Raw genomic sequence first — 144,179 nt, 5'->3', positions numbered from 1 at the left:
TGCTCCTCTCCAGGAGATGTGCCAAAGACCCTTTCACTTTGGGAGTCACAAGGCTCGGCTTGCTGGCGAGTGACAGTCAGGCTGAAGAAGTGAGAGGGACCGTGCAGTCTAACTTGAATTATATTGAATCAGCACGTATTTGGTTAAGTTGTAAAACTCAACTTGTGTTGATAAGATACAAGGTATGCAGTGTAACCATCCCATAAGGAAAGCCAAAGTCTTGAATAAATTCTAACTTCTGTTATTGAGATATTTCATAGAATCAGACAACACAGAAGGAGGCTACTCAGCCCATCCTGTCTGTGTCAGCTCTTTGAAGGAGCTATCCAATTGGTTCCACCGCCTTTGCTCTTTCCCCACAGGTTCAGCAAATCTTGCCCCTTCAAGTCTGCCTCCCATTGGAAAGGTACTATTGAATCTGTTTTCAGCACCTTTTCGGGCAGTGCATTCCAGATCATAACTCAATTGGTTATTAAAAAAAAACCCTCATTTCCTCTCTGGTTATTTTGCCAATTATCTGGAATTTGAATCCTCTGCTTACCAGCCCTCCTGAGAGTTGAAACAGTTTCTCCCTGTTTAATCCATCAAAGTCTGTCAAAAACTTCAACATCTCTAACAATTCTCCCCATATCCTCCTTACATATTGTGGAAACAATGACATGTTTGAGAAGTGGCAAGGTGCAGGCTAGATTTTACTTTCTTGGGGGGCATTTTGAACGCTGCCCTCCTCTTGTTGGACTGAAATTACTTATGCTAACCAGTTACCTCAGCCCCTAGTGCCCACTCTATTCTAAGCCTCTACAGTATGGTAAATGTAAGGTTATTTGGCTGGCTGACTTATGCATTCTTAACCACTAACAGGCTAACCATGGCACGGTTTGGACAGTAATTTTCACCTGGCCGTTTCTCAATGTGGCTTGGCGTTGTGCCAAATGGGAAATGCACCTGATGGGGTAGAGTGTCTGATTCGGATGATGGGGGATTGGAGGGTGATTAACCAAAAGCTGCATTCCCAGTCAGGCAAAAGGCTAGATTTTGTCATCAGCCTGCTTTCCAGTGCTATTCCGGTTCCTATAGGAAATCATAAATTACATGGAGAAACCATCACAGGTTCATAGAAGATGGATGAATAAAATGAGCATCTTAGGAACGGTTTCCAAAGGGAGGTGGGGTGGTTATTTTAGACCGTTACAAGCAAGCTCTGGGACTCTCCATTTAATCCCCAGTGGATACACTGATAAAAAAACATCCTGCGTACTCTTAACTTGTGGCGACTGAAACACAAGACATAAACTGCCACGAGCAGACTCCCTCGTGACCTGTTACAGCCTTTAGCTGTGGCTGACTTTACTAAAATTTCATTAAGCCAAAAGCCTCCGAGGATTCTATTTTGCTATCATATATATTCCTGAAAACAGCTCCTTTATTCTCCCTTCAAACTATTTTTGTTTATTTAAATTCAATCTCAAATACCATGATTAACAGATTTAGAAACAAAAAACTGCGGATGCTGGAAATCCAAAACAAAAACAGAATTACCTGGAAAAACTCAGCAGGTCTGGCAGCATCGGTGGAGAAGAAAAGAGTTGATGTTTCGAGTCCTCATGACACTTCAACAGAACTGAAAGGTCTGTTGAAGGGTCATGAGGACTCGAAACATCAATTCTTCTCTTCTCTGCCGATGCTGCCAGACCTGCTGAGTTTTTCCAGGTAATTATGATTAACAAATTGCCTGCAACTTAACCCAATGTCAATAGTTCTGTGAACTGTTACTGTTTGGCAAACATTCACGTAAGCATGTAGGAATCTGGCCAAATCTTCTTAAATGGCATTGCTGCTCCAGTAATACCCCCAATGGCTATCAGAGTGTAAAGGTGACACTGAATCTATTCCCATTACACGCCACGTTTCTGCCAGACTAGAGAGAATTGTTCAATGCAGAATCTCAATGATTACCAAATTTAAGGGTGAAATTTCTCTCAAGCCAAGTTGCTCAATGAAAACTCCTCCTGGCCACTCATTAAACTCATTACTTAATCTACTTGAAGTGAATAGGTTAACAAATGAGTTACTGCAGTAAGTGGAGGAGTGTGTTAACTATAAACCCTGCTGAAAACAATTCAACCCCTTGGGAATTTGATCTCAGGCAAGAAACATTTCATGTGGATAGTCCTGCTCTCTTACAAACTGACAGGTGGTAAAATGGACCATTGGTGCAACATTGTTTGGCTGTAATCATCAGTATGCTCCGTGACCCAATGGGTGGCTTGAAGAAGGCTCCAGTGTACACACTCAAGCTGCTCAATGCCGCATCATTCTTTGCCCATTAAGTTAAATGGATGACCTGGCATCGCCCAATCTTTTCCTTGCTGAAATGCTCCATTGTGGTCATGAGTCTAACCCAACACTTTCCATCGGTCACCCACTGTTTCAATGGCTTATTGTTGTGATGTATTCAAAAGTAAAATAGAAACACTTTTCTCCTGATATAAGTAATGGCTTTATTACTGTTTTCAATGTCTTTTGTGTCTTTATTCCTTCAAAATATTGTGTGATGCACCCTTATACCTATGATTCTCACTTCCTCTTGTCACGATTTTTTGGTCATGCTTTTCTGTTCGCAATTTACAATGGGAAAGATTATGTCAACATTTCCTATTCAATTTTACTATGTAAACTGTCACAATGTAGTTGTTGGCTGCTTCAGAGCACCATGAAATTACTTTCTGCACTTTCATTGCCAACTTTGCCATCTAGTACATGTAAAAATAAACTTGTATTCATGAACTGGCATTGACAATTTAATTGCTTCAGATAATTTGTCCTGACTGGATCTCTTTGTTGATTGTGTTTGGTACCTCTTCTATAAATTGGAAATCAACCCCTTCTATTTGGACAGTTTTACCCAACACATCGTGAGAATCATTCAGTGGCATCAAATCCAGATCCAGAAATTATCCAGCTATGATTTGTGCTCCACTTTTACTTAATATGAAGCGGAGTTTAAGCATGTCTTTACTGGGTTAAATGAAAACAAGTTCTAAATAAATTTCCTTAGCACACAAATAATCAAGTTAAAGTACAAAGTAACCCTCAAGAGCCTGATATTGATAACAGGTCTGGATTTAAGCCAGACACCAGCATGTATATCAGGAGGTGCAACCAAGGTGGCTCGAGAATGAAGCTGGTATTTTCCCTTGTTCAATTCCAAAAATGAACTCCAGTGCAGCGGCAGGTGTGATGGAGACTCAGCTGTTGCAGAGCGGAACCTCGAAGAAGTATCATTTCAGACTTGATATACTGTGGTACATTAAAAGAGAATGTTCCAATTATGTTCCTTTCACCTATCACCCCTGTGTTTGCTCACGTACATTGACTCCTTGTCCAACAGTGCTCTACATTTCATAATTATCATTCTTCTTTTCAAATGCCAAACAGGGCCTCACACCTCGATATTTTTGTCACTTCCTCCAGCCTGTAATTAAAACAGCAGCAACTTATAAAGCACCTTTAATGTAATGAAACTGAGATCTCATCGCTCCTCCAATTTTAATTGTTCCACCAATGGCAACTGTTCCTTCAGTTGCCTAGGCCCTAAGCTCTGGACTTCCCTCCCTAAACCTTCGAGCCTCTCTTTCCTTCTTTAAAGCAGACTTTAAAACTTTTGGTCAACTGACCTAATATCTTCTTCTGTGGCTCGGTGTGAAATTTTGTCTGATTTTGCTCCAGTGAAGTGGCCAGAGGTGTTTTACTATGTTAAAGATGCAATATAAATGCGTTGTTGTTGGTATTGGGTTCATTGGGCTGAATAATGTGGGGAGCAGTGAGGCGGGGGAGGGGGGAATGCCGTCGGCTCGCTCCTCCACCCATAATGGAAGCAAAGTTGGCATGGAGCCGACATGCTCCAAAGCTGCCTGCACCCTTAAAGCACTTGGAGGAGGGAGTGCTGAGGGGGTGGTGGGGGGGTGGTGGGCAGGTAGCTAAATGAGGGCCAATTGGGACTTCCACCCCTCACTGCAGGGGAAGTCCCACCCTCTGGAGCTGCTGTCCAACCCAATTGGCTGGCAGCTCTCATCAGTGCCGGCAGTGCCAAGAGCGCATCAGTGGCCACTGCTGGGACTGCAGGAGAAGGATGAAGAAGACCCAGGGAACCCCGGAGCAGGTAAGTCCAGGGGCTTGGGCAGGGAGAGTTTGGGTAGGTCAGGGAGGGGGAGCCGGTGGGGGTGCGGGGATTGGAAGAGGTGGGCTTAAGGGTGCGGGTGGGTAGGAAGGAAGGGGGCGTTCCATCTTAGGGCGCTGCCCCACAATTGGCAAAGGGCAGCCCCCTGAAGTGTGAACAGCCCCCTTCTTTCCCCCCCTTTGAAGGACTCCAAAAAAAAATCGGGATGCCCTCTCCCACCCAACTGCCCATACCAAACGTTTTATGGCGTGGGCAGTGTATTATCAGGGTCGAATAGCTTGATGACAAGCCTAATTGACCCTTGATCACTTATTTAAATATGGCGGGCAGGCTGCTGTTTTTGGCGCCCACCCACCCCCTTCATATTCTGGGGGTGAGCTCGGGGTGTGGGTTGGAAGGCGGAATGGTGGGCAGCTGTCCTATTTTATGTGCTCCACTGCTCAAAACACACCCGGTGGGGGCATGTAAAATATAGCCCATTGTCACTCATCCTTCTAAACCGCTCTTCCAGCCACTATGAATCAGATTGTGCCTTGTCAAGATACTGCAGCTTACTGGACTGCGTCGTGATCATCTTGACTTTGGCAGGTGGAAGAGCATGCATCCTTTTGGACCATGGCTCTAGATCGCTAACCATGTAAATATGTAACAGGTAAAAGAGCATATTTACAATAATCACAAACTCTCTCATTTCTCCCCTCCCACCCCCATACACCCCTCCCAACTTCAGTGTCTAAAAACAATACAGATATTCTTTTCCTGTCTGGACCTGGAAAAATTTATTAATTTTGCTTTCAATTTCCATCCCTCCATCGTTTCCACTTCCCTTCCTTTCCTTGACCTCTCTGTCTCAATTTCTGGTAATAAACTGTCCACCAATATTCATTACAAGCTTACTGACTCCCACAGCTACCTTGACTACAGCTCCTCAAACCCCGCTTCCTGTAAGGACTCCATCCCATTCTCTCAATTCCTTCACCTCCGTCGCATCTGTTCTGATGATGCCACTTTCAAAAACAGTTCCTCTGACATGTCCTCCTTCTTCCTTAACCGAGGTTTTCCACCCACGTTGGTTGACAGGGCCCTCAACCGTGTCCAGCCCATCTCCCACGTATCCGTCCTCACACCTTCCTCTCCCTCCCAGAAACATGATAGGGTCCTCCTTGTCCTCACTTATCACCCCACTAGCCTCCACATTCAAAGGATCATCCTCTGCCATTTCCGCCAACTCCAGCATGATGCCACCACCAAACACATCTTCCCTTCAACCCCTGCCCCCTGCGGCATTCCACAGGGATTGTTCCCTCCAGGACACCCTGTCCACTCCTCCATCACCCCCTACACCTCAATCCCGTCTCATGGCACCTTCCCATGCAACTGCAGAAGGTGCAACACCTGCCCCTTTAATTCCCCTCTTCTCACCGTCCAAGAGCCCAAACACTCCTTTCAAGTGAAGCAGCATTTCACTTGCACTTCCCTCAATTTAGTCTACTGCATTCGTTGCTCCCAATGCGGTTTCCTCTACATTGGAGAGACCAAACGCAGACTGGGTGACCGCTTTGCAGAACACCTCCGGTCTGTCCGCAGGCATGACCCAGACCTCCCTGTCACTTGCTATTTCAACACTCCACCCTGCTCTCATGCCCACATGTCCGTCCTTGGCTTGCTGCATTGTTCCAGTGAAGCTCAATGGAAACTGGAGGAACAACACCTCATCTTCCAACAAGGCACTTTACAGCCATCTGAATATTGAGACTTTAGATCATGAACTCCCTCCTCCACCCCCACCCCCTTTCTGATCCCCCTTTTTTCCAATAATTTATATAGCTTTTTCTTTTCCCACCTATTTCCATTATTTTTAAATGTATTTCCATCCATTGTTTTAGCTCTACCTTTTAGCCTATTTCAATCCCTTCCCCCCATTAGGGCTATCTGGACCTTGCTTTTCCTGCTTTCTACCCTTAATGTCACCTATTAGCACATTTCTTAGCCAATATCACCACCGTCAACACCTCTTTGTCCTTTTGTCTATGACATCTTTCGGCAATTTCCACCTATCACTGGCCCTCTATCCAGCTCTACTTCTCCCACCCCACCCCCCTTAACCCAGCTTATATTTCACCTCTCTTCTATTTTACCTTAGTTCTGTTGAAGAGTCATACGGACTCGAAACGTTAACTGTGTTCCTCTCCGCAGATGCTGTCAGACCTGCTGAGTTTTTCCAGGTATCTTTATTTTAGCCTTTTTCCTGTGATGACCTTCAGCGCTAACCTGGATCCTTTAGATATCACATGTTTAACCATTACCATGAACGCTGACTCTGCTGCAGGTGGGATGATTGCAGGCAGCCACACAGAAGCCTGCCATTGGAACCCACTAGTTGCAGTGTTGACTTGAGTCAGAGACCAAGACAAATTACGTCCCTTTCTTTAAAAAGTCTTCTCAGCACCGACCTTTTAGACCAAGGTTGTCAGCCTAAACCTGTGCTTCGTTGTACATTCCCTGATCTATTTCTACATGTGTTTCTCAGAGATGAAGAAAAATCCTTGAGCCATTTTTCTGTGCTAAGAGCTCTATAGAAATGCAATACATAGTCGGCCCTGTCACAGACTTTATTTGGCGCTTCTGTGAAACATCACGGTGGGGCGCATAGGGGGAGTGGGGCCTTACTATGTTAAAGATATAAACACAAGTCGCTGATGTCTTATTCTCAGCCATAGCCGTCAATCGGTGTTGGTGGGGGACGGGGGGTGGGGGGGGTGGTGCAGGTGATACCTGATGAGTTAACGTTTTAGGTGCAATCTTCATTTGAACTGGAAAAGAAATGACAGCAGAACAGGTTTCTTCTTCAGTTCCCTGTCCGAAGGCAGTCTCACCGCCTCCACCACACCTAGGGCAGGAGGCAGATCCCGAATCCACCCCAGCAGGAATGGGGATCAAACCCCCTACTTTTTTTTAACCAAAAAATATACTTTCATCATCAAATTTGTAAAAGTACCATTACAAAACATTTCAACTTGAAACTTACAGAAAGTGCAATAAAAGTTAACTTGTCTCCATTCAGCATGTTCTGCTCTTAGCTGCCCAAATACAATTGTAATGCTCTTGATATTTACAATATACATTCCCTGTCAGGCGTACAGCCTGAGGGCAAAACATGTCAAAAGCTTTTGGCTGATCCATACCAATCATTCAGCCAACCCCCACTACCCCACCCTTTTCCAGGGAGTCCAAGTTGCTGTGGCAAGACCTGTACATGCATGTTGTAGCACAGGGCTACGGATAGTGATGGTAGAGGCTCCAATTTTCTTTGCATCACATGGCTAACCAGGAATCTCTCCTACTCTTACCACCTGAATTAGTGTGTGTTGGAAAAAGTTACAGGTTGATATTCAACCTGTTTGGCCACGTTTTGCGCACACCTTCCTTGGCCATCATGCCCTGGGGCGGGTCATGACCCTGGAGCTTCTGGCTCAGAGGCAGGGAACACTATCCACTGCTCCACAAGACTTCCCATGGAACAGGTTTAAAGGGGAAAAAGAAGAAAGTGAGGGTCAGGAAAGGACGACACATTTGCAGGGAGACAGGTTAGAACAAGCTGTGAAGTGATTAAATAGGATACGTTAAATGACTGATATGTTATTAACATGAGTCAATGAGAAGAGGCATTATACAAAAACTACAGACAGTACGAGAATGGCTGAAGTGGTTGGGGGATCGGGCTTGGTGATGGCTTTGGTGTTGTGGGTGTAGTGGGTGGGGGATTTAGGGTAGGGGATGCAGTAGTGGGGGTGGGGTATGGGGTGTGGTAGCCAGGGGTTGGGGTAGGGAGTATGGTAGTGGGGGGTTTGGAGTTAGGATAGTGTGGTAGTGATGTGGGGGATGGGTTTGATTGGTGGGATAGTTGTGGGTTGGGGTGGGGATTAGGGCAGCGGGAGGATTAGATTGGTCAGGGATGGTAAGTGGGTTGGTAGACTGGTGTGGGTATTTGATAGTGGAGGGGTGTGGTTGTGTGTTTTGGTGGATGTGGGTGATTGTAGGTTTATAACTGGAAATGGGAAGAACTACTAAAGTGAAATGGAAGCTTGGAAGCTCAAAGCAAGAGAAAGGAGGCAGTCCCACCAACAAGATGTTCCAATAGAATGTACTCACTCTCGGTACAAAACTGCCTTCTCCTGTGCTCCCTCTCACTCCCTGTACAGGGAGATGAACATACCCATCTTGCCTTGCCAGCATCTTCTGTTGTAAAAGAAGTGGACACTAAAGTGAAGCTCTGAGTCATTGTTTGAGGGTTACAAAATGCCCGAAAGAAAGACAAGGCGCTGTTTGTCAAGCTTTATAGGGAGAGTATAGAAGACCAAAGCCACAGGGATCAGAATATGAGGGGATTGAGGTGGCAAGCAGCAGGAAACTTGAGTTGGCACTTGTGGGCAGAGCAGAGGCATCAGCAAGACACTCAATTAAACCTGCACGAGGTCTTCCCAAGTAGAGGAGAGCACAGCATGAGCAGTGTATACTGAACATTCGGTATGTTAGTTTTGTGTTAATATCAAGTTTGTGCCTCTGGCAATAGAACCCATAATAGCACATTACCTGCAGAATTGGGCAGGATCCCATCATGTGAGATTCCATTGTGCATTTATGACTATACACGTAAGTGCATCAAAACAAGTGCCTCTGAACAACTAAAAGCTTTTACTTAAGTATTCAAATGATAAATAAATAATTGGGAAAAACATCCCACGCTGTGTGTTGTATAAACATCACTGAGCAACAGGCTCATTGTTGCTACAGCTGCTTTCAGCACCCAGTCTCTTGAGTCACAGCAAGTCTTGTTCAGTGGCTTATTCCATTACCCTAAGTACCTGTCCTCTTTTCGTGTGTCATATTTATAGCTCTCTGTCTAGAGGGTTTGTGAATAAGCCAAAGTGTATCTTCGTATTACACAGTCTCTGCCAATTTATTTCAGCACGTTCTGCTTCTACTGTATGCACAGGCACAAATGTAAATTGGATCATAGAACCATAGAAAAGTTACAGCACAGAAAGAGACCATTCAGCCCATCATATCTGCGCTGGCTGAAAAATAAAATATTTTTAAAAGCTAGCCACCCATTCTAATCCCACCTTCCAGCTCCTAGCCCATAGCCTTTCAGATTACAGCACTTTAAATGCATTAGGCTTCAGTTGTTTGTGGTTTTGCCTTGGGATGCTGTTCTGGGTTCATGCATTTAGCTGCCATCTTTCATATCACCACAGATCACCATGTCAGATTATGGTACTGTCTCTGATGTGATATCTTGTAGAAGCGACCACCACTGCCAACCATGTTGTTCTACACGGATAGCGCTGATACAACACTGCTGCCCATGTTGTAATATGGGTTCTTTAGATGTCTCCATGATGAGATCTTTAGACTTGTATATTTAAACACGAGCCGTTTATTGATTCCAGGTTACTGTCATGCATGGTGCTGTTACCTCTATGCAAGCCAGTTCCAGAGTGTTCTTTCTAGCCTGTTCTCTCAATCTGTTACCATGTGACCCTATTCTGTGGGGGGTACTCTTCTCCAGTCCCACATTAATCCTTGCTCTGCTGAGAAGCTTTACATTACGGTGGTATCCAGCACATCATACAACACAGATTAAGGTATAACTGCTTCAAGCCTTGACATTCCTAACACCTCCCAGGAACTTGGAGACTAACAGGCTATCCACTGTCAGCACAGCTGCTCTGGTCATTGTTTACAGGTGTGAATATCTTGCAGTTTCTTCCCTGTAAAACATCCTAGGGCCCCCCTTTAACTTTTAACAACCGAGCTACTCAGGCTTGTTGTCAACACAATTCCAAACAGGTAGCATTCCTCCATTTTACCCTAAATTAAAGACACAGTCCCAAAACAAAAAACGTATTAAGCTTCACATTTAAAAACATAAGGACATAAGAAATAGGACCGGGGAAGGCCACTTAGGCCCTCAAGCTTGCTCCACCAGTCAATAAGATCATGTCTGATCTGATGTGGCCTTAACTCACTTTCCTGCCTGTCTCCTATAATCCTTGATCCCTTGTCACAAAAATCTGTCTAACTTAGTCTTGAATGTATTCAACGACCCGGCCTCCAAACACTAACAAACCTTTGAGAGAACAAATTCCTCCTCATCTCCATCTTACATGGGAGACCCCTTATTTTGAAACTGTGCACCCTAGTTCTAGATTCCCCAAGGGGAAGCATTTTCTCAGCACCTACCCTGTCAAGCCCCCTCAGAATTTTGCACATTTCAATAAGATCGCCTCGCATTCTTCTAAACTCCATCGAATACAAGTCCAACCTACTCAACCTTTCCTCATAAAACAACCTCTTCATCCCAGGAATCACCCTAGTGAATCTTCTCTGAACTGCCTCCAATGCAAGTATGTCCCTCCTTAAGTAAAGTGACCAAAACAGCATACAGTAAACTAGATGTGGTCTCACCAATACCCTGTACAGTTGTAGCAAGACCTCTATAATTTTATACTCCATCCCTCTTGCAATAAAGGCCAACATTCCATTTGCCTTTTTAATTACTTGCTGTACCTGCATGCTGACTTTTTGTGATTCATGTACAAGGACACCCAGGTCCCTCTGTACCACAGCTTTCTATAGTCTCTCTCCATTTAAATAATACCCTGCTTTTCTATTCTTCCTGCCAAAGTGGACAACATCACATTTTCCCATATTATACTCCGACTGCCACATTTTGCCCACTCGCTTAACCAACCTATATCCCTTCGCAGACTTCTGTATCCTCCTCACAAATTGCTTTCCCACCTATCTTCGTATCATCAGAAAGTTTGGCTACCAAACAATTGGTCCCTTCATCAAAGTCATTAATATAGATCATAAATAGCTGAGGCTCCAGCACTGATCGCTGTGACTCTCCGCTTGTTACAATTTGTAACCGAACCACTTGTTCCAGCTCTCCAGGGTTTCCTGTTCTTAATTTCAGATTTCCATTATTTCTTTAGGCTCTTCTTTTAACTCAGCAAATCTACAAGGTCCCTTAATAATCAGCTGATTAAGGTAATGTGTAAAATAGATGAGGAAGGTCCTAGGTTCTACTGCCGTCGCTGCTCAGTTACGTTGATTTTAGCCAGAGCGTGGGTAAAGGTCAATAAGGCTTATAAGATTAATTATGATGACAAGTCGCATAAGCTTGGTTTGTATACTCTTGCGTTTAGACAATAGAAGCATGATCTAATCAAGGTCTTTATAATTATAATTGGTATACACAGAAAAACTAGTTAGGAGTGAAATCAGGAAGCATTTTTTGCACAAAGTATAATGGAAATGTGGAATTCATGCTCCCAGAAGACTATGGAATTTTTTTTTTCTAAGGGGCTGTCAATTGAAGTTTTCATGACTGAGATAGATAGCTTTTGGTGCTGGATGTGGTGTGTCACAGTAAACTCGGGGAGTCCAAGTTGCTGTGGCAACATACACTTGTTGCATGTAGATTGCAGTCTGGAGCTATGAATAGTGACAGCAGGTTCTCCAATGTTCTTTCCATAAGATGGATGACCAGGAATCTCTCCCGCTGTTGCTACCTACCATTGGTATGTGTTGATAAGATCTGCTGGTTGATACTCAACCTGATCCAATTGAATCATGGAACAGGGTTGAGGGGCTGAATGGCCTACTCCTATCCTGATGTTACGTACAAGAACCGAGAAGATTTCTGGAATGTAGATTCCAGAGGATGGCCATCCACCATTAGATGGGAAGAGTGAAGCAAAAGAGGGAAAATCTATCATTTATCAAGGTGAGACAGGGAGATGGGAAGAACAGTTGCACTGATCACTGGTGAATGCAACATTGTCTAGTATTTATATAACATTGGATGCTTGTGATGTAGACAAGGACAGTGAGAGTAACCAACAATACCCAAAGGTGCCAAGGAACTATTGGTTAGTCACAGGGGAAAATTAATAAACAGCTAAGTAATGGTAATATTAATAGTAGTGGATAATTCTGCAACAAGATGAATTGACAGCCTTTTTTTGTACTATGACTGCTCCATTATGTTTCTTGCTTGAGAAACTGGGAGGCAACAGATTATTCCGGATTTCCAGTAATAGCCCAAAAAAAAGGCTGTCAATTCATCTGGTTACATATCTATTAGACAATACTGCATTCACCAGTGATCAGTGCAACTGTTCTTCCCATTTCCCTGTCTCACCTTGATAGATAAATTTTCCTTCCCTTGCTTCAAAATTAGTAGGATATTCTTATCGGGTATTATGTGCTCTTCCTTTAATATGCCACTTTTGGATTAGTGTTAGTATGCACAACATGCATTAGCTAGTCTTTCTGACAATGATATTGTATGACACCGTTGTGGCCTTAAATTTATAAGATTCACAGCGCTCTGTGTCCTTGGGAATTCGAGGTCACCTCACAACACAACACAACTGCCCTCCCTCAAATTGTTTTGTCAAGATGATTTGCAATGAGGCTGCTCACCGCAAAAAGATCGTTTCTTCCCAGCATTTGCAGTGCACACTGTTGGCTCTTGGTCTCATTCACCCACACACCATTAATTTCCTGACAGCCATCATGTGACCTGGAAGATTTGTTTGCCCATTTTGCTGGCCTCATTTAAGGGAATTGATTTTGGAAAAAGAACACAGTGGGGCAGTTTTAATCATCTGCAGCCAATCGGCAAGGCAGAGTATCAATGTTTTCTAAACAGATGAAATCCAAACCAGCCTCTTGTGGATACTGAATATGGTTCATACATGGAGCAGAAGGAACGGCTGATATCCGTGTCACTTAGTGGGGGTTGTGGAATCACTCATCCTGTCAGCAATTTTATTATTAACAGTGACCAACATCAACAGCACAAGAAAGAAGTGGGCATGATAATGCTACTTGGACAAAGTATCCGAGGATGACTGCTGCCTTTTGAAATGTATTCCAGCAAGTGTTGTTAACTCAGGGGTTGGGCAGGAGGGGAAAAGTTGGAGGAGGGGGAGTGGGCTGAGCGGCAAAAAAACAATCATGCAATGACTTCTCCACTGGTTGGAATCATACCTAGCACAAAGGAAGATGGTTATGGTCATTGGAGGTCAATCATCTCTGTTCCAGGACATCACTGCATGAGTTCCTCAGGATAGTGTCCTCAGCCCAACCATCTTCAGCTGCTTCATCAAGACTTTCCTTGCATCAAAAGGTCAGAAGTGGGGATGTCCACTGATGATTGTACAATGTTCAGCATCATTTGCGACTCCTCATTTACTGAAGCAGGCCGTGTTCAAATGCAGTAAGACCTGGACAATATCCAGGTTAGGACTGACAAGTGTAAGGCAATATTTGCATCACAAAAGTGCCAGGCAATGACCGTCCACAGAAAGAGAGAAACTAACCTTTGCCCATTGATATTTAATGACAGTACCATTGCTGAATCTCCCACTATCAACATCCTGGGGGTAACCATTGATTAGAAGCTGAACTGGACAAGCCACATAAATACTGTGGCTACAAGAGCAGGTCAGAGGCTAGGAATCCTGCAGCGAGCAACTCCTGACTCCCCAAAGGCTGACTACCATCTACAAGGTACAAGTCAGGAGTGTGATGGAATACTCTCCACTTGCCTGGATAAGTGCAGCTCCCAAAACACTCAAGAAGCTTGACACCATCCAGGACAAAGCAGCCCACTTGATTGGCACCACACCCAAAAACATCTACTCTCTCCACCACCAACGCACAGTAGCAGCAGTGTGTACCATCTACAAGATGCACTGCAGAGACTCACCATGACTCCTTAGACAGCACCTTCCAAGCCCACAACAACTACTATCTAGAAGGACAAGTGCAGCAGATAGATGGGAACACCAACACCCTCTAAATGACTCACCATCGTGACTTGGAAATATATTGCCGTTCCCTCACTGTCGCTGGGGTCAAAATCCTGGAACTCTCTCCCTAGCAGCACTGTAGGTCTACCTACACCACATGGATTGCAGCGGCTCAAGAAGGCAGCTCACCACCACCTTCTCAAGGCCAATTAGGTTTGGGCAATAAATGCTGGGCCAGCCAGCAAAGCCCATATACCGTAAATGAATGAGAAAAAATGATGGAAGTGGGTATGAAAAAGAAGCACAGGTTCGAGTCATAAGTTAGCCAATATAACCTCAGAAATCCAATCTTCAATTATATGCTACAAGGGAGCACTGAGTGCATCTTTCTTGATAGACAAGTGAAGATGGGCTGAATGGCATTCATTATCCATAGTTCTTGTAATTTTTATCTGAATTGACACCCACCTTCCAATTCCTAGTGGTGTCACTGGATTCTGCAAACAAGTTTGGTGAGTCAATGGTGAGTGTGCGTGCCATAAATGCAGAACACACTGAGCAATGGGAGATCCAACTCTGGCCAAGCAGCCTCCCTAAGGAGCAAAAACTCTTGTTACGAACTCTGTAGAGACCAATAACTTTTAAAAAGAGAAATTTCCCAGCAATCGACGGAAATAATCTGGTGGGCAAGATTTCATTTTTTAAAGACTTTCCTGTAACAAACAAACTAAAACCACCTGCAATTAAATACTAATTACCAGGCAACCAGTACATTAAACTAAACTAAATTCACATTGACTAACCAACACAGCCAAAATATGTCTTACAAAACATTATTACACAACACCACACTTCTGGCAGAAATGTAGCATTGCAAGAACAATCTGTTATGATGTGGCAAGTGATATGTGCCAGGCAGACCAAATCCACAAGGGAAACTTGGTCATGCTATCACAATGTTTACGCAATTTGTATTACTTACGAGAAGATGTGTGCATTGAATTCAGAAGTAATGAGTTCACTAAGACATTTAGAGATTTAAAAAATTAAATTAAAACATTTATTAGCAACAGAAAAGATTTCAAGCATATATTTGTTACTTAATACTATAACAAATCCTAAAATTCTTAATTAACCTAACTCTCAAATATGCATCCCCTTTAAGGTACCAGTCCAAAATAGATTTTTAATTTAAATAGCAAGCCTGCAAGTTTACCACAGCACCACTCGGCAGTGGAATTCCAAAGGATTTTCTCCAACCTTAATTACTGGACACAGCAGACTTTTGCTAAAATGGATGGAGGCTTCTTAAAGGCTGTTTCACACACACCCGTAGGATCTTACGTGGCCTTTCACTCCCCTTTTTATGTGTTTCTCTCTTTAATCTGTAAATTCCATTGTTCCATATGTCTTTGCAAACTTACTTTTCCCATAACATAAAAATATTTCATGTTGCCAATATGACATCTTTCCTTTTGGGAAAAATACACACACTGGGTGGAATTTACACTAAGTGCGGAAGTGAATGAGTAAAATGATGTTTACCCACCGGCTGCGATGGCAGGTTTTCACGCCATATCGTCCCAAACCTACCACATTACTTATGCATTCTCAGGAAACATGCCGTTTCCATGGCGGGCGGGCGATCATTCTCCACTCAGTGCTGCTACAGGATGAGTGGTCTCACTCGTTTCGCCAGGGTAACTCACTCTTCTTATCACTCTCAACACACACACTCACAAATCCATCACACATCCACAGGGATCTCACACCTCAAGGCACAACCCCACTAACTCTCACACACACCCTCACATCTCCATCAGGCTTATGTCTTCTTGAGCTCGTGTCCTCATCCAGTCCATGGCTCCGTTCACCACACAAACGTTCCATGGTGAGGTTGGCAATGAACACCCGCCTGAGGACCCTGAACCACATCATCCCTCCCTCAGCACAACTGTGAGTGCTCTCTCTCCTGCTTTTGACTCTGCTGCCATGCATTAATGATCTCTACTTTGGTTCACCCTCAGCCAGCCAGTCCCTCAGCTCCATCCACGTCCTCACCTACAGCCAAGAGGATACCTTCTCCAGTGAAGAGGTGTAAATAAGCAGCCTGGAAGACCCGTCACAGCACTTACCCACACCCTCCACCAGCGCAGAAACACATACCTCGGTAGGACCTAGATCTAGAGCAGGCTCAGGTTCACAATCTGGTGGTTACCGCACGGACACTTGTCCGCAGCAGCAGGAGGCAGGTTTAGCTGAGCTCCTCGGCACTCAGAGGACTGCTGGGGAGGAGGCATCTGTCAGATCTGAGTCAGACGACAAGCCTCTGGATTCGGCCTTCCAACTCATCCTGGAGAGTCAGCAGAAGGCAGGGAACATCATGCAGAGCTGTTGAAAGCACTCAGCAGAGTGGCATGCAATCGGAGGAGTGCGTCTGCCTGCTGTCTGATGCAGTGGTGCCCACATGTGCGTGTTCGGAGGTCTCCAAGGGGAAGATGGCGGACGCCATGGAGACCCTCGTCCAGCAGATTGCAGAGAAGTGCGCAGACCTGTGCTCCTCCGTGGTAGCCATGGGTGAGTTCCTGCATTGGCAACAGTAGAGGGAAATGGGGCACCTCGATGTCCCTCCAGGCACACCTTCCCCTCAAGGAGTCAGGCCGGGGCCTCGTCAGCCGTGGGGAGGAAGAGCGGCGGCTGGACACGCCTGGGTCACCACTCAGGAATCTCAGAGTCTGTCCTCTCCCTCTGAATTCCCTTTACCTGTAACCCCCTCAACCTTGTCCTTTGTCACTGCAGAGGGAGCAGCTGGCCCACGAGTGATTCTGGAGGGAGAAGCGTGTGGGTGGCAGGTTTCGGAACCTTGTGCTAGCATTCTCACATGCACTGGGATCCTTCACCTTTCACATTCATCTCAATGTCCTGAGTATTTTGAATGTTGCCTGCTGGGGTTCGCTTTCAGTTGTCCATCTGATTTGACCTGCATCTCCACCCACCCAATGATCACACTCCCAGGCAGCACCTGATCTCACCCACCACAACTCTTATTTCACTTTAGGAAGCATGGTCTGGTTTCACTGCATTGTATGCTCCCCTGTCTTTTCCCCTCCCCCAGTCACCCATTTCCTCTCCCCATCACAGCTGATCCCTCCAGCATCACCTTCCACCTCCCCTGCGTGACCTACCAGCCACAACCCTTTTCCTTAGGGGGTATCCAGGTGAACGTGTACATTCCCTTCCTTCCTGAAAATCCCACTCCCATCCACATTCACCTCCCTGACCTCCTGCTTCCCACCCCCAGGGTTTGTGTTTGCCTCCGGGTCCCCACCAACCACCCTCGCTATCCCTTCTATTGCTATCGTCGAACCCTCACCCTCCCATCCTACCGCCTCACTGTGCCCTCAGTCATTTGCACCCTTCCTCCATAACACGGCCACCCTCAGTTCGCTCCCCAGGAAGCAAGTATGGACCTATCCAACTCCTCCCATGCATGTTCACCTCCGCACTGCTTCCCTGTTGCATCCTTTGCCCCCTCCGCACCCCTTCCCCCCTTCGCACCTCTTCCTGCTTTCACATCCCTTCCCCCACCCACCCAGTTCTCCAATCCTTCCAGACTAACCCCCCCCAAACCCCGCTTAGTCCCTCCAACTTCGCGATTCCTTCCTCCACCCCTACCTCCTCCACCACCCTTAGTCCCTCCCACCTCCCGTCTCCTACCCCCAGCCTTACTTCTAGCCCCTTCCTGAATCCTTCCTCTACTCTTACTTCTTCCTCCACCCGTTCTCCCTCCCCTCTCTGCACCCCTTCCTTCCCCCAAGCACCCTCCCTGTCCACACCCACCACCCCCCCTCTCGGACACCCTCCCCTCTCCAAACTCCTTCCTCCCTGGACACTCTGCCCCTCCCACTCCTTTCTCCACTGGACACCTCCTACCTCTGCACTCCTTCCCCTGTCTGCATTCTTTCCCTTACATCTTACACCCCCCCTTACACTTACCTCCCTAGTTGTCATCTTCTCCCCTGTTACTCCCTCCTTCCCTTGTTCTCCCTCCCCGCCCAACCTCACCCTCCCACACCTTCATTTCTCCTCTCCCAACTTCACCTCCCTGACACCAATCCTCCCCACTCCCAACCTAGGATGTGGGGAGGGGGGAGGTGCCCCGATGCCTCTTCCTCTCCCAGCCGATCCTAGACCTTCCTCTCCTACCCCTTCAACCATCATCTGTTGTGAGCATCAATAGTGACTTTCCAACTTTCGTAGAGCCATGTCCATGAGAATCCAACCCGCATGCCATGGACGTTACTCCAGTGTGCCTTTGCTGTGGGGCTTCAGCATCTTCTGCTCTTCGGAAGTCCATGATGTGGGCAAGGACCTGACGGGTAAGTCCCGGCTTCTGCACATTACACTTGTCAAGACGTGTTCTACACCAGCGTGTTTTCCCACCGACGTGGGCAGATGATCCAGACGATTCCCGCAGCAGGCCTAATCACGATATGTTGATGTACTACAATGATATTCCCGACTTCCGATGGCTGAGCGGACGATCGCAAATTGGTTTCCCGCTGGTGTGAAACTGATCGCGCCATATTGTCCACTCACGTCACCGAACATGCCTGACACAGCGGGCATGGAAAATCCCGGCCACTGCTTGGCCTTGCTTATCTTACCAGTTGTAAACATCCTACCATCCCTTTGAAATCCAAACAACTCCTTCACTTGTCTAAAAATACAAACTTTCCTTCACGTGTTATATGCTAAGACCTCATCCATGTTTACTCACTATCATTTCAAGTATTTTTCTACACCTAACTCATTTTGATAACTTCATGCTTGCAGTCTAGCTGACTCCAATTCAATTAAATCATGCATAGACAGAATCATCCATACTCACCCCTATAAACCTACTTTACAATGAATCACAACAATATTATGAAACTTATTATAGTTTCGTCACAAGTCCAGCAGTCACTCCTAGCTCTCTAAAAGAGGTTCACTCCTCCCCTGTTGAAACTTGCAGTGCCCTTCGACAATCATTCCACTCCCTGTTTGAGTTTTCCAGATCCAATTATCACCAGCAAGGCACACCTTGACAGCTCCAAATTACTTAAGTCTTCAAGAGCCCTATCTGTTCTGTTCCCTTTCTTTTGAACAGAAACTGAACTCTCACAAGCAATTTGCTTGGTTGTGAACATGAAACAGTTCACCCTGCTTTGCCTCAGCAGAAGCTCCTTTGTTTTTTCATCAGCAGCTGTCCTTCTCTTGCCAGACACTGTGAAAAGGTGCTGAAAGCGCCACCCAACTTCAACAGCTTTCTATCTGAGTTTCTCACCCTGTGGCAAGCAGATCACATGGGCATGTCTCCGAGCTGAAGTGCTCATCCAGAATTGTCTGTTTTACTTTGAGTTTAAGGTACATTTCAAAACATAACCATCCTGTAAAGCTCAGCCTTCATGAAACTCTTCAAATAAGGAATAACTTGTTCATGGTTTGGAAGCCCCAAGCTGCAGGAATCAATAGCAAAGGTGGAAAAGCTAAACGTAAACTATGAAATTTGGGAACCCACCATGTTTTTATTCCCTCACCTACTTTAATGGTGGGAGACAACCTGGAAAGATTTTCAGCATTAAGGGCACCAATGTTTGGCTTAGAGATAACAGATGAAGAGAGAGTGTGAGAGTGAGGTAGAGGTGACTGGGTGTGAAGAACGTACACAGGTGCTTGGCTGAGGGCAGTTTGTGTGATAAATGTTTAGTTGGAGAACAGCTGGTCAAGCTTGAATTGTGGAGATGTGAGGACCATCTAATGGTCCAGATGTTGCATGAAAACCTTCAGAGAATATTTATGATTTTTCTCACAGAAGTTTAAATAATTGGGGCAGAGAGTATGTCATACAGGATCTGTGGAAGGAATTATCTGGTGAACCAAATATTGGCTTTCTCATTCTGCCATGGGGGAACTGTTTTATAGCGGCATTTGTGACTTCCATTATCTTTGTATATCAGCAGATGAAGCCCTCACCTAAGCATTCGTAACCTCGAGATTCGACTATTCCAGTGCTCTTCTGGCAGGCCTACCTCGCATCGTCTGTAAACATGAGAACTTGCAAATATTTGCTGCCCATAGCAGAACTCTCATTCCCCCCCTTCACTTATATTGGCTCCTGGTCCAGCCAAGCCTCGATTTGAGAATCCTCAATCTTGTTTTCGAATCCCTGCACAACATCGCAACTCCCTATCTAAATAACCTCCTGCTGTACAATTATCCAAGGTAGCTGTGCTCCTCTAATTCTGGCTTCTTGAACATCCCTGGTTTCAACTGCTCCATTATGGCCATACCTTCAGCTATTTAGATCCTAAGCTTTCGAATTTCCTCCCTTAACCTCACCGCCTCTCTCTCCACTGCTAAGGCGCTCTTTAAAACCTACCTATTTGAGTAAGGTTTATCACGTGTCCTAATGTGTGACTCAATGTCAATTTTTTTTCTGATAATGCTGCTGTGAAAATGCCTTAAGACCTTTTATTGCATTAAAGGTGCTATATAAATGCAAGTTGTTGTAGCTCTTTTTTGAGACAATATGTACAAATGATATTTTAACATAATATTAGTATTCCACAGTTTTTACGCTATGTTGCTTAGGATGGGATATGTTCATACTAATATTGAGTACAATAGCGGGAACCTTGCAATGAATCCTTGAAGCTCAGACAAAATCAGTTCTATTTCCATTCATGCTTCTTGCTCACTGGCTTGTCCTACTTGAATTTCATTAGCATCTGTAGCTCGAGGTGCATGGAAATTAATAGGAATATGGATTTAAATTATAGATGAAGTCCTCTGGACTCCAAGCTATCTAAGTGACCCATATAATCATAATGCTTGTGCAATCCTAGGCTAAGATGAAGGGACTGTGGAATTCACTGCCACAATGAGGAGTTGAGGTGAATAGCATAGATGCTCAGAGGAAGCTATGTTGAAGGGGTAAGATGAAGCGGGGGAGGAGCTTCTGGTGGGGCACGAACACCAATGTATAGCTGTTGGGCTGAATGGCCTGTTTCTGTGCTGAGGACACAATGGACTATATTCTAAATTGCAGTTGCACAAGGAGTAGGGTGAACAGTTAAGGTGGGGGTTGTTTTCAGGTAGCATTTTTTAAAAATCATTCACGGGATGTGGGCTTCGCTGGCTGGGCCATCATTTATTGCCCATTCCTACTTGCCCTTGAGAAGGTGGTGGTGAGTTGTCTTCTTGCACCGCTGCAGTCCACATGGTGTAGGTACACCCACAGTGCTGTTAGGAAGGGAGTTCCAGGATTTTGACCCAGCGACAGTGAAGGAACCACGGTATGTTTCCAAGTCAGTTTGGTAAGTGACCTGGAACTGCCAGGTGGTGGTGTTCCCATCCATCTACTGCCGTTGTCCTTCCAGATGGTGGTGGTCGTGGGTTTGGAAGGTGCTGTCTAAGGAGGCTTGGTAAATTCCTGCGGTACATCTTGTAGATGGTACACACTGCTGCCACTGTGCGTTGGTGGTGGAGTGAGTTTGTGGATGTGGGGCCCATCAAGTGGGCTGCTTTGTCCTGGATGGCATTGAGCTTCTTGAGTGTTGTGGGAACTGCACTCATCCAGGCAAATGGGGAGTATTCCATCACACTCCTGACTTGTGCCTTGTTGATGATGGACAGGCTCTGGGGAGCCAGGAGGTGAGTTATTCACCGCAGGATTCCTAACCTCTGACTTGTTCTTGTAGCCACAGTATTTGTATGGCTAGTCTAGTTCTGTTTCTGGTCAATGGTAACCCCCAGGATGTTGATAGCGGGGGATTCAGTGATGGTAATACCATTGAACGTCAAGGGGCCGATGGTTAGATTCTCTCTTGTTGGAGATAGTCATTGCCTGGCACTTGTGTGGCGCGAATGTCACTTGCCACTTGTAAACCCAAGCCTGGATATTGTCCAGGTCTTACTGAATTTGGACATGGACCGCTATCTGAGGAGTCACGAATGGTGCTGAACATTGTGCAATCACCAGTGAACCTTATGATGGAAGGAAGGTCAATGATCAAGCAGCTGAAGATGGTTGGGTCAAGGACACTACCCTGAGGAACCCCTGCAGTGATTTCCTGGAGCTGAGATGACTGACCTCCAACATCACAACTATCTTCTCTTGTGCTAGTTATGACTCCAACCAGTGGAGAGTTTTCTCGCTGATTCCCATTGACTCCAGTTTTGCTAGGGCTCCTTGATGCCAGTCTTAATCAAATACGGTCTTGATGCCAAGGGCAGTCACTCTCACCTCACCTCGGGATTTCAGCTCTTTTGTCCATGTTTGAACCAAGGCTGTAATGAGGTGAGGAGCTGACTGGCCCTGGCACAACTCAAATTGGGCATCAGTGAGCAGGCTATTGCTAAACAAGTGCCACTTGATAGCTTGATGACCCCTTCCATCACTATTGATGATAGAGAGTGGACTGATAATTGGCCAAGTTGGATTTGTCCTGTCTTTTATGTATATGATATACCTTGGCAATTTTCCACATAGCCGGGTAGTTGCCAGTGTTGTATTTGTACTGGAACAGCTTGGCATGGGGCGTGGCAAGTTCTGGAGCACAAGTTTTCAAGAGTACAGTCAGGGCCCATAGCCTTTTATACTAGCCAGTGCCTTCCGCCATTTCTTGATATCATGTGGAATGAATTGAACTGGCTGAAGACTGGCATCTGTGATGATGGGGACCTCCAGAGGAGGCTGAGATGGATCATCCGCTTGGCACTTCTGGCTGAAGAATGTAGCAAATGCTTTAGCCTTATCTTTTGCACCGATGTGCTGGGCTCCTTCATCATTGAGGATGGGGATATTTGTGGAGCCTCCTCCTCCAGTGAGTTAATTGTCCACCATCATTCATGACTGGATGTGGCAGGGCTGCAGAGCTTAGATCTGATCTGTTGGTTGTGGAGTCATTTAGCCCTGTCGAACACTTGCTGCTTATGTTCTTTTGCAAGCAAGCAGCCCTGTGTTGTAGCTTCACCAGGTTGACACCTCATTTTTAGGTATGCCTGGTGCTGCTCCTGGCATGCTCTCCTGCACACTTCATTGAACCAGGGTTGAACCCCTGGCTTGATGGTAATGGTAGACTGGGGAATATGCCAGGCCATGAGGTTACAGATTGTGCTCGAGTACAATTCTGTTGCTGCTGATGGCCCACAGTCCCTTACGGGCGCTTGGTCTTGAGTTGCTAGATCTGTTTGAAATCTATCCCATTTAGCATGGTGGTAGTGAGGGTATCCTCAACGTGAAGGTGAGACTTGGTCTCCACAGTGAATGTGCGATGGTCACTCCTACCGATACTGTCACGGACAGATGCATCTGCAGCAGGCAGGTTGGTGAGGATGAGGTCAAGTATGTTTTTCAATCTTGTTGGTTCCCTCACCACCTGCCACATACCCAGTCTAGCAGCTATGTCCTTTAGGACTTAACCAGCTCGGTCAGTAGTGGTGCTATGGAGCCACTTTTGGTGATGGACATTGAAATTTCCCACCCAGAGTACATTCTATGCCCTTACCACCCTCAGTCCTTCCTTCAAGTGGCGCTCAAGATGGAGCCGAGGGAGGGCGGTATGTGGTAATCAGCAGGAGGTTTCCTTGCCCATGTTTGACTTGATGCCATGAGAATTCATGAGGTATGGAGTCAATGTTGAGGACTCCGAGGGCAACTCCCTCCTGACTGTATACCACTGTGCCACCACCTCTGCTGGGTCTGTCCTGCCGGTGGGACAGGACAGGGATGGTGATAGTGGTGTCTGAGACATTGTCTGGAAGGTATGATTCTGTGAGGATGACTATGTCAGGCAGTTGCTTGACTAGTCTGTGAGACAGCTCTCCCAATTTTGGCACCAGCCCCCAGATGTTAGTAAGAAGGATTTTGCAGGGTCGACAGGGCTGAGTTTGCCGTTGTTGTTTCTGGTGCTTAGGTCGATGGTGTTTGAGCAATGTGGGCATAAGTGCAGCATGTCTATCAATAGGTTATCACTGGAGACACTTTATTAACAATTTACTTCCCGGTTTCAGGTCCAATTTGCGTCAGTGACTGTGATGATGTTTACATGATGCGAATTCAACTGCAGTATTTAAAGGGACAGTCCAAACAGCCAAGTTAAAGGAGTTTGAAATTGGCATGGAGAACCACAGACCTGCTAATGTGAAGCCGACATGGGCAAAGTCTGCGCCCTGCATCAGCAATGTCTCCCTGGATGTGCTGGTGGGGGCTGTAAGGGCCTGGAGGAAGAGCAGGAGATTCCTCCCCAATGTCCTGGCCAATATTTATCCCTTAGCCAACATCACTAAAATAGATTATCAAGGTGTTAATATCATTGCTGTTTGCGGGAGTTTGCTGTGCACAAATTGGCTGCTATATTTCCTACATTACAATAGTGACTACATTTCAAAGTACTTCATTGGCTGTAAAGCACTTTGGGCCATCCTGAGGTCATGAAAGTTGCTATATAAAAGTTGGTTCTTTCTTTCACTGTAAAATGGTGAAGTGAACTCTAATCTTGAACACAGGATTTTGTACAATGAAGCCACTCCTTTTGCTGGAAAACATTTAGTCTGCTTTGGCTCAGTTGGTCACATTATCACCTCTGAGTCATTCCAGATTGGGATTCAAGTCCCACTTCAGAGATTTACTTAAACACAAAATTCTAGGGCTGACAGTCCAGCACAGTACTGATGGGAGTGCTGCACCGTCAGGTGTGCAGTCTTTCAGATGAGATACATCGACGACCCCTTCTACCCTCTGGTGTAAAAGACCCTTTGGTACAGATGAACGGAGACTCCCGCCAACGCCCCCCCCCCCATCCACCCCCCAAAACCACCCTGTGTCGGGTATTCTTCAACCAACATGACTAAAAAAACAGGTGACCCGGCCATTATTACATTTCCGTTTGTGGGTGCTTCCTGTGCACAAATTGGCTGCTCTGCTTCCTGGATGACAACAGTGATACACTCTAAAAGTGGTGGTAAAGCGTTTTGGGGCATGCTGCGGCAAAGAAAGAAACTAAATAAAACACGAGTTTTGTCTTTACAACACTACACAATTTATTAGAAAGAGCAATTGAGATTTTTTTAAAAAAGCACTGTCAGAGTTTCTGTCCATTGAAGACATTAAAAACTACAGTATTGTGAACGGTGCAGGATGTGAGTGCAAAACGTGCGGGGGTAACAAGAAACACCAATCTGTGTGTGTGTCTGTGCCTGTGTGTCTCTGTGCGTGTGTTGTGTCTCTATGTGCGTGTCTGTGTCTATACGTGTGTCTGTGTACCTCTATGTTTATGTGTGTGTCTGTGTGATTCTGTGTGTGTGTCTCTGTGTGCGTCTGAGTGTGTCTCTGTGCGTGTCTCTGTGTGTCTATGCGTGTTCTGTGGGACTCTGTGAGTGTGTTGTGTGTCTATGTGTGTGTCTGTGTCTACACATGTGTCTGTGTGTTTATGTACCTCTGTGTCTATGCGTGTGTCTGTGATTGTGTGTGTCTGTGTGCGTGTGTGTGTCTATGCGTGTTCTGTATGACCCTGTGTGTCTGTGTCTCTGCGTGTTTGGAGTCCTCACAACTGACGGCAGTGTCTGGGAACAGGATTATTTGAATGTGTAATTTGACACTGCGTCTGGAAACCATAGTCACGGATTATACACAGAAACCCGTGCTGACGATTCAGGCCTGTTGGTTCACTTTCCAGTGGCGGAATCGGACGGATCCGTGTCTTATTTCTATTGCTCTTGGAGCCGGTCGTATTGCGGTTGGATTGCAGCATGATCGCTGCGGTCTGTCTCTCTGTGCTCTCGCCCATTCTGCTGACCAGATTGTGCCTGGCCCAGAGCACCGAGACCTCCCTCTCCTTTGTTCAGCCGCACTCCTGCACCAACTCCCAGTTCTATGATGTGTCCAGTCTGCAGTGCTCCCCGTGCGGCACGGATCTCAAGCGAAGCGCTGACGGTAAGACCCAGCATCCGACTCATTCCCTTCCTGCACTATACCCTGTGTCAGACTGATGAATGGCTGCGAGGCTCTGATTGTCTGTCCTGCATGGAACAGGCCAAAGGCAAGCGATTTAGTTTAAATAAAAGCCAAATACTGCGGAAGCTGGAAATCTGAAATAAAAAACAGAAAATGCTGGAAAAACTCAGCAGGTCTGGCAGCATCTGGGGAGAGATAAACAGAGTTAACGTTTCCAGTCTGTATGACCCTTCTTCAAAGTTGTGTGTCTAAACATGATTTAGTTTCATGTGATTCTCTACATGTGGAATCTTTGACGGGCTCTTCAAGCACAGAAAGCTGGAGAATTGCAATTGCTGCATTTAAACTGTAACAAACCACTTGGCCTACTTGAAGGAATGAATACATTCAATTTAAAATAATGCAATTATGAGGATAGGTTGCCCAGACTGGGTTTACATGCCCTTAAATATAGAAGATTAATGGGTAATCTGATTGAAGGATTTACCATGCTATGCCTCTCAAGCACTAAGCTGTGGGTTCAAGTCCCACTCCAGGAATTAAGCCCAAAAATCAAGACTGATGCTCCAGTGCAGCATCGAGGGAATTTCGGATGGGACATTAAACAGAGGCTCCATCTACCAAAACAAAAACAAAATTACCTAGAAAAACTCAGCAGGTCTGGCAGCATCGGCGGAGAAGAAAAGAGTTGACGTTTCGAGTCCTCATGACCCTTCAACTGTTGACGGTAAGACCGTTGAAGGGTCATGAGGACTTGAAACGTCAACTCTTCTTCTCCGCCGACGCTACCAGACCTGCTGAGTTTTTCCAGGTAATTTTGTTTTTGTTTTGGATTTCCAGCATCCGCAGTTTTTTGTTTTTATCTCCATCTACCAACTTGGGTAGATGTAAAACACTTGATGGCACTATTTTGAAGAAAAGCATGTGAGTTATTTCCCATGGTCCTGACCGTTATTTGTCCATCAGTGACAGATTATCTGTAATGCTGTTTGTGGGAGCTTGCTGTGCACAGTTTGGCTGCTGCATTTCTTACATTATATGTACGTGAACACTACGCAGAGCACATTGCTTACTTTGACCAGGCTTTTGGTTAGATGTTCTAATGTCTATCTGTGGCTAAATGTTAAGTTCTGTCTGATAATGCTCTTTTAAAGAGCCTTTGGGACATTTTTACTACATAAAGGGTGCTACATAAATGCAAATTGATGCTCTTTTTGTTCATGCACAATTAGCACTTATTATTCATGGAGAATCTAGGCTGCCTCCTGTTTAATATGCCTTACTCATACTAGTCTCTTGGTTTAGCACAATTACTTTACTAAGTTAAAATTGCCAAAAGGAAGTGAGATCCTTCCAGAAATTACTCAGCATTTGGCCTCTATTTGACACAATAAAGTAGCTGAATGGGAACCTGTACTAAGTTGACCCAACTTGGTTTTGAGCTGCTTCAGACTCATTCAGAGACATCCCTGTATAACCAGGCACTGAATACTTGACTGAATCTTTTGTAGCAGATCCTTGCTCAAGTATGGGTTCCAAATCCTGTCCACAATCATCAGCTGTAATTTTTATATCCCCACTTATTGAGATACCTGGCTGCTAGCCCCCTTCCTTGGCCTGATCATTTAAAAAAAAACATAATGGAGACATATATTAATTGACTTCACTATCAGTCTTTCCCCTTCTACTTTTATTAGGTCAATGGCTGTACCACAGTATTGAAAAAGAGAACCCAGAATTTTAATGCAAATATGAACCCTATAATCTAATGGCTATAAGGAACTGAGAGTGTTGTGGTGGAAGAACTTGCTGTTTTTAGCATTGGATTTGACTTTATAAGGAAAGGCTGGACCACTTGTCGTTAGAACATAGAAGGCTGAGAGGAGATTTGATGACAATGCTAGAAATTCCTGAAGGGTTTTGCAGGTAAATAGGGTGAAAACCACTTTGACTGATCACTGAATTGGTAAATAGAGATCTAAATTTAACATCATCACCAAAAGTTTGAAGGGAAAGATTCAAAGGGTTTTTTTTTGTTAAGCAGAGGGTTAGTAGCACATGGAATTCCCTAGCAGAGACGGTGATGGAAGCATTGTATCTTTTAAAAGGGAAGTGGGTAAATACTTGAAAAAGCACTCAAAAGGTAGTGGGCAAAGAGTAGACAAATGGAACTAAACAGGTCTAAACAGGAACGAAACAGGAACTAAACAGATAAGGTCAAATACAGGCATGATGTGCCAAAATACCTTCTGCATCATAAAATTCTTTGATTCATGGTCAAACAGATATACAAAGCTCCAGTATGTAAACTGCTTCTTGTTCATCAGAGTCTAGGCATGATGGGGTTGAGAAGGTAAATGTAACATTTCACCGAAGAGGCATTTGCAATTAATGTTTGTTTATACTTTGAAGCATTTTAACTTGACTGCAGAGGCCCTTTGAATCTAAAGTCAAAACAGCTATTTTGTTTTGTTCAACATTGTGGGTAGTTAGATAGGTATCTTCAATCAAATATAGTACGGAGTTTGATTACCATACAATAATGGCCTGGTTAAATTGTTACAACCATTTTTAAACTATTGTGGCAACATCACACTATTAGTTCACTGACTTGTGTACTGGATTTAAAAAAATCTGGTGTTAATGATAATAGTTTGTGATCATAGAATAAGGAATTGCCCTCAACAGAACAAATTTCACTTGAATCAAATGTCTCAGGTCCATTGCAGTTTTGATGAAAATCTATCGACCTGAATTGTTAACGCTCTTTCTCTGTTCACACTTGCTGATTATTCCCAGCATTTTCTGTTTTAATTTTATTTTCTGCGCAGAATATTTTACATTCTCACTGAAATTATATGTGCGTGAGCTTTTCATTTAGGCTATTTTGAGTACCTTTAAACGGTAATTTTTCTATGTATAGATGGCTTGGCTTTTGAATATCAAATGTATTTAGTATGCTGTTTATCACGGAATCACAGAATTTTACAGGGCAGAAGGAGGCCATTTGCCCCATCATGCCTGCACCTGGTCTCCGAATGAGCAATTCACTTAATGCCATTCTCCTATCATCTCCCAGTAACCCTGCATATTCTTCCTTTTCAGATAACAGTCTAATTCCCCTTTGAATGCTTCGATTGAACCTGCCTCTACCACACTCTCAGGCAGTGCGTTCCAGACCTTAACATTTCTCATATCACTTTTGCTCCTTTTGACAATTGCCTTAAATCTGTGCCCTCTCCTTCTTGATTGTTTCACGACTGGGAATAGTTTGTCCCTACCTACTCTGTCCAGACCGCTCATGATTTTGAATGCCTCCATCAAATCTCCTCTCAGCCTTCTTTTCTCCAAGGAAAACAGTTCTTACTTACCAACCTATGTTCATAACTTAAGTTCCTCATCCCTGGAACAATTCTCATCAATCTTTTCTGCACTCTCTCCAACGGCTTCACATCCTTCCTAAAGTGTGGCGCCCAGAACCGGATGCAGTGCTCCAGCTCAGGCCTAACTAGTGCCTTATACAAGTTGAAAATAATCTCCTTACTCTTGTACTCTATGCCCCTATAAAACCTGGGATACTGTATGCTTTATTAACCTCGCTCTCAAACTGTCCTCCTGCCTTCAATGACATGCACACGTACACCCAAGTCCCTTTGCTGTTATACAGTATATTGCACTGAATAGGAAATTTGTGATCATTTAATTTACTTCATTTCTACCCAGTTAATAATTTTGGCTCATTTAAATTACAACAGCATCTAATGTCTCTAACCTAATTCCTTTCGTCCTACTGACCTTTAAGAGAAATACAGAAGTATACAGAATTAGGCCTTTAGGAAACAGTTTCTAAGAGGAAGCTTTGGTTGGCTGCACTGTGTAACTGCAAAAGAATTTCTGATGGAAACAATTCCATTATTAAAAAGACCTATGTGGCCCTTGTACATAACATTTCTTGACTCTTTAGATAGTCAGCAACAAATGCTATTTAGATGGTAGTAACTTTGACCTCCCTACTCCTCCCACTTCAAGGAGGGAACACTGGCACTTAGTAACATGGATAAATTGTTAATTTGAGTTTGAATGAATTTGAATGAATTAAACACTGGCACTTAGTAACCTGGATAAATTGTTCAACAGCACTGATCTACCAAGAAATGTTTACAGAGACAGACAAAGAGCACCAGCACTGCAGTATTGCCCCAGTGCTGTCAGAGGCAGGTGATGGGGTGTTGAGGTTAATGTTACTGTGCTATGTGTTTGTACACAGAAGGAAACTAGGTTGTCAATCATTTTAATGAATCATTTTGGTTCAAGACAATCAACACTAAACCGCCTTGTAAAAGGCTAATGGAGAGATTGTGCTGTCCAGTTTACATTGGAAGCAGATCTGACGGTTGTCGTTTTGCCTTCTGAGAGGAATAATCAAGCCTGTAGCAACTCTACTGTGTCACAATCATTGCCTCTGTTTATTTATCATTCAATAAATCTAACTGGCAGAATACAGCCTAGGTCATTATTTAATGAGGTGTTTAATCTGCCACAATTTTAAGGTGAGGATGACACACAATTGCGCCTGACATAACCAGTTGATAAAATATAGCAATGAGGGTTTTCTGTACGATCCCTAGCCTTGAACCTTGTGAAGCATCTTGGGGGATGTTTTATTAGATTAAAGGCGCTATATAAATACCAGCTGCTGTGACTAATTATTTGGCTTTTGGGGAAATGAAGCCACATGCTGAGGGTTTTCATACAGCAGTGCTCCAATAACAAAAACCTGAGAAAACCACGTAGAATTAAAACCCGCAGAATGACAAGTTTTGTTGCAAAAAGGGTTACAATATTGTAGAAATATAATAGAAATTAGAAAAGTAGTTAGGTTAGAAATGTAACACTCGAAATTAAATTTACCTTGTGTAACAAAAGTGAATTAAAAAAATGAATAAGATCATCTTACATTTTGAAGATGTCACTGATTAAACACAGGGAAATCCATCAGGTATTCTTTAATTTGCTCTTAAGTCATTTGATAAAGTGTCTCCAGGAATTGAAGATCAATCTCCAGGACACTGCTGTGTGCAACCCTGGAGAAAAATCATTAGGACATTAAAACAGTTTATTTTTGTCATTTTCTTTTATCATTTCTCTTTACCAGATATAAAAATATTTGAAATGTGGGGGGGGGGGTGTGAAATGGTTGTTTGGCTGACAGTCAAGCATCATCCAATTGGATAATGAGACTTTTTGCTTTCCAATTGGTGTAGGAAGGTAATGCGTCACAATATTGCATCATAGCGTTGGCCAACTAATGGCAGGAGTGTGGGGTCCAATCATGTGATGAAACCTCCAAGAATATTTTTATGCCTTGGGTAAATGAGTTCGTTGGCCAACTGAACTCTAACTGCATGCCTTCCTATGTTCTCTTCAGTTGCTGATTGCAATCAATAATGCGGAGAGACTGATGGAAGAATAAACAGTGATGGTTTATTGAGACATAGGGCAGAGCACTAGATCATACTTACTCACTCAGAAACCTCCAGAACTAGACTTACAGTTTCCAGTTGCCTGTGCTGTACAGTGATTGGTCAGTGCTGTCACATGATCAGAACACTTGCATTCTCTTAAAGGGACAGGATACCTCACCTTACCATATCTCTTCCCCTTTACTTAAAATTATAGCTAACAAACTTAAAACACATTAGCTATTTACACAATAACTATTTACAGGTCAAGTCTCTCCGGAGGCCCTTCTTTGACAGGTTGAGCACCGTAGCCCAACAACATTGGCTGGTGCTTCCGAAACCTCCTTTACGGGGACAGTTGTCCACTAGGTTCCTCAGTGGAAATTGGCAGGTTTGTCTCTCCGACCCCCTCGAGTCCTACAGGCCCCACCAGTGCTTTCAAATTGTGTGATCTGTCCTCTAAATGCGGCACAAACTCAAGCGTAGATGAAGACTGTATTTCTTCTTGTGAAACTGCTGTTCTTTAGTGGAGATGATCCACGTGTCATCTAATTATTCTGCCATTTACCAATGCATTATAGGAGAGGGGTCCAGTTGCTGCACTCACCTCGCCTAACAGCCAATTGGGCCCATCTCCAAAGTTCTTCACAAGGACTGTATCTCCCACCATGAAAGTTCTTTTGTGACCATGACCATTGTGCTTGGTCTTCTGTGCCTCTTGGTTTTTCTCCACCAACCCCTCTAAATTTGGCTGGATAAGGGTCAGGCAGGTGCGGAGACATCTCTTCATGAGTAATTCTGCAGGGGCAATGCCGGTCGTCATGTGTGACGTGGTTCGGTATGCGAACAAGAACCGGGACAATCTCGTGCTGATGGAATCCCCTTCCATCTTTTTCACCCTGGATTTAAAGGTTTGGACTGCCCACTCAGCCATGCCGTTAGATGCTGGGTGGTAGGGTGAGGTTTTGATATGGGTAATGCCGTTAAGGGTCGTGAACCTGTGGAACTCCCCGCTGGTAAAAGTGGTCCCGTTGTTGGACACAAGGATCTCCGGCAACCCATACACTGCAAAACTCTGCCGCAAACGATCTATGGTGGCAGCCGATGTGGGCAACTGGACTTCGTAGACGTCCATCCATTTGGAGTGGGAGTCAATCAATAAAAGGAACATTGTGCCCAAAAAGAGTCCCACGTAATCGATATGGAGGTGTACCCATGGTCGTCCCGGCCATTCCCATGGGTGCAATGGAGCTAAGGCGGGGAGCTTTTGCACCTGCTGGCACTGAGGATAGCTTTTGACCAAGGTTTCTATATACAAGTCCATGCCTGGCCACCACAAATAGCTGCATGTGAGCATCTTCATTCTACAAATGCCCAGGTGAGCTCCATTTAGCTTGGCTTATAACAGCCTTCGCCCCATCGGGGTCACGATAACCCTTGCTCCCCAGAGTAATATGCCACCCTGGCAGGAGAGTTCATATCTGAGATCAGAATAGGGCTTCATCTCCTTGGATTTAGATCCACCCGACCAACTATTCAAGACCTGCTCCTGGATGTTAGACAATAGTGAGTCCCGGCTTGTCCACTCACAGATTTGTCTGGTCTGAACAGGGGAGGAATCCAGAAAATTTAGCACTAAGACCGGTTCCTGGGGAATTGGGGCCTTTCCGTTATTAGCTGGTAGGGGAAAGCAGCTTAGTGCGTCGGCATGTGCGATTTGAGTTCTTGAACGGTGAACAAAATTGTAGGCGGCTAATGTTAGTGCCCGTCTCTGGATACGAGCTGATGCAATAGCTGGTGTCACTTTGTCTTCTCCAAATGATCCCAGTAGCGGCTTGTGGTCAGTTATAATATGGAAATAGTGACCATGGAGATATTGATGAAACTTCCGGACACCGACCACAATAGATAAGCTCTCCTTTTCAATCTGGGAATATAGTCGCTCTGCGACACTGAGTGTGCGAGATGTGTAACCAATGGGTGGTTCAGAGCCATCCGCCATCTAATGTGAAAGGACAGCCCCTATTCCATAAAGAGACGCATCACATGTTAAAATTAATTCCTTCTTGGGGTCAACGTGGACCAACAAGGCTGACGATCTTTACAATTGCTTCACTTTCAGGAAGGCATCCTGGTGCGGGGCTTGCCAACTCCATTTCTGGTTCTCCTTAAGCAGGCTGTACTTTGGGGCCAGCACAATCAAGAGATTTGAGAGGAATCGGCGGTAGTAGTTTACCATGCCTAAGGAGGCCTTAAACTCTGTGGTATTTCACAAGGCAAGTGCCTCGCAAATGGCCTGGACTTTTTCTTCCACAGGATGCAGACCCTGCGCACCAACCTTGTGGCCCAAGTAAACTATCTCCTTAGCTTAGAACAGACACTTATCTCATTTTAAACATACCCCTGCTTGTGTGAAGCGTTTGAGCACCTCTTCTAGATTTGCTAAGTGTTCATGGGGGTCGGTCCCAAGACCAACATGTCATCCAAATAAACGATAATGTGGGGCAATCCTTGGAGCAACTTTTCCATCATTCTTTGGAAAATAGCACACGCTGAGGAGACCCCAAAGGGTAGATGTTTGTATTGATACAATTGGTGCGTATTAATGGTGACGAATTCCCTAGAGTCCTTTTCCAACTCTACCTGCTCATGTCTAATTTTCAATATGTGGTGCCCCCTGCCAGCTTCAAGTAGAATTCCTTAATCTTGGGTATTGGGTGTCTATCAAGTTTGACCACCTTATTGACAGTTAGCTTATAGTCACCGCATAAACGCACGCCTTGGTCCGGCTTCAGTATAGGTACGATGGGTGCCGCCCAGTCAGAAAATTGCACTGGTTGTAGGATGCCCAATTTTTCAAGTCTGTCCAGTTCAGTTTCAGATTTCTCCCATAGAGCATAAGGGACTGGTCTGGCTCTTATAAATCTGGAGGTTGCATTTGGGTCTACATGGATCCTGGCCTGTAGCCCTTGAATCCTTCCTAACTCATCATGGAAACGGTGAGATTGTCAGCCTGGTTGGTCCACTTTTGCAACAATTCCTGTAAGCCTTTCGTTGTAATTTGAAAACATTTGGCCCGTTTCAATTTAATCTTTTCGAGCCAGTTGCGGCCTATTAAGCTGGGATCCTCTCCAGCGACCACTAACAAGGGCAACCTTTCAGATTGATCTCCATACGACACCAAGACTTGACGTAACCCTTTCAGTCTTATTTCCTCACTCGTGTATGTCCTCAGCTTTATATCTGAAATTTCTAACTTCAGAGGATGGTTTCCTTTACTCAGATATCTAAATGCCCACCAATGACGGACATTGATGCTCAGATATCAACTTCCATCTTAGTGAGTTGTCCATTAACTGTAATGACTACTTGGATTAGCTCAGTTCTACCCACTTTGAGGTTATATAATGATGGATGTCTGATTCTATTTCGTCTGGCTCTCCCATGAGGCATTTTTCATGATTTTTCCTTCTGCCTTGATAGTGTTGTTTTAGCCTTTCTCTGCAGTGCCGCCTTATGTGGCCATAGCGGTGGCAGAAAAAGCACTCGACATGTTTGAGGTGTCACTCGCTCACTGGAGGCCTGGATGTATTTCTCTCATTCATTTTGTGGATTTTCACTGCAGCATCGTTGTTTTTCAATGGTCTGGAGCTAGAGAGCGCTTCCCACCTTTCCGTGGAGTCCGAAGTTTTCGCGCCTTTTGTTGCCGGATTGTCCCACCCAACCAGATGGATGGCGCCATTTTGTGCCTCCTTTATAACTTTAGAATTTCTAACAGCACTCTCCGTCGCGGTAGCCATTTCTAATGCCTTATTGAAGTCTAGGCTGGGTTCAGCTAGCAAACGCCTTTGGATAGCATCATCTCCAAGCCTGTATATCAGCCGGTCTCTCAACATATCACTAATGGACGTTCCGAATTGGCAGTGCTCAGTTAATGCGTTTAAAATGGCCACATAGTCAGCTATTGTCTCCTCTGGAAACCTATTCCTTGAATTAAATTTGAAGTGCTGCATAGTAACTGAGGGCTTTGGTCCCAGGTGGCTCTGTAAAATTTTTATTAACTCGTCGAAAGTCTTCGAGCCTGGGGTGTAAGGCTGAGGATCAGCCTGTATGCTTTGCTGCTGCATGAGGACAAAAGAATCGCCCTCTTCTCCTCCTCCCTTGTGATGTCGTTAGCGGTAAGAAAGAACACTAAGCGTTTGACATACTGAGACCAGTCACCTGCAACGGGGCCGAATGGATCGACACGCCTGAACTGCGGCATCATGAACGACTGCAAGGGGGCTGCACTCCTGATAGGCTTTCCAGATAATGATGAATTTAGGTGTTTGGCTTACTGTGGAGTCGCCCTCTCTCTGGGGTCCCTTATAATATTCTATCCATAGCCATTTTTCATGTATTTACCCTTTTAAATGTATTGCCGCTTTAAGAGCAGACAGTGTTTTATTTTAACTCTGTCTCTGCAACTGTTGGCTACTCTCTGCTGGGTTTTGCGCTCTTTTCAAGTTTTGCTGGGATCCCCGTGATCGCGATTCTGCAGGTTTTTAAAAAGTTTTAAACTGCAGCACTGCTTTCTGCTCCGATTGCCGACTGTCACCTATTTTACAAGGTAAGTCCAGATGCTCTTTCAATGCTTTGCTCACCCATCTTGAAATTTATTTTCTTTTGTTCTTTATCCTCATTGCCACTTTTATGTCTTGGGTAAATGAGTGCGTTGGCCAACTGAACTCTAACCGCACACCTTCCTATGTCCTCTTCAGTTGCTGCTTGCAATCAATAATGGGGAGAGACTGATGTAAGAATAAACAGTGATGGTTTATTGAGACATAGGGCAGAGCACTGGATCATATGTGCTCACTCAGAAACCTCCAGAACTAGACTTACAGTTCCCAGTTGCCTGCACTGTACAGTGATTCGTCAGTGCTGTCACATGATCAGTACACTTACATTCTCTTAAAGGGACAGGGTACCTCACTTTACCACAAGTCATGTCTTGTCATGACAGTCAAGCATATTCTAATTGTGCAATAAGTCTTTTTGCTTTCCAATTGGTGTAGGAAGATAATGCGTCACAAGGTTGCATCATAGTGTTGGCCAACTAATGGCAGGAGTGTGGGGTCAAGTCATGTGATGAAACCTCCAAGAATATATTTAATCACAGCTGGCTACCCTAAAAATACATCAGATGCAGGAATTCTGAAATTAAAAACACCATCGGCATTGCAGCACTCCCTCAGTGCTAAAATTGGGATGTCAAGCCTAGATTATTTACCCAGTTAACTGGTTGCCACCAGTATGGCAATGGGCAGTATTGATAAAACTAACTTCAGTGCCTCTTGGGCAGGAAGTAGAAACAAACAGAATGATCAGTGACCTTGTTGTGAAATGCTTGCATGTGAATGTTGGGTTAGCATCTAGCTGTGAAGGTCAGATAGGCCACTGCTAATTCAGAGAGACTTGATCCAAGGAATATGGATAAGAGCAATATAAATAGTTTGTGGGTTTAGATCACTTGGTTGTGAATGAAGGTTGAGAGAGCCATGGCTCAGTTGATAGCATTTATGCTCCTGAACCTAGAAGGTTCCTGGTTCAAGTCCCACTCTAGACCTTAAGTACTTGTACAAAACTTACAAGCTAACACTCAAGTGCAGTGCTGAGGGAGTGCTGAGCTGTCAGACATGTTCTCTTTCAGATGAAACATGACACTGAGGCCTCATCTGTTCTTTCAGGTGGATATAAAAGATCCCTTGGCACAATTTCAAAGAAGAGCAGGGGACTTGTCTCTGGTATTCTGGCCAATATTTACCCCTCAATTATCATCACAAAGACAGATACTCTGGACATTATCACATTGTTGATTGTCTTATGTTCTTTTGGGTGCTGCATTTTCTAGATTACAACAGCAATTACGCTTCAGAATTGACTTAAGTGAAAGCAACATACAGCAGCTGCTGGAAATCTGAAATAAAAACAGAAATTTCTGGAAATATTCAGCAGGTCTGGCTGCATCTGTGTAGAGAGAAACAGTTTTTTAATTCATTTATGGGATGAGGGCGTCACTAGCTAGACCAGCATTTATTGCCCATCCCTAATTGCCCTTGAGAAGGTGGTGATGAGCTGCCTTCGTGACCCACTGCAGTCCCGGTGGTGTAGGTACACCCACAGTGCTGTTAGGGAGGGAGTTCCAGGATTTTGACTCAGCAACAGTGAAGGAACGGCGATACATTTCCATGTCAGGATGATGAGTGGCTTGGAGGGGAACTTCCAGGTGGTGTTGCTGGAAGTTTACGTTTTGAGTTGAATGTGACTTCTTCAGAACACTGTGTTTGACACGACAGGTTAATTCTGCTTCTCTCTCTTCAGATGCCGCCAGGCCTGTTGAGTATTTCCAGCACTTTCTGTATTTACTTCAAAAGTAAAGAGGACTGAGATTCCGGTGATTGTGAAAGGCACTACATAAGTGCAAGTCTGTCTTTTGTTATTTCTTAATCAGAATGAAGGGATAGAGCAAATGCAGTTTGGGCTTTTAAATTAATAACCACAAGCTTGTAAATTCTTTGAATGAATTGGGAAAGTGAGCTGAGCAAACAAGCCTACTGATAGAAAGAGCGCAGAGAAATAACTGCATTTGCAAAATGTTAGCTTTTGTGATTTGCTGTCATTTATTCTACTTTGGCATCTAAACACTTATTATTGTGCAATACCCACCTCAGCATCCCCTGGCTGTATCATTCCATTAAAAAGCAAGTTAGATCAAAGTACAGGCTTTGGAAACTTCCACTTGTTGTGAAAGGAATTGATTGGACATTTTTCCACTGTGGTCACTAAGCTGATTGTTTACAAAAGGGAATTGATTTTTGATCAAATTGACAGAATTGTTCTGGAAAACTGCACACTTTAAGTTGTTTAGCTTAAAGAGGATTATTATCTGATCAAAGCAAAAAACTGCGGAATGCTGGAAATCCAAAACAAAAACAGAAACAGAAATACTTGGAAAAACTCAGCAGGTCTGGCAGCATCGGCGCAGGAGAGCACAGTTGACGTTTTGAGTCCTCATGACCCTTCAACAGAACTGTTTCTGTTTTTATTATCTGATCAGTCAGTTTGCAGGATGAACCAACCATGTTAATAAATGACAAACTCACTCAAACAGTGACTTAATCATCAACCCAGCCAGAGATACATGACATTCCCTCTGGCACTGGTGCATCGCGGCTGCAAGTGTGCACCATCTAAAAATAGAAACGTGATGAAATGAAGCTCTTTTGCATTTCTGCACCATGGTAAACAGGCACTCTGAGTGATCAATAACTTGATGTGTGCACGAAAGCTCCTATCAGTAAGATATAATAATTTTTATAATGTTATTGAAATTTATTGTAGAGTATTAGTGGGGTCGGTGTCTATGTCTGTGTGTGTGTGTATATGTGTGTGTGTGTGTGTGTGTGTGTGTGTGTGTGTGACTTAATTGAATTAAAAGCAGCTGATCTGAAGGCTTTGATATAACAGAAGATAAGCTAGGTTTGAAATATTAAGTAGATAGACGTAGGTGTAAATGGAACATTTTTATTTTGCAATAAACCAGACTAGATTGATTTCAAAGGAGGGGTGAAATGTGTCACCCAGCCAGAAAAAGTTAAGAAACAGTGGTTTATTTTTCCTAAAGATTACTGGTAAAATTGATACTATGAGAGATTTTTTATTATCAGAGAGGTAAAGTCCAAAGACATAGTGAAACAATGGAAATTTGCATTCAAGGGGGAAAATATGGATAAAGGAGAGAAGGCTGTGTGCAAGGGAAGGCATTCTAAGGTCTAACAATGATCTAAGAATCGTCCCAGATTTGCACTAAGTGCGGTAGCAGGTGGGTAAGACAACGTGTTACCCGCTGGCCATGATGGCGGGTTTTCACACCGTATTGTCCCAAACACGCCACATTATTTATGCACTCCTGGGATACACACCGTTTTCGTGGCAGGCGGGGTCTCATTCACCCACCCGCCATCACCTTGCCACTTCATCACGCTGGGCGCCATATTTAAAGTCCAGCCGTGCACGCACATCGCACACATCTCAGTGCTTATAGCCCATGACTGCTGCAAGGAAGATTCCACGAAAGGCAAAAAGACTGCGGCCCCCAGGTTCAATGGTGCATCACTGGAATGCCTTTTAGATGCCCGTGGAGTCCTGCTGGGATGTCCAGTACCCCCTGCTCTAGCCGCGGAATGGGCACCGGTTTGACCAACCCAGTTTGGGAGGCAGTAGCAGCGGTGGTCAGCGCCAATGCCCTTCAAAAGAGGACAGCCACCCAGTGCCACAAGAGGATGAATGATCTCCTCCATTCCGCCAGGGTAAGTCACTCTTCTCATCACTCTCAACTCACACACTCCCAAACCCATCACACATCCACAGGGTCCTCACTCACTGCTGGTTCAAGGGATATCGCCATTCACTCTCTCACACATGCCATCATTGTCCTCATTCCATCCAGAGGGCCACTCACCACCCATACAAGCCAGGCTTACTTATTATCTGGCCTGGCAGGTGTCCTGCTTACACTTTCTCCACCTCTATCCATGCAGGACAAGCTGGCGCATGATAACAGGGAGAGGTTGCAGACCGGTGAAAGAATGCCTGAAATCAAGATCCTAAACAACTTTGAAAACAGAGGCATCCAGCTGGCCCGGCAATGACCGGGACTGGTCCTGTGCTGACAGTGAAGGTGGCTGTGCTCTACCAAGTGAGGGTCCAGCAGTGCAACATCCATCAGACAACCATGTTGTGAGTGATGTGTCCTCTTTCATAGGCCACTGCCATGCACTAATTATCTCTCCTTGCTTCTGCAGGCACATCTGGGAAGCAGCCAACCGAGTCCACGACCCAGGGCCTCCAATCAAGCCCCAAAGATACCTCCGTAGAGGAATCTGGAGGCACCCTCCTTGAAGTCCTGTCACAGTGCTCACCCATACCCTCCTCCAGCTCAGAGACACACACCTCGGTGGGACCCAGCTTTAGAATAGCCTTGGGATCACAATCTGATGAGCACATCGCACTGTCTGATCCACAGCAGGTGGAGGCAGGGACTTCCTTGGTGTCCAGCCCTCGGAGAACTGCTGGAGGCCAGAAATTTGCTAAGTCCAAGTCAGATGATGAGCCTCTGGACTCAGTCATGCCACAGTTGCTGGAGCTGCAAAGGCAAGCTCAGGAATATCAGGAAGGGATGGCCGCTGCATTCTTCAGATTGCAAGGCACGATGGAGTCCGTCCGCCTTCACTCTGAGGTGATAGCACCGGCATGCCAATGAACTGAGGTCAACAATGTTAGGATGGCGGCTGCCATGGAGACCTTGTTCCAGGACATTGGTCCTGCACTCCTGCGTGGGCTTAACTCCATCGCAGATGCCATATTTGGCCTCCAACAGTGTGTACGCGAGAGAGGTGCCAGGCACCCCGATCTCCCTCCAACACCCCCACCCACCACCCCACCCCGGTGCTATCCATCCAGAATGACTCCAGGAGTATCCAGCCCATCCGAATCCCCTCTTTGACTTCAGCAGCTCCAGCTACACAGGCCAAGGAGGCACTGCCACACAGCTGGACCCTGAAAGTAGGCCAGTGCCCTCCAAGTCTCGGCCCTCCAGAGGATACCAGCCAAAGTCATCACTGACAGTCACAGTCAGCAGGCTACCTCTATCTCTGTGTGGATGTCTGGGGAGCACTAAGAGGTAGCAGCAGGGTTAGGAAAGAAGAATTCGTTGCACAGCCTGGGCATGGGTGTTAATCACTTGTACATACGGTTCACTGTTGTCAATAAACTCCCAAGAATGTCTCCCTGCCTATGGCTCCTTGTTCTGATGAGCAGTGTTCTTGTCACTCAGATGTGAAACCTTTCTGCACATGATAAAGGCAGGTGTTTCAGTCCAGGGCCTCTTCCCTGTGCTTTGTGCAGCCTTCAGACCACAGTGATGGTCCAGCCTCACACTCCCTGGAAACATCACTGGTGTCTGCACCTCGGCGGTTCTTGTCATTGCTGCCAGAATGTAGTGGGTAGATGCCACAAAGTTCTGTCATTCTCTCTGTGTGCTCTCAGCACCTTTTAAGGTGGGGCTGGCCCCCATCTCTTCAGTGTCTGTGATCACTGACACTGTGCTCCTGAAAGGCTTAGGTGCTGAAGGTGGACCAAGGATCAGATGTTTCTAAAGTTTCATGCTGCGTCTCTATGACATAACCCTGATCACAGAGTGCAAGCGAGCCCTTGGCCAGACAAGAGTCAGACATTCAGAGAGGCTATGTGAAGATTTATGGAGTGTCCTTACTGTATGTCATCCTCCTGCAATTGAGCGACTATTAGGGTCTCCACTGCATCTCCATGACAGGAGCATTCTCACAGAGGGTATTTGCACTGCCATAAACCAGCCTGAAGTCAAATATTCAAAAATGCGATGTGAGGAACTATGGTGTCACCTCACTCCATGTGATCATCATCCTCCACAAATCTAGCAGCTATGAGGGCCTCCCGAGCCTGCCTGCCTCATCAAGCCTGTGCGAGGGTCTCATCACCATCATTGTCTCCGAGAACCTCCTCACCCTCATCCCCATTGGCATCTTCCTCATTGGAGGAGGCCTGCAACTCTTTCATCTTCCTCTCAACCAGCTCATCTCACTGTTGTAGAGCCAGGTTGTAAAGGGTGCAGCAAACGATGATGATGCGTGACACCCTCTGCGGACTGTATTGCTGAGCTCCACCAGACCGGTTCAGGCACCGGAACCTCAACTTCAGCATCCCGATGGTCTGCTCCACCAAGTTGCGAGCTGCTGCAACAGCCTCATTATACAGTTGCCCTGCTGCAGTCTGAGGCCACCACATGGGTGTCATCAGCCACGGCCTCTGTGGGTAGCCCTTGTCCCTGAGGAGCCAACTGTGCAGCTTCTGTGGACCCTGGAAGACTGCAGGCATCTGTGACGAACTGAGGATGTAGGCGTTGTGCACACTCCCTGGAAACCATGCGCGTACCTGCCGGATGCATTTCTGGTGGTCACACACCAGCTGCACGTTCAGTGAGTGGAACCCCTTGCAGTTGATGTAGTTCACCGCATGTTGCAATGGAGATTTGAGCGCCATGTGAGTGCAGTCAATGCCACCCTGAACCTGCGGGAAACCCGAGATCTGGGCGAATCCAGTCGCTTTTGCATCCTGGCTGTCCTGGTCCCAGGCAAAATGCACAAAGTTGTGTGCCCTCGCAAAGATGGCATCCGTGACCTCATGGATGTATTTGTGGGTGGGGGCTTATGAGATCCCACAGAGGTCACCTGTGGAGGTCCGAAAGGAGCCACAGGCAAAGAAATTGATAAAAAGGAAGGTCATTTTCATGGCCACAGGCAGTGGATGCCCTCCATGTACCCATGGCACCAAATCCTGCAGCAGATGGTAGATGTGACTGACCAGTTCACTGGACATGCGCAGTCTTCAGCGACTCTGGTTCTTGGTCATCTGCAGGAACGAAAGACGGTGTCTATAGGCCCTGGGTGTTGCTAGGCACTGGCCTGCGATGACTTGCTGTGGCTCTTAGGCAGCATGTGCAGGAGCCCCAGCCTCCCCTTCTTCCTGAGGTTGTGCTCCTGCCTCTGTGCAGCCAGGAACCTCAGTCACTCTCACTGTCTTCACTCTCTGTAGGCCATCAGGCATACAGATTGTTCACCAGTCTCCAAGATCCTGATATACTCCTCCTGCAGGTTGAAAGAGAGAGACACGTGATTAGCATGGGTGTACTAAGAACCTGTCCTGGTTAAGTGTGAAGGCCTCTTAATGCTTCCTGGAGTGTGTTGGCCACTACTTGGATGGTCAGAGATTAGTGCGCTGCACGGCTGCCCGAAACCCCACCCACTTCTGCCCCACTCCACCCGACTGATTGGCAGCAGCTTTGCCCATTGGACTGCATGCTGTGGTCTCAGCTGAGGCACAGGCATTCTCCTAACCCGCAGTGCAAGGCTGCACTGTTAGCTTGAACCATGGGGGAGACTGATGCAAACTGGGATGCAGACATTGCAAGGGGCTGTGAGCACCTCCAGCAGGGACTGCTTCATGGCCAGCTGTAGCGAGGAGATTGTGCAATGTGTGCAGTCGTCCAACTGTTCTGCAGTCCACTCAAATGCCTGTGACTTTGAGGTCTGTGCCTGTTGGGGGTTGCGGGGGCTGGCGTGGGGTGAGCGGTAGTGAAAAGCTTTGGAGCGCTTGGTGGCACTTTGATGCCTCTGCGTTGCTTGAGTGGACAGATAAGCTAGAGGCCTGACTCCAATCATATCAATGTGGCTGCGCCTGAAATGTCTCAGCTGCGGAGGAATGGTCACTTTATACAGATTTCCATAATCCATGGCCGCTTCCCTCACCCACCCTACCCCACACCCCAAATGCTTGTGCGCTAGATTCAATGGCAGGCCTGCCCTTGGCCCCTCCCGCTACCAATGCTCCTTAAGCTTGAAGTCCAACAGGTAGCCCTGGCGAGCGCTGCACATCGTTGTTGTGTGTTTACCTCCGAGTTCCCCTCAAAGTGCAGGCCGTCAGTGCCTGTGGTGTTGTGAAACACGTCGGCGTACTTTCCCGCCGACGTGGACGGATGATCCAGCGGGGTGGCAGGGGAGGGGAGGGGAGGGGGGGCGGGGCGATCCCGGAGGGCTGGCCTAATAATGATATGCGGATGTATTACAATGAGCCCAATACCCAATAGCGGGAAACGCAGCCCAACATCGGTGGGCTGAGCAGACAATCGCGACCCGCTTTCACGCCGTCGTGAAACCGATCGGGCCATATTGTCCCCTCACATCACCGAACACACCCTACGCCGGCGGGCATGGACGATGCTGCCGTTGTGAGGGCCAGTCATTGGGAAAGATGTTGCATGAAAGAATAACAGAGGTCAAGAATATTTTTGGAGTGCCATTTTTGCATTGCAAATAACAATTTACATTAATATAACTCATGTAATGCCATAAACTATCCCTAGAGGCTTCAGAAGAGGCTTATGGTTATCGCACAGCATTTGATACCAAACTACCCCAGCAATATTGGAACAGATGATCAAAAGGCTTTAAGGAGCCTCTTAAAGAGGAGAAGGGAGGTGGAGATTCTTAGACAGGCAATTCCGAAGATTTATTGCCTTAGATGCTTAAGGCAATGGTAGGTAATTAAAATCAGGTGATGTGCAAACGTCCCAAGTTGATGGTGTTGTCAGGAGGCTAAGACCTCATTCAGTATTTTTATAATATATATATATTTCATCATGGTTAATTTATAAATTTTAAAAAACTGGACAAAGGCTTTGAAATAACTGAAGCTGTGACTGACAATGACTCAAACAAAAGGAACATTTTGGCATTCAGAGAAGCTGATACCTCATTATCTCTAAAGATGGCGGGGGGCGATGGTGTAGTGGTATTGTTGCTCGACTAGGGACCCAGGGTAATGCTCTGGGGACCTGGTTTTGAATCCTGGCAGATGGTGGAACTGGTGTTCAATAAAAATCTGGAATTTAAAGTCTAATGATAACCATGAAACCATTATCAATTATTGTAAAAGCCCATTTGATTCACAACTGCCCTTTAAGAAGGAAATCCGCTGTCCCTTACCTGGTCTGGCCTACATGTGACTCTAGACCCACAGCGATGTGGTTGACTCTTAAATGCCTTCTGAACAAGGGCAGTTAGGTATGGGCAATAAATGTTGGCCTAGCCAGTGATGCCCACATCCAATGAATAGTAATATATGAAAAAAATGACCCTTGTTGACTGCAGAGATCAAATTCAAAGGGAATAATACAAGGGTGATCTACACTTCACAGCCGGGCCTGGCTGATCAGTCTGTTAGGAAAAAGGACCCAGAAACCTCTTTTAAAATTCTTAATGGTTGAAACATAAACAATCTCAAGAATCCAAACTAAGGAATATACATCCTTTGTCACATGACTCCGCCCCACCATGCTGGGGGAACCAGTTATCCTGCCTCACTGACTGCCAATCAGTCTGCCATCTTCTACCTAGCAAGCAGCAGCTCAGAACCAGAGCTCTGTTCAGGTTTAAATGCCTGGCCCCCTCTATACTGTTCTACTGGAACTTCTGTACCAGTACCTACAAGACTAATTCATCTCTATGTGCCAATCTCATTGTGGAAGTCATCTCTACTGGTAAAGTGGGTTATCCAGCATCAGTTTCAGCCTGGTGACCCCTGTGAAGGAACACGCAACTGAGGTCAGTGAGCCTAGGGGCAATGGGTGAATGGGACTTGGTACGAGTTAGGACATGAGGCAGCAGAGTTTTGGATGAGCTCAATTTTACAGATGTTGGGGGATGGGAGGCTGGTCCAGGGTGCGTTGGAGTAGTTGAGCCTATAGGCAGCAGAGATGTGGATCAGGGTTCCATTAGTGATTAAGCTGAGGTAGGGGTGGGAGATCTGTGATATTATGGAGTTAGGAGTTCCAGGATTTTGATCCAGCGGCAGTGAAGAAACAGTGATATTGTTCCAACTCAGAATGGTGTGTGACTTGGAAGGGAACTTGCAGGTGGTGATGTCTTCTAGGTGGTAGAGGCCCGCATTTGGAAGGTGCTGTCAAAGGACCCTTGGTGAGTTGCTGGTAACATCTGGCTAACTGGCTGGGATCCACTTGTGAGTCGAGGCCTGGGCCGTTGCTTGTACCCCTGAATCCGTACAGAATAAAGGAAAAATATTTTCCAGCCTTTTCCCTCTTCTAAGGTGGGGCTTTTTAATCATCTTTTCAGTTGGGTCCCCACTGAACCCTTCACTGGACTACCTCCACAGGACCGGCAGGTAGGTACCTGCAATACTAATCATGTGACCTCCCTGGGAACTTTGATGGTGTTGGATCTGGGGCCAACAGCATGTGGGCTTTGGGGCCCGAGGTTTCTCACTGGGAGAGAATTGGCATAAAAATTGTTGAATATGAGAATAACCTGAGAATCCAAGAACTGATGCTGAATCGTACCATTTCTGATCACCATATGGTTCATCAGTTGATTTAATGCCCTGTTTGCCTCTCACTCCTAGGTCTCCGTTGTGTCTGTGATGTTGGTTATACAATGTTTGATAGTGGATCTCCCATTGCACAATGCAGTGCCTGCAACGGAAAAGTAAGTTAACCAAAGGAAAATTGGTAAGTGAAAACTCTGCTCGTTGATTGATGTTTTGACGTTAAATGGTTTGATTGAAAGTTGAGATATTTAACAGTACAGCGGGGTGAACATCACTATGACAGTGCAACACAGTGAACACATTTACTGGAAGGGTACAAAGCACCATCGCTCCACAGTAAGTACGGGCACAACATTCACCTGCAGCCAGCCAAATTATTCTAATGTGCTTCTAACCACTGGCAAATGTGGCAAATATCAATTTTGGAAGGGAGAATATTTACAGGGCAATAGGGAAAGGATGGGGAAGTGGGATGAATTGGATAGTTGTACCAAAGAGCTGACACAAGCATGGAAAGCTGAATTTGGGCTGTGTCATTCTCTGATTCTATTTTTGGATGAATACCTTCTTCCCTCTCCAGTTTTCTCTCCCGATAGGGTTGACCTGTGCTGGGGTTTGATTCTGTGGGATTCCTAGCAACCCCCCCTCCCATTGCCCCGCCCAAGTGACCCTGCTTCATGGCTTGAGTCTAGACGATGTGCGTGGGCAGGTATTCAATTGGACGCGATGATGGCGCCGTTGCATTCGAGGCCAATCCTGTCCTCACCCAATACCCAATCATACAGACGTCCATGGAGACAGAATCAATGGATGGTAACCGAGAATGTCGAAGTCTTTGGCATTTGGTGTTTCCTTTTGTCCCTATGGGGAGCTAGGGATTGGACAAAAATGGAAGAAGGTAAAGTTTAACAGAAATAAAAGTTTTGCCCATTTTCTCACTTTGAACCATCTTCTCCATGCTGGGCTCTCCAACCAGGAAGGTTGGGAGGTCTAGTATCCGTGTGAAGGACATCCTTACCATTCCATGGCAGCTGAGCAGCAACTGCCTTCCTGCTAATGGGACAAATCCCGCCAATGTTATTTCTGTCCAGTGAATGATGCACTCCTCTGTCTTGTGGTCTTCAGCCCAGAGTCACTAATATGACTCGCACCTGGTGGAGGAATTGTCTGATCTCATCCAAGGCTTGAATTCAACAGTAGAGCCATCTGATAATTACTTCATAATGTACAAATAATTCATATTGCTTATTTGACATTTTGCCAATTGTTTAGGATCAAGTTGTGTCGGTGGACAAGAAACTCTGTTTGACGTGTGTAAACTGCCAGCCATGTCGAAATGATGGAGCAGTTCAAGGTATGTTTTTGTTGTTCTTTGCTGGTGTGTGCTGCGCACACAATTTCCTACAACAGACAATCATTCTTGGCTGTAATTCTTTTTGTATCTCGACCTGCAACATTTGAACTGCTGCATAAGCCAAGGTCAGCCTGCTCACATATTTAGAATTGAGTCAGGGTTCTCAGGGTTTTTTTGTTTTACTGCTGCACTGGGTGGAGGAATTGCTAACTCCACCATCGAGGAAGCCTCTTTTTATGGGCAATTTTAGAATTGGAACAGGACACAAAAAGCATTGATAACTTTGATTTACGTTTGAGACTCTCATTCTAATGGGGGAGAAAATTGCTTTGATTCAGTAATTTCTGTAAAATTTGGAGTGGGAGAGGATTCACAGAGTTTTCTTTTTACAGTGGAAAACTTGGCCATGAAGACAGCAAGCTGTAAAACCTGTTCCAACAAGACTGTGCCAAATGCTTTGGGTAACATGTATGTGTCTCACCGTCTATGACTTATTTGTTTGTACCTGAACTTATCTCTAAACATGACGAAGCTATTGAAGAGGTTTTTGTGCATTCTTTCTTAAAGTTTATTATCCTGTAATTTTTCTCCTCTACCCTCCCTCCCCCTATCCTGTCCAACACCATCAGGAAGCTGACTCTGCTTGGGGTACCGTTCCATAAGCTTTGGTTCCCATCCTGTATTTCATCCATGTGGCCATATGTCATATGTAAGACCAGACACTGAAAGTCAGTAAACTATAGAATTGTGGAGGTATCATGCTAACTCAAACCTGTCATCCACACGCATGGATGTTTCAGCAGGAGTGTCCAGATAGCATCAGCAATGACTAATTGTAGCAGCCTTATCGACATTACATCTGGAATTGGCTAATTAAGTCAGCAGGAAGCAGGATGTCAGGTGTGGCCCAGATGGTAGCACTCTTGCTTCTGAGTCAGATGGTTGTGGGTTCAAGTGCCATGCAAAGGCTTAAGTACAAAATCACAGCTGACAGTGTAGTACTGAGGGAATGCTGCACAGTAAGAGGTCGTGTCTTTCAGATGAAATGTTAAACTGAGTGCCCTCTCAGGTGGACATAAAATATCCCATGAAGAAAAGCAGTCAAGTTCTCCCTGGCCAATGTTCATCCCTTCATCAACATCACTAAAACTGATTGTCTGGTCAATATCATATTGCTATTTGTGGGAGCTTGCTGTGTACAAATTGGCTGTGGCATTTTCTACATTATAATAGTGACTGCACTTCAAAAGTACTTAATTAAGTACTTCAAAAGCTCTTTGAGACAATCAGTGATCATGAAAGGCGCTATATCAATGCAAGTCCTTCTTTCCTTTTGGATGGATATTGGCAGAGGAACGGACTGAAGATTGAAAAACCAAATAGCGTTATGACCTTTTTTGAACATTGAGATGTTTGAACAAGTTGATGAACCATACAGATCCCTTCCAGTCCAGTACAATTCCTTTATTCCTAATTCAGGTCAATGTGGAAATCAAAGCTGGGATTTTTCTGGTCTTTACATCACAAGGGGATTATAGTTCAATGTTGTCCGATATTTTAGTCACATATAGTCAGTGTGGGAACCAGATGTTGATAATTGCATTTCCGATCAGTAATTTTTTTTAAATGAGTAGTGGGTGGGCCTATGATCTCAGTAATCATATGGCAGTGTACAGATGTGCAACTTTTTGTCCTTTCACTGGTGAAATACTAAGGTGCAAAGCAAAGGGTGTGAGGCTTTAGACCGTTTGTGAGTGCTTTACTTCCTTGGTTATTTAATGATGGTAGATATTTGTTAAGTAAATATACATAAATTGCATTACGTATTTTGAGTTTACCTAAACGGTTTTCTACTAAAATGAATGCATGAACCTAAAAAGGTGTTGCCATAGCCACATCAGTGGCTAGTCAGCAATCTCTATTGGGCAAGAATGGTACAGTTGCCAGTTGAGCCACTGGGGCTGCCGAAAATGCATATCTTAATTTAATTTGGTTGTGATTGGGAGTCGCCAGACAGTAAATTGTTGGAGCCATTAGGAAACAAACCTAGGAACAGGATAAGGCTATCCTGGTTTGAGAGGCAGCCAAACATAAGAAATAGGAGCAGGAGCAGGCTATTCAGCCCTTCGAGCTCCCTTCATCATTCAGTGAGATCATGGCTGATCATCTACTTCAACACCATTTTCCTGAGCTAGCCCCATATCCCTTGATGTTTTTAATATGTAAACATCTATCGATCTCAGTCTTGAACATACTCAATGACTGAGCCTCCCAGCCTTCCGGGGCAGAGAATTCCAAAGATTCACCACCCTCCGAGTGAAGAATTTCCTCTTCATCTCAACCCTAAATGACCACCCCTTATTTTGAGACTGTGTCCCCTGGTTCTAGACACCCCAACCAGGGAAAACAGTGCCAAGCCCCCTTTATTGGGATCAAGAGAGGAGGCTGAAAAATTGTGACGTTGGGAAATTAAAGAGTGGAAATTGATTTTCTCTTTCTGAAGCAATGGCACTGTACAGGTACAGTAGATTACACCTGTGAAAAGCAAGATGTCTTGTCATTTTGTATGTATTGGCATACCTCATTTCTTCATTTGACTATAGTTGCTGCAAACTCTGGATCAATTGCAGTTTTAAATACATTTTTTGTGTCCCTGCTAGGTGTGTACCCTGCCAGGAAACTTTCATTTTGGCTACCGATAGTTGTACATGTCCTTCCGCCAACTTGGTAAGTGATTTACTCTTGCTGGAATCAGCAGAAGCACCCAAGTAGAGTCAGTGTTACACCCGTAGGGTGAGCTTAAACTTTACCTGAATATCTGGGCTCAACCAAGCACATTCTGCCTGGCATGAGGAAATAGAAAGATATGAAAAATTGTGGCCTTTTTCATTAAAACAAGTCAGGTTTTGGAGCAATATACTGATTTGAAATCCTCGAACTCCCTCCCTAGCAGCACAGTGGGTGTACCTACACCACATGGACTGCAGCGGTTCAAGAGGGCGGCTCACCACCCCCTTCTCAAGGGCAATTAGGGATGGGCAATAAATGCTGGCCCAGCCAGCGATGCCCACATCTGGTGAAATAATTTTAAAAATGTTTAATATGTGAAAGGATAGTACAGGATACATAGAAGCAGCTTGTTTGCAGTAGTTGAGGAACTAAAGATACAAAATTTAAATGAATGAGATTTAGCACAGAGAGGAAATTTCTTGTGACGAAGTGGAATGTACTTCTAGGATGGTTGGTTGAGGCAGAAGCAATGTCAACATTTAAGATTAGATTAAACAGATAGATGATGGGTTAAAGGAACAGGATGGCTAAACCTGATTGCTTGCATAGAGGACAAATGCTGAAATGGATGGGTTGGGCTAAATGGCTTCTTTTCTTGTAGCTTTACAGTGGCTGTGTATTTCTATGTTAGCTTGTGAGCAATTCATTGAATATCTCCTCCAAAAGACTGCACCTCCAACAGTACAGCACCCTCGCAGTACTGTTAGCCTGGCTTATGTGCTCAAGTGTCTGGAGTAGGACTTGAAACCACAACCTCCTGACTCAGAGGCAAGATTGCTACCCACCTCCTGAGTAGACGTCATCCTCGAATCAAGGGACAGCTGATAACACTACCCACTGAGCCAAGACTGACACTAACAATCCGTCATCCCTTGAGTAAGTAGCCAATGGTCAGACCTCTCTTTGCGTGTGGCACTTGGAGCCACATTCCAGCAGGACCATAAGTGAGGCTTAGCTTAACAACCACGGCCCCCAAACCCTTTTTGATTTTCTTAGGATAAATATATATATATATACCTTGCTTACAGTTAACAAGTTTTCTGGGGGAGACAGAAACCTTGCTGGAAATAATGAGGTAGAATCCATGTTACTGTGTCCTATTGGTAAAGTATACCTATGATCTCAATTGCTGAATGGTCAGAATTGCCTTTTATAAGTTTATTATTTTCTGGTATTCTGTAATTAAGTTGTGACTTTCATTTCAGAAAGGAGGTCTCTGCTTTGGAAACACTAAATTACCAGTAAGCACTTATTTATCTTGTTTTTTTTAAGTAGCTTTAAATATAGAATCATTAGGGACAAAACAGCACTCAAACATTAGAATCTGAATTTCTATATTTTACATTATTTTTACAAATGAAATTATTCTGCTCTCTATGGATGAGTGGATGTTCAGTCATTAAATACAATTCAAGGCTGAGTTCAACAGATTTATGGGCATTAAGGGAATCAAGGGATTGGGGTGGGGGTTGGGGATGGTGTAAGACAGGAAAGTGGAGTTGAGATGGGAGATTGTCCATCATCTTATTAAATGGCGGATCAGGCTTGAGGGATTATACGGCTTAGTCCTGCTCCTGTTTCTCGTCATCTTATATGAGATGAATATTTTTGGATTTGGCTGACCGTTTGAGTGTTCTGTGCTTCTATTATTTGAGTGGTGGTCTCACGCAGTCCATGCCCCTCATTCTTTTGGCTTTTCTGCTATTCCCAAACACCCCAATGGCTTTTCATGACCGTGGATTTTCTTGACTATACCTGGCTCTTTGGCAATTGAATGGAAGTCTGTTGTAACAACAGCTGGTGGTGGCTTGAATTCACTTCTACTCCCTTCCTCTGCTCTAGCCCAGAAAAGCGCATTGTCATGATGCTTAGTAGCCTCCATTCTTAGACTGGGGAAATTACGAAGGGTGGTGGAACCCCAGGAGAGATATTGAAGTGGGATTGGGTGATCTCGCAAACAACACTCAGTTTTAAGATCTGGAGTTAGATCTGTGGTGTGCAGGTCCCAATGGTTTAGCTTGTAAATGGTTAAGACAGAAAGTAATGTCCAGACTGTCAAGAGGAAGGTCCCAAGTTTGAATTCAAGTTTCTGTTGAACTAACCAACCTTAGAAAAGTGGGTGTTCAAGGGGTTCTATTTGGCTTCAGTGATCCTGGGCTAAGTAAGGAAAATTCAACTAATAAAGGGTAACAGCTGACTTTGTTGATGAGAAAGGACATCGTGGACATTAGCTAATCAACCAACATCTCATCCGATTTTCCTTCCTTTTGAATTCAAGGAAAATCAGATAAGGGTATCTAACAGGCACTAACTCCTGTTGAAGTTGAATTTTGTCCCCAGTGCCTGATGCCTCTTTAGTAACCCAGTACGAACCTGTGGGCAACAGCTGCAAACCAGAATCAAGCCTGGTTGAGTGGCTCCCCCCTCCATGGCTGAATAGCCCCAACACTCACTCTCTCTGGACTCAAAGAACACAAAAAACGGATACTTGGCCGAGGTAGCTGAGTACAGCAGCGGGTGAAGAGCTGGCACAAGACAGCGTATGGTGTAGGCTGTACCCAGAGCTGAATAGGGGAATGAGGGAAAATGGGGGAATTAAAACCTAACACATCATCTATTACTTATGATGTAAGATTGAATATCAGTAATATTTTGTTTCAGCCTCGTGCAGGAAGTTTGCCAGACTCCATCTGGTATGAAATGCACCTTCAAGCAAGTTACCTGGCATGCTCAGTAAGTTATTTCTTTCAAACCACAAAATACTGAATGACCTCGGGAGGATGGGATTTATCTTCAGTGTAACTTGGTTGTAATTTGGCTTGTGCTACTTTAACACTCACTGTAAATGCAAGTGCAGAAAGTCCTCAATTTCCCACTCTGACCTCCTTCGTATAATTATTCAAATCTACAGATGCAGATTGAGAATGGATGAGGGCTGACACCGATATTAGGAGAGAAAAATTGAATGTGAGACAATTGAAGGGGGAAAAATATGCAGAAAGTTTCTGGAGGACATTGAAGACTTATCGATCTGTCAGTACCTTTGCCCAAGCTCAAGGAGCCTGGGGTTAAGACCTGGCAGGGCCAGGCTGCAGCAAGAAGGAGCACACGTTGCAGGCATGAGTTTGCGAATGAATTGCAAACCACATTTTAAAACTCCCAACTGCCTTTGGCTTTCCATCCATCGCGGTCCCTCTGCAGGCATTGATTCATTCAACCACTTCCTCAAGTTGCCTAATGCCATTGACCCCAGCAAAACTTTCCCCTGTCTCTCATCTGGGGCCTTTCCCCTGCTGCCATCTTTGCTCCCTCAAATCCAAGAGGCATTGACTTGATGGTATTTGGCACACAACTGGATTGTAAATCCATCACCAGAGATGCCTGGATACTTCAAGCTCCACCAGGTCTGAGCATGCTCTGGTCTAGGGTCATCCTGGAAGTAAAGATAACTCTAGGGTCTTTTATCTCCACTACCAACCACTCTTTCAGCCCCCTCTCAACTACCCTGTCAATTTCACCTCTAAGAAAAAGTACAAGGAGTTCCTGGACCTCTTTGTGACCAAAATAACAACCATCCCTTCAGCTGTATCAGCTGCATTTCTGCCTTCCTTTGCCCGTCAAGTCAACCTCACCCAATTCTGGTAATTCTTACCTAATCCTGAACAGCTCTCTCTCTCTAGTTTCTCATCTATTTCCCCTCATCTCCTCTCTGCACTTGTCTCATACTCCCATAGCCTGATTCCTACTAAACTCTTCACCACTCAACTCTCCTCTTTGGTGACAGTCGCATTCTTTTTCAGAATCTCTGTCTTTACAGCGCACCTAAAATCGCATCCTCCATCCTCCATCCTTGCTGCTGACTCTAGGCTCGTTTATATCCCCCCCACCTCCCCACACTCCACCCACAAACCCCTCCACTCCTCCCAGCTTCTGGGTGTCAGTTGTGGCTCAGTAGGTAACACTCTTGCTTCTGAATCAGAAAGTTGTGAGTTCACTGTTCTCCTACCTTTGAACCCACGGGTAATTTATTCTGGGAAAAGCCGATAGACAAATAATAATGACAGACATTTTAAATGTCATCAGCATTTGGTGCCAAGAACATAACAGTAACTTATATTTCAAAACTACTTCTGAAGTGCAAGAGGATGTCTCACATGTCTAACGTTTTGAGGAAAAACATAACAATCAGCCATTCCCCCACAGACAATGCCCCCACTGTTCTGGATCAGTCAGGCACTCAACCCTCTCCAGTCCCAGTTCATAGAGCCACTGCAACCTGTTCATCTCTTCATCCTTTTTACAGCGACACTCATTCCTGCAATGCTCACAGTTCATACTGCCATTCTTCTGTACCTCCAGTTCACTCTTTCTCCCTCTCCAGCCTGGTTGAGCATCTGCTCCTGCTAGTGAATTTGCTGTGTTTTTTTAGAGTCCTGTACATTCTGCTGGGTTTCGAGGTTTTTGTGGCGCAGTGGGTAGCATCCCAGCCTCTTAGCCAGAAGCTCCAGATTCAACTCTCACTCCAGGACTTGATTGCCAAGGAAGATGCATTCATAACATGGCCAAACAGGTTGAGGATCAACTCGTAACTCTTTCCTACACATGCCAACGGCAGGTGATAAAAGCGGGAGAGATTCCTGGTCAGACATGGGATGGAAAGAAAACTGGAGCCTCTACCATCACTGTCCATAGCTCCAGGTTACAATATGTATGTAAAAGTTCATGTTGCCACAGCAACTCGGACTCCCTGAATGAATTGCATTACAGCACCACCACATAATGCCGGAACTATGCTTAATCGAAACCGAGAAAACCAACTGAAAGGACAAGAAGCAATAAAGGTTAAAAGTAAGAGTGTATTTTTCTAAAAAATGATAAAATAAATCAAGGAGTAATAATTGACTGATAGCAAACTTGTGGCTCAGTGGGTAGCACTGTTGCCCGAGAGTCAGAATGTTGTGGGTTCATCCCCCATTCCAGCACAAAGTCCACACAGGCACCTCAGTCCTGGAGTCCAGAGGGGAGTTTAAAATAGTTGCTGAGCTTAGAATGAAGGGACAGTTGAGAGACGTAAGAAGGCCCATAACTTTGATGTCTAAGGAAAATGGGACTACAGTAGGAAATTGTGTGATGAGTTTTGAGTTCTGCTAGGCATTATGTAAGGACTAGGAAGAGCATTTAGTGTTTGTGGTATATATAAAAGTAATACGTTTTAATTAGAAATAAGTAATTTGAACCTTTTTCTCAAAGTGGGTGATGGCTAATTCAATCAATACGATCCAGAGTCTGTAGACTCCTGAAACAAATCATCATGAAGGGAGGATCCATTTTACACCAATCAATAAATGACTTTAGAGCTGAACACATATTATTTGCCTTGAATTTATTTATTCTGTAATACTGAGCAACAGATGTGTTTGGATGGCCTGTTTTAAAATATATCTTTTTAAAATTGTAACGACTTTTCTTTTAGTCATTGGGAAACATCTGATTGCTAAAAGCTCGCATGCTCAATAGCTGTGCGTGTTCCTGAACAACGCGGAGATATCCACGATCCCTTTCCCAGTCCTGGTGTTGATCCCAGCTTTCAAACCCAGCTGGAAAGATCAATGCCAGCTGGGGCTCTGTTGTGGTTTGCAGTGAGTGGCTGTTCTGTGCCCAAAATGGGTTGAGTTGGCTGCCTTCTGCGCTGTAAGGTTCAGCACTGCAAAGTTTTTCTAAGTGGAAGCAATCTAATAAGAATTTTTTTTTCCAGAATGTGACTTATAGTAATCAGACAGCATGCCAGCTACTCACTAACCTGGTGATACTAAATGTGAACGCCTTAGTCAATGGCGAGGCCTACATTCTGTACAGTTCGATAACTCCCACGTGAGTGAAACATCTTTGCTACTCTCTATGTTATGCACAACGAATTCCAGTCTGTTATTTAAAAATTCATGCTTAATCTTGTACAGTTTTCACCCCTTCCTCCTTGTGAGTACAGCTTCCCAGGTGCCAGTTCAAGTAACCATTCTTCTTGTGTGGGCCCAGACAGTGAGTGTCCTCAACCAGGCCAACTATCACTGCCAAGCTTGATCGTGTCCACGTTCAGTTCCAGCAGGAGGTCATGGGATCCAGGGGAGCTGAGGCCGGGGTTCACTAGGCCTGTAGTCACTAGAAGTTTTAGAAGAATGAGAGGGGATCTCATTGAAACATACAAAATTCTGACAGGGCTGGACAGACTGGTTGCAGGGATGATGTTTCCTCAGGTGGTGGGGGGGATCTAGAACAAGGGGTCACAGTCTCAGGATACAGGGTAGGCCATTTAGGATTGAGATGATGAGAAAATTCTTCACTCAGAGGGTGGTGAATCTGTGGAATTCTCTACCACAGAGGGCTGTGGAGGCCAAATCACTGAATATATTTAAGAAGGGAATAGATAGATTTCTAGACTCCAGAAGCATCAAGGAGTATGGGGAGAATGCAGGAGTATGAAGATAGAGGATCAGCCGTGATCATATTGAATGGTGGAGCAGGCTTGAAGGGCCAAATGACCTACTCCTGCTCCTGGTTTCTATGGTTCTATCACAGCGCCCCCCACCTGGATGAGTTCAGCTACTGCAGGATTGAAGTTTGGGGGTGGTACCGGGATGTTGGGAGAGCCTCTTGGCACAGTTCCCCTCTGCACCATTAAGGGGAGCCAATGATTACTTTCCCTTCTTATGACAGGAAAAATCAGAGGACGAGACAAGACATTTTCTTGCACTTCCTTGTGCTTGGATTTGGAGTACCTTTGGCAGAGGTCAGGTTAGGATGCCCACCTGCCCTCTCAGCCAATGTTGGGGTGTGGTAACAATTGAATCAGTCAGTAAATGACTGTGCTGTTCTTTGCTTATTGCTATGGTGTAGCAATCAAGGGTGACTAAAAGTACCTCTTTATTACTGCCGTAGATGGCAATTCATCCAAGTCCTGCCCAGCCCTGTCTTGCCACCCTTTTATGAATTAAATACAGGAAACAAAGCATTGAATAGTTTGTGTTTAGCATCAGGCCAGATGATTCAAATGTTTTCAGTAAATATTTAACCGATGACAATATTCCTGATGAGATGGTGACAAGATTTTTTATCTTTATTCTATCATGGGATGAGGGCGTCGCTGGCAAGGCAAGCATTTGTTGCTCATCCTTAATTGTCCTTGAACTGAGTGGCTGACTAGGCCATTCCAGAGTGCAGTTAAGAATCAACCACATATAAAAGCAGAATTGCTGGATCTGGTTCTGAGGAATGAAGTGGGTCAAGTGGATAAAGTGTCAATGAGGGTACATTTAGGGGACAGTAATCATTGTACCATAAAGTTTAGATTAGCTAGGGAAAAGAGCAAGGAACAATTCAGAGTAAAAATAATTCATGACAGGAGGGTCAACTTCAATGGGATGAGAACAGATCTGGCGCAAGTGATCATAGATTGGCAGGCAAAGCTGTAATGGAAAGTGGGCTGCCTTTAAAGAGGAAATGGTTTGGGTACAGTCGAGGCATATTCCCATTAGAGCATAAGTAGGACAGAGCATCCTGGTTGACATAAGAGATAGAGAGTAAGGTGAAGCAGAAAAGGGGTGCCTGAAGTTGATAATGCAAGAGAGAATCAGGCTGGATATAGAAAGTTCAGGGCAGAAGTGTAAAAAGAAATAAAGAAAGCAAACAGAGAGTATGAGAAAAGACTGGCAGCTAACATAAAGGGGATCCAAAAGTCCTCTACATGCAGATAAATAGTAAAAGGGTAGTAGGAGGAGCTTTGGAGCCTATAAGGGACCAAAAAGGGGATTTACGCATGGAGACAGAGGGCATAGCTGTGGTAATAAATGAATACTTTGCACCTGTCTTTACCAAGGAAGAAAATGCTGACCAAGTCCTAGTGAACAAGGCAATATTTGATACACTGGAAGGGCTAAAAATTGATTAAGAGGAAGTTTCATAAATGCTGGCTGTATTTAAGGTTGATAAGTCACCAGGTCTGAATGAAGTGCATCCAAGGATACTGAGGGAAGTGAGGTTGGAAATTGGGAAGGCACTGGCTATAATCTTCCATTCCATCTTAGATATGGGGATGGTCGAGGACTGGAGATTTGCAAATGTCACTCCTAAACTACAGGCCAGTCAGTTTAACATCGGTGTTGGGAAAGCTTTAAGAAATGGAAATTTGAGGAAAAAATGAACAGTCACTTGGACAAATGCAGATTAATTTACAAAAGCCGGAACACAGATGTTAAAGGAAAATCCTGTTCAACTAACTTGACTGATTTTTTTGATGAAGTAAAAGAGACGGTTGATGAGGGTAATGTGGTTGGTGTGGTTTACATGGACTCTCAAAATGCATTTGCTAAAGTGCTACATAACAGGCTTGTCAGCAAAGGTAAAGTCCATAGAAAAAGAGGGACTGTGGCAGTATTGGTATGAGGTAGGCTGAGTGACAGGAACCAGAGCAGTGGTAAACAATTGAGGAAGGTATATAGTGGGATTCCCCAGGGACCCACTGCTTTTCTTGATCTATATTAATGATCTAGACGTTGGTGTGCAGGGCACAACTTAAAAATTTGCAGATGGCACAAAACTTGGCAGTATTATAAACTGTGAGGATGATGGTTTCAAGAGGACATAGACAAGCTGGCATGGGCAGACAGGTGGCAAATGAAATTTAATGCAGACAAGTGTGAAGTGGTACAGTTTGGTAGGAGGAATGAGGAAAGACAATATGAAATAAAGGACACAATTCTAAGAGAGGTGCAGAAGCAGAAGGACCTAGGGTATATGTGTATAAATTGTCGAAAGTTGCAGGGCAGGTTGAGAAAGCGTTTAATAAGGCATACAGGAATTTGGGCTTTATAAATAGAGGTACAGAATACAAAAGCTAGGAAGTTATTGTGAACCTTTATTAAATGCTGGTTTGACCACAACTGGAGTATTGTGTCCAATTCTGGACACCACACTTTAGGAAGGATGTGAAAGCTTTGGAGAGGGTGCAGAAAAGATTCATGAGAACGGTTCCAAGGATGTGGGACTTCAGTTTCTGGATGGATTGGGGAAACTGGGGCTATTCACATTAGAGAAGAGAAAGTTGGAGGAGATTTGATAGAGGTGCTCAAAACCATGAGGGGCCTGGACAGAGTAGATAGGAAGAACAAAACAAAAACAGAATTACCTGGAAAAACTCAGCAGGTCTGGCAGCATCGGTGGAGAAGAAAACAGATGACGTTTCAAGTCCTCATGACCCTTCAACAGTTCTGTTGAAGGGTCATGAGGACTTGAAACGTCAACTCTTTTCTTCTCTGCCGATGCTGCCAGACCTGCTGAGTTTTCCCAGGTAATTCTGTTTTTGTTTTGGATTTCCAGCATCCGCAGTTTTTTGTTTTTATTATTATAGATAGGAAGAAACTGTTCCTGTTGGCAGAATATCCTCAATAATCAGAGGATATGGTTAAAGAAGGTGTTTGGCTAAAGAACTAAAGACAACATGAGGAATAACTTTTTTATGCTGTGTGGTTAGGTTCTGAAATGTCTGCCTGACGGTGAACATAAGAACATGAGAAATAGGAATGGAGTAGTCCATTTGGCCCCTTGAGCCATCGCATCCAGTCAATAGGATCATGGCTGATCTGAATGAGGCCTTAACTCCACTTTCCTACCTGTCCCCTATAATCCTTGACTGCTTTATCGATCAAAAATCTGTCTAACCAGCTTTGGATATATTCGATGACGCAACCTCCACTGCACACGGGGCAGGGAGAATTCCAAAACAGTAATGCCCTCTGAGAGAAGAAATTCCTCCTCATCCCCCTGTTAAATGAGAGACCCCTTATTTTGAAACTGTGCCCCCTAGTTCTAGATTCCCCCTGAGGGAAAACATCCTCTCAGCATCTATATTGTGGTGGAGGCAGTTTTAAAATTGGCTATCAAAAAGGAATCGGATAATTATCTGAAGGGAATAAATTTGCAGGGCTAAAGGGAAAGGGCGGCGGAGTGGGACTAGCTGGGTTTCTCCTGCAGAGAACCAGCACAGACATGATGAACCGAATGAACTCCCTCTGTGCTATAACAGTCCTACGATTGTATAATTCTATGCCTTTAAAGGATGTCCTTGTGTAACAGCCATATAATACAAGGGCTCAAGACAATGACACATCCAGGTGTAGTGTCTAGTGAACCAGTTCAAATTACAGGCGAGGTGCTGAGTCAGCTCTGCACAATGAGAAAGCTAAGGGCAAGGCAGCTGTAGAATTAGGTCAATTTACAGCGGTTTCAATTTTCCTTTATTTTTTATCTCCCATGTCAATGAAGAGCAGGCCGTCATCTGTCTTATTAAATGCAAGACCACTGACCTTCTCCTGCAAGTGCATATTCTCCAGAAGCTCCTCCACCTCGCTGACATGCTATTAAATCACACACATACCATGCAGGGCCATTTTGACTTTGGGTGACAGCACAAAACATGCAATTTTGGATCAGTTGCCATTTGTGCATCTCTCCAGAGTGTCGGAGGTGTATAACGGGCGGGTGATGCAATCTCACCTGTGTGACACACTCGCCCAAAGACACGATCTCCCCACATGGTTGTTACTGCTCAGGCAGTGGGGAAAGAGAGTCACCGATGAGTGTCTGTGCCACCAACAGAAGTGTACAACCGGTGGAATATAAAATGTTGCATTCACTTAATGGTTAACTGCAGTGCAGAATAATTTTTGAAAGGGCAAATATGCAACTCCTTGACTAATCTGTGCAGCTAGTCAAGCAATACAAGAGTGTTTGTTCCTTTCCATAAAGTATGTGAATCATGGACTAGACTGGTCTTGTTGCAAGATCAATGACATTTTCGTAACTCTTAGCACCACGCCAAGGTACAGGACATCTTTTTGTTTTATCGTGAGTGGCAAACAACAGGTTAAAGATTGTGTGGGCCGCAGGTTCGTGATTGGGACTAGGAAAGACGCTGGTTTATCTTGTCCCTGAACCCAACTAATTGCAGCGCTGCAACCTTTACACTAGATAAGATCAGCTGACTCAACACTGACCAGGATTCAAAACCAGGAGCCTCCCTGTCTGTGTGAATTGATATTGAAAAGTACACATCACAGGTGAAGGATGGACCCCTGTTATTATTGCTGAGAGCACAGAAAGAGATATTTGTCATAGTATTGCAGCTCCAATGGCAAGTACCGATGGGTGCAGCTCCACAATCTGTTCCACACTGCACCTAGTCAATTGAGAACAGGAAGATATTGTAGGTGTGTCCGAAACTAAAAACCCAAAGCGCTAGCAAAACTCAGCAGGTCTGGCAGCATCTGTGAAGAGAGAAACAGAGTTAACACTTCGAGTCAATATGATTCTTCTTTGGACTCTTCTTCTTCTTCAGTTCCAAAGAAGAGTCATATTTGACTCGAAACAGTAACTCTTGTTTCCCTCTTCACAAATGCTGCCAGACCTGCTGAGTGTTTTCCAGCAATTTTCAGTTTTTATTTCAGATATCCAGCGTCTGTAGCACTTTGCTTTTAAGTAAGAAGTCCTGTCCACACACAAACTCAAGGAAACTTGTTGCATCTTCATGGAATGCAGATACAGTGCTGTTTCGTGAAGATAGAAATTCTGATCTAATATTTTCACTCCCCTGTTGAAATTCCTCCATGGCTTTGCCCTACCTATCTCTGTAACCTCCTCCAGCTTTATTACCCTCTTAGATCTCTGCATTCTTCAAGGTCTCTCACACATCCTCCATTCCCTGTACCTTCCAATTGGCAGTCTTCAGTTTTCCAGAATCTAAACACTGGAACTCCTAAACTTCTCTCTGACTGTCCTCCTTTTTTAAGACTCTCCTTAATATCTATCTCTTTAATGAAGCTTTTAGTCACCTATCCTAATATCTCTTTCTTCACCCCGGTGTCAATTCTTGACTCCTGTGAAGCGCCTTGGTGCACTTTATTACATTAAAAGTGCTATATAAATGAAAGTGGTTGTCGTTGTCATTTTAGAATGTGGAATTCACACATTGGCCCCGAACTTCCATTCCGCAAGGGGTCATACCCTGGGGGTACCCCAGAGATGCGCTGGGAGAGCCCCAGAAGCCCCCATGCAAGGACTGCATGGGAATTTTCTGGGAAGTTTAAAATTCCAATGGGCAATTCCCCTTGCAAACTCCGACTTAAATCGAAGACTTCGCGTGATTCTGATTCTCTTGGAAGAATAGCTACCCAGGAATAGTTAAAAGGATTAAAACCTACTTCTAACTCCTGATTAACTATGGTACTTACATCCCCCCCAAGCCACCACTGGACTTTCCGACTACCATCTGACTACTCTCCGACTACCCTCCCACCCCATACCCTCCTGACCTTCTCAACTGTCAGAGCTGGGACAATTAAGCTTACTTGTTTGACAGCAGCTAATGCTATAAAAAGGGAGCATGGTTTTACTTCTCCTGATGCTGCTGCTCAGCACTGGAAGGCCTCGGGTATCGGGGATGCTCACATTTCTCACCAGGCCCGGGTCAGGAGAGCGGGCAATAAATGTGCTCCCGACCTGGGTAAGTGAAAAGGAGCAGAGTGGCGATCCGACTGTGACTGCCATTCCTCAGATGTTCTGGGCCACTGCTTCTTGCAAGGCAATCGGAATGATCAGAAAAGTGCTTCGGTGGAGCTTATCATGTAATATTCTGTTACCAATAATAAGCCCTAAACCCGGTTAGCAGCTTCCATTTCATACCACACAAGGGGTGTGCTAAGCAATTGGACATTTTAACCAATAACTTCTGAGTTCTGCCAGTTAGGTGGCATCACCAAGCTGGTCCCTGAAGTAAATCTAATGATCCTCTACTCCCATGGGAGTCAGAGTCAAGGCCATGACACTGTCTTAACAGTGAGTACACTTCAAAAGCATTTCTTTGGCTGTAAAATACCTCAGACCATAAGACATAGGAGCAGAAGTAGGCCATTTGGCCCATCAAGTCTACTCTGCCATTCAATGAGATCATGGCTGATCTGATAATCCTCAATTCCACTTTCCTGCCTTTTCCTCATACCCCTTGATTCCCTTACTGATTAAAAACCTGTCTATCTCAGCCTTGAATATACTTGATGACCCAGCCTCTACAGCCCTCTGCGGTAAAGAATTCCACAGATTGACTACCCTCTGAGGGAAGAAATTCCTCCTCATCTCTGTTTTAAATGGGCGCCCCTGTACTCTAAGATTATGCCCTCTGGTCCTAGACTCTCGCACAAGGGGAAACAACCTCTCAGCATCTGCCCTGTCAAGCCCCCTAAGAATCTTATATGTTTCAATAAGGTCGCCTCTCATTCTTCTAAACTCCAATGAGTACAGGCCCAACCTACTCAACCACATAAGAAAATCCCTCCATACCTGGGATCAACCTAGTGAACCATCTCTGGACTGCTTCCAATGCCAGTATATCTATTCTTAAATAAGGGGACCAAAATTGTTCACAGTATTCTAGGTGTGGCCTATCTAGTGCCTTGTATAGTTTTAGCAAGACTTCCCTATTTTTATACTCCATTCCTTTTGAAGTAAAGGCCAACATTCCATTTGCCTTCCCTATTACCTATTGAACTTTTATGTTAGCTTTTTGGGATTCATGCATAAGGACTCCCAAATCTCTCTGTGCTGCAGCATTCTACAGTCTTTCTCCATCTAAATAGTATTCAGCTTCTCTATTCTTCCTGCCAAAGTGCATAACCTCACATTTCCCCACATTATATTCCATCTACGCAGTTTTTGCCCATACACTTAACCTGTCCATATCCCTCTGTAGACTCCTTGTGTCATCCTCACCACTTGCCTTCCCACCTATTTTTGCGTCATATTTTTGGGATATCCTGAATTAATACCGGGGTGTCTTGTGGTTCAGATTGTGGCATTCCTGCCTCTGAGCCAGAAGCTTTGGGTTCAAGTCCCACCCCAGGACTTGTGGACCATGATGTGACCCAGCAGATTGGCGGTCAGTATTATAATTCTTCTAACCTGCCCATGGCAGGTGGTGTGAGAGGTCAGCCATGCTTGATATGGAGTGGTGTCCTTGAGCTTTAATCACTTGTTTCTCCCTGAAACAGAGTCCCTTGAAGACCATGACTAATTATAGACAGAAATAGCACTGGCAATGTGAATAAATGCAAATTCTTTCTTTCCTGTGTTGTCTTTAAGCCCCTGCACTGCGATTGCAGGAACAATGAATTTACCCTCAAATCTCAAAAACATATTGACAAACGTTCTTGTACCAAAAAAGGTATTTCTGGGCAAAGAGCCCATTGTTTGAATTGTGGGTTATGGGGTTCATTGGGCAGCTCTTGCTGTACTTTTCAAAAGAATTCTAGTGGCCAGGTCATTCTCAGGTGACATGCGTTTGGCAAATTATCTTTTCTGTACTTGTGACAGTTACCTGCTTTGTGCTTCTTGACAAGCAGGAGAATGGCCGCTTAATCATTCTTTATTTTCCAGGATGCCTGATCTCTTTTTAAAATTTTAAGAATTTTTAATTCTTCCCTTTTTGTTGCAGTACTAACTACCTCCCGAAACTCTTCTATGTGGATACGAATATAGCAGCTTCCCTGGGACAAACAGCCCCGAAGGGCCTCTCTTTCAAAAAGGATTCACAGGCAAGTGTATAGTGATGTATACACGGTGATGGGGGCAAAATCAGCCTACTTTTGACCCGCAGATTAATCTAGCCGGCAAATGGTTTCTGGCAAGGAGCAATGTGATGTGCGTAGTTTCTTGCCATCGAGGATTGTTTAATGAGCTGTTGGGCCCAGCGTTTAGATGATCTACGTTTTAGCAACTGTGGTTCCCTGAACGTCAATGCTAAATACATGACAAAAATATTTTTCGCATTTTGGGATGTCCTGAGGAGGTATTAGAAAGAAAGAAGTTGCATTTATATAGCGACTTTCACAGGTGGCTGTCTGTCAGAACCTGTGACCTCTTTTGTTCCCGAATGGTGGCACAGTGGTACTGTCACAGGACTATTAATCCAGAGATTCAAACTAATGCCCTGGGAACATGGGTTCATATGGCAGCTGGTAGAATTTAAATTAAATTAATAAACCTGGAATTGAAAGCTAGTCTCAGTAATGGTGACCATGAAACTATCATCAATCGTTGTAAAAACCCATCTTGTTCACTAATTTCCTTTAGGGGAGGAAATCTGTCGTCCTTACTTGGTCTCGCCTACATGTGACTCTAGACCCCACAGCAATATGGTTGACTCTGAAATGGCCTAGCAAGCCACTCAGTTCAAGGGCAATTAAGGATGGGCAACACATGCTGGCCTTGCCAGTGACGTCCACATCCCATGAAAGAATAAAGAACATATCTTTGCCACTTCTGGTGACCTGCTGTCCTTATGCCTTATCTGCTGATGCAGGTTAAAGGCTGTGAGAACAACCCACAGATCTCAAAATGGCCCAGATTTTGCTGTAAGAATAATGTCATCTGAACAACCCTTGCCATTATCAATGTGCAAATCAGCCAGCAGTTTGTGGCAAGGAAGAGATGGAATTGGAAATCGCCACAAGTTGCTCCTCCGCCTTTAAGCTCATGATGTCAGCAGCTCACCTTCAACCATCCCATGAGTTTCATGAATTTGCTGCTTTTACACCTTAATTACCCATTAAACTCACCACAGAAAGTTGCCTAATATTTATTAGCATAAGTACACTTTTAATTATATAATAATTGTTAATCACTGCCAACCAACCTCTTTTGCTCAGAAAGTGAACAATTATACATGTGGAGCCTCCTTCCAGCAGGTTTTGATTTGTGGTTGGAGATTTTAAAGATATTGAATGTTAATTTTTTTTCTTACTTCCCTTTCTGTCTCTTTTTTTCTTTTTCTTAATCTAATCTTTCTTTCTCTCTCTCTTTCTCTTTCTGTATCAGATTTGACATTGAAATCGCCCAATCCAATTCACCTCCTTCTCAGTCTTCCTGCTTATTTCCCAATAATTTTTTCTCCTTGGTTACAGAGATACATTATCCTGTTGTTCAGCAAGGTTCCAGGTGCCCTGTTTCCCTCGCCATACTTATATCAGTTCATGCTTCCAACAACTTTGTGGGCAAATATTTTTGAAGCTAAGACGTGAATCTTCTGCCCCCTACAGGGGCAAGGAAGGAGGTGGGCAGGCCTGAGAATTTGGTGGTTTGGCATCAGGACCAATACCCAACACCTCCCCGCCTCCACTGGCAGTAAGTGCTGGGCAGGAAATCCCACGATCGACCTTCTTGCCTGGCTTTCACTTGAAGGCCCTTAAGTGGTCAGTTAAGGGCCTCTTCCTGTCTCTGCTGCAACCTTCCCAGCTCCAGGCAGGACTGCCAACATGCTGCCTGCATGACTGGTAAAACTGTGTGGGCTGCCCATCAGCCGGAGATTGGGTTTGGGGGGGGAGGGTTCCTCGATCTGCATTAATCTGTGCATGATAGAGGGCATGGACATGGGGCAGGTCACCCCCCCCTGCCCTTGCTGCCAATCTCCATGGCCCCCCTTCTGCCCAGGACCCCCACCCTGTGAGATATTCCCACCTCCCCCCCGCCCACTGCCCCCAACAGAACTTACCTTTTTCCTGAGTTGCTCCATGACCCTAGGACTCCGGGGTGTTGTTGTTTCAGCAGCAGCCATGGTCAACTCCGTGATGCTGCCGAGTGCCTCTGACAGTCCGGCAGCTCCTGGCGGGCGGGAAGCTGCCTCCCAGGGTCCTCAGTCTGGGGGAAGGCTCACCGCTGTCCACTTAACTGCCTGATGGGCAGAAGATGCGGCTGTCCTTTCCCCCTCAGAGTCAGCGCGGGTGGCTCGTCACTTTTTCAGGCAGTGCATGAGACACCCACCGAGAACAGAAGATTCTGCCCTAACTGTTCACGCACAAGCCTAATTGACAAATTCCCAACTCCAAAAAAAAATCAGGGCTTTTAGTCTTTTTTGTAAATTTCTAACAGCTCCAGTGGCATAATAAATGAGAATTTCACAGCGCACCAGAACATTTTGTGAATCGATAATATTTTTGGAATGAGGGCGAAACAAGAATAGAACAGGAAAGTTTTTTTTGATTGTGGTGATTAGATGTTGCTGTGAGCTTTAATCAAGTAACCATAGAAGAACACAAAATAAAAAGCGGACAGGATTTTATCAGGTTTTGGGCATTACAAATAGCATGTCACAATAAGGGGCTATTTGAATTCATAATTGGTTTATTGAAACATCTTCATGGTAGCAGGTTTCGAATGGTGAGGATGACACATAAAACGAGAAATCAGAATTCATAACATAGTTATACAGAGTCATTAAAATAAAAATAAGGTATAAAATAATAAAAGGATTGCACCATTATGAACATTTCAGTGTACAAATAATTACAGGATGTTGCAAAGTTAAGGTCACCTTAATTTACGGAATAAAAATTAAAGGTCTGCTGCACTCTGCATTTTGTATTGAACTCCATGGATCATTTGGCTCAACAATCGAGAACCTGCATTTATCTCACCTCGACCCCACCCCTTGAATCTGCTGAAGGAATGTTTTGTTTAACTACTTCCATTCTTAAGTGTTGCTCTTGAAAGAGACATGTTGAAGCTTCTCGTTTTGCACTCATCAGGACACTTCGCAAGAATACAAATATAAGGGGAAAACAACAATTTATACTGTATGTGAAGAGAGTGCTGACTGGCTGGCAAGCGGACTCTGATTGGTAGAGGCATTGCCATGGAGAATGCACCAGTGAATGCACCACTTAGGTTCTATATTACCACACGACTACTTTCATTCTGTTTGGGAATCAAGGAATAGGGCAGGAAGGTGGTGAAATAGAAGATCAGCTATGATCTTATCGATTGGCGGAGCACACTTGATGGGCCAAATGGCCTACTCCAACCCTTATTTCATATGTTCTTATCAAGTGGGCTTGTCAAACAGCATTATTGTTCAGTGAGTAGATTAATGTATATTTATAATTCTAAGCTATCTGGCACACAAGCTGTGTCATAAAATATTACATCAATATTAAATATATGATTCCCTCTCTACATTTTTTTGTGTATTTCCTCAATGCAGTTCAATAGAGAGATGGTGCAACATCTAAATCTTGCTTGGGGAAATTATCATTTTAGTAATTCCAGCTGTTTCCTGAGAAAAATGAGACATGTGGATATGAAAGGTAATGAAGCATAGTAATATGTTGTGGCTCAGGAGTAGCATTCTTGCCTGGGATTTAGGCCAGTGGAAGTTCAAATCCCACTCCAAGCTACCACTTGAGTGCAGTGCTGAAGAAGTGCTGCACTGTCAGAGATGTTGTTTTCAGATGAGGTGCTACACTGCATTCTCAGGCAAATATAACAGGCCCCATGGGTGCTTGTCAGAAGGAGCAGGCAAATCCTTCTTGCTGTCCTGGCCAACTTTTATCCTGAAAACATATAAACATGTCTTTTATTTCATTGCTGTTTGCAGATTGGCTACTGTGTTTGCTACATTACAACTTTACTCCATTGGCTGGAAAGCACTTTGGGACACCCTGAGGTCATGAAAGGCACTACAGAAATGCGGAATATTTCTTAATGATCATCATAAACAAGTCAAACAAATGCCTGACAGGGATATGAGAGCAGAATTAACTCCCTGATTAGATATAGCGGCCATACAATGTGCCAGTAGTTAGCTGCAAATTACTTTGCGATAGTTTAGCGTAATGATGAAGCACTCGTCATTAGGTTTGATACAATGTCAGAAGGGTATACTGACACTCAGCATCTGCACCAACAGCTGCTCGCAGCCCAGATACACACACCTAATTGGACTAAAACTGTAAAGTTAACTGTAAAAAGCAGTGATTTCAATGTATCCGCAAGGTTTAGCTAACCATTATAAAGCTCTCTCTGTCATCAGCCTCATGGGGTGTGATATTATTTGAACATCCCTAGGGTGGCAACCATTCCCCAATCCATTTAATGGCTATTTGAGTTGTGTATCTATGAAATATATTGGCCCCCAGTTCATAATAGATTAGATCTTGACTTTGTTTGATCATCTAATGTGGCCAATAGCGAGTCAGCTGCCCACTTTACATCCCTCCCCATTGCTACTTCTGTTAACCGGAATGAAAATAAAATCAGGAACGATATAAAATGGGCTGCCCCCTTGCATCATCTCACAAAGTCAAGATCTACCCCTAATATTTTCACCCCTTTTTTCTCAGTTCATTCTGAGAAATCTGTGCCGTGGTGTTATTCAGTAGTGTTTTTTTGCTGAAGGCCACAATTTCAGGGAATACCCTACTCAAAACCCCTCTGAAGAATGTTTGGGATGCTGTGTAGTTTCTAAAGCTGCCAGCCTACTGAGCTGCTGCTTTCAAACGTGGCGTTCTGGGCAGTTGCCAAGCAGAGCCCAGGCAGGCACTTTACCATCAAACCTTCTCTCTTGCCCTGTGGTTTCCTGCATAGCTCCCAAGTCTTCAAAGCATGGCTGTACATCCACTCACTGATAGAGGGAAGGGTGCTGATTTCCAGCTTTGGCACTCCTGCATAGTCAGGCAAGCCATGAATGAAGGCTCCATTGATGCACAGAGACATAGCTGGGAGTCAAGTGGGTTTAAAATGGGCCTCGAGCTGTTTAATGCAAGGATGGTAAGCACATGCTAACAATGGTGGCTGTACCTTTTTAAGGATGGCTTATTGAATTTAAGGATATTTATATAATTGAGCTGCTGTGCATAGTTCATCTTCATTCTTTCACACCTGAATTCCCAGGCTGTGAACTCCAGTGGGTGTGAGAATGGGAGTGAAAAAAATTTAAATTGTTTAAATTGTTGTGTCATGTTTTCAGTGCCCTGTTCCAAAACCTTCCATTTCGTTTTTCAACAGATCACCTTGAAAATTGTGAAATATGATGCTCGTGGGAACTTTCTGGGCTGGGAAGATGTAAGAGGGGGTACTTTACAGGTGAGTCATTGTATGGTATTGTCCTCTGGTTTTGCAGTAATGTGGACAGTTAAAGAAGGTTAACGGTGGAATAGTACAGAGTATCAAAGCCCCAGAGTGTCAATTATATTGGGGATCCTCTGTTCCAAGCTCCTGACTTCCAACTTCCTCACTACAGGACATGTCAGGAGAAGGCGGCAAGAATTGTAAGGGAATATCACTATGGGAAGGGTGTGCAATATGGGTGAGATAATGATCTGATGGTGACTAAGGCATGATGAAGGGAGTGCTGAAAGTACTGGTGAAACGTCATCGAGCTGAAACATTAGCTCTGATTCTGTCTCCATAGATACTGCCTGACCTGCCGACCATTGTCTACTTTTATTTCAGATTTCCAGCATCTGCAGCATTTTTTTTTTGCTTTTGTATTTCTGCCCAAAGCCAGGTCAGCTCGTTGCAGGAAGTGAGTGTCAATTCATCGAGTGCTTCAGATGCTGGTCACAACATGGAAAAATTTTGCAAACCGCTTTCTGATGTCAGCAAAATGAAAACAAGAATAACAACATTTGCACAGCTGTTGCCTCAGTCCCAATCTCTCCACTCTTTCTGCAGCCCCAGTCACCAACATCAGGCGTTTGAAACACCTGACTGTACATCAGTTAACTTAGACACAACAATGTGATCCCACCTCCAATGGAAGTTGCGAGCATACGAAATAGGAGCAGAAGTAGGCCATTTGGCCCCACAAGCCTATTCCGCCATTCAATAAGATCATGGCTGATCTGTTTGTGTTTCGAGTTCCACATTCCATCTATCCCCGGTAACCTTTGATTCTCTTGCCTAACAAGAATCTATCTACCCCTTAAAAATATTCAGTAACCCCGCCTCCACCGCCTTCTGAGGCACAGAGTTCCAAAGTCGCACAACCCTCTGAGAGAAAAAAATTCTCCTCATCTCTGACCTATAAGGGCGACCCCTAATTTTAAGACAGCGCCCCCTAGTTCCGGACTCACACACAAGAGGGAACATCTTTTCCACGTTCACCTTATCAAGTCCATTCAGGATCTTATATACTTCAATCAAATCACCTCTCACTCTTCTAAACTCCAGTGGAAACAAGCCCAGCCAGTCCAACTTTTCCTCAGAAGACATATAAGCATGTGATCTCCTGGCTAAAGTTGTGCTCTGGCTGATGTTGCAGGATGCAATTGGTCATCATGCAAAGGAGCACAGGAAAGAGCCTCTTTGGAAATATGCCAACCTGCCAATGTAAATTCATTGTGTGGTGCCGTTTTGTGTACATCATTATTTTTAGAAGGAACTAACAACAGTAGCTTGCATTTTAAAATGCATTTAACACAATGAAATATCCCGAGGCACTTCGCACGAGTGTTCACTGAATCATAGAATGGTTGCAGCACACAAAGAGGCCATTTGGCCCATCATTTCTGTGCTGGCTATCTGTAAGAGCTACTCAGCTAACTCCACTCCCCTGCCTTTTTCCCATAGCACTGCAAATTTTTTCTCTTCTGGTGCTCATCCAAATTCCTTTTTCAAAGCCATGATTGGATGTGTCTCCATCACACTCTTGGACAGTATATTCCACATCCTGGCCACTTGCTGTGTGAGAAAAGTGTTTCCCTCATGTTTCCTCTGGCTCTTTTGCCAATCACCTCAAATTGGTGTCCTCTGGTTTTCAACCCTTCTCCCAATGGGAAGAGTTTCTCTCTATCCGCTCTGCTCAGCAAACAAAATTAGATGCCAAATCACATAAGCAGACATTAGGATGGGTGACCAAAAGCTTGGTCAAAGAGGTAGGTTTTAATGAGCGTCTTGAAAGAGAAGGGAATGGTGAAGAGATGGAGGGGTTTAGGAAGAGACTTCCAGAGTTTAGGGACGGCAGGCACAGCTGTCAATGCTGGTCCGATGAAAAATCAGGCGTATTCAAAAGGCCAGTATTGGAGGAGCACAGTGGGTTATGGGGGTAAAGAGACAGTGACGGTCGAGGCCACGGAGAGTTTTGAAACTAAGATGCAATTCTTTTCAGTTGAATCACAGAATTATATAGTTGTTACAGCACAGAAAAGGCCATTTGGCCCAACGCGTCTGCACTAGCTCTCCGAATGAGCTTAATGCCATCCTCCTGCCTTCCTCCTGAAACCCGGTACATTCTTCCTTTTCAGATGACAGTCTAATTCCTTTTTGAGTGCTTCGATTGAACATGCCTCTATCACACTCTCAGGCAGTGCATTCCAGACCTTAACCACACGCTGCAGGAAAACATTTTTGCTCATGTCGTTTTTGCTTCATTTGTCAATTACTTTAAATCTGTGCCTGCTTGTTCTCGATCCTTTCATGAGTGGGAACAGTAGGGAGGGAGTTCCAGGATTTTGACCCAGAGACAGTGAAGGAACGGCGATATATTTCCAAGTCAGGATAGTGAGTGGCTTGGAGGGGAACTTGCAGGTGGTGGTGTTCCCATGTATCTGCTGCCCTTGTCTTTCCAAATGATAGCAGTCATGGGTTTGGAAGGTGCTGTCTAAGGAGCCTTGGTGAGTTTCTGTAGTGCATCTTGTAGATGATACACACTGCTGCCACTGTTTGTTTTTGGTGGAGGGAGTAAATGTTTGTGGAAGGGGTGCCAATCGAGCGGGCTGCTTTGTCCTGGGCGGTACCAAGCTTCTTGAGTGTGTTATGGCACAGTGGATGGTAAATGCCAAACTGCTCAAATCCCAGAGGGAAACTTGAAACCTCTTCCACAACAGTTTTGCAATTTGTACTTTATTTGGAGATGCGTACCTTGAATTCAGTAGTAATGAGCCCACCAAGACTTAGAGGTTTTTTTATAAAACTAAATTATACATTTGTTACTAGAAGAAAAAGATTTTAAGCACATACATAGGTTTTCAAAACTCAATTATAATAACTCCTAAATCTCCTAATTAATCTAACTCCCAGTTACACCTCTGTTAAGGCAACAGTAAAAGCAAAATAGAATTCAACAGACCCAGGCAAAACATATAATATCCTGGACAGTGATATTCATAGCGAGTTTATTTAGCTTTGGTTCTTGTAGACTGCAGCTTGATGCGTAGAGGCTGGAGGCTTTTCACACTTGTGTTAGATCTTAGAATTCCTTCCTCCTTATACATAACCTCATCTCCTTTATAAATGTTTCTCCCTTTTTAAGTAAATTTCATTGTTCCAATATGTCTTTGCAACTTTACTTTTTCCATAATATAAATCTTTTATAGTACTCATATTATCAGTAACCTTTGGGAAAAATAAACACACTGTTTGGCTTAACTTCTTATGGCTAAGTATAACATCTTACCATCTCTTTGAAATTGAAACTACTCTGGTTTATCTAAAAATGCAAATGTTTGTCACACCTCATATTCTAAAACTTTAGCCATGTTTACATATTTAGCATTTCAAACCTAGCTTCCCTTTTGATTGCTCTCTGGACCAGCTGTCTCTAATTCAATTAAAGCCCCGCCCCATATACATCCACACAGAGAAACTAATCCAAACCCCACTATTAACCTACCTTTATAATAAATCACAATAATATTATGAAAATTATTATATTTTCATGATAAGTGTTTTGGGAGCTGCACTCATCCAGGCAAGTGAGGGGTGTTCCATCACACTCCTGACGCGTGCCTTGTAGATGCTGGACAGGCTTTGGGGAGTCAGGAGGTGAGTTACTGCCATTCTGAGTGTAAAAGGGAAATGAAGGAAAGCACACATGCTGGAGATCAGTTAACCGAAGATTGTGCTCCCTAGTCTGTTTCTCACGGTTTACCCCGCTCTCTGAAACAAAATGGTGTCTTCTACACACTTGATGCAGAAGACATAGCAGATGTGCCGGGTTCCCTGTTTAATTCCTGACAGGCGTGCAATGAAATAATTACAAAATTGTTCCTGCATTATAATTAAATACCCACTAAAGCCTTCTAGAGCCTCCATGTTTCCCTCCATGGCCCCATCCTTCTGTTAGCTCCTCCAGCCCTATGAGATCTCGGTGCTCCTCCAATTCTAGCCTCTTTTGCACCCCCTACTGGTGGGCCATGCATCCTGCTGTCTAGGATCTGAGCTCTGGAATTTTCTCTCTACACCTCACTGCCTTGCTATCTCTCTGTCTTCCTTTAATACGCTCCTGAAAACCTATGTCCTTTACCAGGCTTTTACCCATCTGCCCTAATAGCCCCTTATGTGGCTCTGTGTCAAATTTTGTCTGATAATGCTCTTGTGAAGCACGTTGGGGTGTTTCGCCATGTTAAAGGTGCGATAAGGTTTCGAGAAATAATAAAGTTATTTTACATTACAGCCATGTAATTACTTCAATCTATCTAATGCACATATTTATCATTTTTAACAGCTATGCCCTGACACTCAAATATTGCTGGATGCAGCGTACAAATTTGGCTCTTCCTATGTCCAGACTGTGAGTAAAGATCAACATGGGCAGATTTTCCTGGTTGACTGTGTGGAATCTGATTGTGTTGAGAAAGATTTTCTCCCTTTACTCATCCTAGTGAAATCATGGCTGTGATATATAAAGGAATATGTTTCCAATATCCCCGCAAACGGTAAAGGAAGGAAATCTCCATTGTCTGAGCCAGTGACTACGGTCAGTGAAGTAGAAAATCCAGCATTGGCTGGAGTGTAGGAATTGGATGGATGTGACATTCATTGGATATACCCAATAACCAACACACAAACCGGGTAGTGGGAGCCATTGGGGATGACTCCCCTATGTAGTTACATTGTCTGGGAATTTTCCCAGTGGTGGGTGTTAATGGTATGTTAATTGTATTGTTAAGGTTAAGGATAAACAGGTGGAGGGTATTTATTGATTGATTAAGTAAATTGAGCACATATAAAGAGGGACTGCTGGGACACTATGTTGGTCGGTAGGTAGGGGGCAGAGATATGCAAAGCTGCAATCTGTAAATAAAGCCACCATCAAGAAAAGGATTTATGCCTAGTTTCATATTTCACCATCTGGCTTGGGATCCGTTAAAAATGGACTGTCAGGTGGATTGGATGCCTGCTCCGAGGAAGCGGGAAGTTGATTTGCATATTTAAAGGACCAGCACTTTGCTGATGGGAAGGCCTCCAACTTCATGGAAACGGCTTCCCTGTGGCAGCCCTAGGGGGCCAACAGAGCCAGAGTGGCCCAACGAGGGGGCTGTGGGCAGAGAAAGCAGGCCCCATGACCCAAACTATCCCCCTCCAGGCGGGTTTTCCCTTGGCCCCCTGAATTTTTTATTTTTTTAACTTAGCTGGAAGTGCCCTGAGGTTTCCCACATGCTTCATCTGCGACCATCTCTCCTGATGGCATTGCTGAGGCTCCAGGGCTGCTGTCCCTCTGATTGGGTGGTAGGTTAGGTCCAGCTGCTGACAAATGCAAGCTCGTGACCCACTTTTTGCCCTGATGTAAGGGTTCTGAAGCCCATGTTAAAATTCAGCCCGAGTGTCAGAGGCCCAGCCTAACTTGGGCTTCTGGGACTCCTTACTCCGACTGCCAGCAGTGAGCTTCGTGGGTTGTTAGAGAGCAAAGGTAAGCAAAGGAAAATCAGCCTCAGAATGGGAGTGGGATCATCGCATCGACAGCAAGGCCTGGGGTATTGGTGTGTTTCTTTTCTCTTATCTGTTTAATCTGAAAGCTATATTTTTTTAAATTTAACTACAAAACGAATGTCCCACAGGGGACATCTTTACTTTGGTCTCCAATGGTGCCCAGTTTGGGGAGGAAATTCCAGAGCATCGAGCCTAAACAGCTGCAGGCACGGCCACTGTTGTACATTCCAATTGACGCACATGAAATAGCCAACCTCAGAATACTTCCAAATAAGCAGTATCGTACATTTAGACCTTTGAAATTATATTGAGCTTTTTTAGAGTTGGACTGATTCTTGTAGCTGAACTCAAGTCTGTTTAATCTAAAGGAATAAACAACAAAAAAAAAAATGCCAGTTTTTTTCAGAGGAGCTTGTTATTCTGAGCTTCACCAAACCGACAAACTGCCAAAATGATTTCTTGAGCAATCATAAAGGGGCTTGGAGGCAACTGAATCTTATTGTTTTATTTCAGTGCAAGATGCAGATATCGGATCTTCTCAGCCGATTCCCAGAGCCTGTCCTTTATGAGCTCTTCCTCCTGTTCAATGATAGCCAAGGATTCCAGAAGGTCTGGCCCATCCCTGTGTGCAATCTGAATCTAGGCAGGAGTGGGACACGTAAGTCACTGTGTTGATTTAACTCTTTGATGCTCTCATACCTTTTTGGACCGGGAGACCACTTACAGGCATTTGGTTGTGTTCTTTATGACGTTAGCCTCCAAGTTCTCAATGAACCATTGCACAGGGTGACCACATGTAGGTTGCCAACAACTTCCTATTCATTGACGCCATTCTGGAAACAGCAGCTAATATTCATTCAGCTGGTATTACCCCACTACCCAGATGGACGGAATCATGGACACATGCAGCATAACGAACCAACACCTCATCACTGACCCAACATCAGAGATCCCAGATTTTGAACTCTCTTGAAGACAGTGGACTGCGTTCACCTGAATCTACATTGGGCATGGACTACGTGGTCACCTACTCCATAGTTAGAAGATGAGCAGCAACCCAAAGTGTGATTGTGGCTATGAGTCCCAGACCATGGATCACATCACATCCCTTGTTCTGAATTTTGATCCCTTCTGTAGGTGATGGGGAGAACTTTTTCTGTTACTGTGCCTGAGTGCAGCAGATACAAGAAATTCAGGCAGGGAGAAAAGCACAGCCATACAAACTCTTCCTGAGTTTTCTATATTCGCTGTATCCATGGCAAACTTAAGAAGCACCTCATTTCTCCACTCAGCATCTCAGGAACCCATTGAGTAGACAAACTCCCATTATATGCTTCCCTGTCATATGAAAATAGCAGTGGTATTAACTCTGTGTGGAGGTGCCTGGTGCACAATGGCTATATGGATTGACTGCTATGACAGTCCGCCATATATACCAGGGAGTTTTGCGGGGGTGGAGGGTGTGTGGCAGGGCCGGAGTTCCCGGTTCAGCCTCTACTGTTGTGGTGAGTTGAGTTAATTGCTTCAGTGATAGTGGTGACCTGATTGTTGCTGGGCAGATCAATGTGTCTCATTAACTCCAGGGTAATCATATTGTTTTCCTTTATGATAGATTGGTTCCTAAATTACAGCATATTTATTCATTTATCAGAAAGTTTATTCAGTCTTGACCAGTCAACCTGGCTTGCAAGCCCGGCATTTATTGCCCACCCCCAGTTGCCTTGACTTCAGTGGTGAGATTGGGCACCACCAGAGGGAGGTTAAGAGACAAACATGTTGGTCTGAGAGGTCCAACTGGATAAAGGCATCAGGTTTTCTTCTCAAAGGATATCAAATGAACCAATTGGATTTTTACAACAATCTGACAGCTTAATGGTCACTTTTATTGATAAGAGTTGTTTCCAATTTCTGCCAGAGCTTTCAACAAAGAAAACACTGGTTAATATGAAGGGTGGTGCAGTATAAACCCTTAGCAACAGAGTACTCAGCCTGCGTATTGGTTGTAGCTGAGCTAGTAACACTCTCTCCTCTGAGTCAGAGACTTGGTCCTGAATTTCTCGCTCCCTTGCTGGCGGCTTTTAAGGTGGGGAGGGAGCGTGAAATTGAAGGCACGGCATTCATTCCCTCTGGGGTCCTGCCCCGGCCTCACAGCGATTTGACGCTGGAGTGGGCAAAGCTTTGGACGGGACGCCCACCCTTGCCCCAGCTGAGGCCCTTAAGTGGCCAGTTAAGGGCCGTTTCCCACCCAGCCTCAATTTTTAGGCTGGTGGGAGGATTTACCTGGCGTTTGAAAGCCTGAAAAAGAATGGGCTTAGATCTTGGATGGGAAGATGGTTTGGCTCCATCAGAATTCCCTTCTGACCACATGCATTCCGCCCCCCCCCCCCCCACCACCCCACCAACTTAAGGTCCTGAAGTTGCAGGACCTCCCTCCCCCACCAGCCTCTCCCCCACCACCCCAATTGCCCCCTTTGTTCCCCCTACCACCTTGGACTTCCCTACCCTCCCTGCCCTGGGAGCCCTAAAACTTACCTTGTCCTCCAGTCCCAGGACTTAGGCTCGGGCATCTTCCTGAAGTTCCTCTTTAGACCACTACAGCTCTTGTCACTGCAAGGATTGGAGAACTGCTGGCCAATCGTTCGAGCGTGAAATGGCTGCAGGTCACTTGGAATCAACGGGGATGTGTTCCCCGCTGACTGTTTGGATGGCAGGAAGGGAAACCCCGCCATCGTAAAAAGTCAGGCCTTGAGCACAAAGATGTAGCCTAAGTCTCCAGTACAGTGCTGAGGGAGTGCTGCATTGTAAAGAGATGCCATCTTATAGACCACACATTAGACTGATGACCCCCTATCTTAGATAGATGTATAAGATCCTGTGGCACTATTTTGAAGGAGAGCAGGGGAATTATCCCTGGTGCTCTGGCCAATATTTATCCCTTAACAGACACCACAAAAACAGATTATCTGCTAATTATCACATTGCTGCTTGTGGGACCTTGCTGTGTGAAAATTGGCTGCCGTGTTTCTTACATTACAAATGACTAAACTTCATTGGCTGTGAGGCACTTTGGGATGTCCTGAGGTTGTACAAGGTGCTATTCAAATGGAAGGTTCTCTTTTCTTTTTGTTTCCAGGAGCAGGAGCATTACGGAGATTCTTTTTGGTTGATGGGTTGACAGGGAGGAGGACCAGTCTTAGTAACCCACCGAGCACTGTCACCTATGCTAAAGACATTGTACTAAGGTGAGAGGATGGCCATTGCAGGATCCTTCTATCTGAGGCTTTGTTGCAGAATGAATGCCAGGAGCTCTGTGCTTCAATAATTAGAGAATCAGTTCTCTGATCCTACACAGTTTTACTTCCCTTGATCCTAGCTCTAGATGTGATGTGATGAGATATGATCAGTGAACCCATCCATGCCTTTCCTTATACAACACTATTCCCAGGAAACGTGTCTGTGTATGGCAGCCACAATATGATCAACTTGCCCCCACAGAATTGGAAACCATTTTTTGAGGTGGTGCAGGAGTACTCCAGTGCAGTACTGAGGGAGTTCTCCATCACCTGAGGTGCTGAATTTTGGATAACATCGGCCTATGATTTTTCGATAAATTATCATCTGCCAGGTCCTGTCAGTGGTGTCAGCAACAACGACTCACCAGATTGATGTCTGGGAATTGAGGGATATGGGCTAGGGTGGGAAAGTGGAGTTGAGGTGGAAGATCAGCCATGATCTTACAGAATAGTGGTGCAGACTCAAGGGGCCTTATGGTCTATTGCTGCTCCTTCTATGTGAGATGTTGGAAAATTTCACCTTTGGTATCAGTTTGGTAGTTTAGAACTGAATGGCACTGGCTAAGGAATAATTGGGCCTTCTGTGTTCCAATGAAAAATCTTCCTTGCAGGAATTGGACTCATACATAGAACTGACCATTTGTAATTCTTAATTTATGCTATCGCATGGAAAGTAGAAGTACTTTCTTTTTTGAAAGTTGTTTCACACAAGTAGATGGATATAGGGCAGTGTGAGAGTATAACCCAAGGCTGTATCATTAGCAGTGTTAATTAATCTGGTGAGTCATTGTTGCTGACAGGACCTGGGAGACTGTGATTTATCGGAAAATCATGGAATGATAGCAACATGAGGAATGGGAGGAAATCACTCACCTCCTTTATCCTGCTCCATCATTCAGTTAGATCATGGCTGATCTGCATCTCATCTTAATTTACCTGCCTTAGCTCTATATCGCTGCATAACCTTACCTAACAAAAAAACTACCAGCCTCAATCTTGAAGGCACTAATTATCCCAGCATTTACAGCTTTCTGGGGAGAGAATTCCAGATGTTCATAATGCTTTGTGTCCAAAAGTGCTTCCTGATTTCCCTCCTAAATAGCCTAACTCTAATATTAAGGTTATGTCCTCTTATGTTTGATTCCCACCCACAGTTTTCCAATTAGCCGACCTCTGGTTGGGAGAACCTGCTCAACCGGGAGGGGTGGCTTGAGTGGGAGGCTGGTTGTGTGAGACTTCTTGTGGGAGGATTTTATGTGAAATTTCACCCCGAGTTTCCAACTACATTTAATGCTGAACAGTGAAAATATTTTCCACAGAATGGTGTCTCCCATCTCAAGATACAATCTCAAGAGAAATCCATCCCGCACTCATCTCCCAGGAGGGTTACCCATGTTCTCATGACAGGGCACTTAAATGCAATTGAAGACTGATACACATTGGCACAAGTTTCCCGGGACTTGTTCAAATCTGAACAAACCTACCTTGGTACAGGTCCCCTGCCTTGCTGGCCTCTAACTCCTAGTATTGTAGGCTAATGGCTACATAAGGTGCTTTAGTGGAACAGTGCAGTCAGGAATCTTGACTGTGACAGCAGCAGCTGACCCTAGATTGATTTGGAGGCTTGTAAGACATAAAATAGAAGCACCAGCAAGTACCTGCATAATCAGGTCACTAATGTGATAATGCATTTCAGTAATGAAAAGAGTCCATCCACGCAAGGTTATTGGATGCAGCAACTCACCAATGTTTCTTCAATGGTCCCTTCCAAACTCATGACCTCTAACCCCTAGAGACGAGGGCAGCAGGATCAAAGGGTCACTAACACCTGAAAGTTTCCCCACTGATCCTCCAAGCCACACACCATTCTGACTTGGAAATATATCACCGTTTCTTGACTGTTGCTGGGTCAAAATGCCTGAACTCCCTCCCTAACAGCACTGTGGTTGTGTCTACACAACACAAACTGCAACAGTTCAAGAAGGCAGTTCGCCACCACCTTCTCAAGGCCAGTTAGCGATAGGCAATAAATGCTGCCCAAAGAATAAATTTTTTAAAATGGTGGCAGCCTTGTATGACAATGTTGTGCCATGTTGTGCTGGTCAAATAAATATATTATTGATATTTGCTGCTTTTTTCTACAGGGGGCGCTGCTGTCAGCTTTATTCTTAATTCTTCAAATGACTAACAAAGAGGAAAGTCTTATTTGAAAACCTGAAAGCTGCTTTGAAAAACTTAACACAAAAAAACCCCACTTATAATAAAATAGCTTGTAGCAGAAACCTTTCTGAATACCAACCTTCTATTTGTTGTTTAAATGGGAACCAAACTTTAAACCAAAATTTTCTGGGCTGAAATATTGTTGGAGATCGACTGATGTGATCCCTGGGTAAATGCCCGAGCTAGGGTAAAACCTACACTGTTATCTTAATCAGCAGGACTGTCCCATGCTTGAGGACATTAACGTTTGAGGGGGTTTGCTAAGTTTTTGGGAGAAAATGTTACCTTTTTAAAGAGGAATAGCCAGCTAGATGTTGAATTTTTAACATAAATTTACCTAGAACATGTGGCACAGAAACAGGCCATTCAGCCCAACCAGTCAATGCTGGCATTTATGATCCACTCGAGCCTCCTCCCATCATTCCACATCCAACTCTATCAGCATAACCTGTTAATGTTGAATTTGTGTTGCAATGAAATACGTGCTTTAAATTGGTAATTAGGCATAGCTGTGCCCAACTGGGCAAGGATTAGGGAATCATTGTAAGAGTATAGAAACCAGTTCACTCTGAGTGTCTGGAAGGGGGGAGGTGATGGTGTAGTGGTATTGTTGCTGGACCAGTAATCCAGAGACCCAGGGTAATACTCTGGGAACCCAGATTCAAATCCCCCCACAGTAGATGGTAGAATTTGAATTCAGTAAGAACCTGGAATTAAAAGTCTAAGTGTCTGGGAGGAACTGGAGGGTCTGTGATTTGGCTTGGCCTAAATAGCCATGGTTATGGTACTGGGTTTGTAACCCCAAGATCAAGAGTTCAAATCTCACAGTGACAAACTATGAAACAATGTAACTTCATCTGAATAGGAATAGATGGAAACATGTTTGTACTCAAAAGAGTTACAGGCCAGCTTTGGACTCATTCTTCCTCAACATACAATTACTGGAATTAACATAGCTCTCTACCCCTTTCTCTTTTAAGTACTTGTCCAGCTCCCCCTTTAATTCACTTCAGCCACTCCCAATGGCAAATTCTACATCCTCACTGCTCTCTGGATAAAGAAGTTTCTTCTGAATTCCCTACTGGAATTTGTCTTGATTTTCTTATATTGATGGCCTGTAGTTTTGCTTTTCCCCTACAGGTGGAAATATTCTCTCTATATCCACTCTTAACAAAACCTTTCATGATTTTAAAGAGCTCAGAAGGCTGAGGGTTGGCCTAATTCTTTTTCAAGAGAAGGGGGCCCTGCCTGTCCACCCTTTCCTCAAAGATATAACATCACATTTTTGGCATTATCCTTACAAACCTTGCATCTTCTCCAGTGCCTCTCTATGCCTTTTATAATGGGGTAACCAGACACTTGGAAGGTGGGTGGGTTAATTTTGATTATGTTCTAGTCAGTAGTAAATTGTTAAGAGTTTTGCTGATGGCCCTGTGGATGTTCCAGCAGTTTTTGTTTTGATCAAAATAGTGTTTTGACAAAGCAAAGGGCCCTGGCTAGTTCTGTCAGCTACTTTCAATCCTTTTATATGTCTTTGTATAGGACCTACCTACCGACGAAGAACCCAACCAGAGAGCCGCCATTTTTACTGACAGTACAATATGCTCAAGTACAGGATCTCCGTGCACAAGCGCAAGTATGTTCAATTTTCACTACCATGCACGCTGCTTCTAGCTTCATCCTCAATTTGTCCAACAAAGTGGACAAGCGTGTAACCAGCTCGTGTTATTCCTCAGTTTTGCTTTTTTTAATTGAAGCCAATGCTCCTCAGCCTTTATAAAATGGAAGGGGAGATAATGAAGCCCAGGGAAATATTGAGTTTGAGTAGGGCTCAGCGTGATGAGTCTGCTCCAGTGTTAATACTGAGGGAGTACTGTACTGTTGGAAGGGCAATTTTTCTGATAGGCCATCCGGTCCATGCTGGTATTGACACTCTATATGAGCCTCCTCTTCATCTAATCATACAAACATAGCCTTCTAATTCCTTTCTCCTGCACAGGACCATAAGACATAGGAGCAGAGGTAGGCCATTCGGCCCATTGAGTCTGTTTCATCATTCAATGAGATCATGGGTGATTTGATAATCTTCAACTCCACTTTCCTGTCTTTTCCCCCATATCCCTCGATTCCCTTACTGATTCAAAATCTGTCAATCTCCACCTTGAATACACTTAACAACCCAGCTTCTGCAGCCCTCTGCAGTAAAGAACTCCACAGATTCACTACCCTCTGAGAGAAGAAATTCCTCCTCATCTGTTTTAAATGGACGCCCCCTTACTCTGAGATTATGCCCTCTGGGCCTAGACTCTCCCAGAAGGGGAAACAACCTCTCAGCAGCTACCCTGTCAAGCCCCCTAAGAATCTTATGGGCAGGATATTGAGTTTGGCGAGTGGGGGGGGTGGCCTGCTCGTCAATGTGTAAAATGGTGCAGGGTGACATCAGGCGGAACTCCCGACGTCACACCCGCGTCATTTCAATTTTCAGGTCGGCGGGGGTGCAGCTGTGTGCCCGCCGACCCGTCAACGGCCAATTGATGCCATTTAAAAACTAATTCAAGTGGTTAATGGAGCTGCCCATCCAACCTTGGGGTTGGCGGGTAGGCCAGGAGCCCCAGCGGGCTTCAGAAAAAGCATGAAAACCTCATCCACGAGGATGAGGTTTCATGTAGGTTTTTAAAAATTTAATAAAAGTTTAATTGAAAGTGATGGACGTTTCCCAACTCATGTGACAGTGTCACATGAGGGGACATGTCAGGGAATTTTTATTTTTCTATATTTCCCATTTTTGAATTCGGCACCAATCTCCTTGAGGCGGCACTGAGGCTCAAGGAGATCAGTGCGCTCTTTCGTGCGAATGCGTGAAAGAGTCCACTCTCGGCTTAGGGAATCCACCCCCGCCTGCACAGGGAGCGCGTAACGCTTCCTGGCGGACGTCACGCTTAAGGCCTGCCCACGTTAAATGGTGGCATGCCCCCCGATTGGGGGTGCAGATCAGAGGCGCGGCCGCTCCTGAACTTCCCCCCCCCCCCCCGCAAATGGGGGGATAATTCTTCCCTATATGTTTCAAAAAGGTCGCCTCCCATTCTAAACTCCAATGAGTACAGGCCCAAACTACTCAACCTCTTCTCATAAGAAAATCCCTCCATACCCGGGATCAACCTAGTGAACTTCCTCTGGACTGCCTCCAATGCCAGTATGTCTTTCCTTAGTTAAGGGGACCCAAAACTGTACACATTATTCTAGTTGTGGTCTAACTAGTGTCTTGTATAGTTTTATGAAGACTTCTCTATTTTTATACTCCGTTCCCTTTGAAATAAAGGCCAACATTTCATTTGCCTTCCTTACTACCTGTTGAACTTTGTTAGCTTTTTGGGATTGATGCACAAGGACCCCCAAATCTCTCTGTACTACAGCTTTCTTCAGTCTTTCTCCATTTAAATAATATTCAGCTCCTCTATTCTTCCTGCAAAGTGCATAACTTACATTTTCCCACATTATATTCCATCTGCCACTTTTTTGCCCACTCACTTAACCTATCAATATCCCTTTGTAGACTCCTTGTGTCATCCTCACCACTTACCTTTCCACCTACTTTTGTATCATCCGCAAACTTGGCGATAGTAAATTCACTTCCCTCATCTAAGTCAATATATATTGTAAATAATTGAGGCCCCAGCACTGATCCCTGTGGTACTCTTCTAGTTACAGGTTGCCGTCCTGAAAATACCCCCTTTATCCCAACTCTCTATCTTCTATTAGTTAGCCAAACCTCTATCCATGCTATTATACTACCCCCAACACCATGGGCTCTTATCTTATTAAGTAGCCCCATGTGCGGTACCTTATCGAACATCATTTGGAAATCCAATTATATTACGTATACTGATTCCCCTCTATCTACCTATCCTGCTTATTACGTCCTCAAAGAATTCTAATAAATTTGTCAGGCATAATTTCCCCTTCATGAAGCCATGCTGATTCTGCTTGATTATATTATGTAATTCTAAATGCTCTGCTATTACATCCTTTATAATAGACTCTAACATTTTCCCAATGACAGATGTTAAGCTATCTGACCCATAGTTACCTGTTTTTTTGTCTCCCTCCCTTTTTGAATAAGGGTGTTACGTTGGCAGTTTTCCAATCCCCTGGGACTTTTCCAGAATCTAAGGATTCTCGGAAGATTACTACCAGTGCATCCACTATCTCTCTAGCTACTTCCTTTAATACCCTAGGATGCAATTCATCAGGTCCAGGGGACCTATCGGCCTTTAGCCCCATTTGTTTCCCTAGTACTTCTTCTCCAGTGATAGTTATTGTATTTATTTCCTCCCCCTCTTTTGCCCCTTGATTACTTAGCATTGGAATAGTGTCTTCTACCGTGAACACTGAAGCAAAGTATTTATCCAACTCCTCTGCCATTTATCTAGCTTCCCCTTAAATGTGTCTATGCTATTTACCTCAACTAGTCCTTGTGGTAGTGAGTTCCAAGTTCTAACCACTCTCTGGATAATGAAGCTTCTGCTGAATTTTGCAGAGTGAAATTGGGAAGAGAGCTGTGCTGCACTTGCAGTTGGGGGCTTGATTTGGCCCAATTTTCATCTTTGCAATGAAGTCATAATACAATAAACAAAGTGATTTGAAAAGGGATGAATAACCTTCTGATAAACCAAGAATGCTCCTGGAAAATACTTGAGGCATAATATCTTTAGCTGTGGCGTGTGCTTGCAGGTTGCCACTAGGAAAGGATTGATTCTGTAATGAGCGTTGCCTTGGTTACCCAGCATACCTGTAGCAGCTGGCAGAATTGTGAAAGATTCCCTCACTGCTTATTTATTGCTTTCTCCTCCAGGTAACATTTGCTGTGCGTTATGAAATGAACTATGCTGTACACAAGAGAGACACCGATGTAAGTACTGTGATAAAACCCACAACTCTGCACTTTTTTTTACCCGATTCTGTCCATTAATCTTATTGAAGGATAATTAGAACATGACAGCGTTAACTCCTGAGCCCATATAATCATCTCTTTGCCTTTCAGTCATATTGTTCCTGCATAAAGCTTTTGTGGAACGTTTGCCAAATATTAAATAATACTTTTGGCTGAGAGATGCCATTTATTTTGAGTTTTCTTTAACTAGCAGACCCATGCTGGATGGAGAGTCGGAGAGTAGAGAAGTTATCCCACAAGAGGGTTATTAGGGGCTCTGATTTATTAGCACTTTAGGTGACATTGGATTTTAAAGCCCTAGGAGAAGGGACTCTGGGGTCTGATAGTGCTTGGCTGCGGGTCTCAAGGTCTAGCCGTATTTTGAAGGGTGCTGAGAGTCTGTAGGACTGCAAAAGGGGGAGACTATTCAGTGCCTAATGTCTGTGCTGACTCTTTGAAAGAACCTTTAAACATGCCCCAGCATTTTTCCTTTTAACCTTACAAACTGCGCGGCCACCCCCCCCCCTCCATGTCCAGCAGTTTTTTGAAAGTTCCTATGGAGTCTGATTCCATCACATTTCAGGGTGGTACATTCCCGATCATAACATCCCTCTGTTCTTTCCATACATTCTCCTAATTCCTTCTCTGGTTCTATAAACTGAGATAAACAGAGTGGTAAGGATTGGGAAGGAGAAGAATTTCTGACATGTGCATATACAGGAGATACTGACCGGTCTGTAAATCTAGGGCAGATCTTTACAGCCTTTTTTGAACAAAAGTGTAATGTTTACAATTTTCCAGTCCTCCGGCACCTCCCTTGACTCCAGAGAACATTGAAAGATTATTGCCAGTGCCTCTGCAATTTCCACTCTTATTTCCTTCGATATTCTTGGATGCATCTCATCCAATCCCGGTACCTTATCAACTTTAAGTACTGACAGCTTATCCAATACCGCCTCCTTATCAATTTTAAACCCGTCCAGTGACTGAGTTTCCTCCCCTGTCACCATGGCCTGGGCAGCATCTACCTTATCGGTAAAGACAGATGCAAAGTATCCATTTAACATCTCAGCCATGCCTCTTGCCTCTATGTGTAAATTCCTTTTTTGGTCCCTAATCGGCCCTACTCCTCCTTTTACCACCCATTTACTATTGATGTGCTTATAGAATGCTTTGGGATTTCCTTTCATGTTAGCTGCCAGTCTTTTTTCATAATCCCTCTTTGCTTCTCGTATTTGCTTTTTTTACATTCCTTCTGGACCTTCTGTATTTAGCGTGGTTCTCAATTGTATTTGCTACCTGACACTAGTCACTAGTTTGTCCTACCCTTCCCTTTTGAGGGAACATACCTTGACTGTGCCCAAACCATCTCCTCTTTGAAGGTAGCCCATTGTTCAGCTACTGTTTTTCCTGCCAACCTTTGGTTCCAGTCTATCCAGCCCAGCTCCGTTCTCACCCTATTGAAGCCCGCTCTGTGCCAGTTGATTATTCTTACTCTGGATTGACCAATAACCTTTTCCACCATCATCCTATATCTTGTGATACAATGATCACTGTCCCTCAAATGTTCCCCTACTGTCACTTGATCTACTTGGCCCACCTCATTTCCAAGAACCAGGTCTAGCAGTGCCTCCTTTCTTGTTGGACCGAACACATATTGCTGTAGGAAATTCTCCTGAACACAATCTAGGAACACTTGTCCCTCACTGCCCCTTACACTATCACTATCCCAGTCTATTATATGGGTAATTGAAGTCCCCCATTATAACTACTCTACGATGTTTACACCTCGTGTGTAATTTCCTTGCAGATTTGTTCCTCTATATCCTTCCCACTAGCTGATGGTCTATATATTATACCGAGCAATATAATTTCACCTTTCTTATTCCTTATCTCTAGCCAAAGCGATTCTGTCCTTGAACCCTCTGACACACCCTCTTTCTCCAGTACTGCAATACTCTCCTTAATCAAAAACTCCACCCCTCCTCCCTTTTCCCCTTTCCTATCTTTTCTGAACGCTCAGGACTTGAGACCTGGGAGCATTGGGCAAGAGAGGTTTTGGAGCCTGGGATTTTACTTGCCTTTTTTAGCTGCATTGGCACTAAACTCTGGAATTCCTTCTCTAACCCTCTTCACCTCCTTTAAGGCATTATTGAAAATCAACTGTAGATCATGGCGAATAGGTTGACCTGGTACATAAAGCAGCCCAATTTCTTCAGCGCCAAAATGCATGTTTAGGGCTATACTCAGCGTATAAGTGTCCCCACCCCACCACCACAAAACCCCCACCCCGCCCTTTTCTGTTAATAAAGTTCCTCAGGCTACCTGGATTATTCCAGTTTCAAAAGCATCATTTTAAAAATAAAGTTGAAATGCAGTATTACTGTAAGAATTTAATCATACCTTGAGGAAACATCATTGAACTTTATAATCACATGAAAAAAGATGATTTACAATTTTAGAAGAAATCATTGATTGAAAGCATGTTGAGAACTTACAATAAAATGTCCTTGAGTTTTTTTGTCTTGGTTATTAACATTTTTCTTGCCGTTTTATGTAAACTGTAAAACTATCAACAGGACATTAAACTAGAAAGTGGGGGGAGGAGGGAAGGGTAAAACTCCAAGAAGTATGATTAATGGGAAACAAAGCAACAGGTTAGCGTGTGGGGGGGGGGTGTGGATTCAACTTCATGGAAAATTATGAAAAAACTGAAAAGAAAGGAGAGCCCGAAAGAGGCCATTAAAGTCTCCAGAACACAAAATAGGACAGAGTGTTTGGAAAAGGCTAGGAATCTAACTTCAAGCACATCAGATAAAGGGACGACAATGAGAAAGGGGACGGGAAATACAGGACTGAAGGTGTTGTATCTGAATGCACGCAGTATACGAAATGAGGTAAATGAGCTTGTGGCGCAGATTGAAATTGGTAGGTATGATATGGGCATTACGGAGACATGGCTGCAAGGGGATCAGGACTGGGAGCTAAATATCCAAGGATATACATCCTATCGAAAAGATAGCCAGGTTGGCAGAGGGGGTGGGGTTGCTTTGTTAGTAAGAAATGAAATTAAGTCGATAGCAAGAAATGATGTAGGGTCAGATGATGTAGAATCTGTGTGGGTAGAGTTGAGGAACCGCAAAAGTAAAAAAACCATAATGGGAGTTATGTACAGGCCTCCGAACAGTAGTCAGGATGTGGGGCACAAGATACACCAGGAGATAGAAAAGGTGTGTAAGAAAGCCGAGGTTACAGTGATCATGGGGGATTTCAATATGCAGGTAGACTGGGAAAATCAGGTTGGTAGTGGATCCCAAGAAAAGGAATTTGTGGAGTGTCTACGAGATGGCTTTTTGGAGTAGCTTGTGGTGGAGCCCACTAGGGAACAGGCAATTCTAGATTTAATGATGTGTAATGAGGCAGATTTGATAAGGGAGCTTAAGGTGAAGGAACCCTTAGGAGGAAGTAACCATAATATGATAGAATTTACCCTGCAATTTGAGAGACAAAAGCTGGAATCAGATGTAACAGTATTACAGTTGAATAAAGGCAACGACAGAGGCATGAGGGAGGAGCTGGCCAGAATTGACTGGGAGATGAGCCTAGCAGGAAAGACAGTGGAACAGCCAATGGCAGGAGTTTCTGGGAGTAATTTGGGAGACACAGCAAAAATTCATCCCGAGGAAGAAGAAGCATACTAAAGGGAGGACGAGGCAACCATGGCTGTCAAGGGAAGTCAGGGACAGCATAAAAGCTAAAGAGAAAGCATACAATGCGGTGAAGAGCAGTGGGAACCAGGGGATTGGGAAGCCTACAAAGACCGACAGGACAACTAAAAAAGAAATAAGGAGGGAGAAAATTAAATATGAGGGTAAACTAGCCAGTAATATAAAAGAAGATTGCAAGAGTTTTTTTTAGATTTATAAAAGGTAAGAGAGAGGCAAAAGTGGACATTGGGCCACTGGAAAATGATGCTGGAGAAGTAGTAGTGGGGAATAAAGAAATGGTGGAGGAACTGAATAGGTACTTTGCGTCAGTCTTCACAGTGGAAGACACGAGTGACATCCCCAAAGTTCAAGAGAATCAGGGGGCAGAGGTGATTATGGCGGCCATTACCAAGGAGAAGGTGCTAGGAAAACTGAAAGGTCTGAAGGTGGATAAATCACCTGGACCAGATGGATTACACCCCAGAGTTCTGAAGGAGATAGCTGAAGAGATGGTGGAGATGTTAGTGGTGATCTTTCAGGAATCACTGGAGTCAGGGAGGGTCCCAGAGGACTGGAAAATCGCTAATGTAACCCCCTGATTAAGAAGGGAGTGAGGCAAAAGACGGGAAATTACAGGCCAATTAGCCTGACCTCGGTGGTTGGTAAGATTTTAGAGTCCATTATTAAGGATGAGATTTCAGAATACTTGGAAGTGCATGGTAAAATAGGGCAAAGTCAGCATGGTTTCATCAAGAGGAGGTCATGCCTGACAAACCTGTTAGAATTCTTTGAGGAGGTAACAAGTAGGTTAGACAAAGGAGAGCCAATGGATGTTATCTACTCGGACTTCCAGAAGGCCTTTGACAAGGTGCCGCACAGGAAGCTGCTCAGTAAGATAAGAGCCCATGGTGTTAGAGGCAAGGTATAAGCATGGATAGAAGATTGGCTGTCTGACAGGAGGCAGAGAGTGGGGATAAGGGGGTCCTTCTCAGGATGGCAGCCGGTGACTAGTGGAGTTCCGCAGGGGTCAGTGTTGGGACCACAACTTTTCACTTTATACATTAATGATCTAGATGAAGGAACTGAGGGCATCCTGGCTAAGTTTGCAGATGATACAAAGATAGGTGGAGGGACAGGTAGTATTGAGGAGACGGGGAGGCTGCAGAAGGATTTGGACAGGTTAGGAGAATGGGCAAAGAAGTGGCAGATGGAATACAACGTGGGGAAGTGTGAGGTCATGCACTTTGGTAGGAAGAATAGAGGCATAGACTATTTTCTAAATGGGGAGAGAATTCAGAAATCTGGAGTGCAAAGGGACTTGGGAGTTCTAGTCCAGGTTAACTTGCAGGTTGAGTTGGTAGTTAGGAAGGCAAATGCAATGTTGGCATTTATTTCGAGAGGACTAGAATATAAAAGCATGGATATGCTGCTGAGGCTTCATAAGGGTCTGGTAAGACCACATTTAGAATATTGTGAGCAATTTTGGGCCCCGTATCTCAGGAATGATGTGCTGGCCCTAGAGAGGGTCCAGAGGAGGTTCACGAGAACAATCCCAGGAATGAAAGGCTAAACATATGAGGAACGTTTGAGGACTCTGGGTCTGTACTCGATGGAGTTTAAAAGGATGAGGGGAGATTTGATTGAAACTTACAGAATACTGAGAGGCCTGGATAGAGTGGACGTGGGGAAGATGTTTCAATTAGTAGGAGAGACTAGGACCTGAGGGCACAGCCTCAGAGTAAAGGGAAGACCTTTTAGAACAGAGATGAGGAGAAACTTCTTCAGCCAGAGAGTGGTGAATCTACGGAATTCATTGCCACAGAAGGCTGTGGAGGCCAGGTCATTGAGTGTATTTAAGACCGAGATAGATAGGTTCTTGATTGGTAAGGGGATCAAAGGTTACGGGGAGAAGGCGGGAGAATAGGATTGAGAAACTTAACAGCCATGATTGAATGGCAGAGCAAACTCAATGGGCCGATTGGCCTAATTTCTGCTCCTATGTCTTATGGTCTTATAGTCTTATCCAGTGGTCATAGCTCCATGGGTGGCATGTGTACATTCTATTACATTCGCTCTGGGGATTGCTGTAACCTGCAATAGTTTTGCAGGGAGCTTGTTATTTACTGAAATGTGAGGCAGGGACACTGGCAACAGTAAAAACATGTTAAAGGTATCGGAGATAAAAACAAAAAACTGCGGATGCTGGAAATCCAAAACAAAAACAGAAATACCTGGAAAAACTCAGCAGGTCTGACAGCATCAGCGGAGAAGAAAAGAGTTGACCTTTCGACTCCTCATGACCCTTCAACAGAACTAAGTAGAAATAGGAAAGGGGTGAAATATAAGCTGGTTTAAGGGGGCTGGTGTTGTTGGGACAAGCAAGCAGTGATAGGAGGAGATAACCAAAAGATGTCACAGACAAAAGAACAAAGAGGTGTTGAAGGTGGTGATATTATCTAAAAGAATGTGCTAATAAGAGTGGAGGGCAGGACAAGCAAGGCAGCTCTAGCGGGGGTGGGGTGAAATAAACCATGGGTGGAATACGTTTAAAAATAATGGAAATAGGTGGGAAAAGAAAAATCTGTATAAATTATTGGAAAAAACAAAAGGGAGGGGGAAGAAACGGAAAGGGGGTGGGGATGGAGGAGGGAGTTCAAGGTCTAAAGTTGTTGAACTCAATATTCAGTCCGGAAGGCTGTAAAGTGCCTAGTCGGAAGATGAGTTGCTGTTCCTCCAGTTTGCGTTGAGCTTCACTGGAACAATGCAGCAAGCCAAGGACAGACATGTGGGCAAGAGAGCAGGGTGGAGTGTTAAAATGGCAAGCGACAGGGAGGTCGGGGTCATGCTTGCAGACAGACCGAAGGTGTTCTGCAAAGCGGTCACCCAGTCTGCGTTTGGTCTCTCCAAAGTAGAGGAAACTGCATTGGGAGCAGCAAATGCAGTAGACTAAATTGAGGGAAGTGCAAGTGAAATGCTGCTTCACTTGAAAGGAGTGTTTGGGCCCTTGGACGGTGAGGAGAGAGGAAGTGAAGGGGCAGGTGTTGCATATTTTGCGTTTGCATGGGGAGGTGCCGTTGGTGGGGGTTGAGGAGTAGGGGGTGATGGAAGAGTGGACCAGGGTGTCCCAGAGGGATCCCTGAGTTTTTCCAGGTATTTCTGTTTTTGTTTTAAAGGTATCAGAGTTGGATGTATGCCCTAAAAGAAACTTTGAGTCTCATTAATAAACAAATAGCTTTTATGTTAACTTTGCACTATTTTGAATGATTTGAAAACACAAATATGAATTTTTATTGAGTTACATGTGTATCAATTAGCCAAATGCAGATCAACAGTCCCATGTGTTAATAAGAACACAAATGCTGGTAAAATTCAGCAGGTCTGGCAGCATCTGTGCAGAGAGAAAGAGAGTTAATGTTCCAACTCCATATGACTCTTTCTCAGGGCTAAAGTACAAATGTGATGTGTTGGATTTTATGTTGTTTAGGAGGGGGTGGTGCAGGTGGAGCAAGATAGAAGGTCAGAGATAGGTGACAGCTAAGGAGAGTGACAAAGGTGTCATAGACACAAGACAAAGGGAGTGCTAACGGTAGTGGTAAAGAGTAAAGAAGGTGTTGATAGTGGCATAAAGATAAGATAGCAGAAGGTGTTAATAGCAGAATAAAGGTCAGTGCTCTGTGAAAGCACAATATAGAAACAAGTGACAGATGGCCCTGTGGGATGGGGGGGTGGGGGAGGGGTGTGCGGAGGGGGGATTAGGGAAAAAGTGTTTTTTTTCAATTTGTTTCTCAATTGGTAGAATATTATAGAGAGGGAGAAAGTGGCTCGAGTTTTTGCAATAGAATTTAGTATATGTTCATGCATCTCTCGTTTCATTTGCTGGGCGCAGTTAGTTGGGCGGAAAGTCGGGGAGGCAGTGGGATCGTGGTGTTGTCACCATTAATCCAGGGACCCAGGGTAAAGATCTGGGGACCCAGGTTCAAATCCCGCCATGGCAGATGGTGAAAATTGAATTCAATAAAAATCCAGAATTAAAAGCCTGATGATGACTATGAAATCATTGCCAATTGTAGTAAAAGCCCATCTGATTCACTAATGTCCTTTAGGGAAGGCCTACATGTGACTCCGGGCCCACAGTAATGTGGCTGACTCTTAAATGCCCTTTGAACAAGGGCAATTAGGGATGGGCAATAAATGCTGGCCTAGCCAGAGACACCCACATCCCATGAACAAAAATTTAAAAATCAATTTTTCTTTTCCTTTAGCACAAATATCTATTACAAGGCACCAGAATAAACTGGATTTATCAAATGCAATATTGAAAATATTCCTCCTCCCCAAAAACGGTAGAGTTCGGCTTTGCCCCTTCCCACACAACTGGTGTACAGTTTTTCAGTGCCTTCCAATGGAGAAGAGTCTTGAGTATTAACATTTCCTTTTTGCTGCTCGGCCTGGCATGTCTTGTACTCGGCGGATAAGTCGATCCCCGATTTTGGAAGGATTTTTTGAAGCTGCTAAGATCGACTATATTACACGATCTATGGTACCTCATTGTCCAAGCCTTTGTTCACCTGCCCTAACGTTTCCTTATGTGGCTTGATGTCATAGTTGGTTTGTTAACCACTCCCATGAAGTGCCTTGGGATGTTTACTACTCTAGAGGTGCTATATAAAAGCACCTTGCTGTTTGGGAGTATGAGTACAGCCTGGGATCTGAGGTAACTGGAGAGCGGAGTCCGGGTTCTGGAAGCATAGGGAATTTTGCAAGGGTGTCGGGGTATATCCTGAGTGATTCAATTGGAATGATTTAATTGGTTCACCTTTTTTTATTAAATTGTAATTGATTTTGGTTATTCCAGGGCTGGGTATTGTTTATATCTCCTTATTAATTTTTCACTGTTATTAAGTTTTCCTTATTTCTGATCCATACATTCCTTGCCTCCTCAGTCCTGAATTGCTGTTGTTTTGCTTAGAACTAGCCGGTAAAGTTTAATAATGAAATGTTGCCAGCAAATGATTGACAGTAAAAAAAAATATTGATAGTGACAAAAAAGACTGAAAAAACTCATAACGGTGAATAAGGTGAATCTGTGCAGTAAATGCATACAATACACGAGACTGATCTGCACTCCTGCTGATTGATGCTCTTTGATTGATTGGCACTTCACCTCAACCGTTCTATCCTTCAGTGTCCACCTCTAGCATCAGTGGGTAACCAGAGAGAAAGAACAGCTAGACATAGAAATTAGTGTTCGCAACATTCCTGGACAGACACTCAGCTCTGGCCACTGGTTTAATGGAGGAGTTAACCCAGACAGAAAGGCCTGCATATAGTGACAATTCCCAGTTAGAAAGTAGATGATTGGGTAATTCTTCCCGCCAATCACCCCTGGAGCCCACGCTGCTGTAAGTGACTGGGATTGATTTTGCACGTAATTTGCATTGAGTTATTATCCACCACTCACTGCAATGTGCTGGAGAAATTACCCTGCGTTTACTGAGAGATGTTCCTGCAGTTTTGGTCATGAGTTCTGTTTGCTGTAGTTTGTAGAGACTATTTTTAAATAGACTTTGTGGAGTGCTTGATGTATGACATTTAAATAGACTCTGCTGAGTAAATCGACTTTGTTGTAAGTGCCTCCTACCATAAACTCATTTGCTGGCACAGTATTGCCAATAGGCATTCTGGCTGGATAGACACGTGACTGCATTAAGTGTAATATCACTAATGTATAAACTCTGCTCTGGAGAGCCCTTTTTAACATGATCACCATTTGCATTGGACATTGTTAATCAAGTGATCGACTCAGAAACCAGCAATTCAACCACAATTCCAGGGCTTGTTTTATATATATAAGGAAATTAGGGACATCACCAGAAATACTGATAGAAATTTGCGTTGAAGTGGAATGACTTTGTACATTTGTAAATAAAAGTTCATGCACGCCATGCAACTTCCCTGGGGTAGTAAGTGACTCCTGTGGATGTGCAATCTAGGTGCTAGAGTTGGATTCTTGTACATAATGCTCTTTCTTATCTGTTTGTTTTTAAAACTTGGATAAATTTAGTGAGGCTTCTCCGTGACAATCTACCCTGACTCATATCCCACGACAACGTGTAACCCGACCAAGGTCCAACCTCCTTCACCTAAAGCCCTTGGTCACAAGTTTTAGTATAAAGATCTTGACAAAACCAACAGATTAAAAACAGTAAAGTGGGTGAGGAACTGGTCAATTCAACAAAAGGTTAATGGTTAACCTGGAGAGTAAATAATGTCTGAGAGTGTTACAAGGCAGTTAGGGGTTTGGGTAAGGACAGTAAACAGACATTCAGATTGGAGGCTTATGTTGCAGCCTTGAACCTGTGCCAAATGTCTCTCGGAGTTATCTGTTTCAGATTCTGTCACTGTCTTTATTTCTCCTGTAAACAAGCATCATTGTGACTGTGGTTTTGTTCCTTTGATGCTCTTCGTCAAACCTCTAATATTTTGCTCCATTCAAGGGCCTTGGGATGTTCTACGCTGTTAGAAGAGCTGTATAAATTAAATTGTTGTTGTTATGGTCAGTGGTTGATCTTAGTTAACCCTTTCTGCCCAGTGGAATGGGATAGTTAAAAATGACCAGGTTTACTGACCAGCTCAGATCCTACACCTTTTCCAAAATAACCTGTGTGGGTTTCCCAGGCAGATGAAGCTGCCATCTATAGCAAGCAGCATGCATCATAAATTTATTAAAATCAGTATCTGGTTACATCAAAAGGATCCCAATAGAGTTTTAACCAGTGCCTGGGTGGAGAGCCTAGTCCTGCTTTCCTGCAGGGTCTGCAAGTTGTCCTCAGTATGGAAGAGGCCCTCCAGGTAAGTCTAGAACTTTCCTTCATGGGGCCAAGAGGAACTGGTGTGCTCTTCTAATCCTCACACAAGGCTTCCCCTTGGCCTGGACTGACTTTCCGACACCCCCCAACAGCCACACCCCCCCCCACCCTGCCCCAAACCCCATCCACCCCACAGCTTCACCACTTGCCTGGTCCTCTTCCCAAGCATCACTCTTGTCCTGTGCGTGGTTGCAGGTGGGATACCAACCCCATGGAGTGGTTCATCCGCCAAAAACCAGCTCCTGAGTTAAAATCCACCCCTGCGGCAGGAATGGGAAGGGCCATTTGGCCATCAGTTGGTGATGTGTCGTCATTAAGAATCCTTTTCCTCTTTCCTTCCCCACCGATTTTTCTTTTCTGACCTATTTCTGCTGAGCATGCTGACTCCTTGCTGTGGAATGGGTTACCCTCTGTCCCTATCCCGTGTTGAGTTTCGACAACGAGTATCAACACACAATGCCGGGAGGCTATTTACAGCCCAACCAATCACACCGCCAGTGAACATTTGTGTGATGGATAGGAAGGCCTGTCCCATTCCTAATCACGGGGAGGACTCTTTATTGTTTTATTATCTCTCCATGAGTGGTTTAAACTTGGTTACGACATCCCAGGGTACAAGCTTTCAGCTGTATGTCTCTTTTTCGCTGTTTTTAAAATTCTCATCCTTGTTTTCAAACCCCTCTGTGTCTTGTCGCCTCCCTATCTCTGTAATCTCCTCCCTCTGAGATAACTGTGCTCCTCTAATTCTGACCTCCAAAGTTTAATCGCTTCACCGTTGGTGGCTGTGCATTCAGCTGTCTTGGCTCTAAGCTCTGGAATGCCCTACCTAGGCCTTCCTGCCTCTTTACCTCAATTATCTTCTTAAAACCTACCTCGTTGACCAAGTTTTTTGTCATCTGACCTAATACCTCCTTATGTGGCTTGGTATCTTACTTTGTTTTATAAGGCTCATGTGAAGTGTCGTGGGATGTTTTATTACATTATAGGACGCTGTACAGATATCAGTTGTTCTGGTTTCTCCTTCAGAGCACATCGTCCCCTCCCCTCCCCTTTAAGCATTCGGAAGGAGCTGTTCCCTCCGTGATACCCTGATCTACTCCTTGTCTCCTTCCTATGGACCTTCCCTTGCAATTGCAGGAGGTACAATACCTGCCCTTCCACCTGCTTTCTCCTCACTGTCCAAGGCCCCAAACACTCCTTCCAGGTGAAGTATCGATTTACTTGTATTTCTTTCAATTTATCACACTGTATTCACTGCTCCCAATGCGGTCACCTTGACATTGGGCAGACCAAACGTAGGCTGGGTGCCGACTTTGTGGAACACCGCTGCTTAATCCACTAGCAGCCTTCCATTTTAATTCACCACTTTGCTCTCATATTGATATTTCTGTTCTCTGCCTGCTGCAATGTTTCAGTGAAGCTCAACACAAGCTGGAGGAACAACACCTCATCTACCGATTAGGCACTTTACAGACTCCTGGACTCAACATTAAGTTCAACCGCCTTTTTACTCATTCGCGGGATGTTGGCTGGGCCAGCATTTATTGCCCATTCCTAGTTGCCTTAGAGAGGTGGTGGTGAGCTGCCTCCTTGAACCTCTGCAGTCCATGTAGTGTAGGTACACCCACAGTGCTATTAGGAAGGGAGTTCCAGGATTTTGAAGGAACGGCAATATATTTCCAAGTCAGGATGGGCAGTGACTTGGAGGGGAACTTCCAGGTGGTGGTGTTCCCATCTATCTGCTGCCCTTGTCCTTCTAGATGATAGTAGCTGTGGGTTTGGAAGGTGCTGTCAGAGGAGCCTTGGTGAATTCCTGCATTGCATCTTGTAGATGGTACACACTGCTGCTAATGTGCATTGGTGGTGGAGTGAGTGAATGTTTGTGGATGTGGTGCCAATTAAGTGGGCTGCTTTGACCTAGACGGTGTCAAGCTTCTTGAGTGTTGTGGGAGCTGCACTCATCCAGGCAAGTGGGGAGTATCCATCACACTCCTGACTTGTGCCTTGTAGATGGTGGACAGGCTTTGGGGAGTCAGGAGGTGAGTTACTCATCGCACGATTCCTAGCCTCTGACCTGCTCTTGTAGCCACAGTATTTATATGGCTAGTCCAGTTCAGGTTCTGGTCAGTGGTAACCCCAGGATGTTGATAGTGAGGGATTCAGCAATGGTAATGCCAGTGAACATCAAGTGGCAATGGTTAGATTCTCTCTTGTTGGAGATGGTCATTGCCTGGCACTGTATGGCATTAATGTTACTTGCTATTTGTCAGCCCAAACCTGGATATTGTCCAGGTCTTGCTGCATTTGGACATAGACTGCTTCAGGATCTAAGGAGTCGTGAATGGTGCTGAACATTGTGCAATCATCAGCCAACATTCCAATTCTGACCTTATGATGGAAGGAAGGTCATTGGTGAAGCAGCTGAAGATGGTTGGGCCGAGGACATCACCCTGAGGAACTCCTGCAGTGATGTCCTGGAGCTGAGATGACTGACCTCCAACAATCACAACCATCTTCCTTTGTTCTTTAGACCATGAACTCTGTCCTCTATTTTGATTTTTTTTTTTGGCCAAGTGCCAGACTGTATCTTGTTTTCATGTATTTGCTTCTAGACAGAACTGTCAATTTTCTGCTATTAACACTTGCTCTTATCCAAGAGGGGCGGACTTCCAATCTTTGGCCTCTCTGTCATTGCCAAAATCTAGGCCATTGTTTCTGTCTCCGCAGCTGCTGCCAGACATGCTGAGTTGTTCCAGGGCTTTCTGTTTTTATATCCATTAAACATGTGGAAAATGTTTTCTTCAAATGTCGATGATATCTAGTGTGTGGATATAATGATATAGTTTACCAAATTCTCACAGGTGACAGAAACCAAATTTGTCAAACAAAAATTAAGATAATCAGTCAAGCTCATAATGTGGCTCATTTATGCTTGCTAGGGATGACATACATTCATTTACATGGACCCGTTCTCTGCCAACAAAAGGAATATGTTCAAGCTTTGTGCCTTTTTCAAATTATCCAGAAGCATAGGGAGCCTATCGTTCCCCATTGCTTTCTCCTTGGCAACGGCCCGGCCAATTAGAGTCAAACTTCCAACCAATCAGCACTCTATTTTACTACAGTATAAATTGTTGTGATTGTTTGAAATCCAACACTCTTGCATTTGTCCTGATGAGTGCAAGCCATAAAGCTTCGACAACATGTCTCTCTTTTCAGCAATATTCAAGTCCTGTACAACCAAGAGACAGTTTGATATGAATTATATTATTCAAGCTTACTATCTTACAGGTCTACTATATGTTCCATAAAATGATATTCTATAAATCTACACACTCATTGAACGTGCCCTTAGTCACCTCTGACCAGCTGAATTTGATTTCACTGTGTAGATAGCCCTGGGCGTTCTTGGATCTCTGGCTGTTTTCATTGCCATGCTGGAGACGAGCAGCTGGAGACGGAGGAGCGGACTAGAATTTATAGACGTCGTGGTAAGCACAGGTCTAATGTCTTGTCATGTGACATGATGTCCAATTTTGTTTGATAATGCTTGTACAGGACCTTGAGCCCTTAATTATGTTAAAGCTGCTATATAAATGCTCGTTGTTGTAGAAGAAAGAAAGAGAAGAATTGTATTTATGCAGAGCCTTTCACAACCTCAGGAGGCAGCCAAGCGATTTACAGCCAATGAAGTACTTTTGAATCAAGGTTACTATTTTAATGTAGGGAAGGAGGGAGCCAATTTGTGCACAACTAGTAGTCACCCCAAACCAGGTGTGGACAGTTCATACACTGTACCCCGTATAGCTAATTGTCTACCCCATACCTGTAAACAAGAATGTAGAAAATTTACAGCACAGAAGGAGACTATTTAGCCCATCGTGTCTGTGCCAGACATTAAAAAAACCATTCAACCTAATCCATTTTCCAGCTCTTGGTTCATAACCTTGTAGATTATGGCACTTCAAATACATATCCAAGTATTTTTCAAATACAATGAGAGTTTTTGCCTCTGCCTCCCTTTCACGCAGTGAGTTCCAGATCCTCACCAGCTTTGACAATTCCTCCCCTCTCATCTTTCTGGCAGTTATATTAAATCTGTGCCCCCTGGTTATTGACCTCTCTGCCAAGGGAAATGGGTCCTTCCTATCCACTCCATCAAAGCTCCTCATAATTTTATACATCTCAATTAAACCTCCCCTCAACCTCCTCTGTTTCAAAGAGAATAACCCCAGCCTTATCTAATCTTTCCTTATAGCTGAATTTTTCACTCCTGGTAACATCCTCATAAATCTCCTCTGTGCTTTCTCTAGTGCAATCCCATCCTTCCTGCAATATGGTGATCAAAACTGTAGGCAGTACTCCAGCTGTGGCCTCACTAGCACTTTATGCAGTTCAAGCATAATCCCCCTACTCTTATAATCTTATAATCCACTTCCAAGGAAAGTGTACTGTATGCCATCTTAACCATCTTATTTACCTGTTCTGCTACCTTTAGGAACCTGTGGACATGCATAGGAACATAGGACTTAGGAGTAATAGTGGGCCATTCAGCCCTTCAATCTAGCTCCGCTGTTCAATAAGATCATGGCTGACCTAGAACAAAAACAAAAATACCTGGAAAAACTCAGCAGGTCTGACAGCATCTGCGGAGAGGGATACAGTTGACGTTTCGAGTCCATATGACTCTTCATTAGAACTAAGAAACATTGAAATGAGATGAAATATAAGCTGCTAGAGGGGGGTGGGACAGGTAGAGCTCACCCCCCTCTACCTGCTTATATTTCATCTTGTTTCTATATTTCTTTGTTCTGATGAAGGGTCATACGGACTCGAAACGTTAACTGTGTTCCTCTCCGCAGATGCTGTCAGACCTGCTGAGTTTTTCCAGGAATTTTCGTTTTGGTTCTAGATTTCCAGCATCCGCAGTATTTTGCTTTTATCATGGCTGATCTAGACTCTACTTGCCCGTATACTCCCCCACAGCCCTTGACTTTCTTGTCTATCAAAAATCTGTCTAATCTGCCTTGAATAAATTCAATGACTCAGCCTGTACTGCTTTCTGAGGAAGAGAATTCCACATACTAACAACCCTTTGAGAGAAAGAATTTCTCCTCATCTCTGTCTTAAACAGTAGACCCCTTATTCTTAAACTGTGTCCCCTGGTTCTAGTCTCTGCCACAAGTGGAAACATCCTTCCGGTATCTACCCTATCAAATCCCCTCAGGATATTAAATGTTTCAATAAGATCATCCCTCATTCTTCTAAACTCCATTGGGCTTAGGTCCAAGCTCCAGTGTCCCTCTATTCCTCTACACTTCTTAGTATCGTATCATTTGGGTGTCTAGATTTGTGAGTCCCACACTTTGTTGTGGAAATACATTTGTTCTGAACCCTCATACCTCCTCCTTGACTGCCTCCCACTGTTCTGACACTTATTTACCTTCAATTGGCTATTACCAGTCCACTTTTGCAAATCACATTTCAGCTTGGAATTGGCTTTTCCCCAATTTAAAGTTTTTACATGGTCCATTTTTGTCCTTTTCCATAGCTGCTCTAAATCGAACTGTATTATGATCACTAGCACCACAATGCTCCCCCACTGCTACCCCTTCCACTTGACCTGCTTCATTTCTTGAAACTAAATTCAGAACTGCCCCTCCTCTTGTTGGGGTTTGTTACCTGCTGGCAATAAAGTTCTCCTGAGTGCATGTTTAAGAATCCTGCACCCTTTTAATACCTTCTCACACTTATTTTATCCAGGCTAATATTAAGGTTATTGAGGTTGCCTTCCCTAAAGGACATTAGTGAACCAGGTGGATTTTCACGACAATTGAGGATAGTTTCATGGTCACCATTACTGAGACTAGCTTTCAATTCTGGATTTATTAACAGAATTCAAATTCCACCAGCTGCTGTGGTAGGATTTGAACCCATGTCTCCAGAGCATTAGCCTGGAACTCTGGCTTACTAGTTCAGTGGCATTACCACTATCTCCCCTTATAATTTTTTATCCATGAATTTAAATGAAGAGAAAATCAGTAGCTTTGGGCTGAAGACTTTCCAACCAGTGCTGCCCTATAGTGCAGTCTATATGTACATTGTGCATACTTTACACGTTGTATACCTGTTGTTTTCAACCGAATATTTGATCATTCTTGCCTGCACTTGTATCGCTCAATCCCATTTGTAACTGAATATTATCTCAACTGTTCTTAAAGATGCTAATTTGCATAACATTAACTATCAGTCAAAGGTCTATTGCTTTCATCCGCATGGAAGAAAAGTATCTTATAATCTTTCGCCTTGCTCATTAATGTCAATGTGCTCTTGCCCTTTAGTCCTTTACTCACAGTCTAAGTTAAGCTGTTTGCTTACGTCTATAAATGTGACTTGCTGTCTGGGGACAGTCACCCAGAGTAGGATGGTGCTAAAGTTCAGCACTAATTTGACAATCTGACTCAGCCAGATGGGTTGTAAATGTAGAGAGTGAGCGGTGATGTAAGAGCATCACAACTGCTCACTGGGTGGGCATCTCCTGAGGTCAGAGTTCAGGTGTGTCATCAGGAACTGCAAGAAGAAATTGGTTCTCTAGCTAAACTGTCCCATATATACCGAGACAGTGCCTGGTTATAGGTCAAATCCTTGACATTGTATATTATAACCTTTATCCACATAAGAAAATCCATTTTTACCACTCCTCTGTCCTCTAATTTTGATGTAGTATTGTTGTATTTTGTTCCTCACTGTATCCTTTCATTTTACACAGACGATTGTGAAGTATTTTGCCTACTTTGCTGGTGCCCTGTCGAACACCTTTTTCCTCGTCACATTTGGGACGGGTGTTTATTGGCTCGTTGTGTACAAGGTAGGGGTAACTGCTTATTACTGTCCAGCCCCCAAACGTCCAAGGGAGGTGCATGTCACAGAAGGAAAGACTTGCATTTATATAGCACCTTTCACCACCTCAGGACTTTTCGGAAGTGTTTTAATGTCAAAGAAGTACTTTGAGAAGTGTAGCCACTGTCATAATGTCTAATGTTTATTCAGCGAGAAGCCACAAACAACAATCAGATAATCAGATGGTGCTGTTGGATGTGGGATATTTATTAGCCAGGACATGGGGCAGAACTCCACCACCCCGCACCCGTCTGTGCCCACCCCCCCAACCCCGCCCTGCTCTTCTTCAAACTAATGCCATGGAATCTTTTGAATCCACCTGACAGAGTAGATGCCACCTCAGTTTATCGTTGCATCTGACCGTGGAACATTGCCTCAGTACTGACATTGGAGTGTCAGCCTAGGTTTTGTGCTCCTGTCCTTAGAGTTGGACTTCAGCCTGCAACCTTCTGACACAGAAGGCAGGAGACCTACCCAACCCTGAAGTCCATTGAAAATAATTGACAGAAGATCTGGCAGTGCGCAGTTCTGTGAAAGATGTTGCTCCTGCCAGGTGACAGCTGTAGTGTCGTGAAACTTTACCAGTCCCTGCTAACTGTAAATGTATTATTCCACATGCCCTTTCTCCAGGTTGTGTCCTCAAGGCTTAATCACATCATCTCCTACCAGGGAGGATGATGACCCTACAACGACAGCTTGCATTTATGTAGCGCCTTTAACATAGTGAGACAGCTCAGGATGCTTCACAGGAACATTATCAAACAAAAGTTTGACACTGAGCCACATAAGGAGATATTAGGGCAGGTAACCAAAACTTTTCCAAAGTTAAATAAGCTAGAGAGGCAGATAGGGGTTTAAGGAGGGAATTCCAAAATTTAGGACTTAGGCAGCTGAAGGTACGGCCGGTGATGAAAATCAGGGATGTAAGGAGCACAGAAGTGTTGGAAGGTTGCAAATTTGGAGGAGTTTACTTTGGCCCCATTGATGTTAATTCTACTCCTTCACAATACTGGGCTCACCTGCTTTACTAAGCAACTCCCCTGATTATGTCACAAATCCTCAAATCCTTTGAATCAAAATATATTTACAGATAAATTGATGGAAGCAAATGGATGAGGGGACGATTTCATCAAACTGCTTTTCAATAGGGCAAGGCCTTTGTTACAATCATGTTTCTTGCGCAAACCTTAAAATTCAGGTGGACTGTATTATGTCATTTGAGCTCAACATTGTCAGGAAGGCTTAAACATTGTTCAAGCCCCAGTTGTGCAGAGAATGGTGTGGGAAGACTGCATTTGGTGCTGATGTACTCATTTCTCTCCTGTATTTAATTTCACAGGGTCAGCAGTCCACAGTTGAGGTAACACTGCCCCCTGCTGGTGGGAAGATTGAAACTGACTTCATCATCTATGTGGCTTGTGCATTTGGACTGAAGGTAGCTTCAGGCACTTCTAGTGAACGTCTTCCAGGAACTGCCTCAAATATCTCCGTTCAGCTTCAGATGCATGGTGTTTAACATGGGCCTTGCACTTTCCCTCTCCTCACTCTTTCGAACGAGATCCGTAACCACAAAAACTGCAAGATGCCAACACTAACAATACTCAGTAGCTGTTTTCCACGAATAGATGAGAATTGTTGGAGGATTTACAAATATTTGTCGCCATGTGGGATAGTAGCTTGCGCAGGCTTAACCTTTTCCTCTGAGATTGTTCTTTATGCTATTTTAGCAGATTTATTTTATCCCATGTTGTGATTTTAGTGAGGAACTGTCTATTTATCCCCAAAGCCCTGATCCAAGTGTCTGGCTTATAACATTTGAAAACTATTTATAACGGTAGCCAGTCCCCTGTGTCCTTGCACGCAGGGAGTCAAGGTCAAAACTTATCTTCAAGTGAAACTGGGTTACAGACAGGTAGATACTTGGACCAGGAAATGCAGATGTCTGTTTCAGTTTAAAAGTTGACCCCTCTGGCCTTATTTCCATATTTCAATTATAAGTCCCTATGTCCACATTTATCATGGGAAATGCTTATATAAGCTAAAGGCCTATCCTCGCCGGTTTACTTGTGTTAGCTGTAGCCCAGCACTGGTGACTACCACCAAAAGCTGTATAAAATTTGCAGCTGCCCAGCACTGACCAATGATCAGTTCATTAACCTACCAAGTCCTTCCATCTCTCCCCTCCGGACTCCCGGGAAGGATTATCCTGAGGACTGCTGCCGATGAGGCAGTCTAGCTCAAAACTGATCGTTCAGAAAATGCTTACGTAGGGAATTTAAATGTGTTGGCTTGTTCATATAAACGAAAACACAGAATGGAAGGGGTGATGCAGATGAGTTTTTGTCTTTGGTTTTTGGATGGTTAAAGTCTTGGCTTTTGGTCCAAATGTTGATTCTGAAGACAGAAGCCAATTGAGCAAACCCAGAGTTCAGCCCTGAATGATCCGAGTCTCAATGAAGATGAAGCTGACATCCAAACAATTGTCCCACTAAAGTTTATAGAAGTACCATTAAATTTGTTTTTGAACCTAGCAACTTGGGCACTGCCTGACTATGGTGTCAGGATACGGAACCCTCCGTGGTAAATATTAGCGATGGAAACAGCCATAATCTCTTGATGTGAGAGTCTCTTAGGATTTGGAAATCGTACTCCTCTAATGCTGGGACATTGGGTTTCTTTCAGGCCCTGGAACTGATTCACATCCTCATTGTCCAGGTGTCAGTATCAATCTTCCTGATTGACTGGGAAAAGCCAAAAGGCAGACCGCTTCCTAAAGCAGCAGGTAGGGTCACTTCGCATAGTTCTGTGATTGGTGATGTGTTCAGAATTGGCTACAGTGTTGCCTAATTACAGCGGTGACTGCACTTCAGCAAAAAATGTGCTTCCTCGGCTGTAAAACGCTGTGGGGCATCCTGAGACGGTGAAAGCCGCTTGACGATTGAAACCTTTTTCTTTCGTGTTCACTTTCCACACTCAGCCCCTCAGTCCCTGCCACACACCCATGTGGCTCCCATTGTCTTCTCAGTCTGAAGGTCCTGTATCAAAGATTTATTGGCCTATGCTCATCCCACCCAGGGCCATGGGTAGAATTAACGGGGCCAATTTTGACCTAAACCACTGCCCCTGTTGGGAAACCGACAGGAATTAAGAAATAACACTAGTTTTATACCTTAAGCTCCGCCCAGTTCTATTCTCCACTAAAATTAGTGGGGAATAATATTGGGCAGAGTCTAAAGCTGACATTCCATCTGATCCCCATGTGTTAACAATGCCCCAGGCCAATCAGCTGAAATGTCTTCATTTCACTTATTGAAGTTTGGAGGGCTGCGTTGAATTGGAACATGAATAGATTGGCAAAGCTCGTTCTGTTTACAGAAGTCTGAGAGGAGCTTTGATGGAGATATTCCAAATCACGACAGAGCTAGACAAAGTAGATAGGCAGAAACTGTTCCCATTGATAGAAGGTTTGAGAACCAAAGGACACAGATTTAAGGCGATTTTTGAAAATTCGTTCATGGGTGTGGGTGTCACCGGCTGGGCCAGCATTTATTGCCCATCCCTAGTTGCCCTTGAGAAGGTGGTGGTGAGCTGCCTTCTTGAACGGCTGCAGTCCGTGTGGTGTAGGTACACCCACAGTGCTGTTAGGAAGGGAGTTCCAGGATTTTGACCCAGTAACAGTGAAGGAACGGCGATATATTTCCAAGTCAGGATGGTGAGTGACTTGGAGGGGAACTTCCAGGTGGGGGCGTTCCCACCTATCTGCTGCCCTTGTCCTTCTAGACGGTAGAATTCGTGGGTTTGGAAAGTGCAGTCAAAGGAGCCTTGGTGAATTGCTGCACGGCAAATGAAGAAACAGGCCAGGAACGACCAGGAGACTGACCGCCACCTGCGATCGGGCTCCGACTGTGATATTACACAGTCTGGCCAATTAGCGGCCAGCCAGCGTGAAAGGCACCCTCAGAGCCTCAGCGCTGCCAGGGTGGGGATGGGAGGAGCGCGAGCTCTGAAGTGTGCGCACGTGCAGGGGGAGTGCGCACCGACAGCTCCCTGAAGGCACGGGGCTGCCTCAGGGATCTGAAGGATTTTAAAATGAAAAATAATTTTGTTACATATGATATGAACATGTCCCCACATGTGACTGAGTCACATAAAGGGACATGTTAAAGAAAAAAGGATGTTAAGAATTTTTAATTGTTATTTTAGTAACCCTTGGAAACCTCATCCTGCCCGTGGATGAGGTTTTGTTAAAAATGCAAAGGCCGCCTGGCCTATTCGCCTGCCTGCCAAGCGACAGGTTGAGCGGGCAGTGAAAAATGCAACTTAATTAATTACTTAAGGGCCTTAATAGGCCTCTTAATTGTCGTCGGGCGTGCTGCCACCTCTTGTGCGTGCCTGACAACCGAAAAATTGTGAGAGTGTGCGATGACGCTGGAATGCTCGCCCGACTATTTCATTCCTGTTCGGGTCGGGAGGAATAGTTCTGCCCTACGATTCTAACTTGTCCCTACAATGACCTTCTGCTGTAATGTAGCTTTGGCTTATTAACCACTGTGTATCTTGCTGAACGCAATGGCCCATCATGCTGACACCATCTCTTCCACAGAAAACAAGTCGCCTCCCTCCTCGGTCAGTATCTGGAGAACTTACTTCATAGCTAATGAATGGAATGAGATTCAGACTAAAAGAAAGATAAATCCAATCCTGCAGCTCTTCGTCATTCTATTGCTGCTGGAGGTAAGTGGCTGCTTCACTTTGACCAAATGAACCTGATAGTAAACTTCAGGTGAAAAGTTCCGGTTTCACCTCCCGTTCTGCCCAATACCAGTGGAGGATTGAATCATCAGTTTAACTTTCTATGTCTATGTGCATAGCATCAACCAAAGGACCATCTGTTAAAATGTTACAAGATTGAGTTTTTCAAAAAAACTTCCAAATCCTACTTTTCTGCTGCCTGCGCTCATGGATGTTGGGCTCAGGCCCTTTGGGCCTTTTTTTGTGCCACCTTTGAAGGTTTAGTAAAATTCCCTAGTGGCCCCCATTGTGGAGTCCCTGGTAACTGTAATGGCGGGTGGAGGGGTGTGGTGATGGTGTCTATGGTAGGTGGAGTCCAAATTGACTGTAATAGTGGAGTGCCGGAGTCTGTGTTGACTGTAGTGGTGGTGTGTCAGAGTCTACATTGCCTGTAATGGTGGAGTGTCGGAGTCTGAATTAACTGTATTGGTGGAATGTTGGAGTCTGGTAACTGTAATGGTGGAGTGTCAGAGCTCCTGGTAACTATAATGGTGGAGTGTCGGAGTCTCTGGTAACTATAATGGTGGAGTGTCGGAGTCTCTGGTAACTAATGGTGGAGTGTCGGAGTCTCTGGTAACTATAATGGAGTCTCTATTAACTGTAATGGTAGAGTGTCTGAGTCTCTGGTAACTGTAATAGTGCAGTCTCAGAACCTATATTAACTGTAATGGTGGAGTGTCAGAGTCTATATTAACTGTAATGGTGGAGTGTCAGAGTCTATATTAAATGTAATGGTGGCATATTGGTGCCCAACACTAGTAACTGCAGTATGGAATGTTGGCCTTTATGGTAACTAATAATGTGGTGTTGGAGTATGTGGTAGCTGTAATGGGGAATGTTGGAGTCCTTGATGAATCTAATAACAGTATTGGATTCTCGTTATCTTGGATTGGAGTGTTAAACTCTGTGGTAGTCTGCTGACAGAACACTGAAGCTCTGGTGGACTTAACAGTGAAGGTCCGTTACGTTCTGTGAACTCTGGTACTGAAAACACAGGACTCCCTTATCACTGCTGTATTGCAATGTTGAACTCCTCGTCACACAGGTTGTGAGTTTAAATTCAGCTGTAAGCTGAACTCACTCATCTCATTTTTTTCAAGTGTTCAATTTTCTTTCAAGTGTTCAGCCCAACTGCAGGAATTGACCCATAACTTATATCGGTGTCTTTGGAGTGTTATTTTAATGATGGGCACTAATCTCTACTCTATCTGGAGATGTACCTCTTATCAAGAAATGTCTAGGCCAGAACAGTTAGTTGGAACACCATGAGTAAAAATTCCATCTTCTCCATGTGTTTTCATTAGCATTGTAGCAAGACTCAAATCAACTGGAGTGTAGCTAGTGATTGATCCACATTAAAACTGAGATGGCACTGGGGGCGATGTGAGGGAAGAGGGAGAAAGATCACAGGGCTGTATCTCAATCCCTTAGTGTCCTCGGGCTACTATTTTTCAGGGAACGAATCCCACTATTCCCTCAGGTTAGTAAGAAATTAGTTTGCGGTCTGGCACAGGCAGGATTTGAATGCGAGAACACAAAATTCCCTCAAGTTACTGTCGTTAGGGGATTAGTGACCTTCCACATGCGGAATTCCTCTGGCCATTTTTCAAAGAACAAAACAAATTCCTCAGTGTAATGCAGCTGAAGGATCTGTCTTCTATCAAGTGAGCAGGAAGGAACGCATTATTCGTTCCAGATCGTGGTCACTAGGACAGTGTGTCGGAAAGTTCTGAGCAGTTCTCGAGACTCCCCATATTTCTTTCTTCTGGTTGTTGTTTAAAAGTTAATTAAGCTGTTGCTGATGATCCTTCCCAGCTTTTGGCAGCTTTGAAAGAAGCAGGGAACATTAAAAACAGATCTTTAGTATTTGTCTGTTCCATTCATTGTTCGACAGGACACTTGATTTAAAAATATTACTTAGATTAGTTTTTTCTGCTCTGAGCTTTTTGTCAAAGCAGTGTGTGAATTTTAAGAGCAATGGTCCTTTCTAAGAAATGGAATTGAAGCACACCAAGGATTGGTAGCCACAGTATTTTTCGTAAATTTCACTCCTCTCTCCCACCATGACTCCCTGCCCCCTCCGCTCCCCCCTCCCACCGCCCCTGCCAAGACATTGATTACTACCTCCTCGTTCATTGATTGTTATTCATGTGTGAGCCATGACAGTGCTATTTGACTGGGGGAGAATCACAGCTGAGTACAATCCTCACCCCAGCCAACCCGCACCCCTCTGCTCCACCCACCGCCACCCCCCACAGCCCATTCCAAGCGGAGTGTCTGTACATCAGACAGGAGCTGGAACCCTAGCTGCCAGTTTATTGTGTTTGTGGCTAAGTGGACAATTTTGATAGTGCTTGGACTGGTTGTGAAAACTGCTGAAATGTTAAGGGGATCCCAGGAAGGCAGCTTTTTGTCCCCCACACAGAGAACATTCAGGAACTCCATTCTGGCTGGAAGAAGGTGAGCAACAGGAGGTAGAGCAAATGCAGCAGCAGATGCAGGAGAATCAGATAGAAGGAAGGGTCTTACCATCACAACAAGAGCGCAGGGGCTCAGGACAGTACCCCCTTCAGCATTCAATGATGCTATGGGTGTTGGAGGAAGGAATGATTTAAACATTAAAGGGCCAGAAAGTGCCTAGAGTTTAATCGTAGGATGAGCATTTGGACAGGTTAACGGGGCATTTTGGGCTGAATATCAGAACTTCTTTGGCAGCGAAGTGGTCACAGGTCAAAATGTGATAGGATTCTGCGACCTGCTGCAGCTAATCTTCACCAAAACCTCTGACCGAACCACCCAGTAGACGATGGGAATCCTGCCAAAAAATGCCAATGATCCTGATTCTAGATAATTAGCTGAGGAGTATCATAGTGGTGGCTGGAACTTCTGGCTGCCGAACGTACACTGGCATCGTAGGTCATCTGAATAAGCTCAGACATTCCCCTCTGTGTATCGATAATGCCACTTTGTGTCTTGGCATCACAATGCCTGGTAGGAGATTGCTGGCATTGGTGATTGGGAATACGAGGAAAAGGTGAGAAGGTCTAAGAACATTTGGTTTGTTTCAGATTTCTGTTTGGTAACCCCCCCCACCCCGGCGAGCTGTTTGTCCAACGGAGTCCCTATCTAGTCCATTCGGGGAGGGAGGCAGGAGAGGGCACTCCATTCAAGCCTAGTTTTCAAGACTAACACTATAGTCATTGGAAGCCAAGTTTTATGGAGCTTCTCCAACTCCGGCACCTTGACCAAATCCCGTTTTAATCGCTCCACCATTGGTGACTGCGCCTTCAGTTGCCTAGGCAATAAACTCTGGAATTCCCTCCCTAAACCTCTCCACCTCTCCAGCTTTGCTTTCTTCTTTCTCAGACCTACCTTTGGAGCCAGCTTTTGGACATCTGACCTATTAGCCCCTGGCTTTCACTCCCCTTGGCATTGTATTGGGAATGGGGTGGGGGGTACCTCAAAGATATGCTGGGGAACTCCCCACATGAGGATTGCATGGCAATTGCTCAGGAAGTTCAAACATCCGTTGGACAATTTCCCTGCATTGGGACCCATCCGATACTGTGATTTAAATCACAAACTTCGGATGGTTCCAACTGTCTTATAGTAATTAAAACTGCTTCTAACTCCTGGGTAACTACATACTGTCTACATCCCCACAATCCCAGCACCGACTGCCCTCCCTACCCTCTGCCTACACCCTCACCCCACGACGACACGTTCATGCCCCCACCCCACTCTGCGCCTTGCTGGCTGCCCCTTGCAGCCCCCACTACACCCTAAGCCCCATTACACCCCCCCGAACTCACCCCCCCCACTACACCCCACCCCCCCACTACACCCCACCCCCACTACACCCCGCCCTCCCACTACACCCCGCCCCCACTACACCCCGCCCCCTACACCTCGCCCCCACTACAGCCCACCCCCTACACCTCGCCCCCACTACACCCCGCCCCCCCACTACACCCCACCCCCCCACTACACCCCACCCCCACTACACCCCACCCCCCCACTACACCCCACCCCCACTACACCCCGCCCTCCCACTACACCCCGCCCTCCCACTACACCCCACCCCCACTACACCCCGCCCTCCCACTACACCCCGCCCTCCCACTACACCCCACCCCCCACTACACCCCGCCCTCCCACTACACCCCACCCCCCACTACACCCCGCCCCCCCCCACTATGCCACGCCCTGCCCCCACTACACCCCGCCCCCACTACACCCCGCCCCCACTACACCCCGCCCCCACTACACCCCAACCCCTACACCCCGCCCCCACTACACCCCCGCCCCCTACACCCCATCCTCCCACTACACCCCACCCTCCCACTGCACCCCGCCCTCCCACTACACCCCGCCCTCCCACTAGACCCCGCCCTCCCACTACACCCCGCCCCCACTACACCCCGCCCCCACTATACACCGCCCTCCCACTACACCCCGCCCCCACTATACCCCGCCCTCCCACTACACCCCACCCCCACTACACCCCGCCCCCCACTACACCCCGCCCCCACTACACCCCGCCCTCCCACTACACCCGCCCTCCCACTACACCCCGCCCTCCCACTACACCCCACCCCCCACTACACCCCGCCCTCCCACTACACCCCACCCCCCACTACACCCGCCCTCCCACTACACCCACCCCCCACTACACCCCGCCCCTCCCACTACACCCCGCCCTCCCACTACACCCCACCCCCCACTACACCCCGCCCTCCCACTACACCCCACCCCCCACTACACCCCGCCCTCCCACTACACCCCACCCCCCACTACACCCCGCCCTCCCACTACACCCCGCCCTCCCACTACACCCCGCCCTCCCACTACACCCCACCCCCACTACACCCCGCCCCCCACTACACCCCGCCCCCCACTACACCCCGCCCCCCCACTACACCCTGCCCTCCCACTACACCCCGCCCCCACTACACCCCGCCCTCCCACTACACCCCACCCCCACTACACCCCGCCCTCCCACTACACCCCGCCCCCACTACACCCCGCCCTCCCACTACACCCCACCCCCCACTACACCCCGCCCTCCCACTACACCCCGCCCTCCCACTACACCCCGCCCTCCCACTACACCCCACCCCCCACTACACCCCGCCCTCCCACTACACCCCACCCCCCACTACACCCCGCCCTCCCACTACACCCCACCCCCCACTACACATCACCCCCCACTACACCCCGCCCTCCCACTACACCCCGCCCTCCCACTACACCCCGCCCTCCCACTACACCCCGCCTTCCCACTACACCCCACCCTCCCACTACACCCCACCCTCCCACTACACCCCGCCCTCCCACTACACCCCACCCCCCACTACACCTCGCCCCCCCCACTACACCCCACCCTCCCACTACACCCCACCCCCCACTACACCCCACCCCCCACTACACCCCGCCCTCCCACTACAACCCCGCCCTCCCACTACACCCCACCCCCCACTACACCCCGCCCTCCCACTACACCCCGCCCTCCCACTACACCCCACCCCCCACTACACCCCGCCCTCCCACTACACCCCGCCCCCACTACACCCCACCCCCCACTACACCCCGCCCCCACTACACCCCGCCTTCCCACTACACCCCACCCTCCCACTACACCCTGCCCTCCCACTACACCCCGCCCTCCCACTACACCCCGCCCCCCACTACACCCCGCCCCCTACACCCCGCCCTCCCACTACACCCCACCCCCCACTACACCCCGCCCTCCCACTACACCCCGCCCTCCCACTACACCCCACCCTCCCACTACACCCCGCCTTCCCACTACACCCCACCCCCCACTACACCCCACCCCCCACTACACCCCACCCCCCACTACACCCCGCCCTCCCACTACACCCCGCCCTCCCACTACACCCCGCCCCCCACTACACCCCGCCCTCCCACTACACCCCGCCCCCCCACTACACCCCACCCTCCCACTACACCCCACCCTCCCACTACACCCCAACCTCCCACTACACCCCGCCCCCCCACTACACCCCACCCTCCCACTACACCCCGCCCCCTACACCCCGCCTTCCCACTATACCCCACCCTCCCACTACACCCCATCCTCCCACTACACCCCGCCTTGCCACTACACCCCGCCCCCACTATACCCCGCCCTCCCCACTACACCCCGCCCTCCCACTACACCCCGCCCCCACTACACCCCGCCCTCCCACTACATCCCGCCCCCCCACTATACCCCGCCCTCCCACTACACCCCGCCCTCCCACTACATCCCGCCCCCCCACTATACCCCGCCCTCCCACTACACCCCGCCCTCCCACTACACCCCGCCCCCCCACTATACCCCGCCCTCCCACTACAACCCGCCCCCACTACACCCCGCCCTCCCACTACACCCCGCCCTCCCACTACACCCCGCCCCCCCACTATACCCCGCCCTCCCACTACACCCCACCCCCACTACACCCCGCCCTCCCACTACACCCCGCCCCCCCACTATACCCTGCCCCCCCCCCACTACACCCCACCCCACTACACCCCGCCCCCCACTACACCCCGCCCTCCCACTACACCCCGCCCTCCCACTATACCCCGCCCCCTACTCCTCGCCCCCCACTACACCCCGCCCCCCCACTACACCCCGCCCCCCCCACTACACCCCACCCTCCCACTACACCCCGCCCCCTACACCCCGCCTTCCCACTATACCCCGCCCTCCCACTACACCCCATCCTCCCACTACACCCCGCCTTGCCACTACACCCCGCCCCCACTACACCCCGCCCCCTACACCCCACCCCCACTACACCCCACCCTCCCACTACACCCCGCCCCCTACACCCCGCCTTCCCACTATACCCCGCCCTCCCACTACACCCCATCCTCCCACTACACCCCGCCTTGCCACTACACCCCGCCCCCACTACACCCCGCCCCCTACACCCCGCCCCCTACACCCCACCCCCACTACACACCGCCCTCCCACTACACCCCGCCCCCACTACACCCCATCCCCACTACACCCCATCCCCACTACACCCCACACCCACTACACCCCGCCCCCCCACTACACCCTGCCCCCCCACTACACCCCGCCCCCCCACTATACCCCGCCCTCCCCACTATACCCCGCCCTCCCCACTACACCCTGCCCTCCCACTACACCCCGTCCTCCCACTACACCCTGCCCCCCCTACACCCCGCACCCACTACACCCCGCCCCCACTACACCCCGCCCTCCCACTACACCCCGCCCCCCCCACTATACCCCGCCCTCCCACTACAACCCGCCCCCACTACACCCCGCCCCCACTACACCCCGCACCCCCACTACACCCCGCCCTCCCACTACACCCCGCCCCCACTACACCCCATCCCCACTACACCCCACACCCACTACACCCCGCCCCCCCACTACACCCTGCCCCCCCCACTACACCCCGCCCCCCCCACTATACCCCGCCCTCCCCACTATACCCCGCCCTCCCCACTACACCCTGCCCTCCCACTACACCCCGTCCTCCCACTACACCCTGCCCCCCCTACACCCCGCACCCACTACACCCCGCCCCCACTACACCCCGCCCTCCCACTACACCCCGCCCCCCCACTATACCCCGCCCTCCCACTACAACCCGCCCCCACTACACCCCGCCCCCACTACACCCCGCCCCCCACTACACCCCGCCCCCCCACTACACCCCGCCCTCCCACTACACCCCGCCCTCCCACTACACCCCGCCCCCCCACTACACCCCGCCCTCCCACTACACCCCGCCCTCCCACTACACCCCACCCCCCAATACACCTCGCCCCCCCCACTATACCCCGCCCTCCCACTACACCCCACCCCACTACACCCCGCCCTCCCACTACACCCCGCCCTCCCACTACACCCCGCCCTCCCACTACACCCCGCCCTCCCACTACACCCCGCCCTCCCACTATACCCCACCCTCCGCACTACACCCCACCCTCCCACTATACCCCGCCCTCCCCACTACACCCCACCCCATGACTGCTTTCCCCATCCTGCAGCTACAACCCCACCCTGCCTGCCCTCTGCACACCCCAACTAGCCCCAGGCCCCTTCACTGACTACACTCCCATGACCACCAGCGCCCCCCAACTCGATTACACCCCAACCCTCCCACTGACTACCTGACACCCCCCCCCACTGACCATACCCCCTTCCCCCCTTCCCACTAACCACCTTGCCACTGATCATTCCCTCCCACTGACCAACCCCCCCCCCCCCCCCCACCCCCCAAACAATGCCACCCCCCCCGACCACACGTCCTGCCCCCAATCTTTCTCACTTACCTTACAAACTTACCTTGCTCTCAAAGTGACCGGACCTTTAAACTTACCTGCTTTCCGGCAGATAGTGCTGTAAAAAGGGGACGTGGCTTCCTTATCTCCCACTCTGCTGGCCTCGACACAACGCCTTGGGAACCTGCTGCACTGCACCTTTCTCACCCGGCCCAAGTCGGAAGGTTGAGTGAGACAGGAGCGGCTTCGTTTGAAGGTAAATAACTAGGAAAGGAGTGGCAATCCGACCTTGCCACTCCACGCAAGTTACGGCCCATTACCTCCTTATGTGGCACAGCGTCATATTTTGTTTGATAATGCTCCTGGGATGTTTTATTACGTTAAAGGCTACACAAATATAAGTTGCTGATTTGGTGGTGGTGTAATGATGTTCTGTCTCAGAACTGATTAGTTATGAATAGATTGGGAGAATTGAGTCTATTAATGTTTTGACTTCAACATCATTATATTAGGTCTTTACGAAGCTTAAAGCCAAGGCCATAGCACTATGAGCGTACCATACACTGGTACCACCAGAGGTTGGGTAGAGACCCACCAATCATGGTTTATGCTATACGGGGGTGGGAGGTGGGAGGGTGAAATGAACAGGAGAGTCCACTCCTGCCCCCTTCCCTGAAGCAATGGAAAAGGTATAGTCTCCATTGGACAAACAGCTCTCCGCTGAGGTTACCAAGCAGTAATTTGTGAAACAAACCAAACGTTCTTAGACCTTGTCTGGTCTCTGTGATTCATGGTTATGTTTCTTACAGTAGTAGAAAGGTGACTCTCAGCATCTTCCTGCTAACAGGTTCAAAGATAGATGTTTGCATACTGAAGGAGACCATTCAGTCCATTATATCTGTGCCAAAGTTTTACTAGAGCAATCTCATGACCCCATGCGCTCCCCAATTATTTTTTTTATTCATTCATGGAATGTGTGTGTCGCTGGCTGGGCTGACATTTATTGCCCATCCCTAATTGCCCTTGAGAAAGCGATGGTGAGCTGCCTTCTTGAACCTGCCCTCTGTCTTCCTCTGCTTCAGGTATTTATCCACTTTTCCCTTAAAAGGAGTAAATGTCTTTTGCCTCAACGATTCCCTGTGGCAAAATATTTCATGCTCCAACGGCCATCTGTGTAAAGAAGCTTCTGTTAATCTTTCTCCTTCACTCCTTGTGAAAGACATAAACTTGGCAGGTGTAACAAATTGCTGTACCTGTCTTACATATTTTTAATTCCAGGTCATTGGCTTAAAGAACATCGCTAGAAGAGACCTGAATTTGAATCTACATCCAGGATCTGATGTTAGTCTGGCTCCCTGGAGCCCAGTTCTCCGATATGGAATAGCAGTATCCATGTGGTTGGCAGTCGGCTTAGCTCAAGTAAGACAGCTGTAGTTACTATATTTTATGTATTGGCAGCCCAGACACTGATAAATGAATGGCACTTCCATAAGAGTCAGGAAATAAAACAACCAATAGACTAGCTTCCCTGTTCCACCACAAACACATTTCTCCTTCACACAGTATATCATGCTGCTGGCTGCTAAAGAGGTGCTTTCCATTAAGAGACGATTTGTTTAAATATAAATCCATTTAAGAATTTGAACTGTTGGACACATGACAGAGAACATTGATTATGGCAAAAGAAAGATAAGATGGAAAGGAAAAAAACAACCTTGCATTTTTGTAGCGCCTTTCACGATATTGGGACACCCCAAAGCATTTTACAGCCAATGAAGTCCTTTGGAAGTGTAGTCACTGTTGTGATATAGGAAACAGGGCAGCCGATTTGCACAAAGCAATGTTCTGTAAACAACAATGTGATAATGGCTAGATAACTGGAAAATTCTGGTCTGTGTCGGCATAGCGGCCTTTATAGGCCCCTTAAGTGGCCTGCAGTAATTGGATAGCTGCTGCATCACTATGTATACTCTCTGAATGAGCAATTCGCCTAGTGCCACTCTCCCACCTTCTCCTCATAGCCCTGCACCTTCTTCCAATTCCCTCTTAAATCCCTTGATTGAACCTTCCTCCACCACACCCTCAGCCAGTGCATTCCAGATCCTAACCACACACAAGGTGAAAAAGCTTTTCCTCATGTCCCCATTGCTTCTCTTGCCAATTACCTTAAATTTTTATGCTCTGTTTTTTTTACACATCCTACTGGCACTATAGGGTTCTCAATCTTTCCACCAGTGGGAACCGTGACTCCCTATCTACTCTGTCCGGACCCTTCATGCATTTGCATATCTCTACCAAATCTCCTCTCAACCTTATCTTCTCTAAGGAAAACAGTCCCAACGTCTCAAATCTATCTACGTAATTGAAGTTTCTCATCCCTGGAATCATTCTCGTAAATCTTACCTGCACTCTCTCTAATACCATCACATCCTTCCTAAAGTGTGGCATCCAGAAATAGATGTGGTGCTTCTGTGGTTCGCACTCATGCTAAACGTGCATTTACCTCAGATAGATGCTTCACGAGTTTTGAACATTTCCCACCTGCCTAATGGTGACAAGTAACAAGTTTGCTTGATTTCCTTGCTTTTCATACCCATTACAGAAGGTGGTTGCCCGGTGACCTCACATGCTAGAGACTGTCACTTGGAGGCATCAGTTATTTATCGGACTCAAATTCACCCGTTGCATCTGCTGTCAGTCACTAAAAGGTTCCTGAGAGAAATCCCTACAAACTTCCCTTTGATTTCTCCCTCTCTCCCAGAATAGCAGGACATTGCGTCTTCCTATTGACAAACTTGTAATGTGAGGAGGAGCAGGTGGGGTGACCCACACCGTCCCCCCACCCATCACCACGAGCACGGAGCATGAATGCTCTCTGTGCCCGTTTACTAATTGAAAAATGACCTCACGCTGAAATTGTTTGGAACTGAGCAAACTCTATTCGGCATTAACCAGGGACATGCCACCCTTTTTGCAGGTAGTCTTCTGCATTGGATTCTGTGAGCGATTTGTGGAAGACAAGATTCAGCAGTTTGTAGACGTGTGCTCCGTCAGCAATGTGAGTATGTGGCCTCCCACTCCGCTACTGGCTTAAAAATGGAAAGCAACCTCGACCAGTACCCCAGTGGAACTGAGCTGCGCTATCTAAAGTTTTCTGTTGGTCTTCGCTGAGTTTGCTGGTTTCAGCCAGTTCCCGAGTCACAACACTACAATTGACCTCCGTGCCACTGGGCTAAGGAAAGAAAAATAAAATCGATCGGTGTGCCTATCCCTGATGGCTACCCAGTAATCCCCTGCTGGAAAGTGTGAGGGGCATGGACTTTGGTTGTGGCCATTCAGGGTTAAGTTACTTGCTTATACTGTCTGGCATGGAATGGCTATTGAGGAGAGGGACTGGAAGGCAGTCAGTGCCAGAGAGGCCGCAGCGGAACTGAGCACAAGCCTTCCGGAGAGCAGTGGGTTAATCAGTCACATTAAAAAAAAAAGTCCCAGGACTTTCCAACTGTGATTTTAGAGAGGAATTGTGGAAAAATTCCAATGAATAGTTTCCAAACCTATAGTCAAATATGGAAGTAAAAATGCTCCCATGGATAGTCAGGAAAGACCAAGCCTGTTGCTAATCTGACAGTGTAATCGGTGGCCATTGTCTTTCATGTCTTATACCTGTGAACTCGGAGTTTAGATTGGAGAATTGTGTCTGCCGTGCTGTGGGCCTATTTCCGACTCACACTCGCTGCCAGTGTGACTTGCCCCTGGGCATTCTGAAGAAAGACTTGAAAGAATTGCATTCGTCCAATGCTTTTCACAATCACTGGATATCTCAAAGCACTTTCTAGTCAGTGAAGTGTACACACTATTGTAATATAGGAAATGCAGCAGCCAATTTGCACGCAGCAAACTCCCACAAATAGCAATGTGATGATGAGCAGATCACCTGTTTTGTGTGATGTTGATTGAGGGATAAATATTGGGCAGGGCATCAGGGATAAGTCCCTTGCTCTTCTTTGAAGTAGTGCCTTGGGATCTTTTACATCCACCCGATTAGGCAGATGGGGCCTTCGTTTCACGTTCCATCCAAAATATGACATCTCCAGCGGTCCAATGCTCTTTCAGTGCTGCACTGACAAGTTGGCCTTGGTTTTTGTGCTCAAGCCCTAGAGTGGGGCTTGAACCCAGGACATTGTGATTCAGAGGCAAACGTGCTACCAGTTGAACCATGGTTGACGTACAATCGTGAAATAACCTATGCTTGTGCCACGTGTGATGAATCGGCAAGAAGCTACTGCAAAAGAAAAGTGATTTGAAGTCCTAACTTTATTTTCTATCTCCTCTTAATTCACTTTGCTATATGACCTCTTTTTTCCCAAGTTTTAGATTTCATTTCTGACCCTTGCTCCTGTTGAGAATCCTATTTTTCTAACAAAGCCATTCTGAACTAGCTGCTTGGAGTTGGATGGAACTCGCCAAATTGATTGTCCCTATTATTTTTCCAAATTTCAGTTTAAATAGAAATATCTACATCATTTTCTTTTATATCTGTGTCTCAAGTACGAATAATATTTTTCGAATACAATTGCATCCAGGTATCAGTCTTGGTCTTACTGCACAGGTGCTATGGTTACTACATCCACGGACGGTCAGTACATGGACAAGCTGATATTGGTATGGAGTCAATGTACCTCAACCTCAAGAAAGAAGAGGTAATCAAATGATGCATTTTATGATGTTGGGTTAGATTAATCTTAATAAATTGTAAATTGTATTCAAATAACATAAAAAAAGAGTAACGGGAGTAGATTATATGGCCCTCGAGCAGTTTCCTCCATTCAGTAAGATCATGGCTGAACTTTTCCTTTAGTTTAATTTTCCTGCCTTTTTCCATATCCCTTGAATTTCCTTTGAACCTATCAATCCCAGGCCTGGATGTGTTAAATGACTGAGCATCCACAGGGTAGTAAAGTCCAAAGATTCACAACCCTCTGAGTGAAAAAATTTCTCCTCACCTCAGTTCTAAACGGCTAACCCTTATTCTAAGACTATGAGCCCTAGTTCGAGACTCTTCACCTGACAAGATGGAGCAGATTTTCCTGCTCCTGCCTCTGGGGTTATTTGAGTGCCTGGGTGCAGTAAATATGAGAAAATAAGTCGGGCTGGAAATCTAAATCTAGTAGATTTATTCTTTTGTTTTTCCATCTTAAAGAGATGAAATGTTTGCACAAGTATCATCTAAGAGGGTGTGTTTTCCAGTCAAGGTTCCCTCTATCCAGGGAAACTAGTGGACTTAGTTCAGGAACAGGAAATCTGCACATGCAGGCAATGGCAATGGATGCACATCAGACAGAAAAATTATGAAGTTGTTGTAATGATGGTGGGAATGGGGAAACAGAGAGGATAGTGTTGGGGGAAGAGTCAGAAACTGCGATGTTTTCTAATCTTTCACTTTTTACCAAAGGATAATCTTTGTGCAATGAGAGGTCTAGAGCCCAACATGGACGTCCAGACCTTTGAGATCTTAATTTCTAACAAAGTCAGACAACAATATGATCGGATACTATCACCACTCAATGAGGTACTTTTGTTTTATTAATAACTTCTTATAACCACTTAATGAGGTATTTCGGAATTTACTAATAACCCCACCTACTACCTGCTTCTTTGACTCCCAATTTTTTTTGTCTGAATATATTCCTGTGAAGTACCTTGGGGCATTTTTGCATGTTAAAGGCGAGATATAAATACAAGTTGTTGTGACCTGCATTCTTCTCAATCAATGAAGTACCGTGCTAATAAAATCTGCTTCTTCCAGTGACAGAAACAGCATGAATTGAGGTAGTGTAGGATGATGACTCAATCTGCTTTGCAGTGAGGATTACAGGGATGCAATGGACACTAAGCATGGGGAAAGTGGGGAGAAGTTGAAAGGCGAGGTGAAAGAGAAGTGTTTCATGAAACCAAGGGACAAAGTGGAGTGAAATTCAATTGTGCAAGGTTAATTGAGTTTGGATGAGAAGGCTGAGAGTTAAATTCTAAACTAGAATTGAGTGGTTACAGCGCAAGAGGCCATTCAATCTATTGTGCCCATGCTAGCTCTCTACACAAGTAACTCAACTAGTCCTACTCTCCAACCCTTTCCCCATTGCCCTGCAAGTCTTTTCTCTTCAGATAATGATACAATTCCCTTTTGATAACCACAGTAGATTCTGCCTCCACCCCACCCTCAGACAATGCATTCCAGATCCTAAACACTCATTTCTCTGTTGGTTCTTTTGCTATTCACATTAAACCTGCCTCCTGGCTCTCCTTCCTTTTGCCAATGGGAACGATTTCTCCCTATCTACACTGTCCAGACTCCCTCATGATTTTGAATCCCCCCCTATCAAATCTCCTCTCAACCTTCTCCAAGGAGAACAGCCCCAGCTTCTTCAACCTATCCGTGTAACTGAAGTCCCTCATCCCTGTTACCATTCTTGTAAATCTTGTCAACACACTTTTTGATGCCTTCACATCCTTCCTAAAGTATGGCACCCAAAACTTGACACAATGCTCCTCCAGTTGAGGCTGAACCAATGTTTTATGAAGGTTCACCATAACTTCTAAAATTAAAGCAAAACATTGCTGATGCTGGAGATCTGAAATAAAAACAAAGTGCTAGAAAATTTCAGCAGGTCCAACAACATCTGTGGAGAGAGAAACAGAGTTAAAATTTTTGAGTCCAAAATTACTTTTCTTCAGGACAGCTCTGAAGAAGAGTCATACTGGACTCAAAATGTTAACTCTGTTTTCCTCTCCACTGATGCTGTCAGACCTGCTGAGCTTTTCCAGCACTTTGGGTTTTTTTCTAGCATAATCTCCTTGCTTTTGTGCTCTGTGCCTCTATTTATAAATCCTATGACCCTGTATGCCTTATTAAATAGTTTCTCGACCTGTCCTGTTGCCTTCAATGATTTGTACACATATGCCCCCAGATCCCTCTCCTCCTGCAACCACTTTACAATTGTGTCCTTTATTTTTTATTGCCTTTCTTCATTCCTCCTACCAAAATGTATCACTATGCACTCCCCTGTGGTAAATTTCATCTGCCACCTTTCTACCTATTCACTAGGCTGCCTATGCCCTCTTGAAATCTATCAATGTCCTCACAGTTCACAACACCTCCATGTTTCCTGTCATCTGCAAGTACTGAAATTGTGCCCTTTGGACCCAAGTCTAGATCACTATTATAGATCAAGAAAAGCAGTGGTTCTTGGGGGAATGCCACTTCCTCCGGTCTGCAAAACAACTACTACTCTGTTTCCTGGCACTCAGCCAACTTTATATCTATCTGCCCCTTTCCCTTTTATTTCATGGGCTTCAACTTGCTGATAGGATTGTTATGTGTCACTTTATCAAATGTTGTTTCTAAATTCCATTTACAGCACATCAGCCACATTCCCCTCATCAATCTTCTCTGTAACCCCATCATAAAACTCAGTCCATTTAGCTACACATAATTTACCCTTCACAGATCTGTGATGGCTTTCCTTAATTAATCCACATTTATCCAAGTGACTGTTAATTTTATCACAAATTACTGTTTCCCATCCAACCACAGTGATGGCCTGGCTGCTGAACCTATTGTTTCATTAAATATTTGAAAAAGCTGGAGAGAAGATGCTTCCACGTTGAAGTGCCCTCTCTCTCTCTCACTTACTTTTCCATTTCAGCCTGCTGCGCTTTTTAAGTTTGAAGGCCCCTGGCACTATGAGAGACCGCACACCATCCTTAATTGGATAGAGGACCTACATAAAAATGCCAGTGAATGACTGCTTTCCCATGAGGTTTGTCGCTTGGGACTTAGAAATCATCCTGACTTCTGTTTCTCACCCCCCCCGGAGGCAAGATCCAGCCCAGAAAGTTGAAATAAGAATTTATGAGAATGATACCAGAACTGAAATGTTATACAAAATTGAACAGGCTAAGGCACTTTTCTCTAGAAAAGAGAAAAGGGTTTGAAAGCGTTAAGCATAGAGAAGATGTCTCCTCTTGCAGGCAAGACCAGAACCAGAAGCCATAAATATAAGACAGTCATGAATAAACTCAGCAGGGTATTCAGGAGAAACTTCTTTATCTACAGAATGGTCAAATGCAGAACTCACTACTACATGGTGTATTCGAGGAAAAGGTTAATTTGCACCATTCGCGACTCTTCAGATACTGAAACAGTCCGTATCCAAATGCAGCAAGACCTGGACCATATCTAGGCTTGGGCTGACAAGTGGCAAGTAACATTCGCACCACACAAGTGTCAGGTATTAACTATTTCCAACAAGAGAGAATCTAACCATCACCCCATGACAGTCAATGGCATTACCATCACTGAATCCCACACTATCAACATCCTGGGGGTTACCATTGACCAGAAACTGAACTGGACTAGCCGTATTAATACTATGGCCACAAGAGCAGGTCAGAGGCTAGGAATCCTGCGACAAGTAATTCACTTCCTGACTCCCCAAAGTCTGTCCACCATCTACAAGGCAAAAGTCAGGAGTGTGATGGAATACTCCCCACTTGCCTGGATGAGTGCAGCTCTCACAACACTCAAGAAGCTTGACACCATCCAGGACAAAGCAGCCCACTTGATTGATACCACATGCACAATCATTCACTCACTCCACCTCTGACGCACAGTAGCAGCAGTGTACCATCCACAAGATGCATTGCAGAAATTCATCAAGGCTCCCTAGAGAGCACCTTCCAAATCCACAACCACTACCATCTAGAAGGACAAGGGCAGCAGACACGTGGGAATGCCACCACCTGGACTTTCCCCTCCAAGTCACTCTCCATCCTGACTTGGAAATATATCGCTGTTCCTTCACTGTTGCTGGGTCAAAATCCTGGAACTCCCTCCCTAACAGCACTGTGGGTGTACCTACACCACATGGGCTGCAGCAGTTCATGAAGGCAGCTCACCCTCACCTCTTCAAGGGCAACTAAAGATGGACAATAATTGCTGGCCCAGTCAGTGAAGCCCACATCCCATGAATGAATTTAAAAAAAAGCTAGATTAGCAAATGAGGGAGAAAGGAATAAGACCATAAGACCATAAGACATAGGAGCAGAAATTAGGCCATTCAGCCCATCGAGTCTGCTCCACCATTCAATCATGGCTGATAAGTTTCTCAACCCCATTCTTCTGCCTTCTCCACGTAACCTTTGATCCCCTTACCAATCAAGAACTATCTATCTTGGTCTTAAATACACCGAATGACCTGGCCACCACAGCCTTCTGTGGCAATGAAGGTTATGTTCATGAGAATAGATGAAGAGTCATGAGAGGAGGTTAGTGGGCAGCAGAAGCACAGCGTTGAGCTGTTGAAGCAAATATTATCACCTTTAACAAGAACCTGAATCTAATGCAGAACGTGACCTTGAAATTCAGCACTCGGGTTGTTTTTTACATTCGTATTGTTTATCATTAAAGGCGGCAAATGTAAATCGAAGCAGTCGTGAGGATTCAGCCGCTCTGCAGCAGAACCTGAAAGCCTACTTCACAATGAATAAGTTCCTTTCATCTTTTCTTGAGCACGTGAGTCATTGCTTTTCATTTTGCTTGTTGGCTGAGTGTGTGTGGATATTGTCAGTTATTGTGTGGGATGCTGTGTGCACATATTTGCCATTGGGATAAAAGAATGTTGGAAGTTAATTGACATTTTTGACCATATAGTATAAAATCAAGAGGGAACTCATCTGGGCATCATATTGGATGTAGCGGGTGAACACACTGTCCTTTTACCCAACACAGGTAGAAGGCCTCAATTCTTTTGGTTGCTTCAACTTAGTCAGTACTCATTATACTAAGAGGCAATCATTTTATAATTTAGCCCACTATCAATTTATCTAACTGCAAAGAGCTCCAAAGTAATTTAATTTTAAACCATTCGAATATTTTCTTCTGCCCAATAAAGGGTCTTGAGCCTAATTGGACCAATCCTCTAACCAACAGGGTGAGCAATTAATATACTACATTCACTGCTGAAGGACCTTACCACATCTGTGCATCAAAAACTTAGTGAATTAATTTTGGAATTTTTTCTTATTCGTTCATGGGATTTGGGCTTCGCTGGCTAGGCCAATATTTATTGTCCGTCCCTAGTTGCCCTTGAGAAGATGGTGGTGAGCAGCCTTTTTGAACCACTGCGGTCCATGTGATGTAGGTACACCCACAATGCTGTTAGGAAGGGAATTCCAGGATTTTGACTCAGCGACAGTGAAGGAACAGCGATGTTGCTCCAAATCAGGATGATATGTGACTTGGACGGGATCTTGCAGGTGGTGGTGTTCCCATGTGTCTGTCGCCCTCGTCCTTCGAGGTTGTGCAGGTCATGGCTTTGGAAGGTGCTTTCAAATCACCAGCTGTAGTGAATTGCTGCAGTTCATCTTGTAGATGGTACACACTGCTGCCACTGTGCATCAGTGGTGGAGGGAGTATATGTTGAAGGTGGTGGATAGGTGCCAATCAAGTGGGCTGCTTTGGCCTGGATGGTGTCGAGCTTCTTGAGTGTTGTTGGAGCTGCACTCATCCAAGAGAGTATTCCATCACACTCCTAACCTCTGCCTTGTAGATGGTGGACAGGCTTTGGGGAGTCAGGAGGTGAGTTACTGACCACAGGATTCCTAACCTCCAACCTGCTCTTGTAGTCACAGTAGTTATATGGCTAGTGCAGTTCAGTTTCTGGTCAATGGTAACCCCCAGGATGTTGATAGTGGGGGAGTCAGCGATGGTAAAGCCATTGAACATCAAGGGGAGATGATTAGATTCTCTCTTTTTGGAGATAGTTATTGCCTGGCACCTGTGTGGCATGTGTGCTACTTATCAACCCAATTCTGAATATTGTCCAGGTCACACTGCATATGGATACGGACTGCTTCAGTGCGGAGGGATAACCTGGTTTGAGTGATGTTGGCTGAGGGCTAAAGATTAGCCAAAGCTCCTGGAAAGCTCCCTTGCTTTTCTTTAAAATAGTGCCATGTAATCATTTACATCCACCTGAGATGATAGACAGGGCCTCAGTTTAAGGCCTCATCAGAACCTACTGCACTGGAGTGTCAGCTTGGATTTTGGTATTTAGGTTACTGCAGTGGCAAACACAGTAAACCATTCTATAGCAGAAATGTACCCCAAACAACAATGAGATTGAACACCTAACGAACTTGAATTTGGTGGCATTGGCTGAGGGAGGAAAGTTAGCCCATATACAAGGAGAATACTTCCAGTCATGCCATGGGATCTTCTCATGTTCAGAACAGAGAGAGATGGGACCTCAGTTTAACATCTCACTAGAATGATAGCACATTCTTTGATGTAAGATTCCCTAAATGCTGCACTGGAGGATCAACCCAGATTATAAACTCAAATCCTGTTCTGAGGCTTGAACCCACAATCTTTTGATCAGAGGCTCATTCAGCAAGCTTATAGTTGAGCTAGCGTGTGCTGATTTGACCTGAGCTTTTTGGAAGGGATGCTACAATTGGTCTCAGCATCAATTTAAAACAGTCACTAATAAACCCAACAGTGGAATTCAGGAGAACCTTCTATATCTACAGAATGGTCAAAATGTGGAACTCACTACTGCATCGAGTAGTAAGTGTACGTGGAAGGAAATGAGTTCAGGGCTTGTTTCTGACAAGTATCTAGTCTTGTCTGTACTGTAGTGATATGGTAATGTAGTGATTATATTACGAGACAGAGAACTAAGTTCAAATCCTAGCCTGGCAGTTTTGATAATTTGAATTCAGATTTTAACAAGGCTGGCATCAGTAAAAGTGACCATCGAGCTGTCAGATTGTCATAAAAAACCCAACTGGCTCACTTAATGCCCTTTAGAGAAGGAAACCCACCTTCCTTACCTGACTGCCATGTATGGGACACCAGTCCCACACCAATCTGGTTGACTCTTATCTGACCTCTGAAGTGACACTTCAGGGCAACTAGGGATGGGCAATAAATACATGGGGCTGCATTCTACCTGCCCCTGCCGGGCATGCTTTCGGCGGGGATCACCCCACCATCATCCCACCCACCCCCGATCTCACCCTCCTAACACACGGATGGTAGGCGGGTGGCACCTGCCACCATGTTTAAGTAGATAATCAAGGTTGGATAAGGCTTGATATCAAGCCAGATGACCCTGATAATACACTGCCCACGTCATGAAACAATCAACATGGGCAGTCAAGAGGGAGTTGGCAGCCTGATTTTTTTTCAAAATAAATTCTTCAAAGGGTGTTACGACTGATGCAGTTGGTAAAGCGGAGTTAGTTAAAAAAATCCCAGAGGGAAACTTTAAACAACTGTCATAACCTATAATTTTAAGTGTTATGTTTGAGATGTGACTCTAAATTCAGGGATCAGACCACCAGTTCTTGAGGTTTTACATTAAACTAAATGAAGCATTTTATTAGTTTACATAGGTTAAAATACATGTACACATTACTACTACCATAACTTTTAACAAATTCCCAAACTAATCTCCCTTAAGGCAACAGCAACCCATAGACTTAACCAAACACCAGCCAAAGCATTTTCACCTTATGAATTCAAAATGAGGTTCTTTTCACTGTGGAGCTAGCTGGAGGCTTGCAACTGCCTTTTGATCTTATTTTGCCCCTGCTCTGCACACTCGGAAACTACTGAAGTTATACCTACCACCACTGATTGAATTCAAATTCTCATTGTCTCACCAGCCTCTTTAAACTTTACCTTTTAACAATAGAACCCCTTTCATTGTACCAATTTTATTTGTAATATAAACATATGGCTTGGTAGCTGCTAGAAAGGTATCAAGCTTTCACCCCAATTCCTGAATGCTCTGTTCAAAAAATGCAAATACACTCTACCTCTCTGCTTACATCTTAAATTAGTACATATCAAAGCACGCAAACTAGCAGGCTTCAATCCAATTAAGGCAGACTAAGCTTCTATTTTAAAAGAAAAATATTTTCCAAAATATTATATACATTAATACTTCATGACAAAAGGCGGAAGGAAGGTGGGGGTTGTGGGAGAATATATCTTTGGGGGCTGCCCTTTGCTTTTTGGGGAGTGCCCCCACCACCCCCAAGACAGAATCCACCCTTTCTTCCTAATTGTCTGCAGCCTTAAACCCACACCTCCCCCATCCTCCCCACCCTGACCTGCCTGAGACACCGGACTTACCTGTTTCCAGGGATTCATGGGCCACCTTCCTCCTCCTCTTGTAGTCCCGGCAGCGCCTGCTAACGCACCCTTGGTGCTGCCGGGACTGACGGAGCTGCTGACCAGTCGGATTGACCAGCAGCTCCCAAGGGCAGTTCTTCCACCCCTCACTGGGGAGGAAGTCCCACTTGGCTCTTGTTTAGCCAGCCTGAGGTGCGTTATGGCTGTAGGACGGGCTGGCAATGGAGCGGGTCAGTCCACGCCGACTTTGCTTCCAAGGGGGGAGGCGATCCGTCCAATCCTACCCTCCCCACCCCTGTCACATGATCTTTCCAGTAGCACCCACATCCCGAGAATGAATTTTTAGAAATGTCCCATGAGAGAATTGCTTGTCAACACTCACAAGCTAACTCACAGTGACTACTGAGGCAAACACTGAGAGGGTTCCAAGAGATATGTGGAGGGGTGCAAGATAGCAAGAGAAAATAAAGGCTACCGTTTGAAACTTTATCTTTAGAAAGCAAAAACTCAAAAGTCAGAAGGTTTGATTTTGAAGAAGAAACTCATACTGTGAGTGCAGGGAATAGTTTTGGCATTAGAAAAAGTCTAAATATTTTTGTAAAGCTGGTCAAAATGAATTCAAGCACACAGCTGTCCTGCTCTCTTCCATCCAAAACAATGTGTCTATTTTGGAAAGCTTCATACAGACCAGTCAATCAATGTTCACAACAACAGTGAGACCCTTGCTCTTTGCAGTTGGAGCGAGATACTTACAAAGGGATGTACTCATAGGGTCAAACAAAGGACTCGGTAGGAAATGTGTTTCTAATATTTTACTTGACAGCAGCTCAGACCCTGGGTGTGGTTTGCTGGTGAACCCTAGCAACTAAAATAGAAGTCTGTTTTTAAAGCAACAAAATATGTCAAAGAAATAGGGCTTGTTGGATTTGTTTCTTAAAGGAGCAGGTCGGATCTGAACTAATTTAGCACCCTTTTCAAATAGCACCCTTCAACATTGTTTCTTTCTTCCTGTTCTGCCAATTTTAATTTATTTTATTCCCCTGACTCCTTGGGTATGCTGCATCTTATTTCCTAGTGTTGCTTGAAACCATTGCTGAGAATTATGTGAGAGCATTGCCCTCTAATTATCCCCTTCTTCCCTTAAGAATGCAATTTATCTCTTAATTGTGACCTCCCCTCCTCATCCACTTGAGTGAACGAAACTGCCAGGAAGATGGAGATCGGTATTAAAAGCTCAGGGTGAGGAGTAACAATGCAAGGGGCCATTTCCTGAGCCACAGCTACCAGAAGTTGGAGAACAGGATGCCTCTGAGATCCGAACCAATTGTTTTAAAAGATTGGCCAAATTCCCAATAAGTTCTCTGGCTGCTGCACTCCCTGCCTTGCTGTCAGAAAACGATCCAAGCACTCATTAATCATTGAGCTCTATGGGTATTCTCCCCAAATTGTATTTGTGCTCCTGACTTTACACATTACTTCATTGACCCACTTCCTTGTCTATTCACCAAAGTGACATGTTGGGCGTGTAAGACGTTAGTTGTTGAATTAAAGCAATATAAAATGATTTATAATATTTGGCCTTTATCGCTGAAGGAAAGAGACATGTCAAAGCTTTTTGTCTTGTACTCATCAGGCCAATCACAAGATTACCAAATGTAAAGGGAACAACAATTTGTACTTGATGAGAAAAGAGTGCTGATTGGTTGGCAAGTGGACTCTGATTGGTAGAGGTGTTGCCATGGATAATGCACCAGTTAACTGATGACTGTTTAAATTCAAACCAGGCATGGGGTTGACTCTTGTCAAGGCATTGCCCTGGGGAATGAACCAGAGAATGGCTGTGGCCTATTTATTCCAATCGAAACAGGCGTAATTCTTCTCTTCTCGTGAAGTATAAATTGTTGTTCCCTTTACATTTATTATTCTTGCGAATGTACTGATGAATGCAAGATGAAAAGCTTTGACATGTGTCTTTTCTCAGCGATACTCATGTTCTGTACTACCAAACGACTACTTGGCTTTTAATATATAGAGTAAGAGTTGTGACTGGCTTGGTTACTGAAATCTAAGCCACAATTTGTTTCGCCACATTGGCTTAGCTGGCATTGCTCTCAGCCCTTAAGTCAACAGTTTGTGGGTTCAAGCCTCTCTTCAGGACATTGAGCGCATAATCTAGACCAGTAATCCAATGCAGTAGTGAGGGAGCACTGTATTGTTGAATGAGATGATAAACTGAGACTTTGTATGTCAACCAAAGAAGATGCAAAAGATCCCTTTGCACCATTTGAAGAGAAGCAAGCTTTTCTGATGCTCTGATAAATCCTCAACGGATGCCATCAAATGCAGATCAACTGGTCATTTACTTAATTGTGGTTTGTGGGATCTTGCTGTGCACATATCTAGCTAGTCAACAGAGCAACGGTGACTGCACTTCAAAAGTAATTTATTAGGTGCCAAGTGGCACTGGTTGTCCTGTTGAGATGATAAGCCACTCAGTGAATGTGAGCTCCCACAACCTTTATCATTTGCAGACAATCGGTTGTAAGCAGACCATCCACTACCTGTGTAATATTATAGTGTGTCTCTACACAGGCCTACAAAGACATGGACTATGTGGTAAGAGAAAAACTCTTCCTGGAGAAAATCTTGGACTTTGAGTTTCAACGATCAGACGATAGGAGTTTCTTCTACAATGGTAAGGGCTGTACGTTTGCCAGTATTTCAATGACTAATGCTGCGCAGTATAGCCACAGCTTTGCATCATTCATATTCAACACATGACAACATGGCTACATTCTGAGTTTGGCCAAAGGGTTCCCCTGAAGCAATCATACAATTTCAGGCCAGTACGTGTTTAATATGATCAGGAGGATTTAATCATCATCCTGTCAAAATCCAAATGTCGTTCATTGCCTGAACTAACAATAAGTTGTTTGAAATATTAATGGCTATTTTGCTGAAATCTGTGGAGAGTTTTACATCTATTGTTTCACAAATAAATGGCTTGTTCCCATGGGCAGAATCTGTCAGGCGGGCACAGAGCCAACCTTAAGGTTGGACAGGCAGCCCTGTCAATTATTTAAATTACCCTCCTAATGGCCTTAACAGGCCTTTGACAGTTTGGCCAGTGCGTGCCTGCCGAACGGAAGACCGGAATGACGCGTGGTGACGTCGGGACACACGCCTGATGTCACCGCAGGCCCACCCCCTGCACGCCGACGTGAAATCTCTCCCCCACGTTGCAACTTTTATCTACCCTCGTTAGAGTTTTTCAGAACATTCCAGGGGGTCCAGGAGGTCTTGTGGCGCAGTGGTTAGCATCCCTGTCTCTGAGCCTGGAAGCTCCAGGTTCAAATCCCACCCCAGAACTTGATGACCAAGGAATGAGCATTCATTACACAGCAAGCAGGTTGAGCATTGAGCTGCAAATCCTTCCAACACACGCCAATGGCAGGCGGTAAGAGTAGGAGAGATTCCTCATCAGCCATGTGATGGAAAGGAAATTGGAGCCTCTACCGTCATTATCCCTAGCTCCAGACTGGAACATGCATGCAAATGTTCATGTTGCCACAGCAACCTGGATTCCTTGAGTGGACTGTAACTGGCAGCACCAATGGGAAGAAAACCAAAACCAGGGTGGAAAATTAACAAGATTCCAGTTAATTGCTGGAGCTGCGTTTCACCAATACAGGTTTCAGTGTAATTACTCTGTTATCAGGAACCTTTTTTTTGCAGCTCCTGAACTTGAAGCATAACGTGCTAAATGTTCTATCCCATCCTCGCTGAAACCTCACTGTACACTTTCCTACTTTCATTCATGTCAGGTTTTCAGTGGAACTGCTTGAACGAGAAATAGGCTTGACGTCAGCTTGCTGTTGCTTCCTGGCTTGTCTCAACTCTCTCTTTGCAACCTTTGTGATGTCCTGCAACATCTGACCTACTTTTAAAGTTAAGCCAAATGAAAATAACAGGCAGGGAAAGACCAGTGTCTGCATCAAACCTGTCCCACACTCTGATGGCTGGAGCATCATTACTAAACACTTCAATCCCTCTCACCCCTTCCTCCCCTCTCAGCCCTGTATCCTCCTGGGGAGAGGAAATAAAATAAGACAGAATAAAACCTCAATGAAGGAAAGAAATGCTCTGGAAAATTCCTCTCCAACCCCCTCATGCGATTAAAAGCAGTCTCGGTGATCATATGGACCAGGACACTTGCTTTCTCTATCACACAATCTCTGAGCCAGTCAGGAACTAAACCAGCTCCCTCGTGAAGGCAATCGGATAGTCAGCTTACACCACACTGCCCAGAGTCTCCCTGCTCCCTATAGAAATAGTAGCAATGTGATTTGATTGGATCACATGGGGTAGAATCTTGTGCACGCCCCCGTGGCGAGTTTGGTGGCAAGGGGAATGCCCACTTAAGGGCCTCATCCTGCTGCTGCTGGCATTAACCCAGGGACTTGACATGTGGACTGCACGACAAGCAAACCCTGCCATGTTTGCTTGTGGGCTCTGTGGGGGAATGGTGTGGGGGGGCGGGGGGGGGCGGCGGGGGGATGGTTGGTGGTCGCCCCTCGTTCAAAGGCACTCAGTCCCCAATCAAGGGACGCAGCGTTGGGAAGGGGGAGGGTGGGAGGGCTCATTGAAAGCCACTGCCAGCCCTGGCTGTCAAACCCTCCTCCCTCCTGTCCAGGGTAACCAGCTCTCTCTTATTTTATGGGGTCATCCCATGATTGAGCCAGCTGTCCTGTGCCTCTGGTTTCATGCATCCAGGACACATTTTAACGTAATCTGGGCCTTTAAATCTTACAAATGCAGGGTAACTGCTCTCCCATTCTTGCCCTTTCACAACTCTGGCAGCACCCTGCCCCCTCTACAAGCTCCACCCTACTCTCACAACTGTAGCAACAACCCCACCGCCCCTACCCCACCCCCCTCCCCCCAGCCCTAGCAGCAACCCCCTCCCCGCTCTAACGGACCCCCATTCCAGAGTGTCCCTTATTTTTCTCCGCGAGAGTATGTCCCCCTGCACCCGTCATCACTCATCTGTGCATGGACCCCTCCTTGATCTGAGACCTTGGCCGGGTGTAATACCGGCCGCAGCCACCGCCTTCCCAGTGGCTTTGCCAAGTGCAGAAGAGGTGCCAGCCTTCTGATTGGCTGACATATCTCAACGGGTGGGACTTCCTGTTAAGTGCCCAAGTGGCGTACAATGTGGCTGGCCTTTTTGAGAAGAGGTGACGTGGGGGCCTCACAGCTCCCCAGCTAGCAGCCGAGACCCCCCCCCCCCCACCCCCAACCGTCACCCCCACAAGACCCCACCCCATGATGCAGGATTTCCCTTATTATCTACAAATTACCAAAATGGCTGCAAGCTGGAGAATTGGTACACTAACTGATAGAAAGACTGGCATTATTTAATGGCCTGGCATGGCACGTATTGGTTACTGTCATTGGATCTATCTATCAAAGGAATTTTATTTTCCAAGATCCATGTATGTTTTCTATCAGGTTGTTTTCTAAAATATTGTTTTGCAGTGGAAATATGAATTCAGCTGTGGAAAGCATTGAATTCATGATGAATACATGAACCAAATCTGTATTATAAATCAAGAAAAATGCAAGTCATACTGTAGCTCCAGGTGCTCTGTGTGTGTGTGTGTGTGTGTGTGTGTGTGTGTGGTGGGGGGTGGGGGGGGGGGGGGGAAGGCGGGGTGATGGGGGATAGGGAGTGGGGGGCGTGGGAGGGAGAGAGGGACCATGATTGGCAGAGAGGGGCACAGGCACGCCTGCTTCTCCTGGCCCACAGTGAGTGCTGTAAAAGGCACTTACCTTGGGAGCTGATTCCATCAGCCTCAAGTGCCTCCCCAGGCAATTTGTTGCAGGCATTCACTGGCCTTTGTGTTAAACTGAACCTGTCTGTTCACTCTGCCCCATCCTGAGCTGCAGTCCGCGCTTGTGTAGTTTGCTCTGAAGAAGGGTCATACGGACTCGCAACTTCAACTCTGTTTCCCTCTCCACAGATGCTGTCAGACCTGCTGAGTTTTCCCAGCATTTTTTTCCCAGCATTTGCGATCATATCTGATTATTTATACAGCTTTTCTATTCTGTTTTTGCAGCTGTAAAAGTCTCAGTGCGAGACAGCAGAACGCTTAATTTGAGATTTCTGACTCACCCTGTGAGACTCAAATTTTTTTCAATCTCATTGTTTTCAGATGACCGGACCCTCTTCAGCAATGTCCTTTATTATGGCCATGAGTTGGTCCTGTTGCTCTTTGATACTCTTCTATTCTCTGTAGTGGATCTGGGTGCACAGGACTTTGTGCTGGCAGCAATCATCACTTACCTGGTGCAAAAAGTAAGTGACAGCTAATTAACACTAACCAGATGTATTTCAGCATCGTGCCTTCCTGCCATGAGTTACAAATATACAAACAACGATAGACAAGAAAAGATGTTCTCCTCCACCCAGTCTATCCCCACACGATCGTGACACCTTGTGCATCACAATATGTACTCCCCTCCCGCAACTATGTGATCTCTGGAGAGAGGTGGAAAAACCAGATGAAAACCCAGTACAATTTGGGTGAAAAAGATATTGGAAATTCCTCTCCAACCCCCCAGACTTAGGTGCTCGAAACCGGCCTAGGTGATCACTTTGGTCCTGAAAATTCTCTGCAGCACCTACCTTTTTGTACAAGGTTTCACTTCAAATATGATGGAGAACTAGGAAGTTAGGAACAGAATCAGCTGATTCACCCTTCAGGACTGCCTCACCATTCAGTTAGACCTTGACGGCACTACATCTCAACTCAGTTTTCACACTTTTACTCCAGATCCCTCAGGTAGATTTTTTGTTAGGTAAGGGTACTACCTGAGTCTTGAAAATTCCAAGCTTCCCAGCATCCACAACTTTTTAAGGGAAAAGGTTCCAAATTTCTAGCATGCTCCCTTTGAAAATGTGCTTCCCGATTTCACTCTTCACTCTAATTTTAAAGATTATGTCCGAGCTCCCTACCGTCTCAAATCGTTTAAGCATTTTACCCACCTTGATCAGATAACCCCTCCACTTTCTCTACTGGAGAGATTACAAACTAGGTTGATTAAACCTGCCCCACGTAATGTAATCCCCCAAAGCTTTGCTGTCATCCTGCTGACCCTGCACTGCACCCCACTCCAAGGCCAATCTTTTCTGAGGTGCGGTGCTCAAAACTGAACACTCATGGCTTTGAACAATGGAAAGTTAATTCTCGCCCCTTTTGTATTCCAGCCCCCTTGAGGAAGATGCCAACATCCTATTCACCATTTTGATTGCAATCTGTAATTGTTCCCCCACCTCCCTCTCCCACCCCACCCCCAATGCCTGGCCTTGATACAGAAGTTTCTTTTGATGTCACGGCAGAAGTCAGGCTTGCATTTTGCATGGAATCATTGAAGCAAGCCCACGTTCAAGCTGGCATGGAGATGTTTCAAATATCTGAGGCCTGTTCCAGGGCCCAAGTTCTTCAGTTTCTGCTGCACACACTTTCTATCGCCAATGCACAGGAACGCGGCCAGGCAACCTCTTGCAGTCGACCTGCTCTCTCACCTGCAGCCTCCAGATACCTGCTGCTCTATGTTTTTCTGGGCTTCAGTTCAGAGTGCGTCAGTGAACTGATCAAGCAGAGGGAGATTAAAAACTAAACACAAAAAGGACACCTATCCGACTACAAGTGTGTTTGACACGGTCTCCAGTTGCGAGGTGTCCACCTTGGTATCTGAAGGCTGCAGGTGAGAGAGCAGGTCGACTGCAAGAGGTTGCCTTGGATCTGAGTCAAAAGTTTTTTGTGACTGTCATAAGCTTTCTTTTTCTACTTTATCTTACATTATATGCTTCTAGATAACCAGGGGCTCTAGATTTGGCAGTACTGCCCTTTTTCTTTGTGGGGACATGTCTGCGCTATGCCTGTAGAATGCCTACCACTGGTTTGTAACTGATTTCGCTTCAAGTAGCTGTAACCAGTCCACTTTCACCACATCACCTCTCCGCTTCGTAAAATTTGTCTTTCCCCAATTTTGAACTTTTAACCCTGTTCTATCTTTGTCCTTTTCCATAATGATGCTAAATCTAACTGTATTATGGTCACTATCTCCAAAATGCTCCCCACTGCTACTTCATCCACCTGCCCAGCTTCATTTCCTAATACTAAATCTAGAATTGCACTCCTCTCGTTGCTGGCTACAAAAGTTCTCTTGAATGCAGTTCAAGAGTTTTGTGCCCTCTTGTGCCTATTACACTGTTCGTATCTCAGTTGATATTAGGGCAGTTGAAGTCCCCAACTATTGTTGCCCTATTGTTTTTGCACTCAGAAATTTGCTTACATAGTTGCTCTTCTATCTCCCTCTCACTATTTGGGGGCCTGTAGTGCACTCCTAGTAGCTGCCTCCTTTTTATTCCTGAGCTCAACTCATATGGCCTCATTTAATGATTCATTTAGTATATCATCCCTCCTCACAGTTGTAATTGACTCTGTAACCAATAATGCTTCACCCCCGCCTTTTTTAGCCCCCTTCCTGTCCTGCCTGAAAACCCTATATCTAGGGATGTTGAGTTGCCATTTTTGCCCCTCTTTAAGCCAAGCTTCTGCTATAGCAATGATATCATGCTGCCATGTGTCTATCTGTGCCCTCAGCTCATTGGCCTTGTTTGCTATACTCCTTGCATTTAAATAAATACCTCTTAACATTGCCAAATCCCTGTAAACCTTTTTCTGTCTTTTCGAGTTGCTTGCTAATTTTCTGTCTCCCGCTCCCTTCTCTGAATTTGTCCAATCTGAATCTGCCCTCAGTTTCCCATCCTCCTACCAATGTAGTTCAAACCTCCCCAACAACACTAGCAAATCTCCAACACTAGCAGATCAACCAACATCACTGAAATAGATCACCTGGTCATTACTTCATTTGTGGAAGATTGCTGTGCGCAAATTGGCTGCTGTATTTCTTGATCGCAGCAATCACTACACTTCAGAAATACTTTGCTGGCTGTAAAGAGCTGAGGGACATCCTGAAATTATGAAAGGGGCTATATAAATGCAAGTCTTTCATTTATAACTAATGCTTGTTCCATTCAGACAGTTTAGAACTGATTACAAGTCCATTTTAACCCAAAAATGTATTTTTTCTTATGAAATCAGATTCTGGAATCAATAAGGAAGGCAATTTCAAGGAGGAACTTAGCCATGAAGACACTAGTAGATGAAAGATTCCTTATCTGAACTTTCTTTACTGTCGAGGAATGCTGTATGGACTGGAACATCTTAATCCTAACTGCGCTCACACAAGTATGACTTTATTTTGAGAGCAATGGGCTGATGTGTGTGGTCCAGTGTTATCCAAAGGAACAATTGAGTGGCAAGATATAAAGCCCAATAGATAACCTGCTACCTCCCAGAATAAACAGTGCTGTCAGAGTTGAGTAGAGTGACTGAAGGGAAATTCAGTAAAGCAATCAGAGAAATAGTGAAAGTGTAAGGCTGGCAGTTTGCAGTCTGAACCAGGTTTTCCAATATCTTCTGACTGGACTATCTTGCTATGAAGACAGCATTTAGCTTAGAACAAGCCTGAGGTGGCACTCAGAAGACAGGGAAAAACGATTGATCACTTTGTGAAGGTTTCTCATCACATTGGTGGGTGTGGATTAAGTTCCGGAATGACCACTCCCTGCCCCCAACCCCCAAGACGATACTGGGTTGAGAAGAGCTTCACTGCATCAGTGGGTGTTCAAGGCCTTCAATTCTAGGATTGACACTGAGAGGATCCAAGTTTGGGGTGGGTTGGTGATGGGGCTACCCAATACTGGTTGGGTGTATTCCAGTAAGTTACATCACATGGCCTTCTGTCAGTAGTTGCCCTACCCCCACAATGCCGCCATTGGTCCAGCCTCCAGGTCTTTCCCACGGTCAACTGGAAACAGAACTGACTTTGTTACCCAATTGCACTAACCTTTACTGTCAACGAAACAACCATTTTAGCCCCCCACCCCCATCTCCAATATTTTTCTGCATTCCAAATAAAAAAGAATGAAATAAACACAATTTTACTTTTATGCCCGTTTGATCTTTCTCACAGCTGTTTGCAGCAGTGTGCTGTAAATTAACCTTCAATTTGCGACATTTCAGGACAACCCCAGAAGCTTGATAACCCAAGGAGCGGGAGGGGTAGTAGAGTGGTGGGAAGAGACTTTGTACTAGATGTGAATACAGGACATATGTAGGAGCATAGGAACAGGAGGAGGCATACAGCCCCTTGAGCCATTCAATGGGATCATTGTTGATCTGCGACCTAACTCTGTCTAAGCTCCTTTGCTTCGGATTTCTTAATACATTTGTTGAACAAACTCTATCAATATAATAAAAGCAAAATGCTGCAGATGCTGGAAATCTGGAATAAAACCAGAAAATGCTGGACAAAGTCAGCAGGTCTGGCAGCACCTGTGAGAGAAAAACAGAGTTAACATTTCGAGTCCATATGACTCTTCTTCAGATTTTATTTCTTCTTCTTGTTAGCTCTGAAGAGGAGTCATACGGACTCTAAACGTTAACTCCAAAAATCAATCTTGGTTTTAAAATTAAAATTAAAATTGTTGCTCATGGAAGAGAGTTCCAAACTTCTGCCATCCTTTGTGTGTGGAAGTGTTCCCTAATTTCAGTCTGGAAAGGTCTGACTCTAATGTTTTAGGCTGTGCCCCCTAGTCCTAGACTCCCCAACCAGCAGAGTTTCTCTTGGTCTGTTTCCCTTAATATCTTGAAAACTTTGATACATCAACCCTTAACCTTCTAAATTCCAGGGAATAATACTCTAGTATGTGTAATTTAACCCTTGGAGCTCAGGAATCATTCTTGTAAATCTACGTTGCGCTCCCTCCAAGACCAGTATTTCATTGTGTATGGGCTGGGCAATGGCCACCATGAGTGTCCTGCCAGCCAACTGGAAAATTCTAGTCGGCTTCGGAACTTTGGATTTAATTGGCCCTTTAACTGCTTTAATAGGCTGCCCGCCGCTTGTGTGGAATCGTCTTTACCCAGCCAGGCTGTTCACAAAACGGCCCTGCAGCTGGACCACATCAGGAAACTGGCTCACCGGCCAGTGGCAGGAATTGCTGGCCTGTCTGCCTGTGGTCCCACTTCTGTGGTCATTTAAAAATTTGGCACTAGGTATCATTCTGGCAAATTTAGCCCTCAAGGCTGTAGTCACTGGACTGCCTGGCTGACCTAACAGGCCAGAAGAACATGGCATCACAAATAAATCATTTTCTCACTGAGGTTGTCTTTGTGTCTTCATGAATTGTATCGACATGACAAATATTTTGTACATTTTAATGAGCATAAAATAATGGTTGTCCAGTGCCATTGTGTTTGAGCCTATCTGTAACTGGCAAGATTGTCAAACGCTTTGTCACTAGAGTTTCCAATCTTATATTCATGTCAGTTGTTGAGTGTGTCCCAATCATGGCCTCTATTTTAATCAGTAATTAGATATGGACTACAGTATTTTACTAGTGATATATTTTTAGAAGCTTTTTTAAAACTTTGTGTATATTTGCTGTGCATTTTACAATTTATTCTCTAATAAAAGCCTTTTTGTAAGTTATCACAAGTGGTATCTTGGTGTTGCTACAGACCATTATCTTTACACTTGGGTTTCAGTCCAGTTCGGATTAATGTGAAGAAATGTGTTCGGACAACCTGAAGGTGCTTTTACATTTTAAACCTGCAGCCTCTCGGTGACAGAGACTGTTAGTAATAGGAACCGACTACCCTGGTGTCAGTCATAATGCATTTTTGTGTGAGCCTCAGCATCAAAGGTAGAATAGTTCCTGCTAAATGTCAAGTGTCAGCTTTGGCCCGTGGGTAGCACTTCTGTCCTTGGAGTTGGAAGGTTGAGGTTTCAAGTCCAAGCCCAGGGACTTGAACACAAAATCTAGGGTAAAATTGCTGTCAGTACTGAGGGAGTGCCACATGGTTAGGGGTGCCACCTTTCTGTTTGGGACATGAAACTGTGATCCTGCCTGCCTTGCCCTGGATGTAAACGATCCCATGGCACTGTTTCAGAGCAGAGTTCTCCTTGGATGTCCTGCACGGCCGATATTCATCAGTGAAAAAAAAAAGATTACTTGGTTATTTAATACATTGATGTCTGTGGGATCTTGTTCTGCATGCTATGCTACATTTTCTATTTCAGAACTGTGAGTACATTTCAAAAGTACTTTGTTGGCTGTAAAGCGCTTTGGGACATCCTGATGCTATATAAATGCAATATAAATTTCAGTTCTGTTGAAGGGTCATGAGGACTCGAAATGTCAACTCTTTTCTTCTCCGCCGATGCTGCCAGACCTGCTGAGTTTTTCCAGGTAATTCTGTTTTTGTTTTCTAAATAAATGCAAGTTGTTCCTTTCGTGTAATGCGTCTTATCATTGTTTAATTCAACATGAGCAGAGTCAGAATGGATTATAAATCATTTATCTCATTGGCACTCAGCAGAAAATACTACTTATCACAGAAAGACACGGTTCACTGCTGTTTTATTCATAGATTGTGATTGATGATTCTGAATAAGGTGCAAATTGATGTTCATACACTACACAAAACATTGGAAAATGGGAACATGAATTGGATTTTTACATGAAAAGAAAACCACAGAATAAAGCCTGTTATTAATTTTACCAACATATGCCACTGATTAGGTTTAAGCAAATCACACATTTCTCATTTAAATAGTTTTCAAATGATATCATGCTCCTTTTTTCTGTGCAATGAGAAAGTTGTCCTCGAGAATAGTTCTCTGTAGAATTAACTAATTCTAACCCAATTGGACATTTGTTCTGCTTCTCCTGAGTTTACAAGCGGTATTTGAGATCACACTGACGAACCATGCATAAAGCATCTGAAACACTTCTCAACTGATAAAAGGTTTTTGATAGCACAACTGCATTGATGTACTCTGTACTCCACTTTCCATTTCCATCTTTCCTATTGGGTATCATTTTTTGTTTGTTTGCCTGTGTTATTTTGAGAAGACAGAGGAGGGATTATTGGAGAGGTGACTAGTTAATAGTAACCAAGACTTCAGTAAGACAGCAGCTCCTGTTAGAGAGACATTTCATCCTGTGAGGCTGATCTGGAGCCATCCAGCAATTTAAAGTTCAGTATTGGACAAGTGCTGCTGTTGACTAGGTAACATTTCCTTCCAGACAAACAGACTATACTGCTGCATACTCTGATGCTGCACTTTTATCAGGAATTGGTCGTATGGTTACATCCTTGTAATGGCTTTAACCGGAACCAACTATACTGCTAAGTAAGATGCAGTGTCCCCTTAACCAGAAACAATGTGTTGCTGTGTGCTTTAACTGGAATGATTGCACTGCTAAGCACTATTCCCTTTAACCAGAATGACTACACTGCTGACAGTAAAACTCAACAACTACATAAAGGATGGAAGTCTGGTATCAACATCGTAGGTGAAAATGTCACAACTGTGAAGTCTATGTCAGACTTGCACCTGATTTGTTCAAATGTTATATTCATAAAACAGAATAATAAAACCATGATTGTTTGGAAAGAAGAAAGGCAGTCAATCCGTGGTGACTTTTGTGTTCTTGACAACTTGGCCTCTCCCCAGGAGCAGGAGCTGCAGGTTTTATGGATTTATATGCCGCTGCCAATCTACAGAAACTTCCCACAGCAAAAGGCAACAAAGCCTTTAATTGGCTTCAGATGTGCCCGTTGGAGTTTTTTTCCCATAGGGATTGTGCTTTGTAGCTTTAAAGAGACAGGCTTCATCTTAGCAACTATGCATCACAGATCAGCTTCTCAACCCCCAAGACTAATACCACT

General features: G+C 45.1%; 1 protein-coding gene across 1 annotated transcript; it reads left to right on the top strand.

The window, feature by feature from the left end:
* Positions 1–25,576: 25,576 nt before the first annotated feature.
* Positions 25,577–140,778, top strand: LOC121280186 (meckelin-like). The gene is made up of 28 exons (XM_041191917.1): positions 25,577–25,993; positions 46,531–46,613; positions 47,728–47,809; positions 48,202–48,277; positions 50,470–50,536; positions 51,805–51,840; positions 53,261–53,332; positions 56,355–56,470; positions 65,133–65,232; positions 70,478–70,555; positions 74,919–74,984; positions 76,637–76,781; positions 79,257–79,365; positions 83,179–83,272; positions 86,489–86,545; positions 100,535–100,633; positions 103,912–104,010; positions 105,382–105,477; positions 106,725–106,824; positions 108,646–108,776; positions 118,383–118,523; positions 120,082–120,162; positions 121,688–121,804; positions 122,557–122,673; positions 126,571–126,675; positions 132,898–133,000; positions 136,521–136,663; positions 139,479–140,778. Exons 1-28 carry the CDS (start codon positions 25,810–25,812, stop codon positions 139,557–139,559), a joined length of 2,778 nt encoding a protein of 925 aa, XP_041047851.1. The 5' UTR covers positions 25,577–25,809; the 3' UTR covers positions 139,560–140,778.
* The last annotated feature ends 3,401 nt before the right edge of the window (positions 140,779–144,179 follow it).

The sequence above is a fragment of the Carcharodon carcharias genome, chromosome 7 (genome assembly GCF_017639515.1).
Source record: "Carcharodon carcharias isolate sCarCar2 chromosome 7, sCarCar2.pri, whole genome shotgun sequence".
Taxonomy (NCBI): Eukaryota; Metazoa; Chordata; class Chondrichthyes; order Lamniformes; family Lamnidae; genus Carcharodon; species Carcharodon carcharias.
The sequence above is the reverse complement of the archived record's forward strand: the minus strand, read 5'-3'. Positions and strand labels throughout refer to the sequence as shown.

Coding starts and splice junctions, on each gene's coding strand:
- LOC121280186 (XM_041191917.1), top strand. CDS start 25,810: ATGATCGCTGCGGTCTGTCTCTCTGTGCTCTCGCCCATTCTGCTGACC. Junction 104,011..105,381: donor ATTGGCTCGTTGTGTACAAG/GTAGGGGTAACT, acceptor TTAATTTCACAG/GGTCAGCAGTCCACAGTTGA. Junction 118,524..120,081: donor TGGCAGTCGGCTTAGCTCAA/GTAAGACAGCTG, acceptor CCCTTTTTGCAG/GTAGTCTTCTGCATTGGATT.